Source organism: Sinohyriopsis cumingii, chromosome 8 (genome assembly GCF_028554795.1).
Source record: "Sinohyriopsis cumingii isolate HCF-2022 chromosome 8, ASM2855479v2, whole genome shotgun sequence".
Taxonomy (NCBI): domain Eukaryota; kingdom Metazoa; phylum Mollusca; class Bivalvia; order Unionida; family Unionidae; genus Sinohyriopsis; species Sinohyriopsis cumingii.
This window is the reverse complement of record NC_142968.1, coordinates 17,159,365-17,303,543: the sequence shown is the minus strand read 5'-3', so window position 1 is coordinate 17,303,543 and position 144,179 is coordinate 17,159,365. Positions and strand designations below refer to the sequence as shown.

Genomic DNA, 144,179 nt, shown 5'->3' with positions numbered 1-144,179 from the left:
GGTGTCATCAGCGTACAATTGGTGAGACACTGGATGATGATGTATGACACTTGAAAGCGACTGAGTGTACAGAATGAAGAGAACAGGTCCAAGAACAGACCCCTGTGGAACAGCACAACTTAGATCAACTGGGCTGGAGTGTATTCCATTTGCAGATAGAATTTGTGTCCTGTTGACCAAGTAGGACTTGAACCACAGTACGGCTGTATCATGAATGCCAAATACACGCTACAGACGGTGAAGTAATATATCATGGTGTATTGCAGGGGTGTCCAAACGTTTTGCAAAGAAGGCCTGATTTGATAAAGTGAAGATGCCAATAGTTCCTTCTGATGTTTTTGTAACCACAAAAGTTACATGCAAATATACACTGTTATAGAAGAATTGGTTGCCTTTACCACTGGTTTCATAACATGATCAAATTTGAGATGTTTGGCGCAGAGAGCCTGCTGATGAATTATTCAGTGTAGTTTAATAACGTTACCTCCTTCTTCGCTGACTTTATTGCAGATTAGTGTGGACAATCCATTTCGCTCACCAGCCATGGCAGGCGCACCATCGGTAATGATCCAAGAAACTTTACTCCACGGTAGTTTCATATCATCAACAGCATCACAAACAGAAACGAATAAATTCGTTCCTCTGGTTTGGTCTTTAAGGCTTTGGAGGTCAAGCAGTTCCTCTATTACGTTCATGTTGTCATCAACTCCTCTTAGCCAATACATTATGGATTCATCAATATTGTCCTTTTTATCTGTTCACGTTTTCTAAGACTTCACAAGCTTTGAAACTGACTATCTTACTCATCAGCAACTTTTGACATTTTACATGATATCATGTTTTCATTCTTAACATGCAGAGGTTTATCAGTTATTGATGCAGTGTGTACCATGTTATTACCTTGACCTGTGCAGTTGATTTCCCGTCATGGTAAGGACTCCACGCTGACTCCCTGGCAATCATTTGTTAGTTTTGTGTAATTGTCATTAGTACAGTTTCGCACTCGAATATGGATGCTTTTACTGCATGGTTCAGTACAATTGGTCCAAGCCGACCATGCATTCCATACGCCTGTAAAGAACATAGTATACTGTGAGAGCTATAATCCTATAAGGCATACCTTATCTTTCGTTCATGACTGGCTATCGTCGTTACATATTGTACCTGAATCTAGCTAATGCACATGTGTATGCCACATTGTGTCGTAACATCTGTAATGAATTGCGAGCACCCATATTGTGCCGAAAGACGGTAATATAGCGATTACATTTTCCATCACAACATTGTAGATGCTTTCTTGCCGCTTCTCAAATGTATAGTGCACTTATCATTTACGTAAAACTAATCACTGCAAATCTTAACAAAAACGTCTTTTTAATAATTGATTGTTATTATTTTATTTTGTTTCTTCTATTTGCGGATTTCATACAGATAAGTGGAATTAATACGTTGTAACACAGGGAGTACTTAATAATGAACTTTAAAGTATAGCTCTATTTATTGCCTAAATACTTTCGTTTAAACAAAGGTTCGAAGACAAAAGTGACCTATCGCTTTATCTAAATGTATATGGTTGTATTTGTCTTATTTCTGTTGGCAAGATTTAAACATTTTATACATTATTTCCATCTGCATAAGAGATACAGAGCAAACCTTGTTTGAAAATAGCATTACTACACAGGACATGCACTTTTAGCCTTAGATTATTATGGATGTTTAAGCAATTACGCCCGCTTGTTTGTAGAAATGACAGATCGTGTGGTCATGGGTGAGTTGCGTTCGAAAATGTCCGAGGTTCTTTATGACGGTTTTTATGGTACAAAAAGATACATTAATTTCTATCTCAGGAAATAATAGATAAATATGACGTATATTTCAAAAAATAAAGAGATTTAAATGAAATAATTCGTTGCGACATAAATTATGATTTTACAGATTTGAACTGAATATTCTTAGCCATTAAATACATTTAGAAATGCAAGCAGATTTATGTCGTGCTGACTCACTCCACGTAGAAAGAGTACGTTTCATAAGGTACTAACGCTTTTAGTTTTAATGGTATTATCGTTATTCAGTATCCCTCAGTTTTCATAATTCACATTCCTTTAAAATTTAAATGAATGCAAATTTTATATTCCATACCTCTAAGGATTGATATTCTGATTTGATCCAATCCGCTAACTTATTATCAATAATCTAATATTAAATCCCCAATGGTGCAAAAAGTTGTATATACCAAATGATCAGGAAAATACGGAATCTTGAGCGATAATTGTAGTATACATCGTTGGGTTCCTTTAAAACCAGATAAATTGGACGTTTAAGCACTTTTCAGCTAAGTAAGTTCTCCCGCGAACTGAGAAACCCTACCATTTTTCATGCATACGAAGTATCTTGATGTTGATATCGACATCAGAGGGTCAATCGCTTTCTGTCGATAGCTGGAACACAAGCTTTGATGACGTTACCGTTGTGAACATAAGACGTCAACACCACGCTATGTAGGATTGTCTTTAGCCCAAGTTCGACCTCCAATATATTCCATCACGCCAGCTGAATACCAATATGAAGTCAAGTTTTAATTTTATCTAATACACTCTTTCTCTTCTCAGATTCGCTTAAAAAGCTTGCCTGCTTCTCTTCATTCTCTCTAGAATCAATTTTTTTGCTCTACGTGCGAATGTTGCTGGTATTAGATTAGTCACTAATGGAATTTGTAGAAGCATAACATCACTACTTTTGAATCACTCGCGAAAAGAACTGAATTGCGAGTCTTCGTTGCCACACCTCTTAATTCTAAATTGAATATTTGTATGCGTTGTAAACCTAACATCTTGACTATTTCAAGGAGTGGTTTATGTCAGATAGCTTTGTTTTAAATAGCTCCTTTCCTTCCTTCCAACTTTAGTTAGATTGGAAGAATAGTGAAATTTATGATAAATGACGACACTGGGGCTTTAATAGCGTACGAATTGCATAAAACGTTGAGTTTTGTTCTTATCATCATTTCTTTCTCATAAGAGTTATTCTAGTATATAAACAAAAAATATACAGAAAACAATATTATGAACAGCTATCTTGCGTGAATGTTTTGTTTCTTGCGCGCGTTCTTAATCCAAGCATGAATTGAAATCAAGTACTTTTCCCTTGAACCCGATAATAGGTAGCGCAACTCCAATCAGCTCTTTTATAATGCGAAGGGGAAGGTTGTTGTCTTTGATATTTGAAATTGTTCAGTGTTTCCCTTTACCCTCATTTGCGCTTCAAAGACCCCCAAATTTTTAATTTGACCCCCAGTTTTGATACCAAAGTTTGTTTTTAACTCAGTCTAACCCCCAGTTTTGACACCAAGGTGATTTTTGACTCTCAGTCTTGCACCCGTAGGGGATACACTGATTGTATTTGCAAATAATTTACACTTCCCTGTTTGCGTATGCGTAAGTGTGAAAGTAATATGGTTTAAGCGTCACCGTCACATGAAAACGCTGCTGCTGCTGTTGCTTTTGCTGTTCACTGATGATAATGCAATCTGTTAATCAAAGTAATAATTACCAAATATTTCATCAATTGCATTACATTATGAGACAAAATTGTATTGGTGTAGGTGCACTACATGTTTCTCTTTCCTCGAAAGTTTGACATTTCAACAAAACTCTTTTCGCTGTAACTTTCTGGCGACCTTCATAGTTTTTGTTTTTGAGAAACAATTAAAAAATGGTTTGATAAAAAGTTTTCAATATTACGTAAGATTTTTAAGGAAAAATCCCTATTTCTTCAACTCAATACTACTACTACTACTACTACTCCTAATAATAATAATAATAATAATAATAATAATGTGTGTATGATTCGGATTTTTAACGTAGCTTTAAAAACAATTTCAGTCATATCGCTACGATGTCTACAGTGTGTCAGTTTATAGTGATGTCTAGCAATGGGACATCATGTTGCAGACATGTAGCATGATGTCCCACCCAGTCACATTATCCTGACACCATGCCGACCAGTCCTAACACTAACCTCTTAATGCTGAGCGCCAAATTAACAAAATTTACCATACTTTGCAAGATTTCTCCTTCCAACCTATTGTTAAAGCTGATTCTGAGTTGGAACGTCTGCTAAAGGAAACCTATTGGATTCACCGTCTTGATAAGGTATATCCAAAAGGTCTAAATTCAAAAACACCATACTACATTCATTAATCCTGTTGTTCTTTTTTCATTATTTGTTTTTACTATGTCCCCTGCTTACAATTAGTTAAGAATATTTTTATATTATTCTACTTTGCAGAATAACATATTTGGTGAAAGTATAAACTAATATCATGAAAATATTTTTACTAATTCAGTAAAAATGAAAGTGCATTTAAGTTAATTCTCAGTATATTATAGTTAATTATCTATAAAATAAGTAATATGAACGCCATAATATTTTATTATATAAATTGAGTCCTGATGAAGTATCGAAGAAGATACGTCAATAATATATATATATATATTCTATATCTTTAATAAGTGTGCATTATACATAACAAAATTATTAATAAAAATGTATATCTCTATTTAGTCATAAATTTTATAGATAGTTGTCAATATAGATACTGGTACCTTTAAGATCCAGTTTTAAGTATTATTATGCATTAAAATATCATTAATCTGTGCTGTATATCCATATCTCCATGTAAAATATTCGTTAAAGTATAAGATAATTAGGTTAAAAATGTAAGCTATGACGTTTTCTTCTTTATGTCATATTGTTTATTTCATTGATCACTTAGAAACAACATATTTAATGACGTAAGCAAATATATTGAATTCAGTTTGAATTCAGTCTGATGAAACATTAAAGCGAAAACGATCACCCATTCTACCTGTTGGTGTTGTTTGTTTTATAATTTATCAAGAAAACCAGGACAAAACCATGGCACCAACATATGATCCACGAATTAGCAATAGAAAGATTTATTTAAAAACGACAATGTAAAAATTTAGACCGCAAAGGAATATTACTGATACATGCACATTGCGTAATTTTCTCCAACTTTGCTCCTATGACCTCAATGGACAATTACTGGGCAGTACACTGCGATTTGTATCAGTATCCACGCACTTGAAATTGTGTACATGTCATCCGGTTTACAGACAGTCTGTGATGAACGTGTTACACGCGAATACACAAATGAAATAAATTACTGCAACGATACCAGATAATTTTACCAGCAGACACATATAATTTTATCGGCACAAAACCCTATGTCCAATCAATGGGTTTCGAACACCGACCCCCAAGTATTAAAATCTTGTTCATATATCTTTCAGAAATTATTAAAAAAATTAACTATGCTGGATTTTCCTACAAATAACTACAGCGTGGATTTATTTTCCACATCGTAATAAAATAATCGTATACTTTACTCCATGATCAAACGTCTTAACCACACCACAACATTCAGTTTAGACCACACATCGTTTGAACTAGTCCAAACCACACTCACACTGGAGCAAAGGTCAGTTCATTTTTTCTGCCTATACCGCCCACCTCCTAGTAGAAAAAAAACAAGCTGGCTGACTCTCTCTTTTTGGAGCATTTTCCGAATCTCATGGACTATGGAAATTCGATAGGTGGCAACCTGATTATTCTTGGAGATATCAACTTTCACTTTGAGTGTCCCGGAAACCCAAATACATCAAAACTCATAGATTCCATTAATGTTTTCAACCTCAAACAGTCAGTTAACCAACCCACCCATAAACATGGTCACATTTTAGACTGAATGCTTCATAGTCCTGATGATAACATTCTACGGTCCTCCCTGGTATCCTATGAACTTGCATCAGATCATCTCTGCATTATATGCCACCTTGACGTATCAGTCACTAACCCTCCACCTTTATCTGCAACTAAGAGAAACCGCCCTATGATAAATAGAACCAAACTAATGCATGACATCCAAGCTAACCTAAGAACTTGTTTAGCTCCCACAGCAGAAAAACTCGATAACTGCCTGCGTTCATTGCTTAACAAACATGGCCCAGCTACCAGGTGCAGAGTATCAATTCAAAAGTGTTCTCCATGGTATAGCAGTGTTAGGGACCAGCTTCGCACTGCTAAAAGAGACCGCCGTAAAGCTGAGATTCTTTGGCTTTCCACCAGACTCACTATTCATAAGCAAATCTATGAAGCCGCTAAGAAGAATGTCACAAATATAGTCCATGTAGCGAAATCAGCCCACTAAAATGCTAAGATCATGGAAAGTTCCAGCTACAAAGAGCTCTTCGAGATTACTAACAAGCTAATGTCAAGGAATAAATCTACACCACTTCCAACTACATTCTCTCCAGTCGACCTTCCGGACATGTTTGCAAATTTCTTCCGTGACTAAGTACAAACCATTAGAGATAAGCATTGACACCACAATTTCAATTGACTCGTCGTCACCATACAGTTCGAATACAGAATTTTAGTGGCACCCATTAGCAGCATTTGAACCCGTCTCTATGGATTTCGTACGTACAATCCTGATGAAGAATGTACCAAAGTCATGTGAACTTAATCCAATTCCAACATCACTGCTGCTTGAGTGATTAGATCCAGTATTGCCTTCCCTAACTGATCTCATTAACACCTCTCTCTCATCCAGGGAATTCTAGTCCAACATACCATAATTTTTCAAAACTGCCATTGTAAAGCCTCTGCTGAAGAAACCAACACCAGACCATAACGATTTAAGGAACGACCGCCTAGTTTCTAATCTCCCATTCATATAAAAAATTCTTAGAAAAGGTTGTTCTATCCTAGCTTGTATCTCATCTAAATTTAAACAATCTTTTATGCAATGTACAATCTGCATATCGCCCTTGACACAGTACTGAAACTTCTCTTGTAAAAGTGGTTAATGACATTCTTTCTGCGTTGGATAGCGGAAAGAACACAGTCCTCACCCTCCTTGATTTGTCTGCAGCATTTGACACAATAGAGCATGATATATTACTTCACCGTCTCCAGCATGTATTTAGCATTCATGATACAGCCTTATTGTGGTTGAAGTCCTACTTGGTCAACAGGACACAAATTGTGTCTGCAAATAGAATACACTCCAGCCCAGTTAATCTATGTTGAGGTGTTCCACAGGGGTCTGTTCTTGGACCTGTTCTCTTCATTCTATACACTCAGTCACTCTCAAGTGTCATAGGCCATCATCCAGTGTCTCACCAATTGTAATTTGATGATACCCAAATATGCAAATCTAGCCACCCAACTGAAGTTGATGCTACCATCCAAAGTGTAGAGAGCTGCATTTCTGATGTGAAATCATGGATGACATGTAACAAGCTGCAGATGCATGACGATAAAACTGAGGAAATTCTGATCACAACAAAAAGACTTTCAAATTCACATCCTTTACCTCAAACAATAAATATCAGCAACACCAACATTAAATTCACACAATCAGTACGAAACCTAGGTGTTACTCTGGACAGTACTCTCACATTGCACCAACATGTCATGAACATATGCAAGGCTGCATATCTTGAGCTGAGACGGATCAGATCAATTCGCAAATTCTTTCAGTTGATGCCACTAAAACACTTGTGTGTTTATTAGTACTTTCAAGACTGGACTATTGTAACTCAATTCTGTCTGGTCTTTCAATATCTTCTCCAAACACTTCAGAAAGTTCAAAACACAGCAGCTCGGATTATACTTAGAGTACCACGATCAGAGCACACCTCCCCGCTGCTCTGTACCCTACACTGGCTATCCATTCGATCCATATTCAAACATAAAATTTGTTCTCTGTGGTACGTTTCACTGTCGGACTCTAGTCCAACATACCTATCCGACCTCACTCATGTGTACACACCAGCAAGATACTTACGCTCCTCTTTTGTCAATCGTATACTCAGTATTCCCACCATCAAAACAAAGTCATATGGACAACGTTCTATTGCATACCAGGACCTAGCAATGTGGAATGAATTGCCCACTGAACTTAGACACAAAGACACAGTGACCACTTTCAACAAACTTAACAACCTAATAATGTTTCCTACCTTGAATATTCTCAACATGTTTTTTAATGTTTTCCAGGTTCATGTTGTTTGTTTTTGCAATCATATCATTTTATGTTTTTTATCTTATTGGTGTTGTATAATGCTGTAAAGCGCTTAGAGCTTCTAAAGATTAGGCGCTATACAAAGTCCTCATTATTATCATTATCATTATTATTATTATTATTATTATTATTATTATATATTCAGCCTTAGACAAAGTCAGATGTAAAAATATTTCTGTATAACAGAAGAAATAACTGAACTGTATTTTACATGTAACGGCGTGTGTGATATGTTTTCTGTCTGAAGTAAGAAATTAAATTTATCCTTCTACTAATTTGAACTATTATACAATTATGTTTCTCCACTGATATTAGTTATAACTGAGATGGTTAGTAATTAGTTAAGATGACAAAACATATATATATATATATATATATATATATATATATATATATATATATATATATATATATATATATATATATAGATCATTAATTAATTGATTACTAAATGATGAACAAAATCATTGTAGTAATATAATATTAGAACAAGCGGCATAATGACTCAATTACTCTTCCGAGAGATACAAAGTTATCTCCCTTCAACAATAATGAAAAATTAACTTTTGTTTATATTAATTCTAAAAATCAGATCTGGCAATATTATTTGCAACATATTTTACCGAACACCCTGAAATATCAAAATATTTGCCAGCTGCGTTTATTGAATGAAATATTATTTCTCCACCAGTCTCTGTATTTACAGACTTAACAAGTCTTGCAAGTTTTTGAATGTTTACCATTATTTCCTAAACTACTGTTCTTGCTTATGTAATGGTTCTCAAATTATCTTAAGAGATATTCTCCATTAATCGATCACAGGACCCCAAAACACTCGTGACCAAATTAATGAAAAAGATATATTTTATTTCATCCGGTAATGAATATGAGATGTCCAGTATTAATGACATCACCGACTGGTTTTTGTAGTCGACAGGGTCTGGTCATATCATCATGAGATGCTTCATAATTCTTGAAGATATGATGCTTTACTTAATTCTTTTTGTTCCATTTGCATACAGAAATATAATTTATTTAAATGACTATTTCTCTAAATTATTATTTTGAAAATCTCGCCAGATATTCTTCAGCGTTTCTTATAACATTGTAATTATTGTCGTTGTTATTTTTTTAATCATAATATCTTTTGACCTTTCTGTATTTTTACCACCACAATGCACACATAACCGAATGGTTCTTCTAACTCCAATGCCACACTTAAAATTAAGCCTTTTAAATATGAATATAATATTGACAAAATACCCTCCGCCTTACCGATGCGAGATCTGTTTGATCCGACGAATAACAGTTTTATTAATAATATTCATGACGCCAAGAAAGAATTTAACAAAGACTGTGCATCTCATGTGTGGTAGTCTTTCAAAATTATACGCAACACCGATGGTGTCGACAAAGTCGTCGATGCTACAATGAACGACAAACGAACGTCAACGATTATTAATTATGTCGACGATCAAAGATATTTTTTTCAGAGCAAAGTTTATTGTATTAGCAGAAACAAGCAATACTTTGATTTTCAGTGACAAACGAGACCCTGTCTTTCATAATAAAAAAATTCCAAACCAGGAATGTTGACTGGTATTAACCACGGTTATTTATGGAATTTTCTGATAAATGATACATCCAGCGTTAATAATCTAAAACCGACGGAATTTTCAAAAATAAAATGTATAGCCGAAAGAGTAACGGAACATTTTACAAACGCGATACGAGGAAACGGTTTGTCGGACAAAAGATGCAAAACAATACACGAGAGGGGAGAAATAGTTAAAGATACCGGAGCATCCTTTAGAGACTTCGTTGAATCAGGCAAGAAATTAAAATTCCCGATAAGGGTAAGAATAATAACCGGAGAGATTTAAACGAATCCAAGTAGAAATCGAAAGAAGCTTCATTTGAAATTATTGTTCATAAGGCGCATGCGTGGACTAAGGCAGTAACAATATTTCCATGAAATCGAGCTGTTAAATTTGATCAAGGAGATATATTTGATTTTATTAACGAGATAAGTAAGACTGATATTGTATCAGTGTGGTTATTTCGAAGTTCAGATAATGGCTTTATGTATCGTACATAATTTTTCCATGAAGAAATAAAACATCTTGCGTCAAAATACACCCATGACGATACTGAACAATTACTAAGAGACAAATTTGTGGAAACCAACACGATTGGATTCTCTTGAAGAAATACAACGCAGCTTTGTCGGATACGGACACAGTGGTTTATGGAATACTGAATACGATGATGTTTTAGTTGACATGGTTGCATGTTATCCGGGACGTTTCCTTGAAATGGGAGAGTGTTCTAAGTATTTAGAGCGATTTGGGCATCCAACACAAGACATGACAAGAGTATCGATAAAAGGACCATAACCCGATTCTGATTTGACTGGATTCACTTGTATCGAGACATTTAAGTTAGCCGAAAATCTTCATCTGATTTGTTATGTCAGGTGTGGCAAACATTTTGTCAGAAAAAATGTGGGCACCAACAGTATTATTACGGTATATGTTCGATGTAAATATACTATGATTGTTAACAATAATTGAAGCAATTATATCATATCGTTCACAGCAACAAGTTTGGTTACCACAACAAAAAAAAATATTATGATGGTGAAAATCCTGATAAAACTGATCTTGAGAATAAAATCGCAAAAGACTTTGGCAGAAAAAAAAATGTCGGTAAACTCACCCAAACGAAATTGTACAAGATAAATTATTGATGATTCTGAACTCGATTTTATAATTGTTGATACAACGAATTGAAACACATTTATATGTCGAATTAATGTTAATTTATCAGACAGAACTAAATTAGGTACAAGTGTTAGTTATATTGATGGCGAGTCACAGCAGTTACTCATTGAAGATCTTGTTATTGGTTATTGACAAAAAATACTGCTGTCATAATGTGCGGCGATCATTGTCAACCACCACCTTTTGCTGGATTGTCTCCACATAAATGGCTGAGGAATTTTGTACATTATTATGAAGAAATAACTGATGATCATAGAGCGCTTGATCCAGAATTAAGAGAGTGTAAGAATTTAATCAGATTACAACCGAATAAAATTCAATGTGAAATAATGAGTAAAATAATATCAGAAACTCCTATAAACAATTTTTGGAATTTGTGAAGACCAGATGATTTAATAGTTGCAATTAGAAAGATAGTTCGTGATACACTTTAGCAACAATTATTTATGTTACATAAAGAATTTTTATTTTTAAATCTATCCGTACAATTGTGTTATCGACCGGGTGATACGCAAGGGCAGAATATCGACGTTGATATACCAGGATCATCAGAAAAACAAAATCTTGCATTAAATGATATTGTCTTAGTTCTTGTCAATGTTGTTGAGAGCGCGTTAACCATCGAAAAAGCTCCACGGACGCTCGGATAAGCAATGACAATTCATTCATCACAAGGATTAACCATATCTGGCACAAATGTTTGGATCGTCGATGATAGAATCAAATCGTCAAATTTAGTTTATCTCGCAGTGTCTCGAGTCAGCAAAATATCTCAGCTGCGAAGATGTGTCATAGGCTTCAGAGAAAGTGCTGGTAATAACGATGTTATTGATAATGATTGTTGTTCTTTTTGTTATAAGGTTCAACGCCATTTTTCAGCACAAGATAGGCTATACATGGCGGCCAGTATTAATGGTGGAGGAAGAACCCGGGAAACCCCCAGAAAGAACCACCGACCCACGAGAAGATACCGGCAAGCTTTCTCACATATCCACATTGGCCGAGCCAGAGACTCGAACCCACGCAGATAGAGGTGAGATGGCAGTGATCCGTGACGGAAAGCGCTTTATACCACTCGGCCATTCGGGGCCCCTATTGATAATGATATAATAATAAGAAAAAAAAATAATTAGTTATTAGTTTGACAAAAACAATAAGCGCGACTTTTATATCGATTCTGAATTTATCATGACATTGAACAACAGCAAAATAATCATTGTGCAAGCTGTAACGCAGTAATGCTGTGGCAGCATTCAAATAATAATCCAAGAAAATTTACTGTAGACAGAATTAATAATAATTTTGAACATACACGCGAAAATGTCATGCTGACCCGTCTTGAATGTAATCGACGTCAAGGTGCTAGTTTACAAAAGTGAATGCGATGGTAATTGTGTGTCTTCAGGAATTACATGTACAAATCAACGTTGAGGAGCAGTTGAATCAAATCTGTCGATAGCAGGTCTACCGGTGGAACTTACCAAGCTTGATACTGTATGTATCGTAATGCTCCAAATAGGATCAGTCGCTTTTTTTACCGCCTTCAAGTTCACCGGGTTCATATAAATATCTTACAGTCACTTTACCTAATACTGGGTCTTTTAAAGATTCATTGTATTGGTATATTGTTGTACGGGTTTCATGGCAGTTGTTCGAGCAATTTAATTATTTAATGGATTTATCACACTTGATAATCTTGCGACACATTCGCGAGTTCTCGTATCTTTCTGAATTATTTCTTTTGCATATTGATATCCAAGAGCTCAGCAAGTGTTGGAATAAATCGTTCAACAATTGCCCGATCACAATGAATTGCTGCATGTCCTCGTCTGATTCTGACTTTATGTTTTTTCATCAGCAATGATACTGCACCAAGAAAGTCCTTGCCATGATCAACGTGTAGCAACTGTGGCCATCGCAAGGTTCCTCGTTGATAAATTCGTTCAAGCGCAGATGAAACTTCAGCTGCTGGTTTACGGTTCTGCTTCCTTATAGCTACTTGCAACGTCAACGACAGTTAATGCGTATTTGTATGTTAATTGAAGTTTTCCAATTTTAATAGTATCATGTGTTAAAAATAAAATATCTGCTTTATGAACTTCATTAGGAGTGCTGACATCAAAATGTGCATGCTAAATCTGTTAAGGTGGCCATAGTTAAATTTTCCATATTGCATGTCGTGCTAACCATTTAGCAGCAACATGACGTGTAACATTTACTGTACAAGCGAGTTTGCTAATCGCTGCTCTATCGCTCCAATATCCTCTTGGACTATAATAAATCAATTCCATTGTTTTAATAATCGGATGATCAATTTCCGGCTCCTAATACTAGTTCACCTTTCATCGCAGATCTTACTAACCGATTAGCTAATGATTCTCTGAAAGATTTACTTTTCACAGAATTTAATGGATGAATCAACTTCACATCTGCGATATGTCGTTGTTGCAGATCTATAATTTTATAAGCTACATCATGAATATGACATGCTTTATCAATCGCGTTTATTGGATTTATAACAATAAATGTACACGATCCCAGAACAAGATATAATGTAGGTCTTGATAAAATATTTGGTTGATATAATAATGATTTAATTATTGAAGCAGAGAGGGAGCGACCTCCATACAACGTCCGGTGGGAAAACGAAAACACACATACAAGTTTAGAAAAACGCTAACGACTAAAATAAAGTAACAAAATAAACTAGCCAATTAGAGAAACTCTCAAGACATTTAGAAAATTCCGTTGAGCGTTATTACACTGATAGTTTTCTTTTTCGAAGGAAGCTTCATTTTTCAAAAATGACGTTTCATCAAAAGGTCAATTCACCCTCTCTGCCGCTTATATTTTAAGGCAGAAAACTTGGACTCATTAGAAGTTAACGTATTAAACATATTTCATTAATTTCTCGCATCTGTGATATCCCTTTCATAAGTTATTGTTGCAAATTCATTCTTCCATCCGTTCGTTGTATGAATGCAATGCATGTGCGCTGACATCATAATCACCAGCATCAATACTATCATTATCATCAACACCTCTACCATCACAATCATCGTCACCCCCATCACCATAACATCAACACCACTACCACCATAGTCATCAGCACCTCTATCATCACCGTAATCATCAGCACCTCCACCGTCACCGATACAGCTTAGTCTTCTTCGTCATCTTCATCTTTGTTTTCATCAGAATAGCAGTGTTTCTAAATAATGAGGGAAAACAATTTTGTCTTTGCGGAGAATAGGAATAAAATTTATAGCACTTTAATGGTCGGTACACAACGTGCACTGTTATACTTAATTTCATTTTAAAGAGCGCAACTAATTGCTTTCTCTCTTTAAAAAAATGTTCAAAGTGCACATATGACATGGCTGCACGTTTTACAAACCTGAGGGCCCACTCTGTCATTTCTTTCAAGATTATGCAGTTGGGATATCTCTAGGACTAATTTAGGACACTAATTTGCCAGAACTTGTCAAAGCTGAAAGTCTCCAAACAAGTACTTGAATCGCGGAGAAATCTCCATTGCGACATGACTAAGGGCAAATGTAATTAACACCAATTAGTCTATGACATTTATGTTTTCTGTAATCGCTCAAGATTAATCTGTAATGTTTCTCTCTGAGCATGATGTTAAGGAAAAAAATGGACTACGGTTCGCACGAATTGGAATGTGATTTAATGCCGTTCGTTGATATGCATATTTCGCTGTACCTTTAAACGTAAACGAATACGCCCTTTTGGACAGTACAACATAAACGCCATCTAACTTGAAGTGTAAGGAAAATCAAAGTCTCAGCAGCAAACATAAATTTTCTCACACGCCATTTTAGGTATGCAAAATAATGTATAACATTGTTTGTGCAAGGTCTGTATTTCTATATTTTAGCAGCATGAAACAGCGGTTAGCATCATTTATATATAGGCGTATAAACCAAGATATCCAATTACTTTGATGCGTAGTAAACGTTCATCGCTGAATATGCCACCTATTTATTTATGTTAAGAATAAATCATTTAATCTAAGGGCTTGAGTGAAATGCTTATTAAAACACCTCTATCGGCAGACATTGGAAAGCTAGCTGATGATATTATGTTCTCACCATTTCATTTATATACACACAGTTTGTATGAAGGAAAAAACAAACACACACACATACGCACACACGCAACCATATATATATATATATATATATATATATATATATATATATATATATATATATATATATATATATATATATATGGCATTATAATGATTATTGTCACGTGTACATTTAGATAATGGTTTTTTGCATGGACGGGTGTACATCATTGTAATGAAGAGATACAAATACAAGATATTGCGCTTGTGCACAGGAGATATTGTAAAGAGGATAGACAATTTTAAGATTTAAACAAGACATTGCATATCTTATATATTGTTCTAAGAACCTGTTTTGGTGTGATTGATGTGCGTAATATGTGTAATTGAGTATACAGGTTGGCGTTGCTTCAGATGTGCTCCGTTAAAAAAACAATGCTAGCTCCGCATGGTCATTTTCACTTCCTGGATTCATCGGTAAATTGAAAAGAGGAGCCAATGACATTGTTATTTTTTATTTTATATATTTGGTAATTCATTCATTGCACTTTCAGAAGCTGATATTGTTCGCTTCACTTTACATCCACCACTCCGTCAGAGGTTTAAAATATATGTCACGGCTTCCCTTAAATTGATTCAGTGAAACACAGAATCCGATACAACATTGTGTTTACCTGTTATCATAAGTATTTGATATAGCATTAACAAGGGTATATATATATATATATATATATATATATATATATATATATATATATATATATATATATATATATTACAAGCCTATTATCATATGCATGTTATAACACGAACAAGACCGTAGACATGACACGCATGTTATCATACGTATATGATATATCATTAACAAAGGCGTATATGTAACACGCCTATTACCATAGGTATACAATGCCGACAAAAGGGGGTGGGGGTCAACTGCCGATATATTCCGGGGCCAAGGCTTGCAAGGGGGCCCTGGCCGAACAACACTTTTTAATTTTATATAAGAATTTTTTTGTTTGAACAAGAACTAGAAAATGCCTGGGTGTTTCTTATGTACGGCTCTGTACGTATATGATATAACATTAACAAAGGCGTAGATGTGACTTGATTCATACCATGATTTTTTATATGACATGATTAAGGAGAAAAATATGTGCAAGCACGCGCAAACATATAAACAATGCTTCATTAGTCAATTTTCTCCCGTTTAGATGTGGTCGAATGAATATCAAGCTCCAATCATTTGGTTTACAGCTTATCTTGGTCTGGTGTAATTTTTAAATACCCAATAATATTCATTAAATTTTGCATACGTTAGGTGTTATGTTTTTGTACCAATATTTGAATCACAATTATTGCTATCGTCCAAAATATTATGCTGATGGATCATTATTAAACCATGTTGTATTTCAATTTCACACTATCTCATAACGGTATTAATATAACCAAATCGTAATTAGTATGAAGATAAGAGCTCTGTCCATTTTAGTGTCTCCATTATGTTATCGTAATCTTTAGATTATTACCAGTGCAATAAAAGATAAATGGCCAAAAGATACGGCAAAATATTTCAAATTACACCAACAGCTAAATATTTAATTATCCCCTCATGATTTCAAATGGTAATATTCTTGGAATATTTTCCGCTTCTCAATGCCAAGTGAGTGTAAATTCGTCAAATCCGTATCTGTCGTTATTTTCGGTGTGATTATACCCATACCTAATATTGCATGGATTCAAATGTATAGTAGATTAGGCACTGACGTATATTACCATTAGGCATTATTCATTTGCTGTGGTTGACACTTAACAAATCTCCATGCCTTTGCCAGGATGGTACAAGTACCAAGTATCCATTCATCTGCCGTGATTATCATTAATAACAAGTATCCATCCATCTGCCGAGATTGTCATGCATAACAAGTATCCATGCATCCGCGGTGATTGTGATCGATAACAAATATCCATGCATCCGCGGTGATTGTGATGGATAACAAGTATCCATGTTTCAATGATCTGAATGACAACTTAGTAACAGTTAAGCTAGAACCAAGCAAACCCAGTGGCTTTTTGTTAGGAAAACATATCTTTATGATATCTTTAAGATATGTTCAGTCAGCATAGGCAAATAAGGAAGAAAACTTTGTACTAAGGTATCAGATAGTCGTAAATTTACTTAACTGTCTGACTATATTAGTAGGGAGGAATAATAATAATAATAATAACAATAACAATAATAATAATAACATTATGACTTCAAAAATGATGTGTCAAACTCTATATTTATCCCTAATATTGCCGCCAAAACACGTTGAAACCTGCACACATTTTTAAATCCCGTTGTCCACACACATCAACGCACGTACTGATTCATACACCTATAGTGGATGGGAATGGCGGTGCCAAAAACAAAATTGGCTTCTATATCAAATAACCTGTTTCATGATACTTTCCTAAAAATACAATACCTGCATGCATCTTGATTGAAATTTCTATAATATATAGAAATGCATGTGCAAGATAAAAAAGCGGATCCTCAGATGAGATATTATGTTCTCATTAAAATTTAATTGATGTATTACAAATATATATATTTTTTTAATGGAGAAGAGTTTTGCCAGAAGTGTTTTGAGACGCGAAATAAAAAGCAGAAGAAATAATGAAAATAATACAACGGTATAAAATATTAAAATAACTGAGTTGCATAAACTAGACGTTGCAGCTTTGTTCGCCAACTGGCATTGTACTTCAACATAACGCTGAAAAAAATAGCATCAAGTTCAAATATTCCACAGATCTGTCTTTATACAAATGCCAAGGGTATATGTAACATATGTAGCATTTCAACTTGTCCCAAAGAAAAAATTAAAGCAATTGTTATATTTTAACATTGTTCTCTTGTGGTTAGTTCCTTGTTCATGTTTATTTACTTAAGCATGCTTGGCAATTGCATATCTAATAAACGTTGACCTAAGTTTGCAAGAAGATTTAAAACTTCTACATCAAGGTTGCTTGTACAGTAACTGACATTCATGAGCAAGTATTTACACGTAATCCGCACAAACACACTGTGTGTTTCGCATGTTTTGCACGATGCAAGAGACTTGTCAGAGTCATTCCTTTTCAAAAGCCGTATGTCGTGCAGTCTGACAAATGATCCTTTTGACCAGCAAGCGTTTCAACGATGAAGATGGCTGTGTGTGGTTTCAAAATTATACGAATATCACCACGAACTGTTAGAGGTGGAATATGTGCTCCCTTATGTCTTACCATAAGTGTATCGGGATATGTCGCCTAAATAAACTTCTTGCATGAACACGTTATTAATGATGTCAAAGCTTCTGTCGTAACTATTATCCAGACTGTTTGGAATAAAGTCATAACTTTAAACTGCTGGGTGCATTTTAATATAATTTTGACATATATATTTCATTAACTTAGTAGCTTGTATGCATGCACATATCCCATAATTATGTCGATATAGAGTTTTAGGTCCCTGGACTATGGTAGTTTGAAGTCTGGATATAAAACCAATGATCGCGTTGAAAGATTCTTTAAGAAACTTTCATCATTGCTAAATACTGGTCAATATCAATATTCCATAATAAATATGTATTCATTTCAGATGTTATTCATCACCTTTTGTGGTCTTGCAAACCTGCTAACTTAGAAAGAAGATATGTAATGTGTTTAACTACTTTAGTCCTTGTACTTTATTTTCAAATCTTTCAATTTGCATGACTTAATGTACAACATCAATGTCCTCAAAAATATTTTTCTTAGTCATTTGTGTCTTTAATCAAATGGCATTATTTTCATTTAAATGGCATTAAATGCATTACTTTTTCGCTAAAGCCCGTTATAATTGAATGGTGTTTTTCGACTATTATCAATACACATATTCCACAATGTCCGCCAAGAAATACAAGTTTTGTTAAGTTCGTTGGCTTCGGTTCTGTGGGATTTTGTTTACATCATCCTTATGTATGTAGCCATTAATAATAAAGGAAGTCTGCCTAGTAAACTCCATTGAAAACTCAAAAAATGTATGTAATTGTTCACAAGCAACAGCTATTATTACATTATAATTTTTATGTAACCATTTTTGGCTTAAATGCAGAAAAATGGTGTACAAACAATTATAAAAAGTAAATAATATGTTACATTCAATTTCAGTTACATTTAGTGCACACATTTTTGTTCCATAGTTAGGTTACACCGCTTATTATCATATTGTGCTAAAATTGTAAGTGCATTTATTAAATAATAATATGTAGATAGCATGGTGTAAAGTTATACATTTTTATATCCCTAATAAGCCATTTACAAGCTCTTTGCTTTAATTAGAATCACACATATAATTTCTGTATGTTGCATCTTAATTCGAACTAGTTATATGATTTGGAAAAACAAAATCTGCCCTTATATATTTGTAGTGATTTAATAATTAATAATCTATTATCGTAACTGGTACATCTTCTGAGATCGTACAATAAACATGTTTCATTTTAAAGGAATTATGAGTTTATACATTTTAGATTGTTTTCTTCATATAAAGTTAGCGACTGGTTAAGTATTTCTATAAATGATATAAGACAGTTTATATTTATCTACTCTGTTTAAACAAATTAATATTAATTGCACGAATTTAACTATCAAACTATGTTTTGCTTTTATTCATATAATCAACTTCACGCATTACACATTCATGACGAATCACCTACCAAATATTATTATCTATTTAACACCTTTTGAGGATCATCTTTCAAACCATCCCTTAAACTCATGAACCTGTTTTCTATGCACTCTTTATTTGATTACTGATAGTTTATCCATTAATTTATATTGTACAAGTTTAAATAACAATAATTTGCTCTCAACCCGGTTCACTATGCTGACTAGTCCATGTGAGATAAAATTCTTTCTCTTTAGAATATGTTTGCTAGGCTCACTCCTCCCTAATACTTGTACCCAGGATGAATACTACCAAAGAAGACCGGTTTTACACACACACACACACACCACACACACACACACACACACACTCATATATATATATATATATATATATATATATATATATATATATATATATATATATATATATATATATATATATATATATATATATATATATATCTCTTTAACATTGTAGTGTGTGCGTCAGGGTAGATGTTCGGCCTATTTGGACTTTTAGATTAAAACACCGTTTGGGGATTATTGTGAATTAATTCAACGACATTGTGATTATATCATTTTCATACGCGAAGGCCTTTAGTACATCAGCATATTCACTATTGCAATTAGTTGGGAATACTCTATAACTTTGGAAATGTGAAAGATAAATTAGGTTATTTGGGATTTTATTCAAAATACTATAAGTTCCTCTTAATGTTCACTATGTAACTGATAGAAACATTTATTTGTTGGTTTAAATAATCTTGTTGGTTTCGCATCCTTCGGTTACTAGTTTAAAACCAAAGAGTCGTAACAGATTGTACAAAATTGTTAGGTTCAGGTTGTCTATGAAGAAACAAAATAAAGAAAGCACTGACACATTTCTACTTGTTCGCTATGACATCTATGTTGTATAGAATAATACCAAGAAAGAGCCTCATCCGAACTACTTGAGCTCCGAATAATTAAATTGTCTTATGTTCATCTGGTGATGTTGCGTTTTTGCATTAAACTCATTACGTTTCTTTTATAATTGTTGAACTGTTTTATTATGGCTTACTCTGTAATAATTGTGGCTTTATCGCAATTTTCAGCACACGGTAGGCTATTCATTGATACCAGTATAACTAGTAGAGGACTATCCCTAAAAAAACCGGAAAGAATAAAAGAAAACTGGTTGCTTCTAGCAAGCTTTCTCATATGTCCACATATGCCGAGCCCGAGTTTAATTGTAGTTCAATAACTGAGCGTTTGATGTTAGCGTTTAATGCTCTATTTCAAACTTTTCTAACCGAAAATCGTTAGTGTTAAGTACATATCACTTATAGTGTGTGTTTGTCCTTTGTCCGTGACGGAGTTTAGAGATCTAGCCTACCTGACGTTAGTTAGTTTTGTTCAAGACGTTTACTACGATTTGAGTTCAAGGCCTAACCTTATTTGCAAATGTAGAATCTTTTCCAAGAGAACGTGTGAATCAAATCGTGGTAATTTTATTGTTCTTAGGTTTTATTTAAGGTTGTGCTAAACGTAGTTATTCATTCCCGTTTTATATTCAGCGTGTGGAGCCATTTATTCTTGTGTTCAGGTGTACTTTTTTGAAAGGAATAATGTTTTAAAATGTTATTCATTGGAATTACAAAGTTCTCATTGAATTTGTGGACTGATAGACTGTGTTGGTATTATTGTGAAGTCATTCAAAGAAATTACGTATTATATCATTGAGATACATCTAGATTGCTGGTATATCAATCTATTCAAGATTATGGGTACATCGGAATATTCAGGATTGGAATTCATTCGTAATAATAATAATAATGAGGACTTTGTATAGCGACTAATCATTAGAAACTCTAAGCGCTTTACAACATTAGACAACACCTATAAGATAAAAAACGTACATAATGATATGATTACAAACGCTAACACCATGAAATTAGAAAACATAAAAACATGCTGAGAATATTTAAGGTAGGAAACATTATTAGGTCTTTATGTTTGTTCTTGCAGTCGAAATAAGTGAGTTCTGAGAGCACTCTTGAATGGGATCACTGTGTCTATGTGTCTAAGTTCAGTGGACAATTCATTCCACGTTGCATGGCCCTGGTATGCAAAAGAACGCTGTCCATATGACTTTGTTTTCATAGTAGGAATAATGAGTATACGATTGTCAGAAGAGGAGCGTAAGTATCTTGCTGGTGTGTACACATGGGTGAGGTCGGATAGTTCTGTTAGACACGAGTCCGTCAGTGAAACGTAGCACAGAGAACAAATTTTGTGTTTGATTCTGGACCGAATGGATAGCCAGTGTAGAGTACAGAGCAGCGGGGAGGTCTGCTCTGATCGTGGTACTCTAAGTATGGTCCGAGCAGCTGTGTTTTGAAGTTTTTGAAGTTTGTGGAGTACATATTGAGATGAAACAGACATACTTGAGTTACAATAGTCCAGTCTTGAAAGTACTAATGAACACACAAGTGTTTTAGTGGCATCAACGGAAAGATATTTGCGAATGGAGCTGATGCGTTTCAGCTCAAGATATGCAGCCTTGCATATGTTCATGACATGTTGGTGCAATGTGAGAGTACTGTCCAGAGTAACACCTAGGTTTCGTACTGATTGTGTGAATTTAATGTTGGTGTTGCTGATATTTATTGTTTGAGGTAAAGGATGTGAATGAGAACGTTTTTGTGTTGTGATCAGAATGGCCTCAGCTTTATCATCATTCATCTGCAGCTTGTTACATGTCATCCATGATTTCACAAAGACATGCATCTCACTACAATCTGGAAGGTAGCATCAACTTCAATTGGGTGGCCAGATTTGTATATTTGTGTGTCATCAGCGTACAATTGGTGAGACACTGGATGATGATCTATGACACTTGAGAGCGGCTGAGTGTATAGAATGAATAGAACAGATCCAAGAGCATACCCCTGTGGAACACCACAACATTGATAAACTGGGCAGGAGTGTATTCCATTTGCAGACACAATTTGTGTCCTGTTGACCAAGTAGGACTTGAACCACAGTACGGCTGTATCATGAATGCCAAATACATGCTGGAGACGGTGAAGTAATAGATCATGGTCTATTGTGTCAAATGCTGCAGACAAATCAAGGAGGGTGAGGACTGTAATCTTTCCGCTATCTGAAGCAGAGAGAATGTCATTAACTACTTTTAGAAGAGTAGTGGCAAGGGCGATATGCAAATTGTACATTGCTAAAAAGACTGTTTGATTTCATTTGAGATGCAAACTGGGATAGAAAAACCTTTTCTAACCATTTTTTATGAATGGGAGATTAGAAACTGGGCGGTAGTTCTTTAAGTCGTTATGGTCTAGTGCTGGTTTCTTCAGCAGAGGCTTCACAATGGCAGTTTTGAAAAATGATGGGAATTCCCCGGATGAGAGAGAGGTATTAATAACATCAGTTAAGGAAGGCAATACTGGATCTAAGCACTCAATCAGCAGTGATGCTGGAATTGGATCAAGTTCACATGACTTTGGTTCACTCTTCATCAGGATTGTACGTGCGAAATCCATATAGACAGGTTGAAATGCTGCTAATGGTTGCCTCTCAAATTCTGTATCACAACCGTATTGTGACAACGAGTTAATTTAAATTGTGGTGTCAAGCTTATTTCTGATGGTTTGTACTTTGTCACGGAAGAAATTTGCAAACATGTCCGGAAGGTCGACTGGAGAGAACATAGTTGGAAGTGGTGTAGATTTGTTCCTTTACATTAGCTTGTTAGTAATCTCGAAGAGCTCTTTGCAGCTGAAACTTTCTTAGTAGTGTAGTGGGCTGATTTCGCTGCATAGACTATATTTGTGACATTCTTCTTAGCGGCTTCATAAATTTGCTAATGAATAGTGCGTCTGCTGGAAAGCCAAAGCCTTTCAGCTTTACGGCGGTCTCTTTTAGCAGTGCGAAGCTGGTCCTTAACAATTCTATACCACAGACAACACTTTTGAATTAATATTCTGCACTTGGTAGCTGGGGCTCATTTGTCAAGCAATGAACGCAGGCAGTTATCGAGATGTTCTGCTGTAGGAGGTAAGCAAGTTGTTAGGTTTGCTTGGATGTCATGCATTAGTTTGGTTCTATTTATCATACGGAGGTTTCTCTTAGTAGCAGATAAAGGTGGAGGGTTAGGGACTGATACGTCAAGATGGCATATAATGCAGAGGTGATTTGATGCAAGTTTATGGGAAACCAGGGAGGACCGTGTAATGTTATCATCAGGTCTATGAAGAATACAGTCTAAATTGTGACCATGTTTATGGGTGGGTTGGTTACCTGACTGTTTGAGGTTGAAAACATTAATGGAATCTTTGAGTTTTGATGTGTTTGGGTTTCCACGACAAAGTGAAAGTTGAAATCTCCAAGATTAATCACTTTGCCACCTATCAAATTTCCATACTCCAGGAGATGCAGACACTGCTCGAAAAAGAGAGATTCAGTCAGCTTGTTTTTTCTACTAGGAGGAGGGCGGTATAGGCAAAAAAAATGGACTGACCTTTGCTCCAGTGTGAGTGTGGTTTGGACTAGTTCAAACGATGTGTGGTCGAAATTGAATGTTGTGGTGTGGTTAAGACGTTTGATCATGGAGTTCTTTGTGATGACAGCAATTCCACCTTCACGAGAGTTACGGGAGAACCAGTGGGTGTTAGATCCACACACTTGGGCTCATCGCTTGATGTTTTTAGCCATGTTTCTGTCAGGAAAAAGACGTCAATATTCTGGTCGTTGATAAAATTAACTATTTCTGTGCACGTTTCCGGTGGTCCTACCGATTGTGGATTGCATAATGCAATACGCAGAGGTATCTCTTGGATAATTAACACAAAGGTTGACAAATTAATATAAATTTGAATTAGGTTATCTAAATTAACGGTCGAAATTTTAAATTGCCGAGCCGGAATGGACATAAGGGAGATAACTGGAGTTCTTCTTCCTGTTCTACACAGGCCAGCATTGAAACAACGTTTCTTTTTTCGCTTCTGTTTACATTTAGGTGATGATGAATGTAGTCCCAATTCGTTTAGTCTGGAGCACAATGTAGTGTGTAGAGCCAAGGAGTGATCATTTAAAGCACCTAATGAGGGTCCATCATAGCATAAACGGGTTGACAGGCGAGTATCACGTGATGGCGGTTTGTTCAACTAGAAGTTGCAGCAGTGGAGGAAGACAGCTGAGAAAAAGTCTAATTGTTCTCGTTTACAAGAAGAGGAGATGAAGAAACACATACAAACTGAACAGCCAATACATAATGAACACAATGACGTAGACGAAGACAGGCAACAAGCACAAATATCATGAAAACGGCACAAAAAAACGGAACAGCTGCATCAAGCCGGTTAAGCGATAGCGGCCATCTTGGATTTTTTTACTCTATACCTTTGGACTTGTGTCCGAATATTTAGGATTATTTGGGATGTATTGCACGATACCGTAATTTCCTGTTTAGTTATCTCTTTTTTGGAATAGATTTTTTTAAGTTACTAAACGCGTTTGTTTCGTTTCATTTCTGATACATATTTTAAGACCATAGAGACATAAAATTGGAACCTGTCAGGACCTACTAGTGATATTTGCATTTTGAATGAAAACAGAAACTTACGGGCATTCAGTTACCTTCTTCAGGTCTGGTTCGCTAGTGTCGATATTTCGTATAATGATTTTACATCTTTAAAATAGCTATAATTTCCATCAGCATGAAAAACGTTTTTGACTTGCGATGAAGCTAATATTGAATAGTAAGAAAGAAGATCACAAATTCCCGTTGAGCAACGTCTAATATTATTAGAAAAGGAATAAATTATTTCAATATAAGAAAATGTATAATATTCATTGAGTGTAAGAAAACATATTAAATATATCTTTAATAAAAGCCACATTATGTTTCAGATTTATTGATCTCTGACTTCGAAATCCTGTTAAGAGTTGCAGTTTGATATATGTGTTATTCTTAGCACCAATTTACCCAATTTGCATAACATTGTTTTCATACATAAATGAATTTAATTCATCATTGAATTAATACCTGACTTGTTAGATTCAAAGACTCGTCATTTCAATATGACCTTTTAGTTTAATATCTTATTTTATTTAGGCATGAGCACCCTGATTGCTCCAAAAGACATTATAGCATATACTCAGCTTTACGTTTGCAAATTTTAAATGTCTGTAACGTAAAGATGGTGAGCTAGGTTTCCTTTCAAGAAAGGCAATGGTGGTGGTAGGTTTTGGTGGTGGTGGTGTGGTCAAGATTTAAGTCAAGGAACAAAATATAGGGTAGGATGGGAGGTCATTTATTTTTGAGACAGCTTTCCAGTAGTGTTGTAGTTGTTTGTGATGTTCTCTTAAGATGCTGGGTGTCATATATCAGTTAACTTGGACTTTTCGAAAACAATAATAAAACTTAAAACCGTTTTGAGGTGGTTGAGTGTGGTAGGATGTATACCATCCACCTGCTGACACTATAGGAATAGAGTGACAGTTACACCAATATATAATATACAAATTCTTTACTCCACTGGGGTGTTCATTAGTGTTCATTACTTTACTCCACTGGGGTGTTCATTAGTGTTCATTACTTTACTCCACTGGGGTGTTCATTAGTGTTCATTACTTTACTCCACTGGGGTGTTCATTAGTGTTCATTACTTTACTCCACTGGGGTGTTCATTAGTGTTCATTAGTCCCAATCTCTACATATGGAACAGTCAACATTGTATGATGAGTACATTTTATTTATAAAAACTGAATTATTGGGAGGTAAAAGGGGAGTAGTAAAGTACTAAAGACTTTTGAACTAAATTTTGATTCATGTATCCAAAAATCTACGAAGACACGTGGCAACAAATAAATGGCGGAGGAAAATCCTTTACCTTTCAGTTTAGTTTTTAAGTACGGTGTTCGTTCACACAATTATTTCATTGTGACGACTTCATGATATCAAATGCGACACATTTTGATTGGTACAAATACTAAAAGAATTAATTGATTGGGGGAGTATCAGTCATAGCACATGATTCTGGTAACTGGACATATATCAACATACAAATTTGCAGTGTATTGTGTTGATATCGCTTATTACAATTAAATACCAGTGAAGAATGCATCTATAAACTTTGATGAATTTCCCTTTCAGCAGAAAATTTGAATATTCCCTCATGCCTTCAGATGATAACACGGTCAAAAAAATAAGGTTTCACTTCCGAAGCTATATATATATATATATATATATATATATATATATATATATATATATATATATATATGTGTGTGTGTGTGTGTGTGTGTGTGTGTGTGTGTGTATTGGAGACTGTTCTAAAACAATACTTTATTAGGGTCGTACAGCAAAAATGTATCCTTTACGTGATTTGTAAATAATGTTTATTTGTTTATTAACATGAATTTGAAACATATTAAAGTAGAAAGGTAATGTAAGAGGTGTTTGGAATGCAACCATTAACACTATAGTCGGTTTAGCAGACAGAAAATCCTTCTCTCACCAATGAAGTAGCAACAATAAATTGTGTATTTTCTGTTAAACGTTTATTACATGGTATATATATCTTACACATTCGGCCACAAACAGCGCAATTTGTAGACGAGAACTTGTCAGAAATATTCAGTAAGACGTTTACTGAAAACGTTGTTTACCTGAAAATATAAAAAGTCTCAATCACGTGGATGATCAAGCAAATAAATACAGGTAAGGTTAAAATTTTCATTTTAGCTACTTGTTTTCAACATTGCAGTAGTTAAACATTAAGACTTTTGACCATGATTAGACCTAATTCCAATATCAGGACAAAATATGTATAACCTTTCTAAATTATTCTTCGTTTGCATAATATTGTATTCCGAAACGTCTTCTATAATATATCAAATAGCCTTTTTTAGTCTAAACTTTCTGAGATATTTAACCTATGTTTTTCTGAATAGCAAGTTTGTACTTTTCCGGTAACACGTGCATAATAAAAAAATATAAAAAGTATTACATTACAATTGTAAATCATTAACATGTTTTACTATATGACCTTTTGTATCTTGCTGGCTTCTTCTTTTAGAATTTTTTCACTATGAATAGTTGTTTTATTAAGAGCGACTTTGTTGTATCGCAAAAATTATACTGGTTTCATAAATACATACCCAATCCTTAATCCTGGGCAACAAACTCCATAAATCTCTGTCGGCCCTCCTATTTCGGTGCGACAGTAGTATCCCCAGCCACAGAAAAATTCTGGAAACGGTTGAAGACACCGGTGAACAAGTGGCGGAAAACCTTCAGGATCATCGTACCCAATACTGTCCCTACGGCACGCATACGGACCTGACAAATACATATAGGACTTAAGTCATTAGAAGGAGCTACATGATGAGCACGTCTGCAACATAGATGCCCTCTATTTGACTTTATATCTGGGAAATAATTTTATTAGTAAGCTGTTTAAGGGACTTAAAGGCATGGAAAGATCTGTTATATTCATCAAGCCAACCAGGCGGGGGTATGTAAACATTAACTTAGAAAATATTGTACTTTTCTTAAATGTTGAGTTAAACAACGGTTATATTTAAGAGAAGGTATGTATGCATGCATGTATGTATGTATGCATGCATGCATGTATGTATGTATGTATGTATGTATGTATGTATGTATGTATGTATGTATGTATGTGTGTTTGTATGTATGTATGTATGTATGTATGTCTGTATGTATGTATGCATGTATGCATGTATGCATCCATGTATGTATGTATGTATGTATGTATGTATGTATGTATGTATGTATGCATCCATGTATGTATGTATGCATGTATGTATGTATGTATGCATGTGTGTTTGTATGTATGTATGTATGTATGTATGTATGTGTGTATGTATGTATGTATGTATGTGAGTATGTATGTATGTATGTATGTATAAGGCATCACGTGTGTCAGGGATTGATTAAGATAAATTTAATAAACTGACAAAGAACAGTGCAAAACTAGCATCTAACAAGCATGAGCGCTTTCCACTCTCAGTGAGTCTATTCAAAGGAAAATACAAAACATAGACAAGACAAACACAACGGTTTTTCTGTTTTATTTGTCTCTCACGTCTATGTTTTGTATTTACCTTTGAAAAGTCTCAGTGATGTGTTTAATAATTCCTGTAAGTTAACATTTAAACCACGCATTATGTAGGGTGGATTCCATGTTACAGGTGTACAGGTGTACGCACCCCCACCACCCACGTATGCTATCAATTGACTAATTAATTAATACCCTTAAGTTTATTTCTTCTTGCTATAGCATTGGGATTTTACTCCATTTTCTGCACATGATATATAAAAACGAGTCCGTGTGGAGTAAACTCAACATATTCAATCAAACGTAAACATTTTTATACCAGTTCCATTAGGCCAATCCATGACCGCCAACATATTAATAGTAATAGCAAAAACAAAGAGCTCCAGAAAGCGGGGTTAGGAAATTTCCACGATCGCAGCCAATCAGTAAAGAGAATATTACGCAAAATTATATGGAATTTTAAAGGACGGGCCATAATGGTCGACCTGTATCTTATTTAACGACATCACTGACCTGTTAACTTTTAACCACGATAACAGTAACATTAATATTGATACCTATCATGCACTGCCTGTCATGCCTAATTAGTTTTACTTTAATTATATTACTAGTTATATTAATGGTTGAAATGCGGAGGAAACGGAACACGGTAACACCAAAGCATCCACATATCAATAGATACATTAATGCAGTAGTCATTTGGTATTACCTTATGGTTTATGATGCTTTAATCTCTTTTCAGTTCACCTCTGGTGTCAAGATTTTGCCAAATTTATCTCCGTGGGATATATCAAATACTCATGTCTCTCGCATAACTGTGTACGATATGATTATAGGAAACAAGATTTCAACAGAGACAGAGACATACAGACAAAGATACAAAGAGACAGAGAGACAAAGAGACAGAGAGACAGAGAGATAGAAAGACAAAGAGACAGAGAGACACAGAGACGGAGCAGTGTTTCTACACCTACGCTTCACGCAGCATCTTCCATATCTCTGGCCACGTATCCTATAACAATGCACCTCTGGATCACTGCATTCAATGTCACTTCTGCACCGAGGACCGTCTGATGAGTATCTACACACGTTCCCACGCTTGCCTGTAATTACAGATAATGTCTACAGTTCGACTGTCATATGACATTATTGTCAATCGAACAGTTTTCGGCCATGGTTGCAATAGCTGAGCTTTTACATTTGTCAACGTAGTACATACTCACAGAGACAGAGAGACAGACAGACAGAAACAGACAGACAGACAGGAAGGGAGTGGTTGGCGAAAGATTGGTTCCTCTGATGAGTCATCTATCTTACAAAGAAAACAGAAAATAATAACAGTTATAAATCACTTATTGAGGGGTTTCGTTGGAACACCAATAATCTTTCAAATACCTTCCTGCAACTCTAAAGTTGCATCTCTCTATCTCTCTTTATATATATATATATATATATATATATATATATATATATATATATATATATATATATATATATATATATATGTGTGTGTGTGTGTGTGTGTGTGTGATCTCATTAACACGTTACTGGAAGAAAAAGGGCAACACAGCAAGTAGTTCCATAGGTGATATGGTAATAAATAAAGCAATTCATTAATTAAATGAACCACCAATTTTCTATCAATAAATAATGTAGTCAATTATAAATAGTGTAAAATACGAAAATAAACTTACTGCCACCTCCATGAACAAAGGCCGTGACACAGACAATTACGATGACCAATACGTGTGTCGAAAACATGCTTCTCAATGTGTCCAATCCGACAGTCGTCAGGAGAATTGTCATCAACATGCAATCTCCTCTCTTTTATATGCCCAGAAATATGCCTGCTCAGAATGTCACAACGATTTAACTTATATGTTAGTTCGCATCTGTGTAAATATGATTTCGAGAAATTATGTTACTAAGTTTAACAATGATTAATGAGCGAGTGGAAAATTAATTACGTATACAACTTTTAAAACAATATTTTGGGAAATTTACGTTGCATATATGTACCTTCCACCATTTGAAAACATCAAATGAGTGCAAATTGGCATTTTCGAAGCAAAATATTTGCATACGTCGTTACATACAAGCCTTTCATTAGTATAGCTGATGATTGAGAGAACTGTATCATATCACTTATGTATGAAATATCAGCGACCTTTTGAATTGGGATCATTCGGAATGAGAATATGCTAGTAGGTGGTATATGCCAGAGGGTGATTCATGTTCGTGGGTGATTCGCGCTAGTGGATGATACTTACTAGAGGGTCACTAGTGCTAGTGGGTGTTGGGGGGTGATTCGTGCTAATGGGTGATTCGTGCTAGTGGGTGATTCGTGTTATGGGGTGATTCGTGCTAGTGGATGATACTTACTAGAGGGGATTTCTGCTTGAGGGTGATTCATACTAGTGGGTGATTCGTACTAGTGGATGATACTTGCTAGAGGATGATTCGTGCTAGTGAATGCTTGGGGGTGATTCGTGCTAATGGGTGATTCTTGCTAGTTAATGCTACTTGCTAGAGTGTAATTCGTGCTAGTGGGTCAATCGTGCTAGAGCGTGATTCGTGCTGGTGGGTGATTCGTGCTAATGAATGATACTTGCTAGAGGTGATTCATGCTAGTGGGTGATTCTTGCTATGGATGTTACTTGCTAGAAGGTGATTCGTGTTAATTGGTTATTCGTGCTAGTGGATGATACTTGCTAGAGGGTGATTCGTGCTAGAGGGTGATTCGTGCTAGTGGATGTTACTTGCTAGAGGTTGATTCGTGCTAGAGGGTGATTCCTGCTAGAGAGTGATTCAAACTAGTGGGTGATTCGTGCTAGCGGGTGAGACATGATACTGGCTACTACATGGCTTTATCAGATTGTCTGAAATTGATTATTTGGAACAACTTATGCTGTGAAATGTAGCTAAGAATGAAATGTAAAATTAAGTTCACAGTGTTAAGGCACCACCAACGGTGTTTGCTTTTAGTTTCCTTTTAAATAAGGTGTCTTGCAGCCAAACTGGGGATAACAGATTCAAAGCTCAAATTAAATCTTAGACGTATAATATTCATTAAGTCTGAAAGACATTTGTGCGCATATAATGCCATAGTTAGCCCATTTGTAATTACATATTTTTAGACATTTTTTCACTTTTTCACCTTGTAAACAATGATTTTCCAAATGTTATTTTACAGACACACTGAAGATTATATTATGATTTTAGTAGGATATAGATCGTGATGACTATAATAAATTTGGCATTAATGTCGGTATATAAGCTGTATTGGAGAATTCAAGTGGACGTAATATATATATATATAAATATATATATATATACATACATATATATATATATATATGTATATATATATATATATATAGAGAGAGAGAGAGAGAGAGAGAGAGAGAGAGAGCTCGATCCAGATACAGACTGGTAATCTCTAATTTCGAAAATATCTTCACCGTGCAACGTTCATTTGATATGTACCAGTTCCAAAGTAGTAAGGATGATCCATTTTCTCCACGTTCTAAACAACAAAGAGTTCCTGGCTAGTTGATGTTCCAGAGTTTGACTTAAGTAGCTATCTGGTCAATGTGTCTAACCTTTCAACAATAACAAATAAAAGACGGATAACGTGGAGTTATACATTCTAATGAACATGAGATGATTTTGGTCTGTTATGTTTATCTGATTTAATTATATCTGACTTGATATATATTTATTTCAATTTGTTTGTCAGTTTTAAATTTTGTTTATTTTTTATTACATGCTATTGTTATGTAAATTTATTCACTGAGGATGATACTTTTTCCAGAAACTAGGTTGACTTTGACTGTTCATTTTGTAAACACCAGATGTTGACCTAGATCCTAACCTTGATTCCAAATTAGTAGCAACCACTAAACAAGTTCTATTTTCAGTTTAAAATGATTGGTTGTTGTCGAGGTCATGGTGGGACTACGTTTTTAAGATGTAAACAATTTATTGAAGTTTTAGTTCTTAGAGTAAAATTGTTTTTGTTTTTTCGTCAGGGCCACACTTGGTGAACGTGATCTTTGACAAGTAAATAATTTCGATGAGGTTCTGGAACATGATCACGTGACCCCCTTTTTGCGTCTTAGAATACAATATAACCTTTGTTTTGGAAAGATATTACCATTAGTTGGGCTTTTTTTACACTGGAAGTTGTATGTTGTGCTGTTTGGTGTTATTTCAAACTACTTGGAATCAAAAGAATTCATTCTGTTTTTTTCTTGAAAATACGTGTGCTCTTGTGAAATTCTTGAACAAAGACAGCTCTTATAAAAATGTATTCAGATTTTCAAAACTGGAATGATATTTCTTGTTTCGACTAGGAACTGTAAACTTTAAGACTTCAGATTATAGCATACATCTTCGTCTTAAATCTTGCACTAGGACTTTTAAAAAAATTATTCGTGGATTATACTTTGGTCATTTTTGGATTTGATTCTTAAAATCGTAAGTTCACATTTTTTTATTTTCACTGAATATTTCCAGGGAAATAAATTATTATATTTTTCAAAGCTTGTTGCTTTCACTCTTTTTCTGTTACTGTTTATTCGAGCCTAAACACGTAACATAAGAATTGCGTAGCTCGTCCTAAGGATAAATTTGAATTATATCTAGAATATTTCAGAATATTTTTTTATTTGAATTCCACAAACATTTGAAATTTTTAGTGAATTCGGCAAGCTTTATCTAAAATTTCATCAAAAGTGGAAAACTTTCTTTCAAACCCTACACAGGAATAATTAGATCTTTTCAAGAAAGATTAATTCATTGAACTTGCCAGAAAATACTATCTTTCTGAGGTAAAGGCATCCTTAACGAAGCAGGAAATAAGAACTATTTTGGTTCAGTAATTGGTGAAAAGAATGTTTTGGATAAACGTGCATTGGTTTCGATCACAAAATCTGTATCAGACTGACGTAAAAGTGAAGGAATTAGAATTACAATACAAGATGGAACTGGAGTTGAGGAAGCTGGAGCTTCAGAAAGAAGAAAGAGAAAAACAAATACAATTACAAGAAGAAGAAAAAGAAAAAAAAGAAATCCAGTTACAAGAAAAACAAATGCAGTTACAATATGAGATAGAGGAGAGAGAGACAGGAAAGAAAGAACAGAAAAACAAATGCATTTACAAGCGGGAGAAATAAAGAATAAAAGACAAATGCAATTACAAAAAGAACAAGTGCAAAAGGAAGAAAGAAAGAAAGAGATGCAAATGCAAAGAGAGAAGGAAGTGTGGGAATATCAAAGTAGAAAGAAAGAAATGGAATTGGCAAATGAAAAGCACATTCATACCTCAAATCCAAATTTACGTTTTGATCTGCAATGCATATTAATTTAGTGCCTTTCTTTCAGAGAAAAAGAAATAGACAGTTGCAAAAGTATTTGAAGTGGCCAAGGGAGCACTGGACTCAGTTATTACAATGTGTATTCACTGATAAGGCTAGTGATATTTACAATTCACTGTCAGTTCACCAAAGTGGTAACTATGATGTGTTTAAAGAATGCATCCTATGGGGTTATAAGTTAGTCCCTTAAAGTTATCGGCAAAAATTCAGAAATTGTAGAAAACAAACTGGACAAACTCATGTCGCATTTGCTAGAGATAAAGAGCAGTTATTTGATAGATGGTGCTTAGCCAAGAACGTTGAACGAGATTATGAAATTCTCAAACAACTTGTATTACTTGAAGAGTTCAAAAACTGTGTCCATAGTGATATTAAGTCCTATCTTGATGAGTATCAGATTGAAACCTAGGGAAATGCTGCCCTTCTAAAACTCAGACTGGCACAACATCTAAAAATCAAACTTCAGAGAAGGTCGTTTCAAGATCATTGTCCCTTCCTAAGTGTAGATCTTGCAAGAAAAAAGGACACGCTATTTCTGATTGCTACAAATTGAAAATTAGGCATAAGAATCATGACAGACCTATTTAGAATGCTCTTATTTCTAAGAGGTCAAGGTCACGGCCATGTATTGAAAGCAATACATTTGTCGGGTCTAATAAACCCAAGTCTGATTCTATTATGGAGAATTATGAACCATTCATATCAAAGGGATATATCTCACTCCTGGGTGATTCAGCCAAACATATCCCTATTAAAAGTTTAAGGGGCACAGGAGCTTCTCAGTATTTTATTGTCAGGTACTTTGCCTGTTTCTGAGAAGTCTTCTTCTAATGTGTGTGTTCTTATTCAGAGAGTAGAGTACGACTTTCTTAATGTTCCTCTCCATTGTGTAAATTTGTCATCAGACTTAGTCTCAGGACCCATGACAGTCGAAACAGACTCTGTTTCACCCGTTGAGGCAATTCATTTATTACTATGCAACGACCTAGCTGGAGACAAGGTTGTTGTTAATCCACTTGTAACTGACAAGCCTTGTTTGGATCAGAAAGTCAATCGAACTGATAAAGAATTCCATGATTTATTTCCAGCTTGTGCAGTTACTAGAGCTATGGCAAAGAAAGCTCTTGAAAATGATGTTGATAAGGAAATTATGTCTTTAGCGGACACATATAATGGTCAGGCTTTTGATGAGGTCACTTTCACTCCTTCTTTGAATTAATCAGACGGTATTGATCACAGTGAACCTCTTTTGACTACTATTTCTTTTTTTTCTCATACGGGTCACAAACGACAGTTTCTTGTCGAACAGGAAAGTGATCCCGAGATTTCCTGTTTGTTTCAAAAGACCATCCGTGAAACTGAAGCCACTGTAGTACCTATCTGTTACTTCATTAAAAATGGAATTCTTTTGAGACTATGGAGTCCTCCCGAGGTACCTACTGGTGATTCGGTGTCAATGAAGTATCAAATTGTAGTTTCAAACCATTTCAGACAGGACATACTTAGTCGGGACCATGAAACTCCTTTGGCTGGTCATGTAGGTATGAATAAGACTTATCACAAGATCTCGACTAACTTTTATTGGCCAAGAATCAAAAGTAATGACTGTAAATACTGTAAATCTTGATATGCTTATCAAATGTCTAATCAGAAGTTACATGAGTCTCATCTGCAATCTATTCCTGAATTTGACGAACAATTTAGCAGAATCATGGTAGATTGTTTGGTACCTTACCTAAGACCAAGCCAGGTAACCAATACCTGTTGACCATTATGTGTGCGTCACCAAGGTTTACAGAGATTATTCCTTTGAGGAATATTAAATAGAAAACAATAGTAAAAGCTTTAATAAAGTTTTGTTTACTCCATCTGGCTTTCCCAAATCTGTCTAATCTGATCATGGCTCAAATTTCATGTCTGAAAGTTTCCAGCAAGTAATGTACGAATTAGGCATCCAACAATTCAAATTTACTGCCTATCACCCCGAAACCCAAAGGGCATTAGAAAGATTTCATCAGACATGTAAAAACATTATTTGATCATATTGTTTTGATACGGGTAAATATTGGAATGAATGCATTCATTTACTGTTGTTTGCTGTTAGGGAATCTTTTCAAGAATCTCTAGGTTTCAGTCCATTTTGGATTTTTCGTCCGGGCTCGAACTTAAATTCATTTGAACATTTTATTGCAGTGAGTTCTGAAATTTAATTTGTGGATTATTCATGGATTATTTCTGGATTTGATTTCTTAAAACCGTAAAATCTTTTTTTTTCATTGGTACAGTTTTGTCCATGGAAATTTGTTAAATTTTTGAAAACTTGTTGTTTCACTCTTTGTTTTTTTTTACTGTTTATTAGAGGCTAAACCCATAAGAATGTGCAAAACAAAATGAAGAATTGTAGATTTGAAACTGCCGGAGTTAGTTCATATTTACATAATTAGCAAAACCTCTAGCTTTCAAACTGCCTGCCTGAGTTCATATTTGCAAATTGAAGGTAATATGTTTAGGTTTGAAACAAGTCAGAGAGTGTTCATATTTGAAAAACATAGCAAGAAGTCTAGGCTTCCAACTGCCAGACTGAGTTCATATTTTCAAAATAAAAGTAAGAATTATAGGTTTAAAGCTGTCAGAGTGTGTTCATATTTGCAAAAAATAGCAAGAAGTCGAAGTTTAAAACTGTCTGACTGAGTGCATATTTGCAAACTGAAAGTAAGAAATCTAGGTTTCAAACTGCCATACTGAGTTCATATTTGCAAAATGATAGTACGAAATTTAGGTTAAAAATTGTCAGTGTGTTTTTGCTATATTCAGAGTCGCTTTAAAGCAATGTTAACACTGTCTAAGAGGGATATCATCCATATTTTGTACCTAAAAATACCTCAGCAAATTAGGCTAAACTGAAAGAAAGACTTCCAAAGACTCCAGAATTCTAAAGGAGCATAAGTAAATTTTTGTTGATAAATGGGCATGTTTAAAGTTCGTGTAACAATTTATCTCAACATTCAGTGTTATAAAATGAAGCATGGCACGTTCATAAAGATCACTCATAACGTGTCATGTTCATTGATATTATAATGCTCACATATATCAACATACAAATTTACAATGTATTGTGTTGATAGTGCTTATTACAATAAAATATCTCTAAAGACTACATCAATAATCTTGGATGAATTTCCCTTTCCGCAGAAAGTTTGAATATTCCCTCATACCTTCTGATGATAACATGGTCTGGATACAAATCTGTTTCACCCCCGAAGATATATATATATATATATATATATATATATATATATATATATATATATATATATATATAGACAACTGTATTGGAGACTGTTATAAAACAATATTTTAATAGGGTCGTACAGCAATAATGTATTCAGTACGCCGGTGATTTGTAATCCATGTTTATTTGTTTATTATCAGGAATTCGGAACATGTTAAAGTAGAAGGCTGATTTAAGAGGTGTTTGAATTATAACCGTTCACATTATAGTCGGTTTAGAAGATAGTAAATAATTCTCACACCAATATAGTAGCAACAATACTTCGTGTATTTTCTGTTAAACGTTTATTACATGGTATATGTATCTTAAAAATGCGACCACAAACAGCGTAATTTGCAGGCGAGAACTTGTCAGTCTGAAATACTCAGTAAGACATTTACTGAAAACGTTGTTTACCTGAAAATATAAAAAGTCTCAGTCACATTGATGATCAAGCAAATAAATACAGGTTAGATAGATTTTTCGCTGCTTGTTCTCAAATTTCAGTAGTTAAAAATTAAGACTTTTGACCATAATTAGACCTAATTCCAATATCAGGACAAAATATTTATTACCTTTCTAAATTATTCTTCGTTTTCATAATATTGTATTCCGAAACGTCTTCTATAATATTGTATTCAGAAACGTATTTTAATCTATCATGAGAACCTTTTTAATCTACACATTATGAGATATTTAACCTTTGCTTTTCTGAATAGCAACTTTGTGCTTTTCCGGTAACACGTGCATCATAAAAAGTATTAAAAAAAATTGCATTACAAATGTAAATCATTAAAATGTTTACTATGTGGCTTTTTAATATCTCGTTAGCTTCTACTTTTAGACTGTTTTCACTATGAATAGTAAGTTTTATTGATAGCGACTTGGTTGTATCTCAGAAATTATACTGTTTCATGAACACATACCCAACCCTCAATGGGCAACAAACTCCGTAAGTCTCTGTTGGTCCTCCAATTTCGGTGCGACAGTAGTATCCCCCGCCACAGAAAAATGATGGAAATGGTTGAAGACACCGGTGAACAAGTGGCGGAAAACCTTCAGGATCATCGTACCCATTGCTGCCCCTAGGGCACGCATGCGGACCTGTCAAATACAAACAGGACGTAGGCCATTTGAAGTAACTACATGATCAGCAAGTCTGCAATATAGATGCCCTCTATTTGACTTTTTATCTGGGAAATAATTATATTCATCAGGCCAGTCATCTGCGTCATAAGCAATGGTTAGATCTTGGTCCTATTTCAGATTTTACTCCATGGCATAATTAAAACCCTCAGTTCTCAATAATTACATTCACTAACCTACAACACTGTGATATTTGTGTTATATGGTGTATTTATCGTTTACGTTGCACGTGAATCTTGTGAGGGGTTGAGGCGTGGTTGTGTAAACGTTACCTTGAAAATATTGTACTTCGCTTAAATGTTCAGTTAAACAACGGTTCTATTTAAGAGAAGGTATGTAGGTATGTAGGTATGTATGTCTGTGGATCCAGCAAGGGATCACGTGTGTCAGGGATTGATTAAGATAAATGAAATAAATTTACAATGAATAGTACAAAACTAGCATCTAACTAGGTTGAACGCTTTCGACTCTTCATGAGTCTTTTCAAACGCAAATACAAAGCATAGACAAGACAAGCAAAAAAAAAAAAAAACAGAAAAGACGTCGTGTTTGCAAACACAGCGGTTTTTCTGTTTTATTTGTTTGCCTTGTCTATGTTTTGTATTTGCCTTTGAAGAAGACTCAGTGCTGTGTTTAATAACTCCTGTAAGTTAACTTTTAAACCATATGTAATTACATATTTTTACACAATTTTCACTGTTTCACCTTGTAAACAATAATGATTTTCCCACTGTTATTTTACAGACACACTGAAGATTATATTATGACTTTTAGTAGGATAGAGATCGTGTTGACTATAATAAATTTGGCATTATTGTCGGTATATAAGTTGGATTCCACAGGTGTACCTCCCCCCCCCCCCGCACGAATGCTATCAATTGACCAATTAACCAACACCCTTAAGTTTATTTGTTCTTGTTCTTGCTTTGGAGTTTTTACTCCATTTTTCTGCACATGATATATAAAAAAAAAGAGCCTGTGTGGAGTAAATTCAACATATTCAGGCAGACGTAACCATTTTATACCAGGTCCGTAGAGCAATCCATGACCACGACATATTGATAGTAATAATAAAAAAGGAGCTCCAGAAAGCGGGGTTAGGAAATTCCCACGAACACAGCCAATCAGTAAAGAGAATACGCAAACTTATTTGGAATTTTAAATGATGGGCTTTAATGGTCGACCTATGTCTTATATACAGAAATCACTGACCTGTTCACTTTTAAACTCTATACCAGTAACATTACTTTTGATACCTATCATGCACTGTCTGTTATACCTAATTAGTTTAACTTCAATTATGTCTATGGTTATATTAATGGTTGAAATGCGGTTTAAATGAAACACGGTAAACCAAAATCATCCACATCTCAAAAGCAACATAAATGCAGTAATTTATTTGGTATTACCTTATGGTTTATGATGTTTTGTTCTCTTTTCGATTCACCTCTGGTGTCAAGATTTTTGCCTAATTTAACTCCGTAGGATGTACCAACTATTCATGTCTCTCGTATAACCTTGTACTATATGACTGTAGGAAATTACATTTCAGCAGAGACAGACAGAGAGACAAAGAGACAGAGCAATGTTTCTACACCTACGCTTCACACAGCATCTTCCATATTTATGGCCACGTCTCTTATAACAATGCACCTCTGGACCATTGCATCCAATGTCATTTCTGCACCGAGGACCGTCTGATGAGTATCTGCACACATTCCCATGCTTGCCTGTAATTACAGATAATGTCTATAGTCCGATTGCCATACGTCATTCCAGTCAATCGAACAGTCTTCGATCAAGGTTACAATAGTTAAGACTTAACATTTGTTAACATAGTGCATAATCAGAGAGAGAGACAGACAGACAGAGAGACAGGAATGGAGTGGTAGGCGAAAGAATAGTTCGTCCGGTCAGTCATCTATCATACAAAGAAAACAGAAAAAACATCCGATGGTCGATTATCAAAAACAAAAACAGAAAATAATAACAGTTTTAAATCACTTATTGAGTTGTTTTTTCTTCAGAACATCAATAACCTTTCAAATACTTCCCTGCAACTCTAAAGTTGCAGCAATTTATAAAGAAGTGGAATTCGATTGTTAGCTCTCTCTCTCTCTCTTTATATATATATATATATATATATATATATATATATATATATATATATATATATATATATATATATATATAGGGGCCCCGAATGGCCGAGTGGACTCCGTTACGGATCATTACCAACTCATCTCTGTCTGCGCGGGTCCGAGTCTCGCATTCAGCCAATGTGGGTATGGGAGAAAGCTTGCCAGTAGCTTCACGTGTGTCGGTGGTTCTATCCGGGGTTTTCCCGAGTTATTCCTCCACCAGTAATACTGGCCGCCATGTATAGCCTATTGCATGCTGAAAAATGGCGTTAAACCCTACAATAACAACAATAACAACAGCAACAATATATATATATATATATATATATATATATATATATATATATATATATATATATATATATATATATATGTGTGTGTGTGTGTGTGTGTGTGTGTGTGTATCATCTCATTAACATGTTACTGGAAGAAAAAGGGCAACACAGCAAGTAGTTCAATAGATGTTATGGTAATAAATAAAACAATTCATCAATTAAATGAGCCACCAATATTCTACCTATAAATAATGTATTCAATTATAAATAGTGTAAAATACAAAAATAAACTTACTGCCACCTCGATGAACAAAGGTCGTGACAAAGACAATTACGATGAGCAATACATGTGGCGAAAACATGCTTCTCAATGTGTACGATCCGACAGTCGTCAGGAGACTTGTAATCAACATTCAGTCTCCTCTCTTTTATATGCCCAGAAATATGCCTGCTCAAACATGTCACAACCATTTACCTTTTAAGGTAGTTCGCATCGTTGTAAATATCATTCCGAGAAATTATGTTACTAAGCTTAATGATGATTAATGAGCGAGTGGAAAATTATTTATATATAAAACTTTTGAAACAATATTTTGGGCAATTTCGTTGCATAATTGTACCTTCCACCTTTTGAAAACATCAAATGTGTGCAAATGGGCATTTTTTAAGTAAACGATTTGCATACGTCGTGATATACAAGCCTTTCATGAGTATAGCTGATGACTGAGAGAACTGATTCATCTCAATTATGTATGAACTATTAGCGACCTTTCGAACTATGATCACTCGGAATGAGAATATGCTAGTGGGTGTTACTTGTTAGAGGGTGATTCGTGCTAGTGGATGATACTTGCTATAGGGTGATTCGTGCTAGTGGGTGATTCGTGCTAATGGACGATACTTGCTAGAGGGTGATTCGTGCTAGAGGGCGATTCGTGCTGGTGGGTGATTCGTGATAGTGGGTGGTTCGTGCTAGTGGATAATACTTGCTATAAGGTGATTCATGCTAGTGGGTGATTCGTGCTAGTGGATGATACTTGCTAGAGGGTGATTCATGCTAGAGGGTGATTCGTGCTAGTGGTTGATTCGTGCTTGTGGAAAATTCTTCTTAGAGGGTGATACATGATGATGGGTAACACATGGCTTTATCAGATCGTCTGAATATGATTATTTGGAACTACGTATGCTGTGTAATATAGCTAACAATAAAATGTAACTTTACGTACACATTGTTAAGGCACCACGAACGGTGTCTGCGTTTAGTTTGCTGTTAAATAAAGTGTCTTGCAGCCAAAATGGGGATAGCAGGTTCATAGCTCAGATTAAAACCCAGGCGAAAACTATTCATTCATTCTCAAAGACATTTGTGCGCATATAATGCCATAGTTAGCTCATTTGTAATTACATATTTATACACAATTTTCACTGTTTCACCTTGTAAACAATAATGATTTACCCATTGTTATTGTGCAGACACACTGAAGATTATATTATGATTTTTAGTAGGAAATAGATCGTGTTGACTATAATAAATTTGGCATTATTGTCGGTATAGAAGTTATGTTGAAGAATTCAAGTGGATGTAATATGTATACAGCTCGATCCAGATACAGACTGGTAACGACCAAGTTCGAAAATTTCTTCACCGTGCAAAGTTCGTTTCATATGTACTAGTTCCAAAGTAGTAAGGATGTTCAATTTTGTTCACGTTCTAAAAAAGAAAGAGGTCCTGGCTAGTCGATGTTTCAAAGTTTGACTTAAATAGCTATCTGGTCAATGTGTCTAACCTATCAAGAATAACAAATAAAGGACGGATAGCGTGGATCTATACTTTCTAATGAACATGAGATGATTTTGGTACGTTATGTTTATTTGATTTAATTATATCTGATTTAATATATATTTATTTCAATTTGTTTGTTTGTCAGTTTTAAAATTTATTTTTTATTACATGCTATTGTAATGTAAATTTATTCACTGGGGATGATGCTTTTTCCAGAAAATACCTTGACCTTGACTGTTCATTTTGTAAACACCAAGTGTTGACCTAGATCCTGACCTTGATTCCAAATTAGTAGCAACCATTAATAAGTTCTATCTTTATTTTAAAATGATTGGTTGTTGTCGAGGTCATGGTGGGACTACGTTTTTAAGATGCAAACAATTTATTTTAAAATTTTAGTTCTTCGAGCAAAATTGTTTTCGTCAGGGCCACACTAGGTGAAAGTGATCTTTGACAAGTAAATAATTTCGATGAGGTTCTGGAACATGATTACGTGACCCCCTTTTGCGTTTCAGAATACGATATAACCTTTGTTTTGGAAAGATATTACCATTAGTTGGGCTTTTTTGCACTGGAAGGTGTATGTTGTGCTGTTTTGAGTTATTTCAAATTACTTGGAATCAAAAGAATTCTTTTTTTTCTCGAAAATACGTGTGCTAATGTGAAATTCTTGAACAAAGACAGCTCTTATAAATATTTATTCAGAAGTTCAAAACCGGAGTGATATTTCTTGTTTCTACAAGGAACTGTAGACTTTAACACTACAGATTATATCATACATCATCGTCTTACATCTTGGATTCTTCATGGGGACTCGAACTTGAAATCATTGGAACATTTTGTTATTAGGACTTTAAAATTATTCGTGGATTATACTTTGGTTATTTTTGGAATTGATTCTTAAAACCGTAAGTTCATATTTTTTATTTTTACAGAATATTTTGAGGGAAATAAATTATTATATTTGTCAAAGCTTGTTGCTTTCACTCTTTCTTGTATTACTGTTTATTCGAGTCTAAACACGTAACATAAGAATTGTCTAGCTCGTCCAAAGGTTCATTTTGAATTATGGCTAGAATATTTCAGATTTGTTTTTAAAAGTTGAATTCCCCAAATTTTTGAAATTTTTAGTGAATTCGGCAAGCTTTATCTAAAATTTCATCAAAAGTGGAAAACTTTCTTTCAAACCCTACACAGGAATAATTAGATCTTTTCAAGAAAGATTAATTCATTGAACTTGCCAGAAAATACTATCTTTCTGAGGTAAAGGCTTCCTTAACGAAGCAGGAAATACGAAACATTTTGGTTCAGTATTTGGTAGAAAAGAATGTTTTGGATAAAAGTGCTTTGGTTTCGATCACAAAACCTGTATCAGACTGACGTAAAAGTAAAGGAATTAGAATTACAATACAAGATGGAACTGGAGTTGAGGAAGCTGGAGCTTCAGAAAGAAGAAAGAGAAAAACAAATGCAATTATAAGAAGAAGAAAAAGAAAAAGAAAGACAAATCCAGTTACAAGAAAAACAAATGCAGATACAATATGAGAAAGAGGAGAGAGAGACAGGAAAGAGATAACAGAAAATCAAATGCATTTACAAGCTGAAGAAATAGAGAAAAATGACAAATGCAATTACAAAAAGAACAAGTGCAAAAGGAAGAAAGAGAGAAAGAGGTGCAAATGCAAAGAGAGAAGGAAGAGAGGGAATGTCAAAATAGAATGAAAGCAATGGAACTGGGAAGTGAAAAGCACATTGATACTTCAAATCCAAATTTAAGTTTTGATCTGCAGTCAATATTAGATTAGTGCCTCCTTTCAGAGAAAAGGAAGTAGACAAATACTCGTTTCGAAGCAGTTGCAAAAGTGTTTGAAGTGGCCAAAGGAGCATTGTACTCAGTTATTACAATGTGTATTCACTGATAAGGCTAGTGATATTAACAATTCACTGTCAGTCCACCAAAGTGGTAACTATGATGTGTTTAAAGAATGCATCCTATGGGTTATAAGTTAGTCCCTGAAGCTTATCGGCAAAAATTCAGAAATTGTAGAAAACAAACTGGAAAAACTCATATCGAATTTGCTAGAGATAGAGAGCAGTTATTTGATAGATGGTGCTAAGCCAAGAACGTTGAACGAGATTAGGAAATTCTCAAACAACATGTATTACTTGAAGAGTTCAAAAACTGTTTTCATAGTGACATTAAGTCCTATATTGACGAGCATCAGATTGACACCTTGGAAAATGTTGCTCGAACTGCTGATGAGTATTCTTTAACTCATAAACTGCCTTTTTGTAAACCAGACTTCTACTCAACAGTCTTCTGGCAGAAATGTTTTTCAGCGAAAAACAAGCACTTCTAAAACTCAAACTGGCACAACATCTAAAAATCAAACTTAAGAGAAGGTCGTCTCAAGATCCTTGTCCCTTCTTAAGTGTAGATCTTGCAAGAAAAAAGAACACGTTATTTCTGATTGCTACAAATTGAAAAATAGGCATCAGAATCATGACAGACCTATTTAGAATGCTCTTATTTCTAAGAGGTCAAGGTCACGGCCATGTATTGAAAGCAATACATTTGTTGGGTCTAATAAACCCAAGTCTGATTCTATTTTGGAGAATTATGAACCATTCATATCGAAGGGTTCTATATCACTCTTGGGTGATTCGGCCAATCATATCCCTATTAAAATTTTTAGGGGCACAGGAGCTTCTCAGAGTATTGTATTGTCAGGTATTTTGCCTTTTTCTGAGTAGTCTTCTTCAAATGAGTTTGTTCTTATTCAGAAAGGAGATTACGACTTTCTTAATGTTCCTCTCCATTGTGTAAATTTGTCATCAGACTTAGTCTCAGGACCCATGACAGTCGGAACAGACTCTGTTTCACCCGTTGAAGCAATTCATTTATTACTATGCAACGACCTAGCTGGAGACAAGGTTGTGGTTAATAAACTTGTAACTGACAAGACTTGTTTGGATCAGAAAGTCAATCGAACTGATAAAGAATTCCATGATTTATTTCCAGCTTGTGCAGTTACCAGAGCTATGGCAAAGAAAGCTCTTGAGAATGATGTTGATAAAAAAGTATGTCTTTAGCGGACACATATATTGGTCAGGCGTTTGATGAGGTCACTTTCACTCATTATTTGAATCAATCAGACGATTTTGATCACCCACAATTAACCTCCTTTATCTACTATTTCTCTTTATTCTAATACGGGTGACAAACGACAGTTACTTGTCGAACAGGAAAGTAATCCAGAGATTCCCTGCTTGTTTCAAAAGACCATCAGTGAAACTGAAGCCACCTTAGTACCTATCTGTTATTTCATTAACAATGGAATTCTTTTGAGACAATGGAGTCCTCCCGAGGTACCTACTGGTGATTAGGTGTCAGTGAACTATCAAATTGTAGTTCCAAACCATTTCAGACAGGACATACTTAGTCGGAACCATGAAACTCCTTTGGCTGGTCATGTAGGTATGAATAAGACTTATCACAAGATCTTGACTAACTTTTATTGGCCAAGAATCAAATGTAATGATTGTAAATACTCTAGATCTTGACATACTTTTCCAATATCTAATCAGGAGATATCTAACGCTCTTCTGCCACCTATTCATGCATTTGACGAACAATTTAGCAGAATGATGGTATATTGTGTTGGTACCCTACCTAAGACCAAGCCAGGTAACCAATACCTGTTGATCATTATGTGTGCGTCACCAAGGTTTCCAGAGATTATTCCTTTGACGAATATTAAATCGAAAACAATAGTAAAAGCTTTGATAAAGTTTTGTTTACTCCATCTGGCTTTCCCAAATCTATCCAATCTGATCAAGGCTCAAATTTCATGTCTGAAATTTTCCAGCAAGTAATGTACGAATTAGGCATCCAACAATTCAAATATACTGACAAGGGGCATTAGAATGATTTCATCAGAGATTGAAAAACATGATTTGATCATATTGTTTTGATACGGGTAAATATTGGGATGAATGCATTCATTTACTGTTGTTTGCTGTTAGGGAATCTTTTCAAGAATCTCTAGGCTTCAGTCCATTTTGGATTTTTCGTCGGAACTCGAACTTAAATTCATTTGAACATTTCATTGCTAAGAGTTCTGAAATTTAATTCGTGGATTATTCATGGATTATTTCTGGATTTGATTTCTTATAACCGTAAAATCTTTTTTTTTCATTGGTATAGTTTTGTCCATGGAAATTTGTTAAATATTTCAAAACTTGTTGTTTTCAGTCTCTCTCTGTTACTGTTTATTAGAGCCTAAACACATAACAATGTGCAAAACAAAATGAAAAATTGTAGATTTTAAACTGCCTATTTGCATAATTAGCAAGACCTCTAGCTTTCAAACTGCCAGCACGAGTTCATATTTGCAAATTGAAGGTAATATGTTTAGGTTTAAAACAAGTCAGAGAATGTTTATATTTCGAAAACATAGCAAGAAGTCTAGGCTTCCAACTGCCAGACAGTTCATATTTTCAAAATAAAAGTAAGAGGTCTAGATTTAAAACTGTCATAGTGTGTTCATATTTGCAAAAATAGCAAGAAGTCGAGGTTTAAAACTGTCTGACTGAGTTCATATTTACAAACTGAAAGTAAGAAATCTAGGTTTCGAACTGCCATTTCATATTTGTAAAATGATAGTACGAAATTTAGGTTTAAAATTGTCAGAGTGTGTTATTGCTATATTGAGAGTGGCTTTAAATCGATTTGGATATCATCCATATTTTGTGCATAAAAATACCTAAAAAAGTTAGGCTAAACTGAAAGAAAGACTTCCAGAGAGTCCAGAATTCTAAAATAGCATAACTAAATTTATGTTGATAAACGGGCATGTTTAAAGTTCGTATAACAATTTATCTCAACATTCACTGTTATAAAATGAAGCATGGCACGTTCATAAAAATCACTCATAACGTGCCATGTGCATTGACATTATAATACACGCATAATTCTGGTAACTGAAAATATATCAACATAAATTTTACAATGTATTGTGTTGATAGCGCTTATTGCAATACAATATCTCTGAATAATACATCAATAATCTTAGAAGAATTTCCCTTTCCGCAGAAAGTTTAAATATCCCTTCATGCCTTCAGATGATAATATGGTCTGGAGACAAATCTGTTTCACCTCCGAAGATATATATATATATATATATATATATATATATATATATATATATATATATATATATATATATATATATATATATATTTGTATTGGAGACTGTTATAAAACAATATTTTAATAGGGTCGTACAGCAATAATGTATTCTGTACGCCCGTGATTTGTAATCCATGTTTATTTGTTTATTATCAGGAATTCTGAACATATTAAAGTAGAACGGTGATGTAAGAGGTGTTTAAATTAACAGTATAGTCGGTTTAGAAGACAGCAAATAATTCTCACACCAATATAATAGCAACAATACTTCGTGTATTTTCTGTTAAACGTTTATTACATGGTATATGTATCTTACAAATGCGGCCATAAACAGCGTAACTTGCAGGCGAGAACTTGTCAATCTGATATACTCAGTAAGACATTTACTGAAAACGTTGTTTACCTGAAAGAATAAAAACAAGTCTCAATCACATGGATTACCAAGCAAATAAATACAGGTCAGGTAGAAAATCTTTATTTTTACTACTTGTTCTCATATTTCAGTAGTTAAACATTAAGACTTTTGACCATGATCAGACCTAATTCCAATATCAGGATAAAATATTTACTATCTTTCTAAATTATTCTTCGTTTGCATAATCATGTATTGAGAAATGTCTTTTAATAAATCATAACAACTTTTTTTCAATCTTAACTACTGAGATATTTAACCTTTGCTTTTCTGAATATCAACTTTGTGCTTTTCCGGTAACACGTGCATCATAAAAATATATAAAATTATTATATCACAATTGTAAATCATTAACATGTTTTACTGCATGGCCATGTTATCTCGTTGGCTTCTCATTTTAGACTGTTTTCACTATGAATAATAAGTTTTATTGAGAGCGACTTGATTGTATCTCAGAAATTATACTGGTTTGATGAACACATACCCAACCCTCAATGGGCAACAAACTCCATAAATCTCTGTTGGTCCTCCTATTTCGGTGCGACAGTAGTATCCCCAGCCACAGAAAAATAATTCAACTGGTTTAAGACACCGGTGAACAAGCGGCGGAAAACCTTTAGGATCGTCGTACCAATTACTGCCCCTAGGGCACGCAAACGAACCTGGCAAATACAAATAGGACGTAAGCCATTCGAAGTAGCAAGTCTGCAACAGAAATGCTCTCTATTTGACCTTTTATCTGGGAAATAATTCTACTGGTAAGCTGTTTAAGGGACTTAACGACATGGAAAGATCTGTTATATTCATCAGGTCAACCACATGCGTCCTAAGCAGACGTGCAATGTTTAGTTATTGGTCCTAGTTTAGATTTTACTCCATGACATAATTAAAACACTCAGTTCTCAATAATTACTTTTACTAACCTACAACGCTGTGATATATGTGTAATGTGGGGTACCTATCGTTTAAGTTGCACGTGAATCTTGTGAGGGGATGAGGCGGGGTTGTGTAAACATTAACTTTGAAAATATTGTACTTCGCTTAAATGTTAAGTTAAAGAACGGTTCTATTTAAGAGTATGTATGTGTCTATGTATGCGTATATATATATATATATATATATATATAGTCGTTTCAAGTGCACTAAATCCAGCAAGGGATCACGTGTGTTAGGGATTGATTAAGATAAATTTAATAAACTGACAACGAAGAGTGGAAAACTAGCATCTAACTAGCCTGAGCGCTTTCCACTCTCAATGAGTCTATTCAAAGGAAAATAAAAAACACAGACAAGACAAACACAACGGTTTTTCTGTTTTCTTTGTCTGTCATGTCTATGTTTTGTATTTAAGTTTGAAAAAGACTCAGTGCTGTGTTTAATAATTCCTGTAAGTTAACATTTAAACCACGCATGTATGTAGCGTGGATTCCATGTTACAGGTGTACGCCCCCTCCCGCCACGAATGCTAACAATTGACCAATTAACCAATACCCTTAAGTTTTTTTTGTTCATGTTCTTGTTTTGGGGTGTTACTCCATTTATTTTTCTGCACATGATATATAAAAAACGAGTCTGTGTGGAGTAAACTCAACATATTCAGGCAGACGTGACCATTTTTATACCAGGTCCGTTAGAGCAATCCATGACCACCAGCATCTTGATAGTAATAGTAAAAACAAAGAGCTCCAGAAAGTGAGGTTAGGAAATTCCCACGAACTCAGACAACCAGTAAAGAGAATATTCCGCAAAAAAATATATGTAATTTTTAAATGACGGGCCATACTGGTCGAGCTATATATTTTTTAAAGAAATCACTGACCTGTTCACTTTTAAACACTATACCAGTAACATTACTTTTGATACCTATCATGCACTGTCTGTCATACCTAATTAGTTTAATTTTAATTATATTTATGGTTATATTAATGGTTGAAATGCGGATGAAATGAAACACGGTAAAACCAAAACATCCACATCTCTATAGATACATAAATGCAGTAATAATTTGGTAGTACCTTATGGTTTATGATGTTTTGTTCTCTTTTCAATTCACCTCTGGTGTCAAGATTTTTGACAAATTTAACTCCGTAGAATATGACAGATATCCATGTCTCTCGCATAACGTTGTACCATATGATTGTAGGAAATTACATTTCAACAGAGACAGAGACAGAGAGACAAAGATACAGAGAAACAGAGACAAAGAGACAGAGAGACAAAGAGACAGAGAGACAGAGCAGTGTTTCTACACCTACGCTTCACGCAGCATCTTCCATATTTCTGGCCACGTATCCTATAACAATGCACCTCTGGATCACTGCATTCAATGTCATTTCTGCACCGAGGACCATCTGATGAGTATCCACACACGTTCCCACGCTTGCCTGTGATTACAGATAATGTCTACAGTTCGATTGCCATATGACATGCCTGTCAATCGAATAGTTTTCGGCGATGGTTACAATAGCTGAGCCTTTACATTTGTCAACATAGTGCATAATCAGAGAGAGAGACAGACAGAGACAGAGACAGACAGACAGACAGGAAGGAAGTGGTTGGCGAAAGATTGGTTCCTTTGATGAGTCATCTATCATACAAGGAAAGCAGAAAATAATAACAGTTATATATCACTTATTGAGTGGTTTTTCGGAACACCAATAATCTTTCAATTACCTACCTGCAACTCTAAAGTTGCATCTCTCTCTCTCTCTCTCTTTCTCTCTCTCTATATATATATGTGTGTGTGTGTGTGTGTGTGTCTGTGTGTGTCATCTCATTAACATGTTACTGGAAGAAAAAGGGCAACACAGCAAGTAGTTCAATAGGTGACATGGTAATAAATAAAGCAATTCATTAATTAAATGAACCACCAATTTTCTATCAATAAATAATGTAGTCAATTATAAATAGTGTAAAATACGAAAATAAACTTACTGCCACCTCCATGAACAAAGGCCGTGACACAGACAATTACGATGAGCAATACGCGTGGCGAAAACATGCTTCTCAATGTCTCCAATCCAATAGTCGTCAGGAGACTTGTCATCAACATGCAATCTCCTCTCTTTTATATGCCCAGAAATATGCCTGCTCAGAATGTCACAACGATTTAACTTATATGTTAGTTCGCATCTTTGTAAATATGATTTCGAGAAATTATGTTTTCTAAGTTTAACAATGATTAATGAGCGAGTGGAAAATTAATTACGTATACAACATTTAGAACAACATTTTGGGAAATTTACGTTGCATATATGTACCTTCCATCTTTTGAAAACATCAAATGAGTGCAAATGGGCATTTTTGAAGAAAACGATTTGCATACATCGTTACATACAAGCCTTTCATTAGTGTAGCTGATGATTGAGAGAACTGTATCATCTCAATTATGTATGAAATATCAGCGACCTTTCGAATTGGGATCACTCGGAATGAGAATATGCTAGTGAGTGGTACATGCTAGAGGGTGATTCATGCTCGTGGGTGGTTCGCGCTAGTGGATGATACCTACTAGAGGGTGATTCGTGCTAGTGGGTGCTGGCGGGTGATTCGTGCTAATGGGTGATTCGTGCTAGTGGGTGATACTTGCTAGAGGATGATTCGTGCTAGTCGGTGCTATGGGGTGATTCCTTCTAGTGGGTGATTCGTGCTAGTGAGTGATACTTGCAAGAGAGTGATTCGTGCTAGTGGGCGATTTGTGCTAGAGGGCGATTCGTGCTGGTGGGTCATTCTTTGCTAGTGAATTATACTTGCCAGAGGTGATTCATGCTGGTGGGTGATTCTTGCTAGTGGATAATACTTGCTAGAGGGTGATTTATGCTAGTGGGTGCTAGACGGTGATTCGTGCTAGTGGGTGCTAGGGGGTGATTCTTGCTAGTGGGTGATTCGTGCTAAAGGGTGATTCGTGCTGGTGGTGATTCTTGCTAGTGAATGATACCTGCTAGAGAGTGATTTACGATAATGGGTGCTAGAGGGTGATTCGATCTAGTGGGGATTGATGCTAGTGGGTGCTAGAAGGTGATTCGTGCTAGTGGATGCTAGGGGGTGATTCGTGCTAGAGAGTGATACTTGCTAGAAGGTGATTCATGCTAGTGGGTGCTAGAGGGTGATTCCTGCTAGTGGGTGCTAGGGGTGATTCGTGCTAACAGGTGATTCGTGCCAGCGAGTGACAGTTGCTAGATGGTGATTTGTGCTAGTGGGTGATTCGTGCTAAAGAGTGATTCGTGCTGGTGGGGATTCTTGCAAGTGAATGATACTTGCTAGAGGGTGATGTATGCTAGTGGATGCTAGGGGGTGATTCGTGCTAGTGGGTGATTGGTGCTAGTGAGTGGTACTTGCTACAGGGTGATTCATACTAGTGGGTGCAAGAGGGTGATTCGCGCTAGTGGTTGATTCGTGCTAGTGGGTGATTCGTGCTAAAGGGTGATTCGTGCTGGTGGTGATTCTTGCTAGTGAATGATACTTGCTAGATGGTGATTTATGCTAGTGCATGCTAGAGAGGGATTCGTTCTAGTGGTGATTCATGCTAGTGGGTGCTAGAGGGGGATTCATGCTAGTGGATGCTGGGGGGTGATTCATACTAGTGGGTGATCCGTGCTAGAGAGTGATATTTTGTTAGAGGGTGATTCATGCTAGTGGGTGCTAGAGGGTGATTCGTGCTAGTGGGTGCTAGCGGGTGATTCGTGCTAGCGGGTGATTCGTGCTAGTGGGTGATTCGTGCTAGAGAGTGATACTTGCTAGAGGGTGATTCTTCCTAGTGGGTGATTCGTGCTAGAGGGTGATTCGTGCTGGTGGTGATTCTTGCGTGTGAATGATACTTGCTAGAAGGTGATTTATGCTAGTGGGTGCTAGAGGGTGATTCCTGCTTGTGGGTGATTTATGTTAGTGGGTGCTAGAGGGTGATTCGCGCTAGTGGATGCTAGGGATGATTGGTGCTAGTGAATGATACTTTCTAGAGGGTGATTTATGCAAGTGGGTGCTAGACGGTGATTCGTTCTAGTGGGTGATTCATGCTAGTGGGTACTAGAGGTTGATCCGTACTAGTGGGTGCTAGGGGGTGATTCGTGCTAGTGGGTGATTCGTGCTAGTGAGTGATATTTGCTAGAGGGTGATTCGTGCTATTGGGTGATTCGTGCTAGAGGGTGATTCGTGCTGGTGGGTGATTCGTGCTAGTTAATGATACATACTAGATGTGATTCATGCTAGTGCGTGATTCGTACTAGTAGATGTTACGTGCTAGAGAGTATTCGTGCAAGATGGTGGTTCATACTAGTGGTTGATTCGTGCTAGTGGATCATACTTGCTAGTGGGTGATTCGTACAAGTGGTTGATACTGCTGGACGGGATTCGTGCTAGAGGGGGATTCCTTCCAGTGGTTGATTCGTGATAGTGAGTGATACTTCCAAGAGGGTGATTCGTGCTAGTGTGTGATTCGTGCTAGAGGGTGATTCGTGCTGTTGGATGATTCTTGCTAGTGAATGATACTTGCTAGAGTTGATTCATGCTGGTGGGTGATTCTTGCTAGTGTATGATACATGCTAGAGGGTGATTTATGCTAGTGGATGCTAGAGAGTGGTTCGTGCTAGTGGGTGATTCATGATAGTGGGTGCTAGAGGGTGATTCGTGCCAGTGAAAGTTAGAGGGTGATTCGTGCTAGTGGGTGATTCGTGCTAGCGAGTGATACTTGCTAGATGGTGATTCATGCTAGTCGGAGCTAGTGGGTGATGGGGTGATTCGTTCTAGTGATTGATACGTGCTAGACGGTGATTCGTGCTACTGGGTGATTCGTGCTAGTGAGTGATACGTTCTAGAGGGTGACTTGTGCTAGTCGGTGATTCGTGCTAGAGGGTGATTCGTGCTGTTGGTGATTTTTGCTAGTGAATGATACTTGCAAGAGGTCATTTGTGATAATGGGTAATTCGTTCTAGAGGATGATAAGTGCTAGAGGGGATTCGTGCTAGAGGGTGATTAATACCAGTGGGTGATTCGTGCTAGTGAGTGATACTTGCTAGAGGGTGTTTTGTGCTAGTGGAATGTACGTGCTAGAGAGGATATTTGCTAGGAGGTGATTCATTCTAGTGGGTGATTCGTGCCAGTGAATAATACTTTCTAGAGGGTGATTCATGCTGGTGGGTGCTAGAGGGTGATTCGTGCTAGTGTGTGATTCGTGCTAGTGAGTGATTCTTGCTAGAGGGTGATTCGTGCTTGCTGGTGATTCTTGCTAGTGAATGGTACTTGCTAGAGAGTGATCTATGCTAGTGGGTGCTAGACGCTGATTGTTCTAGTAGGTGATTCATGCTAATGGGTGCTAGAGGGTGATTCGTGCTAGTGAGTGATAATTGCTAGAGGGTGATTCGTGCAAGTGGGAGATTTGTGCTAGAGGGTGATTCGTTCTGGTGGGTTATTCGTGCTATTTAATTGTACTTACTAGCGGTGATTCATGCTAGTGCGTGATTCGTGCTAGAGGGTGATTCGTGCTGGTGGGTGATTCTTGCTAGTGAATGATACTTGCTAGAGGTGATTCATGCTGGTAGGTGATTATTGCTAGTGGATGATACTTCCTAGAGGTTGATTTATGCTGATGTATACTAAAGGGTGATTCATGCTAGTTGGTGCTAGAGGGTGATTCGTGCTAGTGGAAGCTAGGGGCTGATTCCTTCTAGTGGGTGATTCGTGCTATTGAGTAATACTTCCAAGAGGATGATTCGTGCTAGTGTGTGGTTCGTGCTAGAGGGTGGTTCGTGCTGGTGGATGATTCTTGCTAGTGAATGTACTTGCTAGAGGTGATTCATGCTGGTGGGTGATTCTTGCTAGTGGATGATACATGCTAGAGGGTGACTTATGCTAGAGGATGCTAGAGGGTGGTTCATGCTAGTGGGTGATTCATGATAGTGGGTGCTAGAGGGTGATTCGTGCTAGTGAAAGCTAGAGGGTGATTCGTGCTAGTGGGTGATTCGTGCTAGTGAGTGATACTTGCTAGATGGTGATTCATGCTAGTCGGTGCTAGAGGGTGATTCGTGCTAGTGGGTGATGGGGGTGCTTCGTTCTAGTGATTGATACGTGCTAGACGGTGATTCGTGCTACTGGGTGATTCGTGCTAGTGAGTGATACGTTCTAGAGGGTGATTTGTGCTAGTCGGTGATTCGTACTAGAGGGTGATTCGTGCTGGTGGTGATTCTTGCTAGTGAATGATACTTGCTAGAGGTGATTCGTGCTAGTGGGTAATTCGTGCTAGAGGATGATACTTGCTAGAGGGGATTCGTGCTTGAGGGTGATTCATACCAGTGGGTGACTTGTGCCAGTGAATGATTCTTGCTTGAGGGTGATTGGTGCTGGTGGGTGCTATGGGGTGATTCGTGCTAGTTGGTGATTCGTGCTATTTGGTGATTCGCGCTAGTGAGTGATACTTGCTAGAGGGTGTTTCGTGCTAGTGGAATTTACTTTGTATAGAGGATTCGTGTTAGGGGGTGATTCATACCAGTGGGTGATTCCTGGTAGTGGCTGATAGTTGCTAGAGGGTGACTTGGGCTAGTGGGTGCTAGGGAGTGATTCTTGCTAGTGGGTGATTCGTGCTATTGGATGATACTTGCTGGACGGGATTCGTGCTAGAGGGTGATTCATACTAGTGTTTGATTGGTGCTAGTGGATGATACATTCTAGACCATGATTCGTGCTAGTGGGTGATACTTGCTAGAGGGTTATTCGTGCTAGTTGGTGATTCGTGATAATGAATGATACTTGCTAGAGGGTGATTTATTCTAGTGGATGATTCTTGCTAGTAGGTGATTCATGCTAGTGGATGATACTTGCTAGAGGGGATTCGTGCTAGACGGTGATTTATACTATTGGGTGATTCGTGCTTGTGGATGATACTTGCTAGAGTGTAATTTGTGCTAGTGGGTGCTAAGTGGTGATTCGTGCTAATGGGTGCTTCATACTAGTGGGTGTTTCGTGCTAGAGGGTGATACATGATAGTGGCTACTACATGGCCTTATCAGATTGTCTGAATATGATTATTTTAAACTACGTATGCTAGTGAAATATAGCTAACAATGAAATGTAATATTACGTTCACAATGTTCAGTTACCACCAACGGTGTTTGCGTTTAGTTTGCTGTTAAATTAGGTGTCTTGCAGTCAAACTGGGGATAGCAGATTCATAGCTCAAATTAAATCTTAGGCGTAAAATATTCATTCATTCTGAAAGACATTTGTTCGCATATAATGCCATAGTTAGCCCATTTGTGTTTACATACTTTTACACGTTTTTTTTCACTGTTTCACCTTGTAAACAATAATGATTCTCCCATTGTTATTTTACAGACACACTGAGGATTATATTATGTTTTCTTGTGGGATATATATCGTGTTGGCAATAATGAATTTGGCATTATTGTCGGTATGTAAGCTATATTGAAGAATTCAAGTGGACGTAATATATATAGTTCAATCCAGATATAGACTGGTAATCACTAATATCGAAAATATCTTCACCGTGCAACGTTCATTTGATATGTACTTGTTCCAGATTCGTAAGGAGGATCAATTCTGTTCAAGTTCTAAACAAGAAAGAGGTCCTGGCTAGTCGATGTTTCTAAGTTTGATTTAAGTAGCTATCTGATCAATGTGTCTAACCTGTCAACAATATCAAATAAAGGAGCTATACATTCTAATGAACATGAGATGATTCTGGTATGTTATGTATATTTGATTTAATTATATCTGATTTAATATATAAAATTATTTCAATTAAATTTTTTGTTTGTCAGTTTTACATTTTATTTATATTTTTACGTGCTATTGTAATGTAAATTTATTCACTGGGGAAGATACCTTTTCCAGAAAATAGTTTGACCTTGAATGTTCGTTTTGTAAACACCAAGTGTTGACTTAGATCCTGAATTGGTAGCAATCACGTAAATAAGTTCTATGTTTATTTTAAAATGATTGGTTGTTATCGAGGTCATAATGGGACTACGTTTTTAAGATGTAAACAATTTTTTTAAGTTCATTTCTTAGAGTAAAATGGTTTGTTTTCGTCAGCGCAACACTGGGTGTACGTGATCTTTGACAATTAAATAATTTTGATGAGGGTCTAGAACATATTCACGTGACCCTTTTTGCGTTTTAGAATACGATATAACCTTTGTTTTGGAGAGATATTATCATTAGTTGGGCTTTTTATTTACACTGGAAGGTGTATGTTGTGATGTTTGGAGTTATTTCAAATTACTTGGATTCAAAAGGATTAATTCTTTTTCTTCTCGAAGATATGTTCGCTCATGTCTAGTTCTTGAACAAAGACAGCTCTTATAAAAATTTATTCAGATTTTCTAAAACCGGAGAGATATTACTTGTTTCTATAAGGCACTGTAGACTTCAGCACTACATATTACAGCATACGTAATCATCTTCCATCTTGGATTCTTAGTCGGGACTCGAACTTGAAATAATTAGAACATTTTGTTATTAGGAATTCAACAAATTTTATTCGTGGATCAATCTTGGATTATTTTTGGATTTGATTCTTAAAACCTAAGTTCATATTTTATTTTTACAGAATCTTGCTAGGGAAATAAATTATTATATTTTTCAAAGCTTGTTGATTTCACTCTTGCTTGTGCTAATGTTTATTCGAGCCTAAACACGTAACGTAAGAGGTCAATTGTTTGTTTTATTTAACAAGGAAAAGAAACAAAATAATTGAGAATATTATTTCAAAAGGATGTTCAGAGCGATCATATGAATCTTTGCAACAAACGCTGACGATATAGGCTGTTTACTTTTACCACAACTGCAAAATACGACTTCCAACAGCAAACCGTATGCATGATGTTATGCCCCAATTTAGCCGCGACAGTTACGGATCACTGCCATCTCACCACTGTCTGCATGGGTTCTAGTCTCGGATTCAGCCAATGTGGATATGTGAGAAAGCTTGCCAGTAGTTTCTCGTGGGTCGGTGGTTCTTTCCGGGGGTTTTCCCGGGTTTTTCCTCCACCATTAATACTGGCCGCCATGTATAGCATATCGTGTGCTGAAAAATGGCGTTAAACCCTACAACTACAACAACAACAACAACAACAACCTTTCAGTGCACGTGGGTGTAAAGTGGGTCAAGGTCTACCCACGGCTCGTGCCTTACATATGCTTGTAAAGACAGAATGTATTTGAGAAGTTAAGATAAGAATTTGTGATGACCTTATGCTTCTCAAAATGTATAGGTCTACAATATGTAGCTTACATTTCATTCTCATTTAAATACGTACTAAATTAATTATCATATAAAATGTTATATATTAGAAACGTCTGGTCTATGTTAATTAGCAACAACCCGTTAATATCACGGAAGGTTTTGGATGCAGAGCGTTAATATATTAAACAAACGCTGACTGAAGTATACTCCACAAAAGTAAAAGAAACTAACCAGAAAAAAAGCACCGTTCTTGTTTGGGGTTCTTTACAGGTCATTAGTTATATGTTCAGTCAAAACAATTAGAAGGATTGTTTTGACAACAAAATGTTATCTCGCAGCATTGAAGTAAAATAAATGTCACAGATTTCTGAATATACTCATGAGAAATATATTGTACACATATTAGAAATCATGCTTACTCGGCGGCTAAAACTTCTATGCAGGTGGCACGTCTGTTCCTGAGAACTAGATGTAGTAAATATGAAAATTCTGAAAGCCTGGTCGAGTGACAAATACTACAGTTGGAAATCAAACTCAGTATACCGCGTTACATTCATAATGTTAACAGCAAAATATTTTGACAGGTATTAACAGTTAATGATATTAATTTCTGAGCTTGTATCTCCGGAATAGAATTACGTCAGCCATAGCCTTTATTCTATAAGTCTTCAAAATGGTTAATGCTCAATAAAACGATTTACAGTGGCTTTCAAACGTTTGTTTGTGCATTCATGACGACAGAGTGTGTTCTGTTAGAAAATACATGTTTAGGGAAGTTTTCGTTGTAGATTTCAAAATATTGTAACTGGCGGTTGTTTCGAGAATATCCCCTCTGAGGTGATATTGTACACGTTCATGCGATTACGTACCTGAAATGTGAAGTTTAAATGTGTTGAGAGTCATAGAAAACTTACTTAGTTGTTACCAGCTAAAAGCAGAGTTAGGTTTGCTGTTTTAAGCATAATATAAATACAATTAGGGATAACTACAGCATTTAACATTTTTTCTATCCTATTAACATAGATACAGCATTTGGTCAAGGTTGCATCTTCAAATCATTGTTTTTATTATTTATTTTTCTAATAACAGATGTTATTTACTGAAAAAAGCAAATCAAATAAAATCACTTTCTCCTCTTTCAAGAAAATATGCACCATAAAGGAGTGTTAATAGCCACGTTTGTAATTTGGGTCAGAGAAGTTAGCTTCGATGATAGTATGATGTTAAATCGCTTACTTAAGAAGAAGTTTGTGGGCGGAGCATAAGATATGTAATTTGGCAAAATTAGTGTACAGTTGTGGTCCTCCCTGACGCCGGTTAGACGAGACGCCAAGTGAAATTACCTATATATATCAGAGGCTACGAAACTAAAATTTTAATTAGCCACTCAATATCTACAACGGTACCTTTTTTGTCAATGATGGCCTACGACAATTAGCAAATGCGCATACAGGCGTGATGAAAGCACTCAAAGCGCAACAAATAAAAGTAAAAAATGCTGGTAATTTTAAGATAATAGTTATTTGTCAACAAAATGAAACAAGAATATATTATTTCGATTTCTAATGATTGGAAAGATCAGGAAGAAAACTAATAAAACCCGTATTCCTTATGAAAAAATCTCTGCTTGTTTAAGCAAGTATTCCAAAGTAAGGTTATCAAAAGCAATCACCATACTCTGCTGTAAATATGTCAACAACATGAAATTAGCTTATATTTTCTGACACAAAAACATACGTGACATACATAATGCCATTGATCAATAAAACTGCAAACGCTTCGTTCAGCAAATCAATTGATGATAGCTGAATCCAAATTATTCAACTCTCTGAGTAACTGTGTTGCATTCATTCCTCCAGTTTACTGCAATTGAATGAATGTATGAGCAGGAGGTGTATTCAAAACAGCGGTCATAAGTTGCAAACCAGCAGGAGGTGGATTCAAAACAGTTGTTATAAGTTGCAATCCAGCAGGAGGTGGATTCAAAACAGCGGGTATAAGTTGCAAACCAGCAGGAGATGGATTCAAAACAGTTGTTATAAGTTGCAATCCAGCAGGAGGTGGATTCAAAACAGCGGTTATAAGTTGCAAACCAGCAGGAGGTGCATTCAAAACAGCGGTCATAAGTTGCAAACCAGCAGGAGGTGGATTCAAAACAGTTGTTATAAGTTGCAATCCAGCAGGAGATGGATTCAAAACAGCGGGTATAAGTTGCAAACCAGCAGGAGATGGATTCAAAACAGTTGTTATAAGTTGCAATCCAGCAGGAGGTGGATTCAAAACAGCGGTTATAAGTTGCAAACCAGCAGGAGGTGGATTCAAAACAGCGGGTATAAGTTGCAAACCAGCAGGAGATGGATTCAAAACAGTTGTTATAAGTTGCAATCCAGCAGGAGGTGGATTCAAAACAGCGGGTATAAGTTGCAAAGCAGCAGAAGGTGGATTCAAAACAGCGGTTATAAGTTGCAAACCAGCAGGAGGTGGATTCAAAACAGCGGGTATAAGTTGCAATCCAGCAGGAGATGCGAATGTATAACCGCTAACAGCTTCATCAACAGTGCACGTGGCTAAGAGAGACGTCAATAGAGGCAAAATAACTTCTTTGCAAGTACGGTCACTTTTCATGAGATAAAAGACAACAAGATGAGAGCAGATACCACAAAAGAAAACGTCCTTCAGTACCTGCGCCTAGGACAAATCGACAGAAGAGTCGGAGTGGTAATGTCTGTAAGTAGATACAAGCAGAAGCAGATGTGTTGAGTTTTAAGATAAGTTTAAATCAAATATACATAAAACTTCCCCCATAAAGAAACATAAAGGTTTATACGATAAGGCTTTCTTTTTACGATAGACTAATTATATGGTTAAATCAAATATTGTTTGTGCCCCGTTCTCTATTCATGACTTGTTTTTGTTTGATATTACTTTTCTAGGATTGAACTGGATCATTGAATATGCAAAAATAGGTATCAACGAATAGATGTGTTTATGAAATTCGATAAACGAACAGTCACATCTATTTGACATAAAGTCGCTGTGAAATGGTTAGAGCAGCAGGGAGGGTAAACGGATCACCGTTTTCAAACAAGGGGAAGGGCCCACGTGGATGTTAATCCATAGAGGTTCCCCCCGGATTCAGAGTGGTTTGCCCGGTCCATCGATGTTACTTAAGAAGAAACCAATGCCCCGAATGGTTGTTGTTGTTGTTGTTGTGGGGTTTAACGCCATTTTTCAGCACGATAGGCTATACATGGCGGCCAGTATTAATGGTGGAGGAAGAACCCGGAAAACCCCGGAAAGAACCACCGACCCACGAGAAGCTACTGGCAAGCTTTCTCACATGCCCACATTGGCTGAATCTTAGACTCGAACCGCCGCAGACAGAGGTGAGATGGCAGTGATCCGTAACGAAGAGCGCTTTAGACCACTCGGCCACTCGGGGCCCCACCCCGAATGGTAATGACGCTGTTATCATTGCCGAGTATAAAACAACCAACATTTAGAAGCCTTACGTTGTATCGTACATATATAAACCGGATGGATTTAATTTGTAACCTCGCCAACAAATATAACACTATTTGTAATTAAGAACTCTGCCTTTAAGCCTGTGCTGATGGTGCTAACAACATTATGCCACATGATTTTGCCTTTCAAGGCAACGGGGGCGATGACTTTGAAGCTCTCATCGCGCCGGCCCCAAAGAAGTTAAAGGCCACATAGAGTTGCAACATTCTTGTCGTTTGCACTCGCGCAAACACAAATGACTAATATTTGGTTCTTGATTCTCGTCAAAAATGTGTATTGCTAGCTCATGGATGCCGCATTCACACGATCTGCGATAAAGTGGTTTTTCGCAGGAGACAGCATGCATGTTCCCGTAGGAACCACCCATAGGAATAACTTGCAACAGGTACTTTTTACATTAGGAATATTCCAGATTTTTTTCTACCTGATCAAAGTGGACATAACGTCACAGGATGCTGATAATTTCATAATCTGCGGTGAGATAAATGTATATAACAACAGGTGTCACGAATAAACACAATGCTGATCGGTACGGACACGGTTTTTAAATCCGCTGACAGTTTAGGAATGTAATGTTTTAATTCTTTCTCGATTCTTTTGCTGATATAACCATCCTTTATAATGAAGCTGTAGGTGACACCCTGGACACTGGATGTCTAGGGGACGGGGGACAAGCGCTTATCACCGATAGCGTTACCAAGCGTCCAATAAAAGCTTTATAATCGTTAGTACCAAAATCTCGAGGTTTACATATCGCGTATTCTACAGTCACGGACGCATCTAGAAAAAGATTGGTCAATACTGCACGCATTGTCAGGACGAAAACCTCGACGATGGTATCGTCATAAGTATTTGGTTTTAATAGCGACATGAAATAAAGCATTTGTGACGTGTTTTACTACAGCGACGCAGAAAGAGAGAGAGAGAGATCACATATTTAAAAACTGTTGCTCTTCCACGCAGGTGTTGAAATAAGCCGAAGCCACGAAACCCCTAAAACGCCATTAGTAGTGAAAGGAGTCGAAATGGATTTATAGTTATCTGGTTCAACGCAAAGCGTTCTTTAGTCACGTGAGAAGAGAGAGATCTGCAAGGCAGGTAACAGGTATCGTAATCTCAAGTTACCGTTGGTATAAGCAGCGGCAACCAGCATAAATGACCGAGGCAATAAATGTTATTTCAAAATGTGAAATCTTACTCCAAAAAAGATGAATGCATAATTTGGATTAGTTAAAATATTTTTTTTTTAAAGATTTGGAGTTGAAGAAATCGTAATGACCGAAGGACCTGGAATCATACATTTTGAGAGATTTTCTTTCTAGTATTTCTATATCACCTGAAAATCAGAATGCAAGTCGTTTAAGGATCCAAATATTGTGACATAACCTAATGATACTATTTAGATGAACGCATGCCAGCCGATATTGCAAATCATACAATCATCATATTCTAATCAAATGAAGAACAGCCTACTTCAATTTAGACCGCAAAGGTAAATAACATTATCAAGCTTTAAATAGGGTGACAAAATGAATGGAAATAACAAACTTTCGGTAGAAAGACAGAAACAGTTCTTCTCCATGAAAATGAAAGAATGTACGAAGTTGTGTGCATTGGTGTTTCTGAGGATATATATATATAAGATAACGCTTTACAAATATAATTTACAGCAAGTTAGGATATAAATTGTTCGAAAAAACTTAACATTATTCTGAGGAAACAGGAGAAAACACGTTTGATATGCATCATTTTATTCTAAATTTCTTCCTCGTATTTTGTAAATATTCATTTATGTATTTGTTTCATTAGAATAAAGCTTTTGGTAATGAATACAAATGGAAAGTCTGAAAAAGAAACGCTTTTGATGTATACATTTCCTGGAAATAACAGAGCAAACAGCGAAAAAAGATTGACACACGTTATGTTTTAATCAGAATAGGTTGAATGTATGTAAATATTTCCTCAATACACGTTATGAAAGGATATTTATATTATTATTATTATTATTATTATTACATTATAAGAATGTATTGAACTAGTCTGGTCAGTGTTACTCAACTCGCTATTTGGTGTTGTGTATGAATTTCGAGGTGGTATTTATTGTTATATATGAACTTCGAGGTGGTGTTTATTGTTATATATGAACTTTGTGGTGGTGTGTGTTTTTATATATGAACTTCGAGATGGTGTTTGTTGTTATATATGAACTTTGAGGTGGTGTTTATTGTTATATATGAGCTTCGTGGTGGTGTTTTTTGTTATATATGAATTTCGATGAAATGTTTATTGTTATAAATGAACTTCGAGAGGATGTGTATTGTTATCTATGAACTTCGTGGTGGTGTTTATTTGCAATATATATACTTGGTGGTGGTGTTTATTGTTATATATGAATTTCGATGTAGTGTTTATTGTTATATATGAACTTCTTGTCGGTGTTTATTATTATATATAAACTTCGAATTGGTACTTATTCTTATATATGAACTTAGAATTGGTGTGCATTCTTATATACGAACTTCGAGGTGCGTTTATTGTGAGTCACGTGGAAGCGTGGGCCAGAAATGAAAGGACAGCAGATGTTCAAGAGAACATAAAAAATAGGTTACCTGTCGGGAACATAATCCTTACACAGATCTTATTAACTATTGAGAAATATATTCAGTGTGATATTTGTTTGCGTAATACCAACAGCAACAAAATCCTCCCACAGAAACCTACTGAATATACAGATATTAACAGAAATGTAAGACAAACATACTTTTCCTCCAGTACAGTAGGAAAAGGCGACTGATATTTTGTTCTTACCAATGACAGTAATACATGACCCGCATGAACTACAAATTAAAGTTTTTAAAACGTCCTACATTATTCTGCTTGTCACAAAAATTAAGTGAGATATGAAATCGTTTTTAAAAGAAAAAAAAAATAAAAATATATAAACAAATAAAAGTAATAAAAATGGAATGTTGCAATTAACGTAAGCCGTATTGGTACTATATTTTAGCAACATTTCACACGATTTCACAAGAAATCTGAAGACAGCTCAACTTGCAACATATGACTAACACATCGTATTAAATGAATCCATGCGGTCATCTCCCAGTAATTATGTTTCAAGGAGTTTAAGTCCTTGCGGTTTCATAATTATCTAAATTAAATATAGTTAATACATTACTGCAGGTGTTACATTAGCTTTCTTCCGCGTCTTTCCATAATTGCACTGGATATTTTTGGTCGTAAATTATTAAAGTAAACATTTCCGACAATGGGCCCAAGTGGCCGAGTGGTCTAAAGCGCTCACCGTTCCGGATCACTGTCTTCTCTTCTCTGTCTGCGTGGGATCTGGTCTCAGGCTCGGGTAACGTGGGTACATGAGAATTGCTTGCCGTATCTTATGGTGGGTCGGTGGTTTTTCCCGGGGTTTTCCAGGGTTCTACCTCAGCCAGTTATACTGGCCGTCATGTATAGCCTATTTAGTGATGAAAATGGCGTTAAACTCTACAAAAGCATTTCCGACAATGTATTTCGTGAGCATGCGCTGTTATCAATGTATCCTTTGTATAAGCCCATACAAGGCGGAGTAATTTTGTTTATAGACGTATCAACATTAAATTCTTTATCAGGCTATTATGTTCTTCAAATATCAAGGTCAGGGCATATACGAGAAAGACGAGCCGTATTTGATTGACGACATCTTTTCAGTGTCAAGTATATTGTTGTCAACCTCCTTGACAAGTATCATAAATTTGGAGTCTCCGGCCTTCACTTGAATAAAACTGTGCACGCGCAGAAATGTTTCACTGCTATTTGACATAGTCTAATGAGGATCTGTGTAACTTTAATTTGGCAAAATATTTAACTAAAATTAGCTCATTGGCAATTTGGAAATTCAATGTACATCTATAGATTACACATTATATACTGTAAAATTAACGTTTGTGTCTGTACCTTTTCATTTCTCTAAACTATAAATACAGTCCACTTTGAATTTCTCAAGCTCGTTAGGATATTAGCCGCAAAGATTTCACTTTTCCTTTTTTTTTTGCACAAAGACGTATTGTAGTGGTAAATTATTGGTCAATGGGCAAACAGCTCGTGAATTTTGACCTTGTTTCAATGTTTACGTTACTTCCGGTTCTTTGACAAAGTTTATTTAGTCGACTCCAACTGACCATATTAGTTCTGCTGTCGAGTCAGTTCTGTTATATTCACCTTGTCAAAAAGAATAGACAGTTTTACTAATCAAAGCATATTCCTATATCTGTTTAGTAAACCGACATATCAGCAAATCGGTGCTGCAGACAATGTTCGGGTATTCATAAAAAGAGTGAGACAGGGAGCACGAGCGACAGGGAGTAAGCGAGAAAGGGAGTAAGGGAGACAGCGAGTAAGGGAGACAGGAATTAAGAGCGAAAGGGAGCAGAGGAGACACGTAGTAAGAGCGACAGGGAGTAAGAGAGACAGTGATAGACAGGGAGTAATAGAGTCATTCAGTAAGGGAGACAGGGAGTAAGAGAGACAGGGAATAAGGGAGTCAGGGAGTAAAGGAGACAGGCAGTAAGAGAGACGGGGAGTAAAAGCGACAGGAAGTAGGAGCGACTGGGAGTAAGAGAGACAGGGAGACATGGAGTAACAAAGACAAGGAGTAAGAGAGCATGTATCATCCCACAGTAATTTCGTCCTGATAATAAACTTTACAAGTTTTATTATTAATGGTCACACGATTTGATGACCTACTACACATGGGTCCATAGAGAAGCTATATGTTACTTATTAATATGTGGTATACAGGAAAAAATGCATGGATTTGTAAGGCTTCGTAGTGTTAGTTCTTGTTGCTGTTGTAAGGTTTAACGCCAGTTTTCTGCACACGATAGGCTATATATGCCAGTATTAATGGTGGAGGAAGAACCCGGGAAATCCTCGGAAAGAACCACCGACCCTCTGAAGCTTCTGGCAAGCTTTCTCACATACCTACATTGGCCGAATCCGAGACTCGAATCCACGCAGACAGATGTGACATGGCAGTGATCCGTAACGGAGAGCGCTTTAGACCACTCGGCCACTCGGGGCCCCCTTCGTAGTGTTGGAGGATACACATTCTGAGAAAGACTATTTCATTATATTTTAGACAAAGTCGTGGATATTGAAAATGAAGCTGTTGAAAAAGAGAACATTTATAGGCTACTGCACTTGTATGGAAAAATATGGAAGTGTTTTTCGAATGAAAATACTGCACGACCTTGGGAGTGCAGTATATCCATCGGACAAAACGAGTTCATATTTTCCCATAAAAATGCTGTAACCTATTTAGTAAATGCTAATTTTTTTAGTTCTACCTAATGCTTAATTATATTAACAGAATACACTACACAACACAAAGTAACCGAATGTATGCCGCATTCCAAACTAAATACACAAGCGCATATTCATCATTACACAACAACAACATTATTACTGCACACATAACTCCGCCCAGATAAATTTAAACTTAGTCTAGCGCTCGACTTAACTTTCGAAAGACACTGGCGTGTCTAGTTCAAACTGAAATTTGGAGTCATATTGTGAATAAATGTTCATTGCAACAACTTTTCCATTTGATCTGGAATGAATAGATTTGGGTATTTTTTTCGATTCTACGAAATTTCGCGACAATGGATTGGATTTGTATGTGACAATACCACATGAAATACATGGGATTGAAGAAGCTAGGGAGAAGCGTGCCGACATCTGCAAATGTGTGTCTGTTTCTCTCATTGAATGTTTGAAATCATAATGTCGGAAAAATATGATATCCTTCCATTGCAATTACCAAAAAGACGCCTTGGAAAGTAATGTTTATTTGATTTTGAGTGCAGTAAGGAGGATGTAACTGCACTTGTCATCCAAATTACAGTACAATTTCGAAATGTGTAATCAAGATTGAGAACCTATGACATGGCTCATGTAGTTTGGATTTGCAGAACTAAGAAAGTACAATGTGAGGAAATTCAGGATGTAAAAATGTAAGTATGTTTGTTTTGCCATTCTTATCACCAGCTAAAGAAGACAGTGTATGACTTGTCACTTGTATTATTTGCAAGGACCCTTTCTTGCGTCTGCTGTATACTGTAGCTAGCCTAAATCCGAAACATTGTATCAACGCGGGATGTGCCAAAGCAGCTGGTATGTGGCAGTCCACGAAACATCCTTTTTAATTCATTCAGCAACTAATTTAAACAACTACAACTTAAAGTGCCTCTCACGCGAGTGTACATGATTTGTTTACAAATCAAAAGTGCTGGCGTCTGCGTCCATTGTTTGTTTACAATAGAAAGTAGTTCCTTTGTGCACGTGAATGCTATATGGGTATTGGCGAGCGGGTTCAGTATCGGGTAATACTGCACGATTCTGACAATGTAAAGTTAACGGGGAAAGAAATGAGCATATAACAAAACCGATTATTGCTCTGTGTTTCATTGTACATAAAGTTGTGAACATTCCGAGAAAAGTAATCAATTCGGAAACTCAACAGTTTGTGTCTTACAATCAGGCCACATTACTATAGGATAAAGCAAGACAGGTTTGGATTCAGTTCATTTAATAATAAAATCAAAATAAAAGCATGATACAAATATAAATGGTACAAATACATATAGACGACAAACACACATACATTCACGAGGGCAGATTGGTTACCCTACATGATTAAGTCCGAAATCAACAACATTTTCATGTTTACAACGAAAGCAATTTAAAATCGCATATAACGGCAGCAGTATAGTGTAACATGATGTTATATAAAAAAATTTTAACCTTTGCTCATATTTGCCAGTGACAAGTCAAGGCCAAATTACACCTACTGTACCGGCCGGCCGATTGTCAATAACTGATATGTGATACGACTTTGTTTTAAATGGACTGAAATGGAGCTCTCTACTGAAGACAGAATGTTCGACTTAAATAATTGTTAAATGTTGTGGTTTGTTTTTAGTACCCAATCCCGGAACATTTGCTGAGCAGAGCTTTAGTTCAGAAATACTCACTTATAACATAATTTCATTTCTGATATGCACAAAGGCAATTGTGTGATTATTCATCACAGAAAGGGCTTGGTTACACCCGGCTCTGGTTGCATGAAAATTAAAGTTCATTTGTAAATGTGAACCTTGAAATATTTTGCATACATTATAAATGTACGTCATCTATTACTCTATTTGTAAATTAGTCAATGATTGTTTCCTCAAGAAAATTAGAAACGTTCTTTATCTGCGCGTGTAATTGTCTAACGCAAAATAAATGGTATGACATAATCCAAAATGTCGTCTGCTAGAGTTACGAGGATTGCATATTTCAATACAGTATTTCATACACTCATAAAATGATGCTCGATACAATTAATGTAAATGTCGTTCTTGACTGGTAGGGTGTCTGCAATCACAACTTGTATTTATACGATTGATGAAGTGTTCACAATAATACTTGGCAAGAATGCTTGGCAAGTAATGTTTGACAAGAATGTTCGGCAAGTAATGTTTGGCAAGTAATGTTTTAAATGTAATGTTTGGCAGTTAATGTTTAGCATGTATTGTTTGGCAAGTAATGTTTGGCATGTACTGTTTGGCAAAAAGGCTCGGCAAGTAATGTTTGGCAAGAATGTTCGACAAATGATGTCTGGCAATATTTGGCAAGTAATGTTTGACAAGAATGTTTGGCAAGTAATGTTTGGCAAGAATGTTCGGCAAGTAATGTTTGGCAAGTAATGTTTGACATGTAATGTTTGGCAAGTAATTATTTGACATGTAATGTCTGGCAAGTAATGTTTGACATGCAATGTCTGGCAAGTAATGTTTGACAAGAATGTTCGGCAAGTAATGTTTGGCAAGTGTTGTTTGGCATGTAATGTTTGGCAAGAATGTTCGGCAAGTAACGTTTGGCAGGTAATGTTTGACACATACTGTTTGGCACGTAATGTTTTGCCAGTAATGTTTGGCAAGACCTTTCGGCAAGTACTGTTTGAAATAAATGGTCGGCATGTAATGTTTGGCAAGTAATGTTTGGCATGTAATGTTTGGCAAGCATGTTCGGCAAGTAATGTTTGGCATTTAATGCAGCTTATTGAAATACTCGTTTAACTTGTTTTCTTTATAATAATTTTATTATATTAAATGTTTACATGTTGACTTATGAGGTCTGGATAAAATATTAATAGTTTCCAAATTGGACATTAGCACTATAGTGCTTCATTTGAGGAGTCCGTAAAATCTACTAAACCACAGCGGAAAACAGTCTTTCCGGACTTCATCGTGTACTTAGAGCACACTTGCTTACAAATTATGCTATGACAGTAAACATTCAATCAATTATGAACTAAAAATGGAAATGGGCTGATTTTATGGCAACTAGTAAATCCCCTTCATTACCTGCAATCACCTTGATTCATAGCTGAAATAAAATTTGGTAACAAGGGTCCCTCTATAAATTCCAGAAACTTTTAGCATTAAATTATTGCTAACTACGTAGAATTAGAAAAATCTACGACATGCCTGATTCTTACAACTCTATGGTTATAAACCAAGTAACAGAAAGAAATGAAACTCAGCATGTTTAGTACAATTAAACACAATTTATTTCCCGAAAATAAAATATGAAAATTTAAAAAGGACTGACACTATTTTTGGATTAAATCCCAGATAGTCCTAAAATGTTTATCACAAGTCCAAAAGTATGGTGTATTCTGAATAAAGTTCATTAGTAATCCAAATGAATCCAATGTGTTAATGTTCCAATAGCTTGGAATATTGCTGATGTGCAGTATTTATATATCACAATAACATAATCAAGAATGCCCTCAAGAAACATTCAGAATAATCAAGAAAAATTGATTTAAACTTAAAGTCTAATTGCTCTTGCAATTCCAATGACTAACTGAAATAAACAATTCCTGTCAAATATAAACTGAAACACAACTAGGATTAATTTTTCTAACAGAAATATGAATAGGTTCATTCTCCCAAAGTCGAAAGAAAACTAAAAACAAAAAAAATTGTAGAAACTTCCAAAATTAAATGGCCTTATAAACTTGTTTACCATCAAGTGATATCTATCTTAATATAGAATCATACAAATACTAGCTTTGTAACATGTTGCTTTCTAGAAAATGATATGAGTCAGATAGGCCAAACTGTTAGCCTCAATTATGAACAAAGGTCAATCAATCAAAAAAAGTAATTATACACGACCTACAATCATGTACTAAAGCCAAATCACAATACAAATTAAACATGCATAACACAGAGAAACACCAATATACCTAATCTGGTACCACAAATAATCTTTATATGTTTGTGTTAGATGTTTACAAAACTGTTGTAAATGCAGTATGAAATCGTTCTTTTTCATAGACTTAGTCGCTGAAATTTATATCATCAATAGAAGATCAATGATATCGCCATTGGTATTGTCAAGATTCCTCCAACGTGATCCGTTTTACTAAATCTATAATTGTTATTATTAGTGGAAAATAATAAACTTTGTGAACTGGCGCTATTCAAGATATTCTTCAGAAATATTTATCAGAAGGTAGAATCTGAGAATATGGATGGTGTTAAATTTACAAAGATAACACCAATCCTTTTACCAAAGGGCAATACATGTAATTGGGAGTAGTGGTGTCTTTGTGCTTGAGACTTTCGGGACCAATCCGGGATCGAAACGTTTACCCTTCCTCCAACAATTTCACCCATGCTCAAATATGAGTCAGCTACATGCGACAGCCGCCCCTCCCCCAACTGTATTGTGTCAGCCCCACTGCAGTGTTGATCGGCTGTGGAGCTCCAACAAAGAGCACCTCAAGCTTAGCACATGCTGCGGCGGACGTATTAATCTCAAAAACGTGTTTGCTGTGCGTGCCTATAATTCTCAGAGAATGACAGAAATGTTTCAGATTAAGGTTCACAACAGTCAATTGACCATAGGCAATATTGTTGGCGGGTGTGATAATGCAATAATTTTCGACATCGTTCTGAAACCAGATACCAGGTAAGATAATGTCTGATAAAGTGTGTGCGACTATTTAAGTGTTCTTTAACATTGATAAACGAGACACGTAAACTATAATGTTTACAAAAAAGCAAATTACAGAAATAGTTCATGTACTTGAAGGAGCACGCGTTGGATGAAATCTTAAGGTGGATTCCTTTATATATTGGTAAAACAGGCAGGAGTGCATCACTCATTTTCTCTCCAGCGCTGTTAAGTCTTTGTATGACTTCTGTTTTTAGAAGGACAATCGTTAGTCTATGTTCTGATCTACTAATTTCCTTAAACTGTTGCTCTGTACATTCCATCTTCGAATCACGCTCGCGGAAATGTATTTTGCTCTCTTAGTTGAGGAAACGGTCGAATTTGGGTTCAGTGTCACATGAAATATGAAAATCGAATCAGGCTATAAACAAGATGTGTTGATTATAACCAGAAGGCATGCATAATTATTTGAGAGGTAGTTTACTTTAAAACAAACTCTGAGATTTGTAGGTTGTCGTTTTGCACTCAATGGGATCATTTGAGGGCACATATTTAAACTGTCATAATCAACATTGATTAGCAACACGTATGTTGAAAGTAATGAAAATGTGCAACAACTTAAGAAAGCAACACGCTTTTAAATCTAACAAAATATTCAAGTACAATCCTAACTCATGTAGGAATTAAATTTTCCAGATAATGTTGTTTATACCTTCAAAGTAAAGATCATATCATTCTTTAGTACCTATACAGTTTACTGTTTTATCAAAGTGGCCCAGAATTTGCTGAGTTATTTTATTTTCAAATACGTACCCGAAGCTTATTAAATTACTACCTACCATGGAATCACACAAACTTGGAAACGGAACCAGTGGACTTAAATGCAAAAAATACAAGCCTCCATAAAAACTGGCACTTTGCAAGAAGGATCTAAATCGGCATGATCCAACTGTTTAATGGTGTATCAGTAGACGAACAATACGTTGATGATCTCATGGATACAGTTTGCCAATTCTCCAAACACGGCGAGTTGGGTTTCCCCAGATGGTTTGGTCTCACAGTAGTGCAGCAAGGAATGTTCTTGGATATCCAACAAGCTCGTACGTGATTGCATCGATCAATGATTGGTCCCGACGGATAATTATGTTTGTGGCTGGCAAAGGCTCTGAACATTTTGTACGCATACGATATGCAGTACCATCTCGATGGAATCAACTGGGTACGGGGTTAATGTCACAGAGTTGTCACTGTGATCGTTACACGAATGGCATATCGATATCAATGAAATTTCCCCAAACAGATGAGGTCTGCGTTTCGATCTATCCGAGATCGAAGATGACTATTGACGACTCGAGAACTAAAGGTCCGACCAAAGGCGGTTACTCTTCCATAAAAAGTTTAGTTTCCATTAACGGCGACAAAGCTATCGCCGGTCAGAAAACAAGCATCATTGTAGGTGCCAAATGATGTCAGGCTGAGTTATAGCAAGCCACCACCGACTCGATAATTCCGTCTGTGGCAATGGAAAGTGGATCATGGTTATGGACAGACCTTGATAAGAATGGCGAAGCCACCAAAGCGACGTCACAAAATGGTATTAGATGAAACCGATAAAGGATAATTTGAAGAAATATTCGATACAATGTCAGCGAAGTTTATCGCATAAACATAAAGGAAATCGAAACCACTTTGGACTAGGTTGACATTGTCAAGACGATTATCGGACACGTCCGTTACAGCGATGTTTATACAAAGCACGCTAACCAACCCATGATGTTTTTGCACATATATGCAAGGATACAGTCGATCATGCAGATCGAAACAAGTATCAACGTAGTCAAGCCTCGTAATCTGCATATAAGAGCAAAGAACCTCAGAAATATATAAACTCCGTGTATGGAATATATTTTGAATTAAATTTCTAACTTTCGTGTAAAAAATTTGCATTTCTTTTTTTAAAACGTATTTCCTAATTTACTAATTTAAAGCATGCCAATCTGTCTCCAAATTTTCATTCTAGAAACTTCATTGACATTAGAAATTTCGTAATTTCTTCGATGCAACTGAAGCTCTTGAAAAAGGGAGGTTTTAAGTAAAACGAAAAGGGCAGTATCAAAGACCACAACTTTAGAATTGCAATTTAAAGAGCTGAAAGGCCTTTTCGTTATGTGTTTATTGGAATAATTGCCAGTTGCTGAATCATACAGCTTCCATATTGCTCTTCGTGAGGTAAAACTGAAAGTATAAAATTATAAATGCAGGAAACAAAACAAAACAACACATAAGGCCAACTTATTCCGCAGATATAACTGTTAGAAAATACCTACATTTAGTTCTGGAAATGCTCAGAAAAATCAAAATTGAAGGATATGTTTCATTTTGAATGTGTTCTATTGCAGTTTGTTTTGTAGCTCATGTTCACTAATTAAATATACAAAACTTTGTCATTAACAGTACATCGGATTTTGAAGCTAGGTTCAAGTCTCCCATAACAAGGCTGCATGCAGGGTCTTGTTTGACAATCCCCTTGTTTGCTTGGCATATGTTATACAAGATGCACCAGGCATGTGGAATGTGGAATGATTTGTGCTAGATTCTTTACTTTTGAACTCAAGCTCACATTCTGTTTTACGTTTAGTACACATAAATCTTACATAGGTAAATTTAACCTTTATAAGATTAAGTAGATGGCAAAGGCTATCCTTCTTACGCGTAAAGCCTGCGTTTCGACATGGCTATCCTCCTTACGTGTAAAGCTTGCGAGTCAACGCTGATCCTTCTTACGTGTAAAGCCATCGCTTTGACATGGCTATCCTCCTTACGTGTAAAGCCTGCGATTTGGCATGGCTATCCTCCTTACGTGTTAAGCCTGCGAGTCGACATGGACTTAATTTAATAGAAGCAAAGTTCATTGAACCTTTATTTCAGCAGAAATTGTGTTGTTACTTCTGTTTCCGACAGGTACAATAGAAAGTACTTTTTGGCTCCAAAACTCAGATCGAATATAATGGAATTTAATAGAATGGTCTCAAACTCTGTTCCTTTAAGTCTCAACGCGCGTTCAAAATGGCATTGCTCATTCGATACTCTACATGTGCAGCCATTTTGTTCTTGCGCATATGTTGCACGTTGCCGCTCTAGGCAGAATATACCTTTCCCTCTAACAGCCACCCACACTCATATACATCATAAACTATTGTCTAAGAAAAGGAAAAATTATGAATATTAACAAATATATACACTAGGTAAATGTAGGCTAAATCTCATTATTACTCACACCAGACTTATGTTCCTCATTATAGAACATTATTTTATTAGCACACTAGGCTTGTTGTTATATATTCCTCTAGTTGATTATAAACATGGAGATAAGGAGCTGATAACGTGACATTTGACATGTCGACATGGTTTATTATCAATAGACTATCAGTAGACTAACTCTTGTCATATTTTCTTGAAGGTCAGTGTTCGGATCTGTGTTGCTGAAAAAACGGGCGAACACTATTATCCGCACGTACATAATGGCAGCCAAGTTTTGTGACGAAAGACACAATGTTAATTGCTGACGGTCAGTTAAACCCAATACAATATAGGAAATGCACTTCCTCTGGCATTTTAATTACAATGCGGGACGCTGCTTTCGTGTGCTCAGTTACTCCTAGCTGTTACCTGGCAACTGTCAGAGACAAACTCAAGTTCAAGAGGTTTAAAACAAATATTATTAAAAGTATTACATATGCGGACATGGATTGCTGTCAAAATCGTGTATATTTACAAAAGCGTAACACATAAAATATGGAATCTGTTGGGGGGGGGGGTTAAATTCGACATTTGTTTACAAAAATACTTGACTGTCGAAAGTTGATGCGGCTCAGAGGAGAAAAAGGAATTTTAATTGAAAACACGTTGAAGAAAAAAAGTATTCCAGAGCTTTAATCAATTTATTGAATATGGTCAATTGTCTAATAACGCTTGCTTTCCACAAAATACACACTTTTGCTAAATATAAGAATCGAAAGATTTCTTAGGCATAGTTGTCTTCCCCAAATACGTTATTGGACTTAAATGGTTTAAATAAACATTTTCTCTCTGGACTGAAGATCGTCTTGATTTATCATTGTTTCATGAACTTACAGCTAATAAAACCAGAAGCAAAACAAGCTAAAGTCATTGAAGTTATAGCAGCTAATAGCAAAGGAAATTATTTTTTTGACAAAAATCATAATGTTATGTACTTTTAAATCTTGCAATAGGCCAATGCTTTACTCACCTTCCGTGGTCAAAATGAAATTCTAGTCAGAAGTGATTTTAGCTAACCAAAGGTCATCTACGAGAAACACTTCCGATTGAGAACCATTTCCTGTCGAAAATGTCCAGGACTCAGAGTGGCTGGAGATTGCTATTCTAATATATCTTCATCATTTCAAATACTTGATTAGTTAAAATAAGTACATGTTACGAGATTACTTCGCCAGGAACATATTCCTGGTTGGTAGCTGAACCGTATCCCCCACCAATCCCATTAATAATAAACTAAACATAATAAAATGGACGCGAAACGTTTCCTAGATAAGTTTTCTTTACAATTCGATAGCTGAACGTTACCCTGAAATTGTTTAAAACGCAAGAGATTGAGCGTGTTTCGCCTTTTTGGTCTATATCTCGCAGACCTCATGCCAACTTGTACACGCCTCACCACCCACCACCCCAAACGATATTTCTGGATCCGACCCTGGCACTGAACATTTCTGTTGGTATTGAATCTCGATCATGTCTGATCTAAAGCAAAGAACTATTGTTGCTTTTATTTTGTAATCCAAGGATATTTTATTTTATTTAAATAATGTATTTGTTATCAATGCATTTTCCCCCTTACTCTTGAACAATTTGTATTGTCACTGAATCTTTATAAGCTAAAGCTAGAAATTTGTTCTTCGTGGTATTATATTTCCCACCCACCCATCCACCCATCAACCAATAAACTAATAGGATATGAAAGCAAAATATAATAATAACATTATGAAATATATCTTTAAAGGTTTAATATTTTGTCGAATACTTTCAGTAGATTTCCAATAAATTTCACTACCAGTGTAAATACAAGAGTAATGTCAATACCAGTGCAAATATAATAGTTTTGACAAATATTTTAATTAACGCATTAGAATTTGAGGAAAATTTGAAACGACTCATTTTATGTTAGATTACTTTGCGTTTAAATTATACAATATGAAGATCATCGTTTTTCTTGTGCTCGTCAATTAACTTGTTTTATCACAAGATTACTATAATATTATTTAGGTAAAAATAAGCCCATCTCATATTTTTATTAAATATTAAATTGCATAATAATAAATCGTGACGCCATAATGTATTTGGAGACAAAAACGTTATATTCGAGGAATCCGGATACACCTGAGAGTCAAATCTTTACATTAAATAGCAGTTTTATTACATACAGTCAGTATCGTTTCTTCAATGAAACCAATATTCTTCAATTTGTTTTCATGCCAATGGTATTTATTTATGGCGCTGTAAGATTAAAAGGGTAAGAACGGCTGTTTTAATGTGAATGCTGATGGTCTAGTGGTACTTATTGATGGCGCTGCAAGATGAAAAGCTTTCATTCCAGGTAGAAAGGGGCTGTTAGTTCAGTCCGTACAACTGAAACTGTAACTCCTTGCTTATGTTCCACATTACTTTGTTTTTGCTACAGCAGGCGCCATAGTGCTATAAATATGCCAACATCAAGGATGGCAGCATGCTCAAATTTGAAATTTCCATAACTTGGTTGTGGCATAAGTCGGGAAAATAGCGGCATTATTCCACTCTGTGCACTTCTTTTACATATAAACGAAATTTGTATGCAGTTAATAAACTCTAAATATGATTCTTTGTTTTGGTTTGGGGGATTTAAAAAAAAAAAAATTAAATTGTACGCTCGGGTAATATAGAGAGTAAGACCCCGGGAATTCAGAATCCTATAGAACAACTATCTTGTAAATCAGGGGTCTCAAACACGTGGCACGCGGACCATATGCGGTTCGCCTTGCCGTATCCTGTGGCCCGCAAAACGATTGACGTCATGAAAGATAACAAAGGTGGTGCGGCCTTTGGGTCATAGAAAATGCACTCATGCGGACCTCGGAGTGGTTTGAGTTTGAGACACCTGTTGTAGAAGTAACAATATTGTCACTGTATACTTAAAAATACCGGAAATTAAGTAAATCTGAAACTACCACGTGAAAGCTTGATAACGTTGATCTCGTACTTGTGTTCACTGTTAGAGATTTGTTACGTTACATGTCATAAATTTAATGTTGCGTTTTGGATTAAATACGTTCTGCTGACGTACTGGACGTTGAACACACGGTATCTTTAAGACAGGATATTCATTCAGAATATTCTAGAAATAAATCTCTTGAACTGAATCGGTTTGTAGCGATCAATATTTTCTTTCTTCATGTGCAGTATCGGACACCTCTTGCATCCAAAATTCACCTCGCTTTAATTATCGAATAACTAATTTGGTTAATGAGAAAGCAGTTCAATTCAAACCACTGAGAGACTTTACTCTGACGTGCAATCGCATAAGCGTGTTTCTGACATTTAAATATGCTCATTTAATATATTATTTTCTCATTACAACGTCGTTAGTCATTTGGCCAGGTGGTCTTACGCTCTCGCCTTTACCGATCACTGCCATCTCACCTCTGTCTGTGTGGGTTCGAGTCTCAGGCTCGGCTATGTGGGTATGTGAGAAAGCTGCTAGTAACTTCCCTTGGGTCAGTGGTTCTTACCAACTACAACAACAATATAGGGTCATTTGAAAGTTTCACATATATTTGAATGATTCATGCAAACTTGCTTCTTATTTTAATTACTTAAAAAATCCAAAGTTTGACAATTATCTCTGCTGCATTAAAACTTCATAATTCAGAAGAGATATTTTAGACTTAGAAATGCTTCTCCTCCTACAGCAACTAAAAATGGTTGCTATTCAATTTAGAAATTGAACACACACACACACACACAGATATATATATATATATATATATATATATATATATATATATATATATATATATATATATATATATATCTTGGCATCCGTCCGTCTACGAGAGACGATGGCATAGCTCCAAAGTACGCTTTTGCTTATCCTTCTTTTTAGCTCTCTTTTCAGCTTGCTTTATTCTTCTCTTTTCCTCTGCGTTTTGAACTCCCTGCCTGACAGCTAGACGCCAGCTGGAACGGTTGTTTGCACAGCTCTCCCAGTCGTTGACATTGATGTTTGCTGTCTTCATATCCTTCTTGCAAACATCTTTGTAGCGCAGATGTGGTCGTCCAGTTGGTCGTGCACCTTCTGCTAACTCCCCATATAACAGGTCCTTGGGAATGCGACCTGGGTCCATTCTCTTGACATGGCCAAGCCAGCGATGGCGCCTCTCGCTGAGTATGGAGAACATGCTGTTCATGTTGGCGCGTTCTAGAACCTCTGTGTTGGGTACTTTGTCCTGCCACTGGATGTGCAGAATGCGCCGCAGACATCTCAGGTGGAAGCTGTTGAGTTTCCTCTCGTGTCTTGCATAGGTGGTCCATGTTTCGCTGCTGTAGAGAAGTGAGCTGAGCACGCACGCTTGGTAGACACGCAGTTTGGTCTTCTCTGTGAGGTTGGGGTTGTTCCAGACCCTCTGGTTAAGTCTGGCCATCACTGCTGCTGCCTTGGCAATCCTGCCGCCCACCTCAGAATCAATGGAGAGTGAGCTGGAGATGTTAGACCCGAGGTATGTGAAGTTCTCCACAACTTCCAAATTGTACCCATCGATGGAGACAGAGGGAGGGGAGTCTGTGTCCTGTGCCATGACATTTGTTTTCTTCAAACTGATGGTCAGTCCAAATTCCTTACATGCATGGAAGAGGCAGCATACCAGCTGCTGAAGTCCATCTTCCGTGTGTGATGTCAAGGCTGCATCGTCGGCAAAGAGCAATTCACGGATGAGTACCTCTGTGACTTTAGTCTTAGCACGGAGACGGGCGATGTTGAACAGCTTGCCGTCAGCCCTGGTATGGATGTACACTCTCTCGCTGCAGTCCTTGAATGCGTACTGGAGAAGCATGGAGAAGAAGATGGCAAAGAGCGTCGGCGCAAGGACACAGCCTTTTTTGACTCTGCTGATGACTGGGAATGCTTCAGATGTTGCGCCATTGAAGCACACTGTGCTGTGCATGTTCTCGTGGAACGACATGATGACAGCAAGCAGACGTGGGGGCAGCCGATCTTCTGCAGGAGTCTGAAGAGTTATTACAGCAAGGTAAATATCAGCATGGTAAGCCCTTTTAAATTTAGTATCTGTTTACGCCGACCACTGTTTATGGAATAAGACAATATGAAAGAAAATATCATTATTATTTCTAACGAATATTATCATTCAAAGCAACAAATTCAGTGTGCATGGGAAAGCTGAAGAGAAAAAAATAATTGTTTTTATGGATCATACAAAAACTTTTTTTAAAAAAAAACAAACAAAACATTCATAATGCCACTTAGCTAAAGTACATGGAATTAAAAGTTTATGGAGAAAGCAATGTTGTCGATATATATATATATATATATATATATATATATATATATATATATATATATATATATATATATATATTAGCCAAAATGCGACCTTTGGTAGACATACGAGCAACCTTTAGGCGACCGCGGTCGCCTAAAGGATATATCTAGTGTCGCCCAAAAGTCAGACAAGATTTTCTGTTTCTGTGAAAATAAAACTGTATTAGTCACTTGACATATAAATGAGATAGAAATAAGGTTAAAACTTACTTTTAAGTCAACCTTTTTTTTAAAGGATACTTAGATGTTTAAAATTTAATTTTTTTTATACATATTCGCGGTGCAACCTTTCCGCGACATCATGTATATTACGTATATCTTTGTTGGTAGCGTGTATGTTTATATCACTAAAATAGATTTTAAGTTTATTTTTGATCATCATCTTTTTACGTATCGCACCGTTAGCATGTATAATAAAATACCATAGCCCCACACATTAGCTAAATATTTTGCCCATTTATAGGTTTAGCCTCCGAAGTGATACCTTCGAGCGTAATGCGCATGCTTATAAATTTTCCTAGTCAGCTTCCGGAAAAGCCGTCTCTATATTTTCAAAAATAATCGCGGGTTTGCAGTTGCCGTACAGAAAGCGCATTGTAATTACTGCAAATATAATGCAGGGATTTGTAGACGTAACAGGGATCTAGCAGTGTAGCCAGTAGGAAGAATATTCCAAAGTACGATAGAGGTTGGTTGATCATGTAATTTGACTGAATGTAACTGTTGCTTGTTTATTCCGTCAATAACTCCTGTTGCAAACTTGGCCAAAAATAGCTCGCAATGACTTGCATCATTCTTAGATATAGTGCATACTGTTGATTAAAGATTGGCTTTTGATTTAATCTAAATGCAATTTAGGTGCTGGAGATACAAAACAATGCCGCACCATGATAGGGCTGGGTGTGTCTCGTATCGTTGCGTAGGGTAGTTTACCTATAAATGACTATTTGGATTAACGTCGTTTTCGTTACAGGTGCTCGACGCGAGCTTGATGTTAAGAAAAAAAAACAATCATCTAAACGAAAAAAAATCATACAGAGTGACAAAAATACCTCAGATTACCCCGATGACCCGTTCTGACATAGGACTCTCTCTATCATAATATATAAGAGAGAAGGTACGGAACTTCCAAATACTTCGCTCCACCCATGACCCTCGATTTCCTTCTGCTATTTCCGTCTTTAAAGGCACGCGACCATACTATATGGCTTGTTTTACTTCTGAGATATTTTTCTATCCATCAAGCCATCATTGACTTTTCTGCGTTGTACCAAACTGAAGTTACGGGCTCCGAAACGTGCGATTTTCGCGAAGTTTTCCTTTGTGGACACTTCCGTGCTCCTATGATAATAAGAATAACCTTTTGAGCCAATCATATTTCGGCGTTGACGTTAGTGCCGCCTATTTTGAAAATAGAGATGCATGTATACGATGTGTTGTGCAGTGAAGAAGACAATGTATAATACTTGCATGGAACAGGATTCCTAAAGTTGAATCGAGTTAATGGCAACAGAAACAGACCAATCCAACACAACGGGAACGATCAATGCTGAACAGGAAACGATAGTTACAAATAATACAGAGAATGGAAGTACCATTAGGTCAATAGAGGGGGGTGGGGTACCAGTGCCCCCCCCCCCCCGGACATTTCAAATTAAACACATAATTTAAATACATAAATACTTATAATTTATACTAAAAATAGAAGTAATGGAACAAAAAGACAACACCCTGGTAAGAGACAGGAATAGAAGGAAAGAACTTGCAAATCCTGTATGTTAATGTAAATGGAATTGATAAGGATAAAATATATAAATTTCCAAAAGACCTAAAGTATGACGTGCTGTTTATACAGGAGACACATAATGGATTTAAGGATCATATAAAAATAACGATGGAAAGTCACTTAGATGGTATCTTATTAATTAATGATTATCAACATACAGATATCAAAGGGGGGGGGGTAGCAACTCTAATTAAAAACAAAAGGGGACTATCATGGGATAGAATAGAAGTAGGAGATTTTTTTAAAGGCAGAATGATACACATCAAAATTGAGGAAATGAACATAATTAATATATATATGCCAGCGAATAGAGAACAAAAGAAAATTTTTTAGAACATTTAGATAAATATATTGGGAAATATGCAACAGAAAGTATTATTTTAGGGGGCGATATTAATTGGGTGGGAGATAACATAGATAGAGAGGGGAAACTATAATCAAATGACATTTGGATTAAATCAGATATGGAAAATTTTATTAGGAAATATAACTTTACAGATGTTTATAGAGTACAAAACTTACTAAGGAAACAATTTACTTTTGATTATAAAAGAAATAAAGGAAGCCGTTTAGATAAGTTTTATTGCAATGATTATGATGAAAATGTACATAGAGAAACTAATATTACTGATTTTAAAATATCTGATCACAAACTCATAAATATGACTGTTACAATTAAAAATAGAATAAAATAGGGGCAAGGAAGGTGGATGCTGAATAACTCGATTTTAAAAGATACGGATTTTACACATGATATTAAAAAGGACATAGATAAATTTAAAAGTAGGGAAAATTTAAATATAGTATTAGAATGGGAAAACCTAAAAAGTAAATTTAAAGAAATAACGATAGGACACTGTAAGTTAAAAAGTAGGAAACTAAAAATGGAAAGAGAAGCGATTAGAAACCTACTGCAAAAACAGAACAATAATGATATGGAAAACCATTTAAAAAACAGATTGGAAGAAATAAATAAAATAGAAAGTAGGGGTAGAGAAATCAGGGCAGGGAAATATACGGGGATATACAGGAAAGCAGAGGGATTATATAAAAGGGAAGGAAAAAGAATGGGGGGAGATAAAACACTAGATAAAATTAAAATAAACACAACAACAACAACAACAACAACAACAACAAAAAAGAGGAAATTATGGAACATATAAAAAACTATTATGCTACACTTTACGAAACACAAAATATAACAGATAGCGAAATTGACGATTATTTAAAAAACATTCCATGTGGGAAAATCAAACAGGATTTTAAAAATATTTGCGATGACTTTATTACACAAGAAGAGATATTTGAAAGTATAAATACAATGAATAAGGGAAAATCGCCAGGAGGAGATGGACTCTCTGCAGAATTCTACATGACATTTTGTAGAGAGTTGTTGCCCATTCTCGAATGGTTATACAATAATATATTTTGAAAAAATAAGGAAATGTCGGAAACAAAGAAGGAAGGGATAATTATTTTAATATACAAAGGGAAAGGGGATAGCGAAGAACTTAAAAACTGGAGGCCCATCTCCCTCCTTAACACAGATTATAAAATATTGAGTAGGATTTTGAGCAATAGACTTAAAAATGGGATAGGAGAAATAATCAATATAAATCAAACTTGTGGGCCAAAAAATAGGGACATACAAAGCAATATTTTAAATATAACCGCAATTATAGATTATATACAAAATAAGGGACAGAAAGCTGCTATGGTACTTTTTGATCAGGAAAAAGCCTTTGATAGAATTGAGCACAACTATATACAGAAAGTCTTGGAAAAACTTGGTTTCGGAGAATCTTTCCGAAAATGGACAAAAGTATTATATAATAACATAACTTCAAGAGTTCAAAATAACGGAGCAATGACAGAACAATTTGACATAAAAAGATCAGTGCGGCAAGGGTGCCCAGTATCGATGCTATTATACGTAATAGCAATTGAAATGCTCAGTATCAGTGTGAAACTAAACAAAGAAATTAAAGGTATAAAAGTTCCAAATATTAAAGAGGAAGTGAAAATGCTACAACATGCAGACGATTGCACTAACTTTTTAGAGGATCCGAAATCCTTTGAGAACCTTATAAAGGAATATGAAAAATTCGGAAGAGCATCGGGATCCAAAATAAATCAGGACAAAACGGAAATATTAGAGATAGGCAACTGGCGTGGTAGGAACTCAACCATACCAGCCCATGTATTCAAGGATACCGTTAAAGCACTTGGAGTTTGCTTTGGCAAAAACGAAGAGAAAGATAACTGTAAAAAAATGGAAAGTGAGATTAAACGGAACGTCGATATCTGGGCACTTACGCCATTATGTCTAATGGAACGAGCCCAAGTGGCCAAAACGTACATGTATGTTAACCTTAATTATATAATGAAGTCCACCAATATAAGTAACGTAATACTAAATAATATTGATAAACCTATAATTAATTATATATGGGATTTTAAACTGCATTATGTGATAAAAGAAATTTTGTACAAAGCAAGAGAATTGGGGGGATAGGGATACCAAGTCCCATAATTTTAAAAATTACTAGTATTTTAAACAGATTTAAACGACTGAGTGACGATCCTAAATTACCATGGGAAGGGATTTATATATATTGGTTTGGTTTCGTTTTGCGGAACAGGGAGGGGATATATAAAAATAATAACGTTATGAAATTATTGGAAACACCTAGGAAGTTTAAAGGTATAAAAGACTTATTAATGAAATATAGGGATAAAAAAGAATTTTGGGACTTAGACGAAAAACTCTCATATAATTGGATTAGAAATGACATAACCAAAAATATACTAAGTAAAGTAGAAAGGGAAAATTTATATGTAAATTGGAAAAATGCATGGGGGCACTGGTCACAACTAGGGTCCCTGAAAATACAAAGCCCCACCTTCAAATACATGCATTATGCGTGATTGACAGGAGAGGTTGCAGCGAGACGGCATATGGTCAGAATACCGCCAAAATGTCCGCTGTGCAATTTAAATATATTTAGTAAGAGACATGCTATGTTAACTTGTAATAATACACAAAATGATAGGAAAATTATAGTGGATGAAATTAACATAAATAGTAATTTCAAACCACAAAGTATACTATATCTTGATGGAGATTTTAATAAGAAAACATTATATAAAATATCAAGTTTTATAGTCAAGACGATTAAAATTGTGGCCCAATTAAATTTTAACTTAGGAAATATCTCAAGAGGGAAAGTACAGATAATTATGCCATGGGGCTATGTCACATGGTGCTACGCGAAGTGAACAGGCCCATGGAAGAGTCTGGAAAGGATCCCTCTTGAAAAAAATTTAAACCGAACATCTATCCTTTCTGTCTCTAACTTCAACAAAAATTCTTGTGAAATGAAATTGAAATTGAAATTGAAATTGAAATTTAATTTAAACTGTAAAAAAAAATGTATGCAATCAGAAGTTCGGATTGCAACTCAAATTTTTTTTTTTTTTTTTTTTTTAATACTACTATTGGACCAATTTAGGAATATTTATAATTAAAAGATAGACCAGCTGGGGGAGAAGCATAATAATTAAAAAAAATGTGAACCCTTCCTGGAGCTCAGTCTAATCTTATTAAGAAATGTGATTTAACACATTCATAAGAATCAATAAGATTCAAAAATTAAGGGGACATCACCGTTCTTCCAAATTCACAAAAGTATAATAACGATCTTCCGATGTATATGAACACGGAATATATTAGGAAAACTTATACACTACAAGAATTTGATCCAACAAGCTATCCCAACAAAAACACAATATAACATACATAACCCATAGCACAAACATATAACAAACATGGGATGTAGGAGACCCTAGCAAGGTCACAGGAAAAATAAACTAGGGGAAGTTTTAACCGAGAGAATAAGTGAAATCACTCTCGGAGATACTCCCCTATAGATACACTAGGGATTGAAAAAATACCCGAACTCCTAATTCACGTTATAAAAACGATGAAATAATACATTACAACAAATGGGGTAATACAAAAACACATAAATAATCAATGTAGTTAGGATGGGGGGGGGGGGCATCTGTCTGGTGTCCCAAAAAAAGAGTTAATGGCAAGTAAAAAACTTACTTTTGCATCTACCGCTGTTCTGTAATTCAAGAAGGGATGTACCATAGAGTTAAAAACATTGTCCATATCGCTCTTGTCACCGGTTTTCAGATGAGCACGGAAGTGTCCACAAAGGAAAACTTCGCGAAAATCGCACGTTTCGGAGCCCGTAACTTCAGTTTGGTACAACGCAGAAAAGTCAATGATGGCTTGATGGATAGAAAAATATCTCAGAAGTAAAACAAGCCATATAGTATGGTCGCGTGCCTTTAAAGACGGAAATAGCAAAAGGAAATCGAGGGTCATGGGTGGAGCGAAGTATTTGGAAGTTCCGTACCTTCTCTCTTATATATTATGATAGAGAGAGTCCTATGTCAGAACGGGTCATCGGGGTAATCTGAGGTATTTTTGTCACTCTGTATGATTTTTTTCGTTTAGATGATTGTTTTTTTTTTTCTTAACATCAAGCTCGCGTCGAGCACCTGTGGTTTTCGCCCGTCAGTACATGCACGACGATTGCCTATAAAGAATACTGGGTACAGATAAAATATCCCCCGGACAGCACCCACCTCCCACCTCTTAAAAATAAAAGACAAGACATAATTCCCTCCCCCAGTACAAGTTTATCCCTCTTTAAACTTTTTTTTAACCAACACAATATATATATATATATATATATATATATATATATATATATATATATATATATATATATATATATATATATATATATATATATATATATATATATATATATCTTTTTGTGTCGTCATGTATCATTTGATTCTGAAGCTTAGTGTGGGCCTCCTTTGAGTAGCTAAATGAAATTTTTGGTGCCTATTAGATATTAGATCATAACTGTAATAGATAAGGATATTAAGATGCCTAACGATATAAGGACTTATTGCACGCACATTTGTTATTCACCTCACTTTTATAAGCATCATCACACACACGTTTAATCCATTGCATTAAATCCTTCAGCTGTTCTTTAACGCTTGCATTTTTAAAGTATACCAGATACATTGGATATAGAGCATTCCTAGCATAGAGATAGACCAAGAATTGAGTGTATTGTATTTGACTATTATTTTGTGAATTACATAAAATCTACGCCATAATATTATTGTATTATCATGACATTCCTTAATTAAATTAAATATTAATATTTCTGATTTCTTTTTTTCCCCCATCCTATTTTAAAATAGGCTAGTATATTTCTCACGGTTTATAAAGTTAAAACTTGTTCTGGCAGAGAGGATCATTTCCTATGGCCACATCAGAAGCCATACTGGATGTCCACATAGCACAATTTTCATTTAGGACCAACTAGACCATGGGGTTGAATTATTTATGTCAAGTTTCATGGTAATCTTCCAAAGAGTTTATGAGAAACAGCAATAACAAACTTGTGCTAACAGACAGACGGATGATGGATGAAAGTTGACAGACAACGAACAAAATAACATCACAAACTCTTCTGATCTATCACCATTCGAGAAAATAACAGTGTGTAATGAAGGACTATAGAATATAAGACACTGGCATGCTTATATGTGGTCTGTTTTAAAGACAATATAAGCTTGTATGAATACATGTGCATGCAATAACTTCTTTTTCTAGATCAAAATTAAACGCATCTCGTTAATTGCAAATAATTGATGTGATTACAAGGTTAGTTATCAAACATGCTAATATCAATACATGTTATTAATAAAACATTTTTTTCCTAAAATCTTGCATGACATGACGGTGTTGACTTTGCCACATTTCATTTGATGACAGTCATTAGAAAACACCAGATATATACAAAAGATTACATATACTTCAAAATAATGAAGTAGTTAATATCACAGGGAAAACGTCACGTGAAGTTGTACCCTGTATATGCGGGGTTGTCTGTCTATAAAGAAATGAATTTTGACAAAAATTCAGTTATATTCTCAACATGTGTTTTGTGACCTTTTGTCTTTCCTGTATCTTTCTATACATCTTCATTCTCAGCATTCCCACCCATTTTTGAAGATGGGGTTGTATGTACTCCATAAGGGATCAAAACTGTGGGTACACTGATTAGGATGTACGGTTGTTTGAAAACCAAATCTGTCCTACACAGTGTGTAACATATTTAAGGGCAGATATTACTTGTATATCTCACTGGAAATTACAAACATATGACTAAAATCTTGATATGTCAAATGTATCAAGTGATTTGAAAGATACTCATGTCATAGTATGACCAAAAAAAACCAGGTGTCCTACTTGCAACTGAATTGAAACATCCCCATGTTTAAACATGTCTAAAGAACAGACCAGGTGTCCTAACCTATATACTCGTTTAATTAATCAACTGATGAAGGTCTGGGCTACCATATCTACTTGCTTAATGAACCAATTGATGATGGTCTGGGCTACCATATATACTTGCTTAATGAAGCAATTGATGAAGGTATGGGCTACCATATGTACTTGCTTAATGAACCAACTGACGAAGGTCTAGGCTACCATATGTACTTACTTAATGAAACAACTCAGGAAGGTATGGGCTACCATATGTACTTGCTTAATGAAACAACTCAGGAAGGTATGGGCTACCATATGTACTTACTTAATGAAACAACTGGTGAAGGTCTGTGCTACTATATGTACTTGCTTAACCCTTTACCTGATGCAAGCACCTTTGGACACCTCTACTCCATCCGCATGGAAGCACCTGTTGACGTCTCTACTCCATTCGCATGGAAGCGTCCTTTGACGTCTGCTGTAAACATCAGCCTTTTGAAGCCGGTTTTCGTAGCGCCACCTTCAGGGAAAACCCCCTACTAAATACTACATTCATTTCTGCGAATGACAATTACGTCAGATCACGTGGTCACTGTTTATGCTCTGGTCGCTATCTGCTATTTAAATTAACTGGTTCGTAATCTCCACTCTCTAAAATGGAAGTCGCGGATTTCATTCAGTATTTACGAAGTTTCCACGATTAGAATCACAACTACGAAAGCTTCAATAACTTAGGTAAAGGCTCTGATATTGATGTAGGCAGCAATCAGTTTTTATAAATTATCAAATTCAGATGACTTAGTGATGTAGACGCGAACAAAAACCTGGTAAATTTCGTGTATGAGAAATGGCAGCTACGGTTGGTCACGCGGTCTCACTGACATGACGGTGAACGAGTTCTCTCAAGATTTTAAAGCACATAAAAAAAATTTCCTTGAAAAATAATTACACAGCTATAACAATCGGAGTTTACTCTTAAATTTTTCCACACATAATAGATGTGCACCAAAAATGTACAATGGTTAATATGGCTGTTAAACATACACTATATTGCTTAACAGTTAATAGGCAGGCCTATACGTCTGGAGTCGAATAGGTAACAGGTGTTCTATTTATAGCGCGCTGCACTTTGTAACTATGCTCTGTGAGGTAAAGGGTTAATGAACCAATTGATGAAGGTCTGGAGTCCTATATGTACTAGCTTAATGAACCAATTGATGAAGGTCTGGGCTACTATATGTATTTCCTTAATAAACCAACAGATGAGGGTCTGGACTACTGCGTGTACTTGCTTAATGAAGCAACTGATGAAGGTCTAGGCTACATATATGAACCAACTCATTTAGGCTACCATATATACTCACTACCCTAGCTGGGCAGTAATAATGAACAGCTATCCACAAGGTTCACACTTGGGTGTACATTATATATTCACCAAATCCACACTGTTCACACTTGGGTGTACATTATATACAGTAACCAAATCCACACTGTTCAAACTTGGGTGTACATTATATGCAGTAACCAAATCCACAAGGTTTACACTTGGGTGTACATTATATACAGTAACCAATCAGAATACAATCATTATTTCCTGCCAATGATCTGGAAAATGCCATATAAATATGCTACTGTAACCACCAATGATCTGGAAAATGCCATATAAATATGCTACTGTAACCACCAATGATCTGGAAAATGCCATATAAATATACTACTGTAACCACAAATGATCTGGAAAATGCCATATAAATATGCTACTGTAACCACCAATACATCCAAATGTACTGTTTAACTAATTATGTAATGTACACCACACACTCCAAGACAATGTTAATTATCAACTGAGATGACATTTTTCTTCAATGAATCATTCCTAATTTATATTTCCAAGTATTTAGTTCTTGGATTGAACCTATGGTTCTGTTTTCTATATGATTCAACTTACATTCACACCATTTTATGGCAGAATAGACTTTTGGATCTGTATCATTCAAATAAGTATTTCTGTGGTGGATTTTGGCACAAAAACAAACACAAGATGTTTTATATATTAAAAGCTAACCTGAAAGTCCGAGTGGTTCATGCAACTGATAAGAATGAATAATGACAAGATTTCTGCACCTCCACCACACCCCTCCTTACTTCCAAATATGATACTGACATCTTACTATCTACTAATGCTGCAGAAAAGTACACATTAACAGACTTTGTATCAAAATTAATATTCAGCCTGCACTGAATAAAAACAGGAGACAAAAAATTCTGACTTACCTTCTTTGGTCTTGAAGATGTAACTTTGCGGAGCAGATGTTCCCTGGGTGTTTACAGCCTGTACTTCTACCTGATAGTATGTTCCAGGTATAAGTGACGACAGTTGATATCTTACAGCTGAAGGGGGAATTTCGTCCACGTTGATAAATCCACTTAATGGCTTGGACAGTTCATACTGTGTTCTATTTGGAATGATATCCACCTATGAGAAATAACCGTTTGAAGATATGAACAGATCATTGCAGTGTAAATTTGACTAAAATACTAACAGAGAAATAAACCACAATAAAACCTCTCATAATGGATGTTCAAGGAATCACTAATATTTGTCTGAATGGTGTTTGTTCTTTATAATAATAGCATAAACAATAATAATTAATAATAATATTAATAATAACAACAATATTCAGAGCCGTTAGTGATGAATGCATCACAAAGTACCCTGCCTACTATAATTTTATTGGAAGGACCTTTAAACAGAGTTAACTTGTACTAAGAAGCAAAAGATAGAATAGGCAATCAGTCTGTCTAAATGAGGTCAGTCATGAAATGCTGAATATCTCATCAATATACAGATCTATTTAATCTTGAGTAAAGAGCTCTCCCTTCTTAAATTGTGGTAGTCGTGGTCCATAACCGCCAACTGCATTACGTACTCAAACGAATTATGCAGATTAATGTAAACATATATAACTGCGAGAGTAGCAAAATATATGGAACTGTCGTATACAGGAAATGTCATTTTTTTAAAAAATAATAGCGTTTTCAAAAGGAAATGAAGCAATAAGGCAAAGTTACACCTTGCTTTCTTTCAACCGTTACTGTTACACAATGGAATGATTTTCGTCAAGGGGTCCATGGTAGTACCTTCTTTTACAATGACACACGTTATAATGGGAAGGGGGGGGGGAAGAAGGGCCATAACTCATGTAAATGATACAAAAGATTGCTGGAAATCAAACTTGTTTAAATTAATCTTATTCACGACCACATCTGTATAAAGTTGGATTCCAAATTAGGATCAAATCCAATTAGGCTGAAACCTAGTAATCCTGGATTAAGTAATGCTGCAGAAGGTAAATCATGTTTCTCCAAAAATACAGTCACACTAACATTAGGATTAGTCTCTGCTACCTCCAAAACCATCCCTCACTGGAAGAAAAAAAAATGTCTTCCTGTCTTTACATCAGTTGGACAAAGGGAAGTAACTCTTATATGTTACTCCCCGTGTTATCGCAAAGTGGCAACCAGTATCTCAACCAGCTTAAGCTTAAATGAATGATTTAAATGGATGCTTGCACTGCAGAGAATTGTAGGAAACAATTTTAGTGTACAACGTGATTTGGTAAGCTCAGCTGGCAAAACATAATGGACTGAAGCATTTGCTTTCTCCATTAAATGTACTACCAGATCACAATAACATAAGAAGAATAGACAGAAGGTGTAAATGCTTGAGCATCAAACCTACACATGTGCCACATATAGGATTGCTCTAATGAAAAGACGAATGATACAGTCAGTGCGTTAGGGATGAATACACACTAAGTCGATAAAAGTTAAAAACTCTATACCTAGCTGGATACATTGTTGAGTTGAGACAAAGTGCAACTTCTCCACACTGACTATTTACTCTAAACTAAATGAGGGAAGTAAGATCATGTTTTTTGCCGAATATTGTCCAAATACACTGCCAATGCTGTGGATAAGGATGTCCCAAACAGGGACATGATGCTGACCAATGTCTTGGTGAAGGCCAGAAAGAGAAGATTAAGGCTGAATGGAAGGACATTGAATTGGTACACTAATATGAAGTGAAGCGTTTGCGTGATGTTGTATGAATCTGTACATGGAGTATGCATATGAAAGGTTCAGACTGATGGCATATTAGTTGCATAGTACAGAAATGCAGAGGGATCTTGCCCTTTCCGTTTTGGATTTCAGAAGTGCTCAAATGAGCCAGCTTAAGTCTATCGCATGACTCGATCTGCCATTGGCTTTCATAACCAGCTTAAATCTATTGCAGGACTCGATCTGCCATTGGCTTTCATAGCCAGCTTAAGTCTAGCGCAGGACTCGATCTGCCATTGGTTTTCATAGCCAACTTAAGTCTATCGCAGGACTCGATCTGCCATTGGCTTTCATAGCCAGAAAGATTCTAGAGTAGAAAGTGACCGAATGTGGTTTATGGATTACTTCCACTGCCTTCTTTACAAGCAAAATTTCTATTTGCTCTGTAAACATTTGCCTTCATGGGACCGCCATAATGAAGGTGGATGATGACAGTTGTGGGTATTTGATGAATGATATCCAGATACCCTCTAAAATAACTTGGATCATCCAACTGTTTGAAGAGAATAGGCTGATCCAAGTCAGGTGAAAAAGAGATCATGACCTTAGCGGTGACCAGAATGGAAAAGTCATTACTGTTTGGAACATGGTTTAGATGAGACCTAATTGTCTCTGCCCACCCCACCCCCATCTGCATTTAATTTATTTTTGGCCACAAAAATACTGCCACTGCTGATAACCACTCATGCGATCTTCCTGGTAATAATAATCATAATCAACAAATGGTGAGCAGTGGTATGAACTATTGATACGGTCTACCAAATCCCAAGCATGGTAACTTTTAGCCATTTCAGAAAGACAAAATATCGTGCGTGATGCCTGGCCTAGTAGGGAGACAATTGACACAACTTTCCTGACCATTTCTGATGAGGCAAATAAGCATTTGTGGTGAGAAAGTTTGGGAGAGATGCCCATTATTTCTGCACTCTATGACAACTGCGTCCACTGGTAAGATTCTTCAGGCATGTCCATCTCAACATGGGAACTGACCTCCGACGAGTCCAGGGGTATAACATTCCATATAACAATGACAACACAATAACTTTCTCCTTGTCTGATATGCAATCAGCAGGGACTAATTCTAGCTACGATGTCATAGCCTCAACTTGAATTGGTGTGGTTGAGGCTACGAACCGATCCCATATATTGTAATGGAGCAAAAAAATTCATCACTAAAGTCAGAAAAACAAACAGTGTAGAAATCAACTACATAAGTATAATCATGTTGTGAAAGAAGTTTGGCTTATTTTGAATTTATTAAGCCCTTACACGATAAAATAAATTGGCATGGTTACTCTAACCTTATCCTGTCCGCCATGACAGATAAAGCGAGACTCTCGCCGTGACCGATTTTCTACGTAAGGCTTGCCAGACAATATTTTGGATATTCTACGATATATTATTATCAATCAAGTGGCGAATAATCGCTTCTTTGTGGATTCAAAGTTGCCCATAAACAGTATTTACTTTCAATGCGCAAAATTTCTGACCCAAACGGCGCCAAATTTTTGCTACGATTTGTTTACATTTCCAAATAAGGCGTCAATGTCCTTATATGGCACACAAACAAACGAGGCTGAGAACGGAAGTAATCATTATTTGAAATAATATGGCGGACGATCTAAACGAAAATATTGGCAAAAAAAGGTAAACGAGATTTTACAACTATTTCTACAATGATTTTCGATACTTCCGGTATTAAATAAGAGGACTAATCAATTTATTGGATTATATTCAAGGAATATGTTTAAAGTGTTATTATTAGGCTAAAAGAGCGCCGGGTGTGAATCACACCCGGCTTGCTCCATTAACACGTATATGCTCATGTTAGTACCCTGTCCACTAGGTACGAGTAAGGGTACTAATATTAGTACTAGGACTAATTCGTGTTCAGCAAAGAATATGGTGTAGCTGTGGAATGCCAGCCCACCATGATTGATTGGGCTGGGTCAGTTCAACTCCAGTTCTAATGCCAGTTCACTATGTATCATGGATATGGTTGACATGCTGGGTTTTGGACCTCATCTCTGTAGGGACTATATGGTTTTAGGACCGCACCACTGTAGGGACTATCAAAAGAATAAAATAAAAAACAAACAAGTGCATTCAATAAAAATACCAACTGTTGAAATAATGCCAAATTCACATTTACTGATATGACCCAAGAAATCTAAAAAATTAAAATTTAATAGCACACACCAATTTTGCCAGTGGATATCCACTGGTACAATATCAAAATCAAACAATAATGAATGGTACAAAATGGCAAATAATTTCACTTGGAATCATGTAAATATTGCATGCACAATCTGCATCAACGTCTTGACTTACTATAGAACTGAAAATAGTGGTTGGTCAAAATTAGTACATGTTTCAGTAGTGAGGCGCTGCTGACAGTGACAGTTTAAACGGGTTACATCCATTGGTCATCTTGTGGAAACTGGGAATTAGTTAGCATGAAAAAGTTGCTTTCCTTTCTTGATACGATATATACTGAAAAATATCTTTAAATCTTTCTGACTTTATTCTGAGGTTACAGAGATTAAGCTAACGTTAACGTGAACTTAATTTTTGTATGGAGACACAACCAGGAGTCAAGGAGCATAACTCCTGTAAATGAAAAAATGATTCAAGGTCTTATCACAATAAAAACCCAGACACCAAGTTTGGAGATAAATTAACAAACCTTGGTCATATCTGGCTGTAAGAAACCCAGACATCAAGTTTGTAGATAAATTAACAAACCTTGGTCAAGTTGGGCTGTAAAAAAACAGGCACCAAGTTTGTAGATAAATTAACTAACCTTGGTCAAGTTTGGCTGTAAAAAATCCAGACATCAAGTTTGTAGATAAATTATCAAACCTTAGTCAAGTTTGGCTGTAAAAACCAGCCAATAAAAAAGGACAGATAATCAAATGGCTCAACTCCTGTAAATGGTACGGAGAAATCTGGGAAATTAAATTCAAACCAGGATCAACTTGCATCATCTGAAACCAAGTCAGCAGGACATGCACATGGGAGTGAGCACAACTACTCCAAATGTTCAAGTGGAACACTGGTAATATAGCCATTAAAGGCCTCAATACCATAAAGCTGGATAACAAATCTGAATGAACTCCACACAATATTGGTCAGCTTATGCTGCAGAAACTGGAGCAAGCGGAGGGCATGACTAGTAAATGATACCACTGACTGCTGCAAATCCTGTAAGGTCTCCTAATTATCAAGCAATATACCAAATTTGCGTGAATCTAACTACCTTGGTAAACGTCTGATTTAGAAACCCAAGTTAGGAGGTAGGATAATCTGGGGGCACAACGCCTGTAAATGAAAACATTGAATGCTTAAAAGCAATAACAAATCCTAGTAATGTTTCCTTGTGCCGGACAGGTATATGAATGAACAGACTGACATGTTTCCTAAGGGCTCTGCCAACTTCATTGTGTGGGGTTGCTAATTAAGAGAGGGTTTGTTTGTGTTCATAGATATTAGTAAACACCCAAGATTACATAACAATTATCATAATAAAACTAAGCAGGTCTATTTTAACTGCCTGTTACAACACAGCTGCCAACCCCAGAGTACAAAAATTATGACTGCTTATGACAAAAATACAGAATTTCAGGAACAAATACTCATTTTTAAAACTTTAATGCATATGTAACTATTTACAACATCTACAACCATCAGTAAAGTAGGGCAATAACTTAATTATTAAATGTCAAAGTCGCATGTGTTGCATTCTTGTACTTTCTGAATGGGCACCCTTTTCCACTTGGAAGGGGCAAGAATGCAACACACACTCAGATACATGCTGTTTATATGAGCTTTTTCCACACTTTTTTTCTTCAATCATTATTGATTTCAACAAATCATCCTTCATTGATGATCTGAATTCTGTGAAATTGTTTAACTGAACTGTTTTCCTTCTAGCACAGGAGTAATAATTTCCGATTTTAATGTTGGCAAAAAGCCGTGTGAAGTAAATCATCAGCAACAATATTAACTGATGAAGGTTCGTTTCTAAAAGAAATTAATAAAACCAGACTTGATCGAATTACATCAAAGTTTGAACTTGAAAGTCTAGTTCAGTAGCATTAATCTTCTTACCTCTCGATAATTGAGAATGTATTTCTGTATCTCAGATCCTCCATCATCTGGTTTATTCCACATCAGCAGGAATGATGTTGGACTCATACTGTCAGGAAAAGGAGATGTAATCACCACTGGCTGAGGGACACCTGCAAGAAACATAAGAATATAAAATTAACAGTGTTTACATCAATTAGCATGATTACTGTTGTGTTGAAAGAGTTAGATATGGTGCTGTAATATACATTGCAACAGCATGTCAATGACAATGTCATTAGGGAAAACAAATGTTGCCAGTTCTGTCATAAGGAATGTAAACTATTTTTCATTTTTTATGCAGGCATAAATTTTCAAATTTGTGAAGTTCAACAGCTACATAATAAAAAATACCCAATAAACAGTGAATTTTTAATTAAAATAATATAACCTATATCAGAATCCACAAAACAAAGAGCTCTGAAAAATGTTTTTCACCGAACCATTAATAACTTCATAGAAAAAAAGTCAAATCACTGGAAACAAAATCTCAAACTTGTTCAATTACAAAATGCCATTGATGAAATGAAGAGAATATTGAATACAAAAGATGAGTGGATCTGATACAACTTCCCCATCAGCTGACACATGAGTTTGTGTTGTGAATTCAAATTTACTCATTAACTGCAACTGTAGAAGGTAAAGAAATGCTTGGACGACATACTAATGTTAATGTGATTTTTCATATTCCCTAAGGCCATATACAGTCAACCTGTCCTAATATATATATATATATATATATATATATATATATATAGAGAGAGAGAGAGAGAGAGAGAGAGAGAGAGAGAGAGAGAGAGAGAGAGAGATGAGTTTGACAATAATACCAGGTTTTAGTACAAGCTTTTTGTCTAGTTTGGTCAATTTCAGCTACGCAGAAGAATTCAAGTTTTTTTTTTTCTATTTTGAGCAATGGCACTCGTGTCTATGGTGGATTAACAATACTAGTAAAAAATATAAAGCCCTTTATGCAAAGAAACTTTCAACAGACCAGTACATCAGACTTATAAAGGGGGTTAGGCATGAGTCAGAAAACTGCTTGTATTGTGGCGATCACTGTCATGAAACACAGCGGTGTCTTCATGGAAAACAGATTTGTTGCCATCTTTATAACGAACTAGGACATAAGTAAAAGTTGTTGAGCACATACCAATAGGTATAAGGCAATGATGTATAGGCCTATGAAACACATATCCAGCAACAAAATGCGTTAGAATATGTGTATACTTTTCAATGTAATAATTATAATTCTATTAAAAGGTTTCAGGCACTATTTGATTTGTGTTCAAAGTGCAACTTGTTAACATGTAAACAACTATGTGATACTGTTCAAGTTAATAATTCCTCTGAGGCTCCTCAAGTGTCTAACATTCTCATGTATCCACTACATCTGGTCATGGTACAACAGATGGATCTTGTATGTTACCTTCTTCAAGCGTTAAGGGGACCCGAGTGGCAGAGTGGTCTAAAGCGCTCTCCGTTATGGATCACTGCCATCTCACTTATGTCTGCATAGATTCGAGTCTCAGATTCGGTCAATGTGGGTATGTCAGAAACCTTGGCAGTAGATTCTCGAGGGTCGGTGGTTCTTTCCAGGGATTTCCCGGGTTCTTTCTGGCCGCCATGTATAGCCTATCGTGTGCTGAAACATGGCGTTAAATCCTACAACACCAACAACAACAACAATCTTCATGCGTTTATACAAATACTCAAGGCAATTAAAAGAAATCTGTCAAGTCTAAAAACAATCCACTGCATACTACTTTGTCTGAAAATCAATCCTTGTCATGTCTTTGGCCTCCTCAAAAGAGGTCTGGAAGTAATCAACCTAAATATTCAACACATCATCCCTAAACTGAATGAGATAAAGTTAATATTACAGCAAACTAGATCAGTCAATATTCAAGGTCTATGTGAAACCTTTCTTTCTGATGATACTGATGATTTGGCTCTCCAAATACAGGGATTCAACACTGAAAGAAAAGACAGGGAATCCATGGAGAGTGGGTAGGTGTATTCTTCTCTATGTAGACAGTTCCATTAGTTGTAACAGATGTGTTGATCTAGAGACTATTGGGGTGTAGAGTATCTGGATTGAAGTAACCGTTGCCCAATCAAAGCTAATACTCTTATGTTCAGTTTACAGGACACCTAGTTCCACAGCTGATTGGATTGATAGATTTGAGGTGCAAATTCAAAAAGCATTACTAAAGGAAGATTTAGAAACTATCATATTAGGTGATTTTAACACTGACTACATGAAAACTCCACCATTAACATGGATAAGTACTTTGAAACATACAACTTTACACAATTAATTAACACCCCAACTAGAGTAATGGAAAAAAGTGCTACTATCATTAATCATGTCGATACTAATAAACCTGAAAACACAAGTGAAATTAATGTACCAGTATATTCCCTGAGTGACCTCTACCCAGTCTGTATGACTTAGACGTGTTCTGAAATCATCTAAAAATGGTCAACAGATTGAAATACAACATAGGGACTTTTTGATGAGGAAATGTTCTGAAATGATTTAGTATGCAAACAGTACCAGTCAGTCTGCAATACAGCTGATGTCAACATTGCATTAGACAAATGGTATTGGATGTTCATTGCAGCCTTAGACAAGCATGCCCCAATTAAAACAAAAAAAGGGTTAAACACCAAATTACACCCAAGTGGATTACCCCTGAGATCAATTTGGCTAGGGACCTAAGAGATAATTTCCAAAAGAAAAAAGACATGAAAAGCTATAGAAATTGGAGGAATAAAAGAAAGCACCTGACAGATAAGACAAAAGAAAACTATAAACAGGCTATTTATGAAAGTATTAAAGAGTACAAAGACATTGTAGAATCATATAAAAGAGCTGAACCTGACCAAGAACAGTTGTCTTCCCACTAGACTTGAGCAAAATGATAATATAGCAACATCTGTGCAAGACATTGTGGAAATGTTCAACAATTTCTTGATAAGCATCTCCCTAACAGTATTCAGAACCAGACTAGTATCCCAATTGAACTTGAGGGTCTTCTTTTATTTATAAGAGCGAAAATTCCTGATGATAATTATTTTTCAATAGTTAATGTTAATGAAGATGATGTTTTTGATATGCTAATTAAAGTGAATATCAATAAATCCTCTGGATTGGGTGGTATTGGTCCACGAATTCTTAAAATTGCTTCAAGGAGTAACAACAAAGTCACTAATACATATCATAAACTTACGTATAATGAGTGGTAATTTTCCAGAATCACTGAAATGCGCAAAGGTTACACCCATCTATAAGAAAGGAGAAAAGGACTATCCAGGGAATTACAGACCAATATCAATTCTACCTGTATTGACAAAATTATTTTAAAAGCATGTAGCCATTCAAGTCTATACATTTTTAGAAACATACTATTTCATAAAGTGCAATCAGGATTTATAAAGTACCACGCGTGCCAAATAGAACTTACCAAATTAATTGATCTTTGGCTGAAGGAAATGGATAATGAACATATGACTTGGATTGTTGTCCTTGACAACAAGAAAGCCGTTGAACTTGTTGATCATGAAATTCTGCTGCAAAAGTTTAACTGTTACAGGTTCGACAGTCCTTCTTTAAACTGTTTAGATCATACCTAAACCAAAGGTCTCAACAAGTAAGCATTGGCAACATTAGCTCTCAAACTTGCACTATTTATTCAGGGGTCCCTCAAGGCTCAGTTTTAGGCCCTCTCCTCTCCTCTTCCTTATCTATATCAATGATCTACCATTAAATAATGAATCCACAAATATAGATTTGTTTGCAGACAATGCAACCTTGTATACATCTAGATTTGATACTGAAGTTATCCAAACAAGATAAAACTCAGATTTTATTATAGTCTAAATCTGGGCACAACAAAATAGGATGGTAATTAATGAAGGTAAAACAAAATGTATGATTTTGGGGACATCACAAAAGCTACACAAGTCAGGAAACCCAGAACTACCTAGAACTATATATTGCAATAAATAATCATCCATTAGAAAATGTCAAACATAAAAGGCTTGTAGGTGTGTCCCTAGATAATAATTTATTATGGAATGACCATATTGATAAGCTTTGTAAAACACCATCATCCAAAATTGCCATACTCAGCAGAATCAAGAAATGTGTACCAATAGAAATTCGCAGTCTATACTGCAAGTCATATATTCTTCCAACAATGGATTATTGTTCAAATGTATGGGTAAACTGTGCTAAATCTGAGATTGACAGGATTTATAAACGTCAGAAGTGAGCACCACACGTGATTTTAGATGCATCTATTCCTCAAAAGCATTATTTAAAGAACTTAAATGGTTCACAATATATGTGTGACGTTTGCACGTATTGGGGTGGGGTTCTTCCAATATAATTTAATTAAACTATGATGGAAGTTCCACCCTGTCTCGTGAAGTTAGAAAGTTAAATTAGTGACGAGGTAGATTTACAGCTTTGAGCCCCTAGTCAGCTATGTCGACGGCTAAATTATAAGAACACGAAGATGAAATTCAATCAATAACAATTTAATAAATTCGATAATTTACAAACGATAACTTCCAATCACTCGTCTTTCCCTCGACCAAGTGACAGCCTAATTCATCCCGTGATTTACAGTGTGAGTTCGATTTTCCCCCTGTCCTTGCATCTACTCATCTATTCCTTTCCCGCTAATTCCTTCCTTCTTTCCGTTCCTCTAACTCCTCCTTCGTCTCCATTTCCCTCTCTACTATCTCCTCCTCCAATTTCGCTCCCAGACTTCAACTTCTCCTGACTTCTCTCCTTTCTTCTCCTTTCCTCCGTCTCTCTATCTGAGACTACGGGACCAAACTGTAACTGGTCTGTCCCTCAAAGCTTCCTGACTTCTCTCCTTTCTTCTCCTTTCCTCCGTCTCTCTATCTGAGACTACGGGACCAAACTGTATCTGGTCTGTCCTTCAAAACTTCCTTATTTGAAGCTCTCTGTACTTAGAATTTCCTGCTCTAAGATTTTCCCGCCAATAACGAATGGCTATTCGGAGTTACGCTAACCTCCACTCTGGGTAATTTCTCTTAGCGAACTAATTCTGGCCGGGAGACGCGAAAATATCATTCTACCCAAATCAAGGTCTCTCCCCATCTCGATTCTGATTGGGTGGCGCTGTGACCCTGTCCAATCGTCTTAGCGGCCAGTTCAACCTGTCTGTCTGTTTGCAGGGAAAAGAAGTTAAGACACTCCCACTTCTTGAGGCAACTTCTTTTAATCTTGGACAACATTTCCACACCTAGGTGATAGTTGGCTATCCGTGGCTTCGCAACTCCTATGTCGGGCTCTCCACTTCTAACTACGGCAATCTTACGTAACGGATTAGTGCTAGCCTTCGGCAATGTTTAACATCAAACAATGGCCTGTCAGAATTACCTTGATTATACATGTTTCAAACTGGGGCTACTCTGGGTCGGGGTAAACATGACAATATGACAGGATAGATCTTCACAAGGCAGTTCTTTTATTTAAATATCTGCATGGAACTGAACCAGAGTATCTTCAGGACTTATTCAGGCCTATTTCAACACAATACCAGTTGAGATCAATATAACATGGAAACTATCTGGCACCAAAACCAAGAACAGAGCAATTTAAAAAGAGCTTCCAATACAGTATAGTTCTGTGTAATAAGAGATATCATGAGCATGTATGTTTTTTTTAATAGATGATGGAATTTAGTTTTTTAATACTAAACATGTTAAAATAAACAGTAATTATTGCTATCTTTATATAATGTGCATTGTTATATCCTCCTTAAGAGGGTCTCAAGAGAGAATAGTCCTTGACTAATGAATCACTCTCTATAAATAAAGTATTATTATTATTATTATTATTATTATTATTATTATTATTATTATTATTAATTAATTAATTAATTAATTAATTAATTAATTAATTAATTAACTTGTCAAATTTTGTTGAGCAGAAGTCATTCTCAATTGGTTTGGTGTTTATGTTTAGCAATGGTAATCATATACGACTGAAGATCATAATATAAATACATTTGAAACACTTTCATGAGAAGCTCATTCCTGTCAAATTTTGGAAACCCATCAAGACAAGATCCTTTCTGTCAAGTATGAATCACGTTCATGCCAAGATCATTACAGTCAAATTTCAAATTAATGAAAAGATTATTTTAGTCAAATCTGAATCACCTTCAAGCCACTATACTTTTCGTCAAATTTAAATCACCTTAATGCCAAGATTATTGTAGTCAAATTTGAATCACCTTCTTGCCAAGATCCTTTAAGTCAAATTTGAATCATATTAATGCCAAGATTCTTTTAGTCAAATTTGAATCACCTTAATGCCAAGATTCTTTTAGTCAAATTTGAATCACATTCTTGCCAAGATTAAAATGGCTGAACATTTCACTATTAGTTTAAAATCCCATCTATCTGATACCAAACAAGCATGGTAAAAGACAAGGTGTCTCAATTTCTAATATTGCCAATTAAATCGTCAGAATGTCTTACAAAAAATATTAACACATTTTGTTATACTTCATACAGCCCGGTAGGAAGGTGATCAAGTACAAATTAAATAGAAATGAAAAAGCTACGTTCAGCAGAAAATATGTAAACACATTTCAGAAAGCAAGTCACTGAAATCAATCCTCACATAACATATTGCCAATACATATAATGAGTTGCTTTCATAATATGTATCATATTTGATGGGAGCTGCTGATACCTAATGCTAGTAATTACAGGAGCCAAGATGGTTCACTAGTTAGTGTGCCAGAACAAATGGTTTGGATTCGAATCCTACCACTGGACTAGCCTTGGGCAGATACCATAGTGCATTCATTGACAAGGGACTTGACTCAATTGTCTCAGCATGAAATATCATACTTGTGTTGATGTGCTTTAAAGCATCAAACCAAAACCTAGGAGTAACCTAAAGATAATGTATCATCCATGTTGATGATGTAAATTTTCACAGGCTGTTTATTTTTTAAAGCTACAGCTACATATGGTATCTTAAGATTAGTGGAAATGTAACTGAGGCTAATTCCGTTAAGAATTCAGTTGCATGGAAATCAGTATGTTCAAGACAGGCTAGCTGTTGAATAAATGTCATCTGGAATTGAAGTTTGTTGCTACTAACTGTAAGGCCTAGTCCTCTGGGTGACCTCGGATGGAGCACTTTCACCCACATCATTGACAGCTGTGACAGTGATGATATAATTGGTCTTTACAGTTAGGTTTTCCAATGTGTAGTACATCCTGGGCACAGGCTGGTCATCTACGTAGATTCTCCACTCTGTAGATAAAAATTGATCCATTAAAAATGGCACTAAAAGTTATGGAAAGCAGTGCAAATCATGAATACAAGAAGAAGAATCCAAGGAGACAACTAAGGGATGAACTATACGAGGCCGATCAAGATAAAGTTCACTTAAAAGAAAGTAATTAAAGCCAAACGAAAAACAATAAAACCCACTGTTTGGATACTCTTCTCACCCGAAAATAAGTATTTCACTCAAGACAGCATGAAACCATGATACCAGGCAAGTACATGAGCTGTGATAACAGTCATATGGGACACAAATTGCCACTGAAAGCTATACAAATATGTCATTTTTGCTGTGTAAGATATTTTCTATACCTGAATATATAGGAGTTGAGGATTAAATAAATTGAAATAAGTTCTAAAATAGAGACAATGTAGCAAACAAAGGTATGCTTGCTAGTATTCATACATGGTTTTTGCAGACAATTCTTTTCCAGTTTTTGAGAAGTTGGACTGAACCATGCAATGGTGTATCAAAGAATATACCTCATCTTCAAGCAGTCCAGTGCCTATTGTGATACATGTACAATGGTGTATCAAAGAATATACCTCATCTTCAAGCAGTCCAGTGCCTATTGTGATACATGTACAATGGTGTATCAAAGAATATACCTCATCTTCAAGCAGTCCAGTGCCTATTGTGATACATGTACAATGGTGTATCAAAGAATATACCTCATCTTCAAACAGTCCAGTGCCTATTGTGATACATGTACAATGGTGTATCAAAGAATATACCTCATCTTCAAGCAGTCCAGTGCCTATTGTGATACATGTACAATGGTGTATCAAAGAATATACCTCATCTTCAAGCAGTCCAGTGCCTATTGCGATACATGTACAATGGTGTATATACCTCATCTTCAAGCAGCCCAGTGCCTATTGTGATACATGTACAATGGTGTATCAAAGAATATACCTCATCTTCAAGCAGTCCAGTGCCTATTGCGATACATGTACAATGGTGTATCAAAGAATATACCTCATCTTCAAGCAGTCCAGTGCCTATTGTGATACTTGTACGTCTTCACAGTTCTATACCAAATGAACAAGCCATTTTATTGCTTATTAAAGTTTGCCTACTGAGGACAATGATATCAAATTTATGCATTCCATATTCAGTCATATTAAGTTTCTGCATATAACTTTACTTTACTTGTTCTTCTTGCCATAGTTTTAACGATACAGAATTCCTTATTTAGTTTTACAGTGTTGAAAATTTAAATGGAAATCTTATTTTCCTCAAATTAATTGCAGAAAAAAATTACTTGTACTACAATAATGCTACTGGGCATGCAACATTTTGAGTTTGGAGTTCAAGTTCTTGGAAGTCAGAAACAGTGGTGATAGATCAATGCACAGATGCAAACTGAGTCACCAGTCCACATCAAACACCAGTGATTTACCCACGTAGAAGGATCATCTTTTATCATGACCAGAGCGATGGTTATAATCAGTTATGACTACATGGTGATAGTGACCTTGTCTGTGACAAACTTACCGACTGGAACCTCAGCAGTCATTGGATTTTCATTTGAGCCTTGGACCTTGTATTTGATTATAAATTTCGTGACAGGAGGACCTCGAACACTGGGAACATTGATACCAAACCGAATGGTACGAGCAGTATAGTAATCCACTGACACAACAGGTGCAGGAGGTTTCTCTATAAATAAAAAGAGGCATTTAGTACAAAATGAAACGTTCGGGATATGGAAATGAGAAGTTTGCGTTTGGCTGCCATGCAATGATCCTGGTCGTAAACTTAATCCCATGGTCATCAAGGCTTTATTTGACATACACAAACATATTGAAAAACAAATGTCTCTATGTACAAAAAATGATAGACCAGATTTGTATCTGCATACATGTCTCAGTCAACAATCAAACTCTACTACAATTTGAAATATTGCATTAATTGCATGAAAATTCAATCAGTATATATATATATATATATATATATATATATATATATATATATATATATATATATATATATATATATATATATATATATATACACAAATAACCATACTAGATTTCATTCATATCCCTGATGTGGCATTTGCATGGTCCAACAAAGAAAGCCTTAAAAGGTTAAAATACAAAAGAACAAATATTGTAACAATTGCAGAAGAAAAAAACTTGAGAGCTGCTCAGATCATCTAGATATACAAAATAATGATGCCCACCAAATCTAATTCGACCATCTCAAGTGATTTATTGCTGAAATGTGCACACTTTTCAAATTTAGTTTTGTTTGTATCTAAAGCAGATAAATTAGGTTCAGCCAGTCTCTTTTAACAGCGGTGGCCTAGTGGTTAGAGCGTCTGCCCTGGATGCAGGAGGTCGTGGGTTCGAACCCCGGTCGAGTCATACAAAAGACTTCCAAAAATGATGCTAACAGCTGCCTTGCTAGGCACTCAGCATTAAGAGGTTAATGTTAGGACTGGTAGGCCTGGTGTTAGGATACTGTGACTGGGTGGGGCCATCATGCTACATGTCTGCGGCATGATGTCCCAGTGCTAGACATCGCTTTAATCTGCCACACTGCAGACATCATAGTGATATGACTGGAAAATTGTAAAAGCTACGTTACAAATTTAAATCCCCCCCACACACACACACACACAAACACACACATTTGCCAAGGCCACACCGAGGCAATTGACCCGGACTTACCTGGATGCTTATTGAATGCTTAGCAATTGGAATAAGAATCTAAAACTCTACCAACTTAGCTCCCTGAGTTCACTCTACATGAATGGACAGAAGGAAAACAAAATAATATACAACCAACGTCATGATATCACAACAAATTAAAAGACAATCTTGCCTACCTGCTTGAAGCATTCTAATGGTGATATTGTTTGTTCCAGCAGCATTGATCCCCTGGCAAATATAATCTCCAAATATTTGCTGCTCATTTGAAAGTTGAAGTCTGGCCTGCATAATAAAATACATTGAAAACGCTGTACAGGATTCAAGATTTGTGATTAACCTCATGAACAACAATAAGATGTAAGGATATTATGCATGCATTACTTTCTATTATATTTGGGGGAAAAAAGGAGAAAGTTGATTTTATTAAAGAATAAATACGGAAGGACATGATTGTACCATACCATTTTGAAAACTGAACGTCTTGCTGTACCTCAGGTTACACAAATTTACTATAGCAGCAATGGTATTGATTCTATAAAAGTAAAACCAAGGACCCTTAAAGCCCCAATGCCACCAGTTTTTCATATATTTCACCATTCTTCCTATCTAGCTAGTCTGGAAAGAAGATGATGATTTGTTTAAAAAATAAAAAAGTGACATAAACTGTTCTTTGAAATAATCAGGATGATAGGATTAAATGATGTCAAAATATTCCATCTATAATTAAGAGGAACCACCTATTAATTCAGTCACTTTAGTTACTCATAATTCCATTCTCTTTTGGGGGTGCTCCAAAACTAGTGATGTAATACAATTAACAAATTCCATCAGTGACTGATAACTTTTGCAGATGGCAGACAGCTCGTTTCGAGAGGATATGAAGAGCAACATGTCTGCGTTATCTAGCAGACCTGAGAAGAAAAAGCATGAATTTGATAAAAATAAGAATCAGGTGAATAATGTTGATCAGTTGAGATGTTGGAATACTTTGAATGGCGACCTTGGGCTGAAGACACCCCTGCTGTTGTGGATTTCTTATTAACTGGTAAGCACTTGTGAAAAATAATGTATGTCAGTTATGCCTTTATCCCTTTACCTCATGCAAGCGTATTTGGACGCCTCTACTCCATTCGCATGGAAGTGCCTTTTGACGCCTCTCCTCTATTTGAATGGAAGCGCCTTTTGACGTCTCTACTCCATTCGCATGGAAGTGCATTTTGACGCCTGATGTAAACATCAGCCATTTTAAGCCGGTTTTTGCAGCGCCACCTTCAGAGAAAACCCCCTATTAGATAGTACATTCATGTCTGTCAATGACAATTACGTCAGATCACATGGTCACTGTTTAAGCTCTGGTCGACATCTGCTATTTAAAGTAACTCGGTCGTAATCTCCACTCTCCAAAATAGCGGTCGCAGATTTCATTCAGTATTTACAAAGTTTTCACGATTAGAATCACACCTATGAAAAATTCAATAACTTAGGTAAAGATTCTGATATTGATGTAGGCAGCAATTACTTTTTATAAATTATCAAATTCAGATGACTTAGTGATGTAGACGCAGACGAAAAACTTGTCAATTTCGAGTATAAGAAATGGCAGCTACGGTTGGTCACGGGGCCTCACTGACTTGATGGTGAACGAGTTCTCTCAAGATTTTAAAGCACATACAAAATTCTTCCGTGAAAAATAATTACACAGCTAGAACATTCGGACTTTACTCTTAAATTTTTCCACACATAATAGATGTGTACCAAAAATGTAAAATGGTTAAAATTGCTGTTAAACGTAACATACACTAACTACATTGCTTAACAGTTAACAGGCAGGCCTATGCGTATGGAGTCGAATAGGTAACACGTGTTCTATTTATAGCGCGCTGCACTTTGTAACTATGCTCACTGTGGTAAAGGGTTAAAGAACAAAATACTCGTAAATGATAGGCAGAGTATCAAATCCAAATATAAAAAACGTATCATACAAAGATCACCTACCATATCCAACAGAGTGGTGTTGGCTTCTCATGTATACAATGGTAATATCATCAAATACTGCATTCCAGCTTTCGATTGAAATCGGTTATCCCATCGATGGATGTCGCCAATCAACATTAATTTGTATGCATGTGAAAAATGAATCGGGTTTCTCAGTTCAGGGGAGAAATTATGTTTCTCAATGCTGAATGAAAGGAGTTATGTCAAAACCTAAAATAACATGTGACCTTCGAGATAAACAGCAGTACTTCTGATAATGATATATAAGTATCAACATATCAAGTTTCATCCTTTGATCTCCAAAAGATTAATTCTTACCATTATACCAAGTTTCATCCTTTGATCTCCAAAAGATTAATTCTTATCAATATACCAAGTTTTTTCCCTTGATCTCCAAAAGATTAATTCTTACCATTATACCAAGTTTTTTCCCTTGATCTCCAAAAGATTAATTCTTATCAATATACCAAGTTCCATCCTTTGATCTCCAAAAGATTAATTCTTATCAATATACCAAGTTTCATCCTTTGATCTCAAAAAGATTAATTCTTATCGATCAGAATATAAAGTACAACAGATAAATTCAACCAGAGCATTATCGACAATTTCAGAGCTCACCTCTATGAAGCCTGTACTGTCATGCAGAAGATAAATTCAGACCAATTATTTCTGACAACAAAATCTTGACAATTTGGGGACAATATTTAATCCTTACAATTAACCTTTTGAGTGGCACTAGGCAATATTGTGTGGACATAGCATGAATCTATGTGAACATGAACTAAATGCAAATACATGATGTTAACAAAGCTTAATATGTAACTCATAGTGACCTGCCATTCAGGAAGTACAAATTGCATTGCAATCAATATTCAAGTTTCATGATTCAAACAAAAACAGCACCCAATAAATTTACTTAAAACACATAACTGCAAGAAACTCACACAAGCATAAAATACAGGTCTGAGCCCTCATTTTGCAATAGAACATAAAATACAGACCAAAGAGACCTCATTTTCCAATAGGGTGCAATATTTTGCAAGATGCTAATTCTCACCCAAAAGGCGATCAAAGTGAAATGGATGTGATCAGTAAAGACACGTGCTTTAAAACAATTGGCCACCAATGGCCCCAAAGGACATCATGCATATACAGTAAATGCATTTATGGAAAACCCATGTCCCCAAGGTGGAACATATTCACTATCACACTGTGTCCATCACGGATAAGACATTGTGGACTGCCCATGACATGGCTTATAATGGACGGATTTATCAATTATGCAAACAATGTCAAATTACTGAAATTATGCCCATTATCACCAAAATGGAACCGAATCTTAGCAATAAGCTTATACGAGTCAAAAGAACAAAATTTGGACTAAAGCAGTTCAAAGCAGTAATAAACAAAGATAAAAAGTGTGGGCCCAATCAGTATATGCTTATGTGTCCATTATATCATCATCTTTTGTAATTCAGAAGAAATGCCTACTGTTATGCTAATTTGGTTGTGAAATTGGTATCTGCGGTAGACATGATTGTATTTGATGTACAATTAGACATAACCTCCAGTAGTATACATCGGTTTGGTTCGAGTTTTATATAACTGGAATTTCTTCTTATTCATATTTTTGCCATCCCCACCCCTCTACCCTGTTGTTTAATTTGCATGGTGTTGGGCATAAACTGAACACATATCTACCAATAATGCTCTGTAGATAGCTCAAAATGGCAAAACCTGAGACTCGAACACACACAGGCAGAGGTGAGATGGCAATGATCTGGAATGGTGAGCGCTTCAGACCACATGGGGCCCATACTAATGATGTAATAGTATACCAAGTTTTATCCATTAATCTAACATAATTCTACAAAGCATAATCGAAAGTATGATGAAATATTTGACGATTGCAACACATCTGCAAAAAATGATGCATTTACAATGATACCAAGTTTCATTGCTATTCTCAAATACTGACCTGTGACCTTGACCTGAAAAAGATTGGACCCCCAATGTGGTTCATGATACACCATCTAATCATAACGTAAAAGTATACCGACCTTCCTCCCGTAATATCAAATGGTCTGCAAGTTATTTAGCAGAAGAAAAGCAAGAAAATATTTAAGGTCAGTTGTGTCATTCACCGAAATGAAAAGACCCCCGATGTGATACATGACACATCTTTTAATGATGATGTACTAGTATACCAAGTTTCAGTCCTTAATCTCAAAAGGAACTGAACATTAAGAGTAATGGAAAATCTATACTACATAAATATGACCCTGACCTTGAGGATATTAACCCCATGTGATATGTGACACAAATTCTGATGATGATATATAAGAATACCATTTTGTTTTGATCCCTTAATCCCAGAATTATTTCACTGCCATCAAGTTAAAATGAAAGTGTGACTATAATACACACTACAATGTTGATACTATGTACTCCAATATCTTTGCAAAAAGTAAATAAACAAGAAAATGTACATGAGTTTCTTCTTCAAATTGCATCTACCCATACTCAAAGTCAGATCAGAAGCAAAGGTACTTACAAGTAAGATGCTCGTGATCTGGAACTTGTCTTTATCTTCAACGTTTCTTATTGTGTATAAATCCTGTCCTGCAATTTGGTTACCTCCCTTGAACCACTGCACTACAGGCAGAGGATTCCCATTCACAACACAGGTGACATTTCCGTTGTCATTTCCATACCAGTTGTAAAATGGGCCCTGAGGTTGGTTTTTGAATTTAGCAGCATCTGCAATACAGAAATAAATGGTCTGAAGTAGTAAAAATACCAACAATGGTTGCCTGAATGGTTAAAATATAGAAGCCAGTACAAGCTCAAACGCTATCAGGAGGATTTCAATTTTAACACGAATTTATCTGACCCATAATCAGAAGAATAAATACTTGCATTAACTATGCTTTATGTAAATTATTCATTCAGTTAGATACATGAAACTAGGGTTAAAACTGAAATTTCTCAGAGACTAAGGTGCAATTTTCAATCTTTTCAACATCAATTTCACTTACACTAAAGATCTATAAAATACACATATGTTTTTCTATATCATTAAAATTATCATTTAATATTCAATGATATTACTAATTAAATACCATTTCTTTCTCTCTATACTGATGAGCTCTTCTACAGTGCTGTCACAATTAGTGGTGGTTGTGAAAATGTATTTTTAAAAGAGAATTGTTTAGATTTTTTGGCAAAGGATGCAGATGCATGACAAGGACCTATTAAAGCTGAAGTTAGAGTTTGGAAATCATTAGAGCTTTTGTAATGTATTAATTGGCACACCAAAATGACACCCAAAAAGGTGGCAAAAATTAAAGGTAGAATGCAGGTTGCATGTGCTTATTGAAGGAAATTTAATTTGACCAAAATTTTAAGCATCATCTATTTACACTCTTAGTAAACATCACAAGGAATATGTTGCTGTTCTTCCTGGGTTTAACGCCATTTTTCAGCACAAGACAGGCTATACATGGCGGCCAGTATAACTGGTGGAGGAAGAACCCAAGAAAACCCAGGGAAGAACCACCGACCCACGAGAAGTAACTGGCAGGCTTTCCCACGTACCCACGCTAGTCGAGCCTGAGACTCGAACTCATGCATACATAGGTGAGATAGCAGTGATGCGGAACGGTGAGCGCTTTAGACCACTCGGATAATCGGGAACCCAAGGAATATGTACAGAAAACATTCCTCACTAATTTATGTTGGCAAACAAGAGTATTTCACCAGTTAAGGAAAAAGCTAATAATAGCTCATAGGAAAACTTCAATGCTCTGAAAGAGTAATTTTCATGACATTTACTTATTTAATGACATTTATGAAATGTTTCCGTGTCAAAGTGTCATGAACATTTCGACAAATGTTTGCTCACTCATAAAATAACCTAATTTTATATAAAAAGTTGTGATCATTCATAAATAAAAGGAATAACTTAATGGAATTGGAAGCTTTCCCCCGCCGATATATATATAAATAAAACTATTTTGATTACTGATTTTCTGAACATTTTGTTTCAATTCTTAATTAGGCACTGTAGCAACCTAGGGATATCACTACGACATAAAAGATATGCGCTGCTGCAATGAACAAATGATCCGAGGTCTTGAATCAACTCCCTGCAATGAACAATCCAAGGACTTACATCAACTCCCTGGCTGTTGTCCACTGTTTTGTTGGAAATGGACTTAGAGTTCAATGATATGAACCAAATGAAGGAGGGGAAGGCATACCAGGTTGAGATGTCCGATAAATTCCATACCCAGATGGACAAAGAGTTGAGATGGACAGATCAGACTTGACTCAATTAATCAGAAAACCCTGATGATTTACAAGGGATAGTTGATCATTCTTTCCTTCGACTACACCACTGCAGAAATAAAATGAAGTTAAATGGAACAGGGGCACAACACCAATGAGTAGTTTCATGGAGTCCCAAGGACTTGTGTTCAAGCCGAAAGGGAGAGTATAAAACTGATAACAATTTCCCAGTATGCAAACACAGAAATTTCAGTGAGGATGGAATGACAGGAATATGAAAATATGATTGTCAAATCGATACGATGGCAAATTTATTTGGATGGTTGGAGAGGCAAGCTGATCCTGCTCTCTTTATCTTGAATTTCAGTGGAAGTGTGAACTGACTAAGATGACTGAGGTGGAGGATGGGTCTGAATTTGCCAATGGCCTTCATTACCCAAGCCTTCTTGAAACTAAACTCCAGAGATTGGGGATTATGAACTACCTCCACTGCCTGCTTCTCAATGATTGCCTGATATCTTGCTACAAAAGTGTGTCCTTTTACCGAGTTGGAGAATATTTCTGTCAGGAATTTACAGGACAAATGTAGAGAGTTGGCAAAACAAGATCGGAAGCCTATCGTAGACAATTTGGATTGCCCATTCACCTGGTGGAAAGAGACCGATCCAACACTGTACGAAAAGCAACAGTATTGTGCCTAAATAATTGATGTCTGCAGGAGGTCAATGACACAAGTCAACAGTGAAAAAACAGAGGCTTTAGGGTAAATAAACTTTCTTTCCTACCGTCTGAATATGATTGCCTATGAGACTGGTTAACATAGTCTCCATGGATAGGATTGTGATGATGGCTGATTTTGAATGAGCATCAAATGATCATATATCACTTCATCTCCTTTCATCATGCCTTTGAGGGTGAATTGGATGGCAAAAATTAAAAATGTGATGGTGACTGTGCAGAGAGGTGAAGGGGTAGTTCTTAAACTGCCTCCCTCTGCACATCCCCTATCTTAGCACTGAACAGCAGAGGTGATCTGAACAGAGTGGTGCACAGGGAAAGCGCTTGATGTGGATTGTATGTGGTTAAGCGTAAGCACGCATCCCATGACACAGGGTCAGCACTTGATGTGGATTGAGTCTGGTTAACCATAAATATGCATCCCATCAGACAGGGTCAGCGCTTGATGAGGATTGAGTTTGCTTAAGCATAAACATGCATCCCGTCACACAGGGTCAGAGCTTGATGTGGATTGAGAGTGGTTAAGCATAAATATGCACCCCATCACACAGGGTCGGCGCTTGATGTGAATTGAGTGTGGCTAAGCATAAATATGCATCACATCACACAGGGTCAGAAGTTGATGTGGATTGAGTGTGGTTAAGCATAAATATGCACTCCATCACACAGGGTCGGCGCTTGATGTGAATTGAGTCTGGCTAAGCATAAACATGGATCCCGTCACACAGGGTCAGAGCTTGATATGGATTGAGAGTGGTTAAGCATAAATATGCACCCCATCACACAGGGTCAGAGCTTGATGTGGATTGAGTGTGGCTAAGCATAATCATGAATCCCATCACACAGGGTCAAGTTTAGTGGCAGTTAATTACCTCTGATATTACAGCCAATCACTCCCAGGTATGCTCATAGCTGACCTTTTCTGCAAGCTTGAAAACTGCCTGGGACACCAAGTCCATCAACACAGATGTGGCAACTATACTGTGAACATGCCTCGAAGTGGTGTGCAGAATGATTCATCCATCTTAAAGTACTCTGGTGAAGTTTGATTGTCCGCAGCATAGTTCTTGTCTAATGCCGGGAGATATGTAGAGAATGTATCGAAATTGGTCTTGTACCAGCAAAATGCGATGGACACTGACAGATGACTCAGAAAAATGGCTTTGGACTTCGTCATCAGTATCGACAGCGGCATAATCCTGGTATGGAAGAGGAGGGGGTGGCAGACATTCCCAGTTCAGTAACACAGTAATACATTTCCCTTACTGACATCTTAAAGCTATACTCAGTCTACTCCGTAGTGGGATCTGAGTGTGAACCACCATCATGTTTATAGTCCAACTCTGTGTATGAATGGCAGGGTTCTGAGTGTGAAACACCATAAGGTTTACTGTCCAACTCTGTGTTTGAATGGCAGGGATCAAGACTGATATCTGGATAATACATTCCTGAAGAGAATGGCATTCATTTGTAAGACTATCTCAGTAGCGACCAAGAGGGTAAGCCAGGAGCAAATGCCGAGCTTATCTTCAAGATGTAGACATCAATTCAGTATGAACAACTTGTAAAGCCAAAATCAGTATGTATCATTCATGCATATGGAGGGCTGTGCTTGCGGCTACGATACCCAAGTATTAGTAATGTTAGGTGGATGGATCGATCTATCAATAAGATGCCTGGCAATATTAATGTTCCATCGCTGTATGTATGGAGGCCTAGCACAGCATCATACAGAAGCCCTACAGTCACTGAATGGTAAGAACACAGAGGCAGATGGCTGGGAGGTATGATTGGTAGCCAATAGAGCATCAAAACTGAGGTGGGTCTAGATGGCATGGTTCATTCAACTTTGTATTAACCACATGTACACATACTTACAATGCTAAGGTCATGCTCAGATATGTGGAGGGACTTGTAAAACTGGGATGCATAGAATTTTATGGAAACTCACCCAAAATGTCTCAATTCTCGAAGAAAACAGAAAATGGAAGGATTAGAAAAAATTAGTCAAAACAAATCAATTTTTTTGCTTTCTGTACCAACAATATATTTTTAACTTAACTCTTTACCTCATGTAAGCACCTTCGTACACCTCTACCTAATTCTCAAGGAAGCACCTTTGGACGCCTCAACCCAATTCACATGGAAGTGCCTTTGGATGCCTCTACGCCATTCTCATGGAGGCGTCTTTGGACGCCCACTGTAAATATCAGCCATTTTGAGATGGTTTTCATAGCATCTCCTTTGGGGAAAATCCCCTATTAGGTATTAGATGATTGATTTGAATGACCATTAGGTCTGCTCACGAAGTTGCTGTTTAAAATCTACTAGTAATCTGCTATTTAAAGTAATGGGGTCGGATTCTCCACTCTCCAAAATGGAGGCCATGTATTTAGTTCAGTACTTTCTTAGAGTGAGCACAATTAAAATCACTACTATGAAAGCTTCAATAACTTAGTTAAAAGTTCTGATATTGATGTAGGCAACATGGAGCTTTTATAATTTATCAAATGCAGATGATTTAGTAATGTAGATGTAAACAAAGAAATGGTAAATTTTGAGTATGAGAAATGGCAGGGATGATTGGTCACAAAACTTCACTGGCTTGATGGTGAACAAGTTTGCTAAGAATTTAAAGCACATAAAAATTCTTCCGTGAAAAGTAGTTATACAGACATAATGATCAGATTTTACTCCTAATTATTTTTCCAAACATAACAAATGTGTAAAAAAGAAATGTTACATGTTTAAAATTGATGTCAAATGTAACATACACTGCTCTAATTCAACAGGCAGGCCTATGTGTATAGAGTTAAATGCACTGCACTATGAAACTTTAGTACACTATACAGACTGCCTAGAAAAACATACACTGTATGAGGTAAAGGATTAAGAGATGATTTAGATGGGTGGATTAGTTGCATTTCCTCCATTTCCCTAGATATAACAGCATCATTAGGTTATATATACCTTTTTGGGGGTAAGGGACGCAACGCCATCCCCCACCAGGCTGGCCAAAGACTCAGTATTAGGGTCAGTAATCAAAACGTCAGTACTCTTGGTGTTCGATTTTCCAAATTTTGCAGTTTGCCTTATCACTATCCACCAGCTATTATCTGTCTAACTGCACACATGCTGTAAGTACCTTTGTACAGGCAGGACAAGTCATGAGAATCCTTGATGTTTTTGAATCTCATGCATTTAACATACTTCATCAAATTGTTAAATGACAAAGAAAGAAAAGAAAGAAGAAATTAATAGTGTATCTGCTTTAACAATTCCCGAGACACCAACTATACAAGGGGTGTTAAACAGTTAGTGCGTGCAAGTACAAACCATAACATGTTCCATTACAATGTTCCGATACAGAACCATGCAGTCCGAGAATGCAGAAACTATGTCTGTATAGGTTAAAAAATGCAAACAATTATGGTCAAAATTAAAACGAAACAATATATTCCATTTGTCAAATAATACTTAATATATCTGAAAATAACGAAATCCTCAATAGACAGGATGAAAATAAGCATAAATTTCTAACAGATTTTGGGAGGCAATGCGAATAATGTATTGTCAGTTCACAGCAGAAACGTACTACTACCACCACATGCTAGTGGAAAAGGGAGGTAATGGGCAAAATTAGTTCCTATTTGTCTATATAACATAGACAAAACAAATTTGTTTATTTGGGAGGGCTGGATTTGGGAGATAGTATTAATGTGATCAGGAAGCACATTCAAAAGGAAAACTTAATCTTTCAATAGCACATTTTCTGCTAAGTCCTGATAAACACTGCTTCATTTGACTGTCCATGCATCAGCAATTATCTCCCTTGGAGAAGATTGGAGGTTATGGATGATATCAGGAACTGTATTTTATATAAAGTATTTTATATAAATTACAAGTTTTCCACAAGCTCACAAAGGGCCTCTTCGAGGCAAATCATGCTTATATCATTTTCATTTGGGAATCTGCAGTAGTTAGTATACCATTGTGTAAAATGAAACACTATTTTTTTCATTTTTTATAAAGAGATATTTGCTTCTGGTTGATACCTCAACATCTACTTTCAATGGAATCTGGCTATGGAATGTATGTTTAATGCATTCCTTGTGATGAATGCCAGTGTGTGGAATTCTGCACTCAGTAGATTTCTATGGATTTAGCAAGGTCTAATTGTTCAATTCACTGTAAAGATTACATGGTTGTACGAGTGGTGGCAAAGGTTACTAGTGAAGATCATGCTTAACACTGTTCTCACTGAATAAGTAGAGATTATCAGTAATCTGCTTACAGAAGGGGAACTGGGGAATACAAGTTGTATTATCTTTTTTTAAAGATGCCACAAGGTTCTTGACCCAATTACGAACTCTCCACTGTCAAGACTTATCTGTGATCCATCAACAGCCTTCTTCACAAGTAAAGATGGCAGAATATGTTGAATGTTGATCCATCATTTCTTTTGTTCAGAGTTGTTGGGGCAAACATGCTCAGGAATATCTTAGATCTGAAAACATGTTCTTAGTGTTTAACCACAAATCTCCAATGGGTCAATCAAAGATGAAAACTTGTTAGCACAGTGTGGCACTAGACTGGTCTTCATCCCTTCTGCACAAGAAAAGATACCAATATGCAGCTGACTATGAAGTAACCAGCCTACTTGACCAAACCAACTGCCTTAGTGTTTGGATTAACTATAACAATACTTTAAGGGAGAGTACCCAAATGATTCATACAGCAACTGTACCTCAAATGACTGAAGCACAACCTACCAGCTTTTAGTAGGAACTTCATTAATTTAACTCAAGGACACTTCAATTATTTATGACTAAAATGTGTATACATGTACTCTGTGATATATCATATGGCAGCTGAAAAGTCGCAATTTTTCCCAAAACTTGGATTAATATTTGCAACAGTGAAAAAGGCTTTTCATGGTTAGCATCAACCCTGATCCCCCCCCCCCCCGTCCCTGGTAACATACAAATCTTGGAAATGTACTGATATAACCACTCAAATGAAAAAGATCATTAATGCACTGAAGTGGAGTGACATTTCTTTAAGTCCTGAAAGGGAAACTAACTTAATGAAGTGGAGTGACATTTCTTTAAGTCCTGAAAGGGAATCTAACTTACAACGGACAATCAGATGACCATAGCCAGTGTCATTTCCAGCATTATTATGGGCTTGGCAGGTGTAATCACCCATGTGAAAAGGCTTCAAGTTTGCAAACCTCAGCTGTGCAGTGGACTCATGGTTGACCTGATCCTTGGTAAGGGTTACTGAAATATCCTTAAAAAAAGAGAAAAACAAATAGCATTTTAAGGACTGGGTCTTACCTAATACAGAAAAACAAACAGCATTTTAATGGCTTGGTCTTCCCTAATACAGAAAAACAAACAGCATTTTAAAGGCTGGGTCTTACCTAATACAGAAAAACAAACAGCATTTTAATGGCTGGGTCTTACCTAATACAGAAAAACGAACAGCATTTTAATGTCTGGGTCTTACCTAATACAGAAAAGCAAATAGCATTTTAATGCCTTTGTCTTACCAAAAACAGAAAAACAAATAGCATTTTAATGGCTGGGTCTTACCTAATACAGAAAAACAAATAGCATTTTAATGTCTTTGTCTTACCTAATACAGAAAAACAAATAGCATTTTAATGGCAGGGTTTTACCTAATACAGAAATATGAACAGCATTTTAATGGCTGGGTCATACCTAATACAGAAAAACAAACAGCATTTTAATGGCTGGGTCTTACCTAATACAGGAAAACAGATATCATTTTCATGGCTGGGTCTTACTTGATACATATAAACAAATAGCATTTTGATAGATGGGTCTTACCTAATACAGAAAAACAAACAGCATTTTAATATCTGGATCTTACCTAATACAGAAAAACAAATAGCATTTTAATGGCTGGGTCTTACCTAATGCAGAAGACAAATAGCATTTTAAGAGCTGGGTCTTACCTAATACAGAAAAACAAACAGCATTTTAATGGATGGGTCCTAACTAATACAGAAAGACAAACAGCCTTTTAATATATGGGTCTTACCTAATACAGAAAAGCAAATAGCATTTTAATGGCTGGGTCTTACCTAATACAGAAAAACAAATAGCATTTTAATGGCTGGGTCTTTCCTAATACAGAAAAACAAATAGCATTTTACCGGTTGGGTCTTACCTAATACATAGAAACAAATAGGATTTTAATGGCTGGGTCTTACTTAATACAGAAAAACAAATAGCATTTTAATGGCTGGGTCTTAACTAATACCAGTTGAAGGTGAAAAATTAAAATTCTAGAATGATTATTCTGCATATATGTATAAAGAGGCAAATCCAGCAGCCTTTTTTATCTTAGTAACAGACGAGCTACATATAAATACTGGTGATTAATGAATGTTGATGTTACTTACAGGCAATAAATAATGAAACAAAAACATTTTTTCAACATCTTCTTTAGGAAATATTAGTTTCCTCCAATGATGGGCTTGCACTTTAGAATTTAAAAATAAATCAGTCTATGAGAAACTAATGTTTTATCAAGATAAGTGAGATAAACTTGTTCTGACAGTGAATCAAATCAGTGCACAGAACAAGCAACTTCTACTCATCAATGCATCTAAAATAAAAAAGAAACTGGAGAAAAATGTCTTGAACCTGACGACGAAAGTGTTTTAAACCTTAGCATGTCAGAGTCTTCCTGACCTTTTAACATTTCTTTTAATGGAAACAATGTAAAACATTTAGATTTAGGTGCTGCAATTTTAGTAACAAGGTGTGATGCATATAATTTAAGAATCCCGATATAAAACCAGTGCTGATCTTGAAACATCTAAAGTCTAATCATCCCATAATCTAAGAGTCTTGAAACATCCCTTGCAGTATAATCATCCTACAGTCAGAGTCTTGAATGATCCAATCCAGAATCAGTTTTGAAACCTCCCCTCCAGTCTAGTCATTCAATAATCTAACAGTTTTTAAACCTCCTCTCCAGTCTAATCATCCCATAGTCTAACAGTCTTGAAAATTCCCCTCCAGTCTAATCATCCTACAGTCAAAATCTTAAGATCCCCTCCATAATCATCCAATAGCCTAACAGTCTTGAAGCCTCCTCTCCAGTCTAATGATGCCATAGTCTAACAGTCTTGAAAACTACCCTCCAGTCTAATCATCCCAGTCTAAGAGTCTTGAAAACTACCCTCCAGTCTAATCATCCTACAATTAGTCTTGAAAATTACCTTCAAGAATCATCACATAGTCTAACAGTCTTGAAAACTACCCTCCAGTCTAAAAATAAATCAGTCTATGACTAACAGTCTTGATAAATACCCTCCAGTCTAATCATCCCATAGTCTAAGAGTCCTAAAAGCTACCCTACAGTCTAATCATCCAGTAGTCTAACGGTCTTCATCCCAAGTTAAAAAGAAGTTGAACAACATTCTCACTCTACATGATTGTATTGGTAGATTGTCCAAAGACTACTGCACCTGTATTGTATACAGAATGATTGAAATATATACAGAAATATAGGTACCTTTATTATATTCCGTCTAAAAGTACTCCCCTTGGATTACGCTCAAAAAGATTGTATGGCCTGTCTGTTATAGTAAACTCAGAAAATATATATTTCATTAATTTGCACATATCTTGCACATAATAAAATGCATTATATATGTTTATGATGTCAGCCTGTTTACTAAGTTTAATAAAAGTATGATCAGAAACAGAGTTGCTCAAGTACTGAGGGATCAAACATCGAATGCAAAATCAAATCATAAATGTTGTACTTCTACCCAAGCGAGATCTTGACAATGTAAGCCCATTTACCAAATTTTATCAAAATATGGTCAGTAATAATCACACTTGGATCCAACTACATAACGTTTTTAGTACAAACCCAATGTCACTATGACTCTATATCTGTGAAAAGGTTTTCAAGATGATCACCTTGTTAGCCATATTTCACTAAGGTCGAATGAAACCAAGAAATGTGAAGATCTCGTGTTGATAAAACCATCCATTCAATGGGGAACTGACAAGATGTTCAAGACCATTAACACTAACGCCATATCTCATGTTAGGTTGGCATTATTTCTATTCTGGATCAACAATGCATAATACAAATCTTAAAGAAACCCTATGTGACTGTCCTTTCTGAACTAGTGATAGCAAGATTTTCAAAATGGCCACTTAGTAGCCATTTTGGCTTGTTGAAGGGTTTCATTTTTATTTTGGACCAAACAGGTGTCTACGATGACTCTGAGTGAAAATAACATTGTCAACGCAAACTTCCAGTCATATGGAGTAAACATTTAACAAGATTTTCGACATGGCCACCACGGCTGTCAGATTAACACCGTTTACATTTCAAACTACATAGTTTCAGCTTCACGGTAATAACCCCAATTGTTTATTAGAAACATTAACAAACTTGTGAAAATAGAAGGATTGGAGAGGACAAGCCATCGCATTCGATCTGGCCAGTACATTGTTGAAATATGAACTCTTTTTTTTAAGCTGGCTGCTATCACAATACCATTAATTTTAATGTGTTCAGAATAAAAATAACTGTGTACCTTGAACATCTAGTCTTGCTTGGGCTTCTGCAGAACCTGCCTCATTTGAAGCCTGACATTTGTATTGACCTTCATCGTCCTTTTTAAGGGGCTCAATTTTCAGCTCTCCATGTACTTCATCAATGGTGATTCTTCTGTCATCAGAGTCCCTCAACAATGACCACTGGTTAGTAGTTCCCTCCTGGATGACAGACAAATTAATTTAAATCACATAATTTTTCAGACTATACATCTATCGACAAATCTTTACTTTCTTACTGATTCAGTAAGAACCATTATATATTTAAAAACTAAATGGTCATTTTTGATGTGAAAGAATCTGACATCCTTAACTCATTAACCCCTGGCACTTTGTTTACGTGTCAGGAGGTAGTAGCCTACTTTTGAGCTCTGTAGCATCAATGTCATGTGTGATACACTAAAGTGGGTGGTATTATAGAAAGGTAGACAGATGTAGCTCTACAATGATACCAAATAATCTGGACATTCAAGTTGCACTACAAAATACAGAGGGCAAAATGTAAATTTTGGGACCCGATATTTATCCACCAAAAATTCGCCCGTGGTCAGAATCCAATTTTGCGTCCGGATTCTAGACATTTTGGCCTCCGATCTACGTCAGACCGGTCTGAACTGCACACAGACAGGTGAACCGTTGCAAAAAAATAGGATAAGATGGGCATTTGGAATAAAGAGTGGTCTTTATATGAAAAGGATGGACCTATTAAAAACAAACTCCAACTGTTACCCTTCTGCTCATGCACAAGCATAATAGCCAACGAAAACCCATGTTTCTAACACAATTACGCATTAGGTTAACCAGGAATCTCTTGGAAGTCAGTGTATTAGGATGTATTCAGAAATAGCCCCCAAAATGTGTTTCCTACGTGCATTTTAGGCAAACATGACAAAATCCTCCAGGGATTAATGAGTTAAGCACACAATAACCAAACTTTTTTTTCTAGATGGGACTTAAAGACGCAACACAACACACAAAAGTGTTGCTATATTTTTGTACATCACCAGGTTTCTGACTATATGGACACCATTTTGCTTCAAATGACAAAAGGTCTTCAATACAGTAAGTGCATGCACCATCTTTTTCCAGAAATCCATATTCCCACTGTGGACCCTAATTCTTTCAAGTGTCCATTCATAACAGTGGTGATTATCGATTGCCAATGTCATGGTTTGTAGTGGATGGATTACCGTATTTATCGTATATGATGGGAGACTGTATTTGTTGGGACACCATAAATTAATCTTAAAAGTAATTTTTTTGTGCACTGTATGTTCTGAGACACATTGTTTTTTTCGAGTCGTAAGTTGTGAGACACCTTTTAAATGATTGGAAAATTACATGTCGGAAAATGCACTCCAACTGAATTTTATTTTAAAAAATATAGAACTGTGTACTTGAGATAAAACTCTTTAATCCACTACAGCAGCATCTCATCAACACAACTCTTGCCCTGCACATGTACAATCCATTCTTTTGGTACATGAATATTTTTTTAGCTTTTTCATACCCTGACAAATTGTTAGAGGCAACGCATCACCTGAAGCACAAACTGCAAGGACAAAAGTCAGATTGTTTAAAATCTGCACTGGTCTTGCTCATTCTCACACTTTTGACCCCCATCTTATCGTAAGTCCGTCCAGGAATGCGATCAAAGTACACTAGAGTTTCATCCATGTTAACGATCATATTGTCGGCGAAATGACCTGTTTTTCTTTTGGCCTTCACGATTTCATCGTGTGATTTTATTTTCTCCAAATCTTCTGGCTGTTTCTTGTCATTGATGTTCGCTCACAAAGCACTATATCGTGTCACTTTAAGAACTGTTCCATTGTTTCATTTTACTTTCAAAATTTTCGTGAATACCGGTGAAATGGAACCAAAGTTAGCTTCCACATCTCGGCCGTCTTTGTATATTCAAAAATAAAATAAATCGGCACACTTAAAAGAATACATAGTCGCCTTCTGAGGTCAGGTTGCTTTGTAATAAAATAACCTTTGTATTGATATCCTTTACAAGAAAAAGTAACCAAAGTCGGCTTCTGAGATCGGCTTGCTTTGTAATAAAAATAACATTTTATCTTTTATGTCCTGTCGGTAGGTGCAAAGAAGGAGTTAACTGCTAGCTGCCAGTTGTGTTTTTTCACCACCAGGGCTTCTGTGTGCTTGGCATCTGTGGTTACAATTAATACAAAGGAGCATTGATGTCTGCTGGTAAATAGTAATGATACCTTTTTAACCCGAGCTGGTGGAAAGATTGTTACTTGCCCTCAAGTGAATGTTTTTTCAAATGCTGATTTTTATTTGCGAGATACTGTCATACAGTAGACCTGGATATAATTCAGTCTTGATTATTTTGCCCCCAACACCGTGTCATGCGTGAATGGCGTCTTCAATATATAGGTTCACTATTTCTCTCTTGTTTGCGATTTTGTTGGCTCCAGTTTTCAGTCGGATAACATGTTCAAATCTTTGAGCACAACCACACACAATTGTTTCTCAATTTTCATGTCAATGAACAACGTGGTGAGTGTTGTCGGACATAACTGATACACCCTACAGTATGGAAGCCTATGCTACTTATACAGATTTCGTGGATATATTTTATTCTTTAATGCTCATGTTGAAAAAAGGAATAGATGATAACAACACAAGGTTAGTTTCTTTCTTTTTATTATCAATTAAGCTTTTTCAAGATTCAAACGTTTCCATGCGTTCAGTTTTGAAACTAGAAAGTAATTATGCATCCTTACCACACACTCTGACCAGAAATGAACAAAAAATCTAAATTTGTGGGGAAAAAATACTTAAACATTTAGTGCAGTTATGACTATTCACCAATATATCACTGCATAAAAAAGCATGTGGCCATATAAAATTCTTCTGCAGAAAAAAAATGTATTTTTTTCTGATCAAAAATAACAAAATCATGAAAAGCCATTTAAGTCAGTAATCAACAAATCAATGTGGTCAGTATGTGCAACAGTTTATTATATCGTTATAAAATGGAAATATACGCAGACAAATAAAACTGAAGCTAGACAATAATAACAAAGTAATCTCTACCGTGGACGCGTTTTATTTAATCTTTGTACCATTGGTATATGGAGAAGTACCGGATCTCCGATACTTCAATACTATGAAATGCAAAAGAAAAGATCAAAATTTTTACATTACCTTGTACCAATTGTACATTGGGAATGGATCACCGTTGGCAAGACACAGCATCCTGAACTGGTCACCGGCCTTTCCTGTGGAGATGGTGGAAGGGGAAACTATCTCGGGCTTAACTGTAATAAATCAGTAAACAATACACAATGTAAAGACATCTAATGTTATTAGACAGTAATAAACAATGTATAGACATCTTCTGTTAAAAGTCAGCAATACTTAATGTGTAGACATCTTCTGTTACTAGTCAGCAATACACAATATATAGACATCATCTGATGCTAGTCAGCAATACACAATGTATAGACATCTTCTCTTGTTAGTCAGCAATACACAATGTATAGACATCTTCTGTTACTAGTCAGTAATATGCAATATATAGACATCTTCTGTTACTAGTCAGCAATACACAATGTATAGACATCTTCTGTTACTAGTCAGCAATACACAATGTATAATCTTCTGTTACTAGTCAGCAATACACAATGTATAGGCATCTTCTATTACTAGTCAGCAATACGCAATGTATAGACATCTTCTGTTACTAGTCAGCAATACACAATATATAGACATCAACTGATGCTAGTCAGCAATACACAATGCATAGACATCTTCTGTTGTTAGTTAGCAATACACAATGTATAGACTTCTGTTACTAGTCAGCAATACACAATGTATAGACATATTGTGTTACTAGTCAGTAATACACAATATATAGACATCTTCTGTTACTAGTCAGCAATACACAATGTATAGACATCTTCTGTTACTAGTCAGCAATACACAGTATATAGACATCTTCTGTTACTACTCAGCAATACACAATGTATAGACATCTGTTACTAGTCAGTAATACACAATATATAGACATCTTCTGTTACTAGTCAGCAATACACAATGTATAGACATCTTCTGTTACTAGTCAGCAATACACAATGTATAGACATCTTCTGTTACTAGTCAGCAGTACACAATGTATAGTCATCTTCTATTACTAGTCAGCAATATGCAATGTATAGACATCTTCTGTTACTAGTCAGTAATACACAATATATAGACATCATCTAATGCTAGTCAGCAATACACAATGTATAAACATATTCTGTTGCTAGTCAGCAATACACAATGTATAGACTTCTGTTACTAGTCAGCAATACACAATATATAATCTTCTGTTACTAGTCAACAATACACAATGTATAGACATCTTCGGTTACTAGTCAGCAATACACAATGTATAGACATATTCTGTTACTAGTCAGCAATACACAATGTATAGACATCTTCTATTAATGTTCAGCAATACACAATGTATAGACTATTCTGTTATTAGACAGCAAAATACAGATATTTAATGAAATCGCTAGGTACAAGTTAAAAGCTTTTCTAATATCAATAATGTCGTCACTTGATGATAATTTTACATTCACACTTTGGCGTGAAGAAAACGTCCAGATTTCTGTTTCCTTTGTGACAGCCTCTACTCATTGCAATAATGGTATTTTTTTATTCTTCACGATGGGGCCTGCCATTTTACTGGAGTACAAAATTACAAACACCACCAATAATCTTAACAAAATTACCATGAACCATTTATTTTTATAAATAGTTAAGATTTTTCAAAAACTTAGTTTTTTAATACTTCAATTTGTGATTTGGTAAAGGGGGTCCTACTGTTGTTAACAATGGACCAATTTTCACTGGTTCTTTAAATTATGGTTTGAAGCCCCCAAACATTCACCCATCAAAAACCAAAAGAAAAAGAACAAGTAATCCACAAATAAAAGCAGGCTTGCAAAATTCAAAAGATCACAATGATTCTTTAGCATATGAAATGACTTAGTAATTGATTAAGCTCTTCAAGTTCCACTGATCTGAATTAAATCATTCCCATTAAAAGAAAAATATCATGAATGGTATGTGATAACCTACTCCGTGTTTAATACCCAGGTAAGTTAACAGCAAATAGTTGTTACTTAGTCAATATTTAATACTGTTATGACACTATGGTAACAAACTTAAGCAACAGAAAAGAAGCAAAACAAACAAGTTTTGTAAAACTCAATACACAATTTAATTATTAAAATGATAAATGAAAAATGTGAGAGGAACTTACACTATAATGAAAGTGAATCCAAAAATTGGCCTTATAAAAGTTTTTGAAAGTCCTAAACAAATGAAAAGTCCAAAATAATCTCAATACCGGAAATGTACTGGTCCTCCAAGATAACCGTGACATCAAGATAGCACTGTCTAGATTTCTTTCGAATAATGTACAAGTTCCAGAATAATATTATTGTCCAAATAATGAGCACTTTCAATCACCACTAAATTTTTTTCTCTCATACAATATCTACGTATAGCATAAATTATGTCTGCAGACTTACATCAGGAACATAAAAAAGTGTGAATGACTCCAGAAATTGGAAATTAAGTGAATGCTCAAGTTTCTCCTTATATACACTGTAAACTGCTACTACATTTTACAATGGACCACATGACAACATACACTATTGATTTATGATATAATAAGTCATGACCCACTATGTTCACATGCCCTCGTGCAACCAATGGAAATACAAAGAATTCTTCTCAAACCTTCCATATCCCATCAGTCACTGAGAAACTACAAAATTTTAAGTCTTATTATCATGATTTTTACTAATTGTCAACATGTACATAAGCAACTATTTATAGATACTATTCGATTGTGTTTTCAACAGAGCTACATTATGCATACAATTTATAACAAAATTACACAATTTATGACCATGAATACAAGTTACGAAAATTAAATAAAATAATATACCAGAAGTTCTAGAAAATAAAGATATACATAATAAATACCAAGGTAAGTTAACAGCACATGATAATTTACTTCATATTTAATATCCAGGTAATTAAAATATGTATGCAGACCCATTTTTCTTCTTTCGTTTACTTTAATCCTGACCTATCACTGTTTGACCCCAAAATCAATGGCCTCTTGCATACCTCAGGTATGAACTATCCATGAAGGTTGGTCCAGGTCTATGATACGGAACTATTGCTAATGTATGGAAACTGTTTTTCTTCTTTCAACGTGTGTGTGTGTGTGTGTGTGTGTGTGTTTGTGTGTTTGTGTGTGTGTGCATGTTTGTATGTATGTACTTTTATGACATAAGTACATATTCCAAGTCTGATCAAAATCGGATCAGAAATATAGCTTTCAAAGTTTTAACAAGTTCAGACAAACAGATGTAAGATCACCTGATTAGAATCATGGACCTACCTTTATAATGAACTGATACAACATCTGAATCACACACACACACACACACACACACACACACACACACATATATATATATATATATATATATATATATATATATATATATATATATATATATGCCATGTTTTATCAAAACTGGATGGGAAATTAGAACTCAGGAAGGACAACTCAGTCAGATGAAAGATTGATTCATCAATGTGTGAATCCCATTACTGAGTGCGTGATATAAACCAATATTTCAAGCCTGATTTAAATTGGTTTAGGCTACAAAGTGTAGGATGGATGACGCGTGATGCATGCAACATAATGTACAATATAATGGATGACACACGAGCTAAAATCTTCTGTCTCAAAGAACGAATGTCGGTTACACTGAAGCAGATTTTGTTCCACTCTCAGTGGACAGTTTCAGGGAACACATTCTGGACAAGGTTTAGCACTCTGAAAGTGTGCTCAAGTCAGGTCCTTGTATGTATAACCAATACACCACCTGTACAGTACCACTTCATCCAGGCATTTTGTTCTATAAAAGAATGCCAATCACCATTGATGTGTTTGATGTTCTATAGCTTTCATTCTTCCAAATTTGAAGGTGCAGATTTTATATATTTTACCATATCCTTTGACATGTTGACCCAAAAGTCATTAGGCTTCTTCCTTACCTCGAGTTTGCCTGAGATTTGTCATGTACAACTAACGTTATTGTGCATAAACCATTTTTATTCTTTCAGTGACCTTGAACTATATATAACATTTGATCTTTTGACTCCCAAAATTAATATGGTACTTGCTTACCCTAAACGCAAACCATCCACAATTACTGTGCAGACACCATTTTTCTTCTGTCACAGTAACCATGACCTTTGACCATAAATCTATATGGTTCCTTCTTATCATAAGTGCAAACCATCCACAAAGATGGGTAGATGCAGATGGCAGACGACTCGAGTTATTGTGAAAAAATGAAATTGGTTACAAATGTGGACAGAAGGATGGACAACAACATAACAATAAGTTCTGCATTTTGGTAGGCATACTAAAATCGATCCATGAGATTAAACAAATTAATTTTTATCTGCCTCATTTCACAGCATGTTTAGCCCAAGCTGGATAACACAAATTGCTAACTAATGCTAACCATAGCATCAATATACACAATGCTGTAATGTCCTGTTGCCCAGGATAACAACCATTTATGACATTTTTTGTTTTTCAAGATGGTCCCTGTGGCAGCCCTATTGTACGCCTGAGTGGAACCATTTTCATTCATGCCTAAACAGACATGATAATGAATGTGTATAAAATTTCCTGTAAATCCTAGCAATAACAAATGTTGTAATGGATAGGTGGCTGTCCCATGACTGACAAAATGCCCTTCTTATCTATTACCCTTATTAAAACAATCCATGTATGTAAAGTCACAAATCTTACTTACTGAGCACTTTCACTGAAATGCCTTGAAATTCCCATGCAAAAGTCTTGTCATACTTGGCATTGAATTCATAAATCGTCTCATCTGCTTTGCTGATGTTAAAGATAATCAATCCCGCACTCGTGATGGCATACTTGTTCCCACCTACAATCATATGGAAAAGGTAATGCATACTAAGATCATATTGTGTGGTCTCAATTTTGCCAACTGTATTGACCAACCTAAAAATTTTAAATCAAAAAATGTAGATGGACCATATTTAAAACAAATTTAATTTTGATAAAACAAATGTAACAAGTCTAGTCTCAGTGTCAATATGTAAAGATGACAGTTTTCCAAAAAATTTCCAGCTTTCTACTTAATCTCCATAAAGATTATATGTATTGCTATAAATGATACATGTATGAAAATGTATCTTGAATAAATACTGTTCAAAGAAATAAAAGTCATTATGTCAATGAAACAGACGCTTGATCTCAGCTTTACCGAAGTTTATATTCTCGATAACCAATATCACCTTGACATCAACTGTCTTTGTGTTTACAAGAGTAGAAACCTGAAACAAGTCTGTGTGCTTACAAGAGTGTCCATGCGAAACATGTCTGTGTGCTTTCATGAGAATAAATATTAAACAAGTCTGTATGTTTACAAGAGTATCCATTTCAAACAAGTATTTATGCTTTTGAGAATATATGAAACAAGTCTATCTGCTTACAAGAGTATACATCTGAAACAAGTATGTGTGCTTACAAGCTTATCAATATAAAACAAGTTTGTGTGCTTACAAGAAAAAAGTCTGTGAGCTTACAAGAGTATAAATATGAAACAAGTCTAACATCCTGATCCATGTTATCTAGCATTAAAACTTCATTTTACGCCAGTTAATGTACATTATCCATTATACATAGGCATGTCAGGGATCATTTTCAACAGCAGGAACAACAACTTTGCATTTAGTGCAGTTCATTTAGAATTAATGTGACATTACAAGAGAATATGGATTAGTTTTTGCAAGAGGCTATTTCCATCAGATGCAGTAAGTGATTTCATTTTCATATATGTGCATATAGATTTATTTGGTGGATATTACTTATAAAAGACTGATCAGCAGGCATGTTGAACACTGTGGAGATGGGAGAAACAGAAAAAGGCTAAAATATACAAGCAGAGAAAAGAAAAGAAATAAAAAAACAAACAGTACAAGTCTTCAAAACATAAGTGATGTTTAACTGGCATGACTTGCTAATTTGATTCTAGAAAGAATGACAAGTCCAGTGTGCTATTTTGTCAATAATGTCATAAATATCCTTTAGGTATTCCAAGGCATTTTTAATATTAATTATGGGGCAAAAACAAGACATACGAAGAGATACAGCTTGTTTTCCTGAAAACCGTGGTGCTAAACATATTTATGTACGTCAATTAGAAGAGATAATACAAAACAAAACAGACATATTGGACTTGTTTGTTTGGTGCACTTCTGCAAAATAATGCCCGACAACCGACTCTGAGATATCATAATTAAACCAGTGTTTCATGTACTTAAAATAAAACACAATATAAATTACAACCACTTACCCTAGTAACATAAATAAATAGATACTCTAGTAGGGAAAGTACATAATGTGCAAGCTGAACAACTTCAATTTTGCCATCAAACCTCATTCTTCATCAACCATTTTTTGAGAAAATGCTTCGGAAGGCCACATTTGCAAGGCAAGCAGTAACATTAGTTTTGAAGATTAATTTAACTACTTAAAATTAAAGGCCAAGATCACACTCAATTGTTTTCAAGGCCACAATGTTAATGGTTCAAAATATAATAGGTCACAAACTTTAAAAAGGTCACATTTTCACTGTGGGCCACTCATTGCATCAATGTGCCAGACTACAAAGAAAATGAACACAACTTTTACAATTTTAAAGCTACATGGGCAAATTATATTTCAAACTTTTTGACTTTTAAGTACTATCCAAAAACAACTACCTGCATCCCAGCAGAGGTGGAATTTAAAAAGATGTAAAGAATAAAAAGACATTAAGCTGACATACATGTAAAACAGACATAACTACACATATTAATCCTTAGACACAAGTGAAAAAACAAACTTTAGCCTTATTTCAACATAGGCAAAAGCAAATCAACAATGTTTTAAAACACATGAAAAGAAAATGTTTAAACGAAAGAAAAAAAGAAGAAGAAAACCTAATAAAATTGAAATGCATTTAGCATATATTGCATTATAACTCTTTTGGAGATCCTTAATGTTCGGGGAACACCACACTCTTCCAACACTTGATACTGGTGAGACATGAAACCCCCACTTGAAACCATAAGAGGCATCTATTTCTGTAACATCATCATCAATCAAAGGCCACTTAAAATAGAAAATTCTCCCTTTCGATTTCTCCATAACCTTCAAAGCTTTTATCTTTTTCTTATAAAGAGATGACTTGTCCCAAGTAAGATTTGTTGTCATATTGATTACCAAAGTGTAAAATACTAACTTCATCATCAAGTTTTTAAAAACTTGTGCTGAGCAATCTTCATCCAATCTTCGCCTGTTTAACATTTTTGTCTTTGCCTCCAAAGTGGGCTCTTGACACATTAACCCTTGGTGCCACGTTTGTGCGTCAGGAGGTAGTGCTCTACTTCCACGCTCTGATGTGTCAAGGTCATTTAAGATAAACATTAATGTGTGGAATTACAGAAAAATTGTAGCTCTACAAGGATAACAAATAATCTGGCCTTTCTACTCGCATTACAAAATAAAGAGGGAAAAACATATTTAATGAGACCCAATTTTCTTTACACCAAAACTTTGCCTGCAGTCAGAATCAGATTTTGTGTCTGTATTTTAGACTTTTTGGCCTCAGTTCTAAGGCAGACTGGTCCAAACTGCACACAGACAGAGGAAGCTTTGCAAAAGAACTCCAACTTTTACCGTTCTGCACAAGCATGAGCAAAATAGTCAATGAAAAATTACATTTCTAACACAACTAGGCATCAGGTTGAATACTTTTGGGAATGTATTCAGAGGCAGCCCCCAAAATGTCTTTCCTACTCATATTTCAAGGGAAAATGATAAAAATCCAAGGGGGGGGGGGTGTTCGTGAATTATTCTGTTGATAATCTCTTCATTAGACCCATTCATTGTTAATGTTTTATTCCAAGAATAACTAAGGTTGTAAATATCTGCTTTAACTGCAAAAACCAGGCAGTCAAGAGTCTGTTAACATGGGATAAATTGATGCAAGGACCACCGTATTTGGATATCTCTGCAAAAATGTCTGGGGGTTTTCTTTGCTACCTTGGCTTCTTTCTCCCTTTTTATCCTTTCATTTTCAATCATTTTTTCCCGATAACTATAAGCATGATGATATTTTCTCCCTTCATATCATGGTGTTGTCTAGAGGCCTTAGCTTTTCTTCCACTTATTTCATGATTTTTGCAGCATCATCACATGTTTAGTGTTCAGCCAGCCGATAGTACTGTTCAGTTTCAACATTTGAACAGGTGACAATAGAATGGTGATGGAGAGAACAATGGTGCCATTTTCCAATGTCCAACTCCATATCACTGAAAGCACTGACAATGGTCAACTGTTTTCTTTTGGTCTTCTGGTTGTTGTTGTGGGGTTCAACGCCATTTTTCAGCACACGATAGGCTATACATGGCGGCCAGTATTAATGGTGGAGGAAGAACCCAGGAAAACCCCGGAAAGAACCACCGATCCACTAGACGCTACTGGCAAGCTCTCTCACATACCCACATTGGCTGAATCCGAGACTCGATCCGGCGCAGACAGAGGTGAGATGGCAGTGATCCGTAACGGAGACCACTTTTAGACCACTCGGTCACTCAGGGCCCATGTTTGGTCTTCTGGGAGATCTTTTCCAAAACAAACATCAGGCAAAAAACATCTGAGAGCTGTTTTTTGGCAACCCTCACTGTCTTGAAACAGAGTGACTTTAAAGCATCCATGATAATATCATCATGATGGAAAGCAGTACAGAACGTCTTGAAAAGCTCATCTTGGTATCAAACTCTTTTTAAAAAGATAAAAGATCACAACTAAACATTGGTGTAGGATAAACATAAAATGTATCCAAATGATTAACCATCTTCTGAACAAACTTCAAAAATCATGGTAATTTCCTTATCTGTTGACAAGCTTCCAGTATGGGCCAGCCACTTGATAACAAAACAGCTTGCAAAATACTTAACATGGCTGGGTCTTGTTAATCAGCTTCAAGGCTCTCAATTTTAAAATTTATGTGAGTTAAAATGAACTTAGAAATTATATCTTTGGGAAAGGAAACAGCTGCTGCTCCTTCAAAAACATCTGTTGCTCCTGTAATTGGGAATCAAACTTTTGGCGACTCCCTCCTCTTCCAAATAAGCAAGCCATTCTTTGCGAGGACTATTCTTGTCATCTCCCCTTGCACCTAGATCACAGGCTAGGCAACTTATTCTTGTCATCTCCCTTTGGCTCTAGGAGATCACAGGCTAGGCATCTTATTTTTGTCATCTCCCCTTGGTTCCAGGAGATCACAGGCTAGGCAACTTATTCTTGCGGAAGTGCTCTCTGATGTAGAAAAGCTCAAGAACTTGGGCTCTGAATCATGTTCAAGGGAGTCTTATTTCTTTTTTGAGACATCAGCTTCTAAAGTCTTTAAAGTGGTTTCAGACTGATGATTAACGCCAAATAAAAAATGAGCATTGCAAAAAGGATACTGCCAGCATGACTCAGTTATCTGCCTTCAAGCTTCATCTGTCCAAATGGTTTCATTTTACCTGCCCAATTGCTTACTGTTGAGGTTAGTTTTTCCATCAAGTTCTTAAAAAGCTGATTACAGTCCTCATTGCCCTTAGAATAAATATCGCTATGGTCTTGCAAAAGATCTAGACTAACATCTATTATAGTTCCGGCAGCCTCTGAATTAACACAGCAAAATCCAAGATTTAAAAACTCTCCAGTTGAAATGGTAACTTGATGACCAACAAGCTTATTTTGCGACCTTGATGTTCATCTGAAGATAAAGTATAATAATTTTCACTTATTTTCTCAGCAGCCTGATATGTGTTGATGCAATGTGCTTCAACTAAAATATTTAAAACAGGCTGTGTGCTGGGTAGGTCCTTTAAACTAACAGGACTATGAAAAAGATGGCAAGAAACTGCACTGACTACTTTACATCATTTGTTTGCAGCACTTTCAGCCAATGAAATGACAGTCTTGCAAACGTCTTTTTCTTTTGGTTTGTTAATGCTTCAATCATTATAATCACATGACTTTTCTAGTTCTCTTTGTAGAACTGTCAACCTTTTCTTTCATGTCAGTGTTTGTATTGCTTAACTGTATCTTTCTTTTCTCTCTTTTTTCCTCAGATATTTTCAATAATTTTATTTGTTCTTTGAGAGAATGTATCTGATCCTGGAGTTGTTTGATTGTAGTGTCTTTGTTAGCATTCTTTCAGAACCATCAACTTTAGCATAAAACCGTTCGTGTCTTCTATCAAAGTTTTTAAGTGTTTGACAAAAATATTGTCTGCTTAATATCAGATTCCACTGCATGCTTTTGTTTCTTGATCTTTGCAATGGATTTCTGCAAAGCAGTGATTTGTCACTCATTGAGCAAACATTTTTGTCCAAAAGAGTAAATTTCTTGTGTAAGACGATTGATAGTCGGATTCTTGCCATCATCAATGTATTCTCTAAATGGTTAATCTTTTCTGATGGAATGGGCAAGGCTCTGGTTTTGCAGGCAGTTGTGTAGAGGAAATGATCTGAGTAGTTTCCAGTTCAGCAGTAGATTTAGGACTAGTGCTTTGAATGGAAGATCTATTAAACTAGAGATACAAATGGACGACCGGTTTTTTCTTTAAAATATTGGCAGAAGTGCATAAAAGTTGTATCTAAAATAACAATTTAACTTTAAGCGAATTGGATGACGATATAGTCTCATATTTGTTATTTGCAATGTTAAGACTGGCTTTCAATTCTCAATTTGTAGGTATATAATATGTTGAAGAGCACCATCCAATGCAAAAAGGGTACTATATTATTCCAACCGATAAAATGCTAGCCACAGGATTTGTTTTTTTATAAACATATATTTTGCAAACATCAATTACAAAGTTCATAATTAACAAAGATAAACACAAACTATTCCAATTAGAAGAAGAAAGAACATATTTTAATGTCAAGTAAACTTTTTATGGATCTGACAGAAATAAATTCAAAGTAGGATTAAAAAACCCAGTGTTTTTCCATGTTTAGCCAGCTGAACTGAGGAAGTTTGGAATACCTATATCCATCAATATCCGACTCCAATTCAGCCCTAGTTGTTGGCTGAAAAGTTGGATTTAAGAGAGAATCATTGAAATTTCGTGATAAAAGTCGGAAACTGTGTGTAGAGCGTGAAAAGTCATAACAAACACATACAGTGTATAGAGCATGGAAACAAATTAGAAATTTGTAAAGAACAAAATGGCATTAGAAACAGTGTTGAGCATGAAAAGGTATTACTAATATAGTGCAGAGCATGAAAAAGCATTAAAACTGTGCCCAGAGTTTGAAAAGGCATTAAAACAGTGAGAAGAGCATGAAAAGGCATTAAAACAGCATTGAGCATGAAAAGGCATTTAAACTGAGTTAAGCACGAAAAAGCATTAAAACAGTGTGCAGAGCTTGAAAAGGCATTAAAAACAGTTAAGCATAAAAAGGCATTAAAAACAGTTAGGCATAAAAAGGCATTAAAACCTGTTCAGCATGAAAAGCATTAAAAGAGTGTGAAGAGCATGAGAAGGCATTTAAAACAGTGTTGAGCATGAAACGGCATTAGAAACATAGTGTTAAGAATGGAAAGGCATTAAAAACAAATATATGGCAATACAATGAATACACATGGCAATAAAATGAATACAGGAAGAGCAAACCTTCCTGGTCACTACCCCTGCAAGTGACTAGATGAAACCTTTGTAAATCCCCAGTAAGAATGTATAACATAATTACAAGGAATTTCAACACAGCTTTATAAATAACAGGTATACGAATTTGCTTTTATTAAACAATTTGTGAAGGACGGAGGGATGAATGGATGGATACAAGGATGCTGAGACAATCTTGCAAATAAAGAGACAAGATATAAATATACATCTTTATCAGTACAAAGGAAGCAAAAAAGAGTAGAAGCCATAATTACCTGCTTGAATTTGGAATGACTGGTCTTTCCTCTTCCAATATGTAGTCAGATCTATACCTCCAGCAGAAGCTGAGCATGACACTGTTGCCTGAGTATCACCACTGATAATCTTGTGCTCCAATGGACAGTTAGAAAAGGTGATACCCCCTGTCAAACAAGAAAAGTAGACTTGGTATTACCACTAATGATTCTTTTGCTCCAATGAACAGTTAGAAAAGGTGATACCCCATGTCAAACAAGAAAAGTAGATTTGGTATTACCACTAATGATTCTTTTGCTCCAATGGACAGTTATAAAAGGTGATACCCCCTGTCAAACAAGAAAAGTAGACATTGTTTGCTGCCTCATTGAAATTTACATGTAGCTTAACAACATCTTCAATGCTGAAGGCCTCAGGATAAAACATTAGCAAGACTGATAAATGCCATCATAATACATGACATTGCCCAGGACTAACATATACCAAAGATGCCCATCAGAACAAGTGATGTTCTGAAGGATAACATATACCAATGATGCCCATCAGAACAAGTGCTGTTGTGAAGGATAACATATACCAATGATGCCCATCAGAACAAGTGCTGTTGTGAATGATAACATATACCAATGATGCAAATCAGAACAAGTGATGTTGTGAAGGATAACATATACCAACTATGCCCATCAGAACAAGTGCTGTTGGGAAAGATAACATATACCAATTATGCCAATCAGAACAAGTGCTGTTGTGAAGTATAACATATACCAATTATGTCCATCTGAACAAGTGCTGTTGCCCAGGATAACAATACTGACAAATAACATAAAGAAAACATGCTGTTATCAAGGATAACATATACCGATTATTCCCATCAGCAACATGTGCTGTTGTACACAATAACACTGTTCGTAATCAATAAATTCCACGCTGCTGTCTTATATGATAAGCACTGATCAAAAGACATCACTATGTCTTCTGATGAACACCCCATGAAAACCCAATGTCAAAATGACCCACCATTTTGGAGGATTAGTGACAACAAGATTCAAGTCAGTCATTGAAGAAGCCATACTGGATGTGGGATTAGCAACATTTTCACTTGGAAGCTATTTGGTGCCATAAGAAGTCTACGTGTGTGCGTGTGTGTGTGTGTGTGTGTGTGTGTGTGTGAGAGAGAGAGAGAGAGAGAGAGAGAGAGAGAGAGAGATTTTGATTTTCAATGTAGCTTTCAGTCATTTCGCTACGATATCTGCAGTGTGGAGGTTTATAGTGACGTCTAGCACTGGGGCATCACATCGTTGACATGTAGCATGATGTCCCACCCAGTCACATTATCCTGATACCAGGCCAACCAGTCAAATCACTATCATTTTAATGTTGAGCGCCAAGCAAGGTAGATGTTAGTCCAATTTTTGTAAGTCTTTGGTATGACTCGGCCGGGGATCGAACCCATGACCTCCCGCATCCGAGGCAGACGCTCTAACCAGTGGGCCACCAGAACGGTCTGTCTTCTAGTAAAACCCCATAATGCTATAGCCATCCGATTTTGGAGAAGTGGGGGTAACAATATTTTCTAGATAGCCACTATGTTATCAATATTAACGGTCAGTCTGCATCATTTTCATACTGGACCAACATGCTTTAATACGGCACAATCTAATTCAAATCACCAGTCCTAGGAGAAATTGAGTTCTGATTATAATCAAATTAATAACACATTAAGAAAAGCCTGTGGACATTTTTTTTTTCTTCTCCCAAATATAAAGGCATTAAGAAAGTATGGATACATTATTACAAGTGAGTTGATTTCAAAGCAACACCATACAGCACTCTGTGCTCATTACATTTCTCAAAGGAATGTTACGAGACGGATCCTTAATGAATGGCAGCTCTAGGATACGCAAATGCTAGACCTAGACTAAAAGCTGTCGCTGTTCCATATTTTAAATCCTGGGAAAAGTGTTAAACGTGTGAGGTACAAAAATAGGCAGAAGGCCGAGTAAGTGACCACAAAATGCAACAATTAATTCACAGATCTCTTATCTACAAAAACAGTGCTAAAAAATCTGATAGCCGAACACCCAGGGTCCCTTTGATTTTAGTTCGGGCCCATCCTGTATTCAAAGTGAGGTGCCTGATGGGCTTGTCGAAACAAAAACTGTTTCCCTGAGGAAATGAGTAAATGCATTTTCATGATGTTGACGTACGTGTTTTAATACGGCACAATCTAAATCAAATCACCAGTCCTAGGAGAAATTGAGATCTGATTATAATCAAATTGAGGCTTTGCTAACAGTAAGATTCTAATCCTGTCGTGTTTCGAGAAAACACAATTTTCAGTAATCTTAAAAAATGTACAAATTAAAACAAAAACTTTTCAGTCTATGCCTGTTACATGTAGTATATATAAAAAGTAATCTGTAATGATTGGAAATGATGCAAAACTATCCCTTGGGCAGTTTAAATAGTGGCAATTAAAATAAAATAGGTCAAAGGTTCATATTCACTGGCTGACAATAGAAATTTGGGGAAGGAGACTATTGACCCCACCCCCTTGCCCCAATGTGCGAGCGCTCAAGGGACGTGGCAGTTCTCCCTGTGATACGCCTTATTATTCTCCAGGACAAGCCCCTTTTTCATATTCTGGCCAGCTCTGGCTAAACTGCAAAATAACTAAAGTTTTTATTTAAGTACACAAACAATAAAGCCAGTGTGACTAATTAACAGTTAATCCTTATCTTTGCATTTATCGTGTGAAAAAGACTGTCCTTTGGACATACTTCAAAGAAACTATGTTCGACAGTGTGTGTATGTAAGCACCAGCAATAGATTGCCAAATAAACGATGCCTATTTTATTGTTACTTACGATTCCTAGTACTTGATATTAAAAGTTCAAATCTGCAGTCACAAGTCACCGTACATGTGGCAACAGTTTTCCCCATGTTTTATGCCCCACCTTATTCCCTTAGGTTTAAGTCTCAATTCATGTAACACTGTTCACTGAATAAAATATTCATTCTGAATTAATTCTTTAGGGGCACATATAGTGCATGGAATATTTTGTTTTATTCCTTCTTTTACTTTAATCATGGTAGTTAAACTTTACATATACGGCAGAGGAATGTCAGGTGTTAACTGGCAGAGTTTCTTTGGCGGAAAGGGAGATGCGATTTTGTTCGCAGAGAAAATTTCACAGCATTCACAGTGATCATTAATTTAAGCTAATTGGTGACAATTTTATTCTTTACTTCTTTTTAATATAGTACTGTTGTATTCGTTTAAAAACTTCTGAAATTTACATGAATAATGTTTAATCTTAACGTTCTTTTTATTGAAGAACAAAACTGTCGTGTGATATTATTTATTTCATCCAGTGCCGGATTTATACTTTGTGACTGTGTGTGTTTTGGATTTTTAATGTAGTTTCAACAAGTTTTAAGTCATATCCCTACGATGTCTGCAGTGTGGGAGTTTAGACATAGTTAGGCCCTAAGTTATGGGAAGCTGTAGATGCCCTATTTGGTACCAAATAAAATTGAGAGGCCCCTTCAGACTGAGATCAGACTGTGAGGCCCTAAGCTGTAGCTTGTTTAGCTTATGCCTAAACACGGCACTGATTTCATCATCACAATATTCACAAGAGATAAAATAAAATATGGCATCTGTGGATTGCATACTTTATATCTATTTATGTATGGTTTGGGTATTTTTGTTTTCTTCTGAGAAATGAAAATTGACAGACGTAATGTAATAATCGGAACTTCTCTGTGAAAAATTGGGAGATATTACGAGATCGAGAGGTTTTTCTCCTGGCTTGAGAGTTGACAGGTATAAACTGTCCTGGTTTGTGGAATTTCAGTCAGGGCTTGAGTTTATTTAAGTCACCAGCCTGGGGCCTGTGCCTAAAAAAATATCTTTGAGCACTGACAAGTACAGTACATAAACTATTATACCAGACAGCAGATTCAACTTTTGAATGTGCAACCCAAATCTGGTCTCCTCCTGTCTGTCTCTCTCGCCATGTTTATGTTTGGATTCAAGGACTGGCTAGTATTGCGTCACGGGACCACGTGATCTGTTGTATCATCAAAACTTCGGCAATTTACAGAATCGTAGTATCTTCCACGCGATATAATCACTACCCGCTTACTATATTTAATTTATAGACATTACAGTCAAATTAAAATCTGTAGAGAATTACATACGTAAAAAGGAAAAGTTTGATTTCTGGTCTCCTTTAATAAGCTCATACACATAGAGAATAATGAACCTGTTATTAGTTGTTTACATAAATGAAGTAAATTTTAAAAAGGTCAATCAGGTCAAGGAGAAATTAATTCAATTCTGGACAAGGTCAAGTCCAGCAAACAATGTTACATTACAATTACATGTAATGAAATTTAATAAAAAATTAAAACTAATATACAGACATTTAAATTAAATATACATAATAACGATGTTAATACAACCAGTCACATCTAACGTCTTCAAGAGGGCAATTGTGGTGGACATAATGGGAGGTCAGATCGGCACCATTTTCATTTACAACTATCAAAAAAACTACATGCGGATAAGACCATTCATTCAAAAGTAGTGATACGAAGGCTTTCAAGATGGTCAGTGTCAGCTATATCGAACATCTGAGCAGTACCACTTCATTTATGTAGATATTAACAGGACTTTTATTAAAAATAAACATTGATTCAATCATCTACTAAGAAGAAGTAGCAATAACGCAATAAGATCAACGAGACTTATTGTAGTCTGGTGAAAGCCACATGTCAATATGACCTTCTTGTTAATGCGAGGTGGCAAAAATCAAGTTTACAAAATGGCCGACATGGTTACCAAACGGAATTCGAGCTCTGTACTATTTTTCAATAAAGGACCAACCAGATATCTTAACAAGACTTTTAGTGAAAACCCAATGCTGATAAGATCATTCATTCAGGAAGAGTGGTAGGAACAAGATTTATCTTACAGCCACTGTGACTGCTATACTGGATAAAGGAGCAGCACCTTTTACATTTGGACCATCTAGACAATAGGATCAAGAAACTTCATGGCAATCACCCAAACAGGACTAACAATAACTCAGAAACACGGCTCATGACCAAGAGAACATGTTTTTACCCAGAATAACAATGATCATGGGATAACAAAGACCTATTATAACTATCAAAACATGTGTTTTTACCCAGGATACAACTGATTATAACTATCAAAGAAATTACTTTTGTCCAGGATAACACGGATCATAACCAGCAAAACATGGTTTTACACAGGATAACACTGTTCATGACCATCAGAGCTCATGCCACGCAGGATAACACCATCAAATCACGATGTTGCCAAGGAGAACAAACACTGTTCATGACTATCAAAATATATGCTGTTCCCATAGATAAGAAAATATTCAAGACCATCAGAAGTCATGCTGTTTTAGAATGTAAACAATCTGGGGACTCAGTGTATATGACAACATGAATGGAAAGCATAAATTGGATCTCTTACTGCAAAAGGAAAAGATAAGAATTCTGCAGTAGTGGAATTCAACATTTTTTCAAACTGGATCCAAGCCAAGTAAAATTAGATATTCAAATTAGCCACTGTGGTGGCCATATTAATATAAGGTCACACTATTTTCATTTAGGGCAAACAAGATATAAAAATCTTTAGGTGAAAACATTAGGTCAATATGACCATCAATTATGGAGTAGCAATAATAAGATATTCAAGGTCACAGCTATGATGGCATATAGGCCATCAGCTTTGCATCATTTTAATTCAAACCCATTTCAGTGAGCTGGCTTTTGTAGCGACACAATTATCTATTTCACTAAGCTGATTTTTTGTAATTACACAATTAGCCATTTTACTAAGTTGACTTATGTAATTACACAGTTAGCCATTTCACTGAGCTGGCATATGTAACTATACAATCATCCATTTCACTGAGCTGGTTTTTGTAACTAGACAATTAGCCATTTCACTGAGTTGGCTTAAATAAATATACAATTAGCCATTTTATTGAGTTGGCTTATGTAATTACACAATTAGCCATTTCACCGAGTTGGCTTATGTAATTACACAATGAGCCATTTCAATGAGCTGGCTTATGCAGCATTTCAGAAACATAATGGTTGTAATCTCAAAAACTGTCATTAAGAAATCAGAATCTGAGATGACTGGTTTTAAATGATAAACTTTCAAAAAGTGAGACTGTACCATGTATTTCAAGAAAACATCTTATACTTACTGTATGTTGTTATTCGAAAAGTCTCATTACGGGGTTGTCCATTGATCATGGCTGTACAAGTATACAGGCCTGCATAAAGTTCACGTACTGGCATG

At 35.9% G+C, this 144,179-nt stretch overlaps 2 protein-coding genes across 2 annotated transcripts; both read right to left on the bottom strand.

Annotated features, from left to right (window-relative positions):
• Positions 1–27,882: 27,882 nt before the first annotated feature.
• On the bottom strand, positions 27,883–129,891 carry LOC149793048 (neural cell adhesion molecule 1-A-like). The gene is made up of 13 exons (XM_089968942.1): positions 129,867–129,891; positions 125,937–126,049; positions 122,741–122,921; positions 113,843–113,967; positions 111,671–111,898; positions 107,298–107,403; positions 105,959–106,123; positions 104,272–104,427; positions 97,095–97,225; positions 91,137–91,338; positions 51,284–51,436; positions 50,605–50,733; positions 27,883–28,010 (listed from the first exon to the last, which is right to left on the bottom strand). The coding sequence occupies exons 1-11, from the start codon at positions 129,889–129,891 to the stop codon at positions 51,417–51,419; spliced, it is 1,452 nt and encodes a 483-aa protein (XP_089825068.1). The 3' UTR covers positions 27,883–28,010; positions 50,605–50,733; positions 51,284–51,416.
• LOC149793049 (upsalin-like) lies at positions 37,688–41,415 on the bottom strand. Its single transcript, XM_089966945.1, has 4 exons — positions 41,259–41,415; positions 40,149–40,277; positions 38,328–38,505; positions 37,688–37,818 (listed from the first exon to the last, which is right to left on the bottom strand). The coding sequence occupies exons 1-4, from the start codon at positions 41,374–41,376 to the stop codon at positions 37,815–37,817; spliced, it is 429 nt and encodes a 142-aa protein (XP_089823071.1). The 5' UTR covers positions 41,377–41,415; the 3' UTR covers positions 37,688–37,814.
• Positions 129,892–144,179: the final 14,288 nt, after the last annotated feature.

Bases quoted from the DNA above. Each gene is read 5' to 3' on its own strand.
- LOC149793049 (XM_089966945.1), bottom strand. From the start codon at position 41,376: ATGTTGATTACAAGTCTCCTGACGACTGTCGGATCGTACACATTGAGA. The intron at 40,278-41,258 runs GTAAGTTTATTT...CTGTAATTACAG, and splicing joins CTTTGTTCATCGAGGTGGCA to GCAAGCATGGGAATGTGTGC. The intron at 38,506-40,148 runs GTAGGTGTAGAA...TGTATTTGACAG, and splicing joins TGGAAGATGCTGTGTGAAGC to GTCCGCATGCGTGCCCTAGG.
- LOC149793048 (XM_089968942.1), bottom strand. From the start codon at position 129,891: ATGACAAATCTCAGGCAAACTCGAG. The intron at 122,922-125,936 runs GTAATGTAAAAA...TCTGTCATCCAG, and splicing joins CAATGTACAATTGGTACAAG to GAGGGAACTACTAACCAGTG. The intron at 111,899-113,842 runs GTAATGAAGGCC...TTACTACTTCAG, and splicing joins TTAGTTTCAAGAAGGCTTGG to ACCATTTATTTCTGTATTGC.